General features: G+C 34.6%; 6 protein-coding genes across 8 annotated transcripts; 5 read left to right on the forward strand and 1 right to left on the reverse strand.

Moving 5' to 3' along the window:
* The first annotated feature begins 4,632 nt into the window (after positions 1–4,632).
* On the forward strand, positions 4,633–14,848 carry LOC120347816 (ras-related protein Rab-27B-like). Of its 2 annotated transcripts, none has more exons than XM_039417918.2 (6): positions 4,633–4,736; positions 5,034–5,191; positions 5,693–5,775; positions 7,434–7,537; positions 10,178–10,298; positions 13,424–14,848. In XM_039417918.2, the coding sequence occupies exons 1-6, from the start codon at positions 4,700–4,702 to the stop codon at positions 13,629–13,631; spliced, it is 711 nt and encodes a 236-aa protein (XP_039273852.2). In that variant the 5' UTR covers positions 4,633–4,699; the 3' UTR covers positions 13,632–14,848. The 2 variants fall into 2 exon arrangements, with proteins under 2 accessions (XP_039273852.2, XP_039273853.1); XM_039417919.2 differs by lacking the exon at positions 13,424–14,848 and adding an exon at positions 11,012–12,683.
* Positions 14,849–15,968: 1,120 nt separating this feature from the next.
* On the reverse strand, positions 15,969–36,465 carry LOC120347552 (spindle assembly abnormal protein 6 homolog). The gene is made up of 16 exons (XM_039417573.2): positions 36,214–36,465; positions 35,254–35,324; positions 34,125–34,265; positions 33,081–33,198; positions 32,399–32,581; positions 31,769–31,966; positions 30,694–30,810; positions 29,771–29,923; positions 29,154–29,270; positions 28,358–28,447; positions 27,397–27,561; positions 24,827–24,923; positions 23,598–23,773; positions 22,268–22,533; positions 20,753–20,885; positions 15,969–19,611 (listed from the first exon to the last, which is right to left on the reverse strand). The coding sequence occupies exons 2-16, from the start codon at positions 35,316–35,318 to the stop codon at positions 19,459–19,461; spliced, it is 2,172 nt and encodes a 723-aa protein (XP_039273507.1). The 5' UTR covers positions 35,319–35,324; positions 36,214–36,465; the 3' UTR covers positions 15,969–19,458.
* Positions 36,466–37,075: 610 nt separating this feature from the next.
* LOC120347583 (uncharacterized) lies at positions 37,076–46,971 on the forward strand. Its single transcript, XM_039417625.2, has 11 exons — positions 37,076–37,280; positions 38,197–38,392; positions 38,988–39,110; positions 39,654–39,801; positions 40,254–40,428; positions 41,061–41,312; positions 42,713–42,992; positions 43,516–44,148; positions 44,553–44,686; positions 45,311–45,413; positions 45,921–46,971. Exons 2-11 carry the CDS (start codon positions 38,348–38,350, stop codon positions 46,173–46,175), a joined length of 2,148 nt encoding a protein of 715 aa, XP_039273559.2. The 5' UTR covers positions 37,076–37,280; positions 38,197–38,347; the 3' UTR covers positions 46,176–46,971.
* Positions 46,972–56,383: 9,412 nt separating this feature from the next.
* Positions 56,384–112,340, forward strand: LOC120348051 (protein patched homolog 1-like). The gene is made up of 28 exons (XM_039418160.2): positions 56,384–57,256; positions 63,098–63,290; positions 77,821–77,998; positions 78,358–78,430; positions 78,722–78,831; positions 80,588–80,693; positions 80,844–80,936; positions 84,818–84,939; positions 94,084–94,231; positions 94,764–94,910; positions 96,089–96,244; positions 97,336–97,434; positions 98,037–98,162; positions 98,673–98,791; positions 99,572–99,773; positions 100,531–100,776; positions 101,332–101,631; positions 102,274–102,448; positions 103,796–103,930; positions 104,430–104,614; positions 105,203–105,422; positions 106,024–106,253; positions 106,470–106,633; positions 107,147–107,263; positions 107,515–107,733; positions 108,126–108,471; positions 108,875–109,051; positions 109,826–112,340. Exons 1-28 carry the CDS (start codon positions 56,492–56,494, stop codon positions 110,153–110,155), a joined length of 5,481 nt encoding a protein of 1,826 aa, XP_039274094.2. The 5' UTR covers positions 56,384–56,491; the 3' UTR covers positions 110,156–112,340.
* Positions 112,341–118,234: 5,894 nt separating this feature from the next.
* LOC120347500 (glutathione hydrolase 1 proenzyme-like) lies at positions 118,235–132,109 on the forward strand. 2 transcript variants are annotated; one of them, XM_078117926.1, is made up of 13 exons: positions 118,235–118,258; positions 122,462–122,529; positions 122,912–123,103; positions 124,216–124,352; positions 125,000–125,192; positions 125,676–125,882; positions 126,517–126,629; positions 127,779–127,912; positions 128,347–128,537; positions 129,178–129,260; positions 129,743–129,906; positions 131,030–131,143; positions 131,452–132,109. In XM_078117926.1, exons 1-13 carry the CDS (start codon positions 118,250–118,252, stop codon positions 131,599–131,601), a joined length of 1,755 nt encoding a protein of 584 aa, XP_077974052.1. In that variant the 5' UTR covers positions 118,235–118,249; the 3' UTR covers positions 131,602–132,109. The 2 variants fall into 2 exon arrangements, with proteins under 2 accessions (XP_077974052.1, XP_077974053.1); XM_078117927.1 differs by lacking the exon at positions 118,235–118,258 and adding an exon at positions 121,706–121,726.
* Positions 132,110–136,689: 4,580 nt separating this feature from the next.
* LOC120347502 (fibrinogen-like protein A) lies at positions 136,690–139,704 on the forward strand. The gene is made up of 5 exons (XM_039417513.2): positions 136,690–137,108; positions 137,204–137,340; positions 137,618–137,717; positions 138,236–138,332; positions 139,122–139,704. The coding sequence occupies exons 1-5, from the start codon at positions 136,730–136,732 to the stop codon at positions 139,393–139,395; spliced, it is 987 nt and encodes a 328-aa protein (XP_039273447.2). The 5' UTR covers positions 136,690–136,729; the 3' UTR covers positions 139,396–139,704.
* Positions 139,705–144,179: the final 4,475 nt, after the last annotated feature.

The following is a 144,179-nucleotide window of genomic DNA, read 5'->3' on the forward strand; positions in this document are numbered from 1 at the left end:
CCAAATCGGCAAGACAAGACAAAACGTCGACTGTTTTCAGTGTTCCGAGAGATTCTATATAAAGCCATTGCTATTTATCGACTAATTTGAATGAAATAAAAAATTAAGGTATGAATTGGAGTCGACAGCGAAAAATAATTGATGTTTCTTTTCTTGCTACAAAAGCGAAAAGGAAATCATAAGATCCTTGTCGAAGTAACGCAATATTAAAATGATTTAGGTTCCGTATATTATTTGCCAGACATTGCATTTTCTCTTAAAGTTTTTCATTTTGATCAGTCAGACTTTACATGTCCATTCGCTTCGATACTTATACATAAGTCCGTCTTATCCTCTGTCTAATGGTATTGACCTTTTCGTCATCTCGCCTTTGTTTGTCAGAGGTAATTTTGAATGAAAAACATAATTATATAGCCTTGTTGTACCGGTAGAGAATAATAGTTTTCAATCTTCGTTATTGATTTTTAATTCTGTGAACCGGGGCGGAACACAGACGCGTCTGAACATTGTCTTTCGTGAGTTATAAACCAGTCTTTTGGTTTTTATTGAATTTGTGTTTTAGGTGAATGCAAATGTAGATATAATATTAATGTACGGGTATCCACTTTGACGTATGCTTGGTAGATTTAGAATTAGTCTACGGGTATATAAAGAGAAATAAGGATTACTTGTGCATGAATATACTCAGGGATTTGTATCCATATTTTGCGAGAAAAGTGTAATTGAAAAAATAAAATTAGCCACATGAATCACAAAATATAATGTAAGACATAATAATCTATATATTCAAGTCTTCTCGATTAAAACATTAGTTCACCAAATTTTTTGTGTACATATATATATATAAAATAGCATAATATTTTCTATATTGTATCATTTTACGCAGAACAGAAATAATTTTATTTTTTATTACTAGAATATGACCAAAAACGCTGCATGAAATGAGTTGCTTTTTTAAATCAGTTGTGTCAACCTTATGGCGATGCAGAAGTTTGGGTATATCAAAATCACCAGCTATTATAATGGTCAAAGTGATATCAAATCTTGCAAATCTTTTTATCCTTACGTAATATAGTTGTTTAGATGGCAATCTAGTGTTTACGGGTTCGCATTCTCACTAAATCAATGCCTAGAAGTATCTCGTGACGAATGAGTTAGTCTATGCCAAATTGAAAATATCCTCGAGAACTGCGGTAAAACGAATATCTTAATGTACATTACAACGAATATATTCCTATAAAGAACTATTATAAACATTAAGATGGGTTCATTTTTCGATTTCAGTTTTTTCCGTTGCAGTTCCACAGTTGTTGTACCTAAAAATGTGACTCGTTCTAACAATGTCACCCAGGGGTCACCGGCAATATCATTCGATGGGACCACAATAAATCTTTAATGACATACGTACATACGAATATAACTGGAATTATTGTTAGGGCTGCATGATAATTTAATTTTCTTTGTTTAGATTATTCAAAAAGTGCGCTCCAGAAATATGTGTGCCAATATGGAAGTAAACAATTTTGTTCGCCTACTTTACATCAAGTTGTGTAATAGGACGGAAACCTATGGGCAGGGGGTATATTCACTTGGCTAACACAAACAGTTCCCGAACTCGTAATAGAACTAAAATAAGGAAAATCGGACTAAAATTATGGCCTAACCGTAGCTTGGTACACATTCTACGGGAGTACCCAACCCGTTTAAATGTTAGATGTTCAATTGACTCACGTATTCTAGCATTTTCATCAGTTCAAAAATACTTTAAAATCATCTTCAATTATAGTTTATCCCTCTTAGAATCCCAGTTAGACATTGGCAGTAAATTATTAATGTTGTACGTTACCGCATGAGAAAAATCGATTAAAATGATTTTGTCGCGAATTACGCCGCATTAAATATATCAGACGCGACACAAAAATATGGTGAATGAAGAGGGATTATGGTTTCGAGTAACAGCACTGTAGGTGTCGCGTAAATGTTTTCTTTGTATTTAATCTGGGACAAATGTATTGAATGAAGTAAAAATACTTTTCTGATTAAAAAACAACAAACCTGGTTAAGATACATTGAGAACTGATTTTCATAACAAATTTGAAATTGTAAAATGACTTTATGGACACATTGTATCTCCTTTATTATTCCCATGAACTAAGTTTTCTGTGCCCGACAATTTACTCGAGGTAATGGGATTTATACATTGCCTGTTCATAATATTCCTGCGTGGGGCGGTTGACACACGCTGAGTCTGCAAATTGTGTATGCGAAATTGCTTGCTAATCCTTTCATCATACGTTCGTACAATCGCCGGAAACGTGCAGGAGTTTGTCCATAGGATTACTTAGGTCTTAGAAGCTTAAGCTAAGAGCAGCCAGAGGAATGAAATAAGCTTTTATAGGTTTTTTTTTTGAATAGTGTATATTTGTTAACTGTAATGACTTATGTACACGTATCGTTAGAAAAAGTTTTGGTGCTCCCGAAGTATGCGAACCAAGATGGCGGACATCGGAACGTAACATGGGCAACAGGTTCGGGTTAGGCGATAAATTTTTTCCAATTTTCCTTATTTTAGTCCTACTATCAGTTCGAAGACTAGCCAAGAGCCTCCCGTAGTATTTATAGCTAAAATTATGGCCTAACCCTAACCTAGTACACATATTACATTCCGATGTCCGCCATCTTGGTTCGCATACTTCGGGAGCCCCAAAGTTTTATTGTAGACTCACATTTCTCAATTTAGAAGGGTTATGTGTTTCTGCTTGAGCTCCTAATTCGAGTTAATAAAAAATTTGAATGAATTTTTTCTTGTTATTATGTATTGTGTGAAGCAAACTAATATACACAAAGAAAGGGCAATTGCGAATACAGTCTAAATATATATTGACTAAATGTATCGGAATGTCAAACGAATTAAATTGCTTTCGGCGCCTACAAGGTTTGTGTATAGTGGCCCTGCGGTGACTATAAGACGTTGTTTCCAATTTCGACACTTGAAATTTGTATATAGTCTAAGCGTTCTCATTTAGTTCCTAGTGAAATAAACAATATGAGACCACCATAGAGTTTTGTAGGAGCTCCAGAAGTGTGTGCACCAAGATGTCGCACAACCTGAAAATAGTATGTGTGTGTGTGTGTGTGTAACGGTAAGGATTTAGGTTGTGCGACATTTTGGTGCACATACTTCTGGATCACCGTTTCGTAGATAATATTTTCACTGACCATACAAGAATACTTACAGTGTGTAGTCATTTCCTGCGGATGTGCGGGCTACTGGTCATCTGTGGAGAAAAGCCGGTGGAGACAGTTAGTCACAATCCCAAAGGGATTGTCGTTCGAGTTTTAAACCGATTTTAAACAGCGATTTTCATTTCTATGTTACGTGTAATTGGATTTCTAACAGAGCCCTGCTAGTTTTGGATCGATTTTTGGTCTTAATTTCAATGCGTCTTAACGTGTGAATTTGGTGACTGTTTTGACATATGCTTGTTGGAGTGACTTCACCACAAAATTCGTTTTTGGATGTACCATGGGATGGCATGTAACATGTGTAATAAAAGCATTATCAACCTCTTGCACTTGGTCCGCCTATTTATCCACAATCTCCTTCTTAGCCTCTTAAATAATTCAGAATGCGGGGTCGGACGCAGATCCGCATTGCGTGAAACTCGACCTATAATCCTTCTCCACGCTTATTTTGTTTTGGAAAATGTAAAAATAATCATGAATCCCTCGATCTTTAAGACCGATCTCATGAAGAAAGATTGATGGATAGAATTCAAATTTCAATCTTCTTGCTCTATGTCGCTTTGCGAAAATAAGTACACGCGGCAAAAATGCCGTGCGTAATATTTTTAACAATAATAAATTTCTACAACTTGGCATCACTGTTAGAATATTTTTTAAGTATAAATTGCTGAACGTGTCACATTTCAACCACTGTCTACTTATCGTAATGAACGATTACTGTTTTTGTTGGGTATTAAACTTCTCATAATTGAAAGTAAGAAGTATCATGAAATGTTGAGAAATCAAAATATACTTATACGTATACCTGAATGCGCATTTTAGACAGATATAATGCGTTTTGCTTATGTTTGCTATATGATAATCGCAACATCTTTCTATATTAAAAAAATAGTCTTGCCTGACTAACACTGTATATTGTTTTCGTCGCGGTGTCTTAATTTTTGCAACTGAAACGTCTACGAAATCTTTTATCAAACAAGACTAATGGCGTCGTATTCAAACGCACACACGATTGCATTAGTTTTCTATCAAAATCGAATAATAAAATTTTCGCAACCATTTAATAAATTTAATTTTCAATTTAATACAATTTAAGGAAATTGTTGCTTTTCTACGTTTCGTCGCGGCCTAATGTATCAGGTGATTCAGTTTCATAGGCAGTCTGATAGTATTAATAAAATATAAGATATATATAAATCATGAATATCATTTCGTTTTCTATGTCGGAACTTTATTTTCCTTTGGACATTGATTAGTGAAGTAGTTCTTCCATACTTGAGTATTTGGAAGTACGATAAGCTTCCGAACGAAAAGGTTACTTTGATCCTTTCTGTGGAATACGAACTTACTATTGTACAGTTTTCCCATAAATACTTGTTTTACATTTTCAGGCGATAATTCAGAGTAGAACTATATTTTAATATTTATTACGGGAAATATAGTTTTATTAATAATGGCTTCCTCCGAGACAAACTCAACAGCAGCCAGTGGTGAGTAAACTAGTGTATTGTGTTGAATTGAACGTTTTGACAAACATTAATTACTTCTATGCACATCTCGTCCTTCGACAAAAAATATTAAGTTCCAATATTTAAATTTTTGAATATGAATATTTTAACCTCAAAACACGATCGACATTGTAGGTTGTCCTTGTCCTTGGTGTATTTGAAACGTAATTCTTGCTTTTTTCGAAAAAAACTTCTGCACGGCTGCATGTACACAATAGGCTCTTTGTTATATTCAATGGTTTTCCTTATATTTTAAAATGAATTACTTTTATGTTTCAGATGACATTCTTGACTCCAACTACGACTTTTTAATCAAATTTATGTTGCTGGGAGATTCCGGTGTTGGTAAGACATGTTTTCTACACAGGTATATGGAAGGAGAGTTCAGAAGTAGATTCACAGCTACTGTGGGCGTTGACTTCAGGCTAAAGAAATTGGTGAGTAAGCCAATGCAACAAAATGGGAGTCAAACTTAGACATTAAACAAATTTAAAACATCACAATATGCGTGTGATTTAAACGTTAATTATGATAGTAAAAGTATCCGGTTGCTTGTGGGCAGTAGACACGGCGGATGAGCTAAGAGTTAGGAATATGCCATAGCACCTGTTATTACCCTGCGTGGGTTCTCAGGTTCGAATTCTGTTATTCATATTTATGTGCGACAGGATTGCTTGATTTCACGTCGCCGTAGGGTGTTCCACGTAAACGCTGGTCGGTTTGGCGAAATTTCCAAGCACATTAGAATATTAATATTGTTTGAGTTGATTGTTTGAGGGTTAAGTTGAGTAGGCGTTTATTCTCTAAAATGCTAGGCAGTTTTCTGTTTATTAGTTTTTAAGCACTGGTTAACAGTGAATAAATCATGCCTAATAGATTATTAATATGACAATATTTATTGCATTCTGATAGTTTTTACTCTGAAAATCATTTTTAAGGAATATGATTTCCCAGAAGACGACGGTGAAGAAGTCAAAAAGAAAATACATTTACAAATTTGGGATACTGCTGGACAGGAAAGGTACTGAGATGTCTAAGACATATTTATATATAAGTCAAACCTTGCGGAAGTGTATATTTTGTAGTTACTACCTTGACTGTGTATAACTTATTTGAATATAATTCCGCGAGATCTGCATAAGCGAAAGATAGGCATAGAAATTATGACTCGTACGTAGGGCTGGGAATTTTAAATCGAATAGTAAATAGTATTTCGAATCGCAGCCATTTTTTTTGTCCGTCCGCAGGTCGAGATGAATCGCTCATTTTTTTATTCATGTCAAATTTATAAAATGCAATTCCTACATGGGACTATTTTTTCCGAGTGAGTTATTGATGAAACGTGTTACCCACTGTGTAGGAACACTCAGCGAACTGCCTGGGCGATAGATTACGTGTTTCCACTAATTTATGTGTCAGAAGGACCATTACAATAAAACAGTCATTAAAAATACATATTTTGCAAGTATTCGATATTCGATTTGATAAAAATATTCGATTCTATTCATCATATGCCTAGCCCTACTCGTGCGTGCACAGCATGGGTAAGATTGAAGCGTCAATATACTATAAAAAAAAAGATAGGCGGCCTGCATGTCGTCCATGAATATCCACTGGAATTAATCCACACTGTTTGTGATAATTTCGCCTGAAGAATATTAATTTCAAAGCATTATATTACAGAAATAATATTATGAAAACGCGTGCTTGTGTTGATAAATATTCCCTATTATAAAATACATCATTTTGATGTCAGAATTTTCCATCTTAAACCTAATTTACGAAAAGATGCTTGCAAAAACTATAAAATATATTGCATAGTTCGTGTATTTTAAAAGTTAGTCCCGGTTGTTCTACTTTTCGATGACATTGTTGTGCTTATGTGTAGGTGCGTTTGCATAACGGCACCAGCTTCCCACATCTTGCGTGCGTTACATGAAACGTGCAATTGCATATGTTTAATTCGGTGAAACGATTTGTTGCCCTACTCGGCATATTACTGTATGTTACTTTAGCGTGGTAGGATAAATTCTGCGAAGTTCTATATATTTAATGAAGACGCATTACATCCGTCTATTGTGAGATACACAGTCTGACTCATCGCATGAATGCCGGTAAGCTACTTGCTGCACATTGTGTAATTGAGAAGCTGGAAACTCGCTTTTATCAATCGACAAGCCTTACCCTGACTGCCTTTCTTGACATGCAAATTAAGCTTCTGGAAGTGGCGTTTTATACACAACCAAAGTATGTTCTGTTAAAATTGTTGTGTTGTCCTTGTACATTACTGCATTGTACTCTGGACAATAATGTTTTCGCTGAGGTACACGAGTGGTGTATGCAAAAATGTCACAAACGAAATTATTGGGTATTTTTGCATGATATTTTACACTTTCATATATTTGGTCTATCTTGATGTTGTCCACCACTACTTTTCTAATCAGTTGTCGGTAATTGTGTTTGTCTTGGTTTAGGACGAGTTGGGTTACCATAATGCCACATTTTTCTGTATATATATCATTTACTTAAAAAATACCACCAAATTATCCTAATCTAGTCTAAGAACACAGATTATATATCAGTCTGTCTATTCCTCATATGGTGGACCTGCAGATGGTAAAAATTTGAAATAGTCCAAGTAGTAATAGTTATGTATAACACTATTCTTCCTTATTCCAGGTACCGAAGTTTAACAAAAGCATTCTTCAGAGATGGAATGGGATTTCTCCTTTTATTTGATGTTGGAAATGTAGAAACTTTTCATTCAGTCAGAGACTGGCTCAGTAAGTTTTTTTATGCAAATTCAAACCTGGTTGAAATTTCACGGTCACATCGAAAAAAAATCAAGATCCATCTCAAAGGATTCAAATCATGGGTGTGCGACCTGTGGCCCTCAAGGAAAATTTATGCGGCACGCGGGAAAATGCCAATTTTGAATGATGCGCGACCGCGAAACGAGTTTTCAATTTGAATAAATACGTGCGAATAATTTTAATCTCTTTGAGTTGCGAAGCCTGTATACCTGAGTCCAATTTGCTTACGTTTATGACTTCACAATGCCCCAACAGATAGCTTGTGCGAAAAACGCGTGTCATAAGACCAATACCCAACATTTCTGTGCCTGCAAACACTAGATAGCCTATGTTAAATAAAGGTGCGGCCCGCGGTTAAACCCAGTTATTTCTATCTGACCCTCTAATATTTGCCCACCCCTAATTTAAACAGTAAACACTCGATCATACATAACTGTTATGTATAAAAGGTGTACAATTATTTTGAAACTTAATTAATGCCCAGATATTACACGAATGGTCTGGTGTTTATTGCACATGTTTGGAAACAACATTTCAAACCGTGAGAATTCTCAAATTGTTTATGGACATCAAAAAGCTTCTACTCCCTAAAATTTATTTTCGTCGTTGAGTGCAATATTAGTAACATGTTTTGAATATCACATGACAAAATGCTTTATAACCGGCAAGACCGTATATTTTGAAATGGTTAAAGGACAGTTGATAGTTACACACTCTAGCGCCTATTAAATCAATTCACTTTTTACATTAACGTTATTCATGCTCGGGCTATCCAAGGTGATATCCGGTTCAAATAGCTTGGTATAAAAACAAAAACATCGAGTTCATTTCCTTAATGATTTTTAAATAATCAAACCATTTCATTATATTATTCTTGTATCGCAATACCGGCCGTATATGCACAGTCAGTAAGTTTGACAATATTCATACGTTTATACCCCTGCATTAAATAGATATACAGGGTGTCTATAAAGTTCATTTACAACTTCAATTTTGTTATGAGGTCAGTTCTCAAAATATCTTTACCAGGTTTGCTGTTTTTTAATCAGTAATTTTGTAATTATTTTTACTTTATTTAATACATCTGTGAGGGCCGAAACAATATATGGAATCGATAAATTGTCTTTGCAATTTAAAAAAAAAATTAAGATTCTATTGACACCCTATATGCACTAAACTTACAAATATAGGCTGACACGAACCTCCAAAAAGACTCCATGTGTAAGGAAATTACACATATGGAAATTTATCATAAAAATTGCTTAGAATTCCGCGGATAAGCCAGAGCCTCTAACGACAATGAATAATATTATCTAAAAAGTAATATATCCTAAGTCACGAATTACACTTAAAAATATCAATGTATAAAAGAATTAACAACCCATCCTAGTAAGCTCTGTAAGACCTATTGCACTCGCACACATGAGAGATGGACTGCATTGACGACCTATAGAGTAAACGCGCTCTTTATACATTTGGCTTGAATGATCGAATTTGCCAACTGTGCACGTTTGATCATTGGAATAGAATATTCTATGCGATGTGGTATAGTTCATGAAATATGCAAAACAAAATAAACAATGTTTGCGACGTTTTTGAATTCCGCAGCAAAATTGAAACAGCGAACAGGTTTAACCCCAACAAGACCGACCTAGTCACTTTTAAGATAAATCAGACACCAGATGAACAAGATTACAATTCTAAATATATGGACACGAAAGCCTAAAGGAAGTACTAGCAAATCTTTTAATGTGGTAGTAGGTTGCCTTTCTCATCGAAAAACTCCCGACTTCGTTTACCACCACATAACTGAAACGAGATCGCCGAACCTCCACACAGTGCGCAATTCGTGTTCAATAAACGGGAAATTAGTAACACGGCCATATAACTCTGTTTTAAACAATGAATGCACATTCGTATAAACATTCTTAAGGCCTCAAAAATACCTAGCTAACAATAAGCTACAATTAACAGATAGTAAGGCGACAGCATGTATTAAAAAAAACACTTTGAGAATACGTAGATACGTAATAGTGAAATAAATGTAAAGTTTTGAAATGTAAGTATCCAAAATAGGGCGGGAAAAATCAAATCCAACAAATATTCATATTTTTAATTAGCTTCGCATCCCCTCAAAAAATTGTCTAAGCCCCCTTGCGAGGCACGCCCAATCGTTTGAGAACCATTGGTTTAAAATTAAGATGAACCATATTCCAACTCCCAATTTGCTGTATATATGACAGCCCAACAAGTCTCTGCGCATGAGACCGTACATCCATTCCTAGACTTAAACTGCTGTCTATATGACAGTCCAATAACGCTCTAAGGAGGAGACTGTTGGCGATCAAGACCACATGTCCGTTCCTATTCAAAGGTGTATAAAAGGATGTACTTCAGTTTATTATTATACTTTTGCAGTTTATTTTTAGTCACGTGGAATATTTTATACTAGAAACTATTGCATTTACTTGTATTAATAATCACCTATGTATTGTATATTTTCCATTTTATGCATTTATAATAAGTGTTTTTTTAAAATAGGCATTTTGAAAGCACAATATCGATAACGCACTAATTTCAAATAACCTTTTTTTGTTGTTTTATTTTTAGGTGAAATAAAAGAAGAAGCTTATTGTGAAAATCCAGATATTATATTGATCGGCAATAAATGCGATCTAGAAAACAGAGCAGTCAGTGAAAAACAAGGACAACAACTTGCTAATGAATTAAAGTGAGATATTCGATGGTAATAGTGACTGTAAATACTTAATTGCTATAATTTTTTAGCTATCGGTCGCTTATTTATCGTGTGAGATGAGTTTTACTGCACATCAAACTACCCGCGTTTGGGGTCATTGAGACTACCTTGCGTCCCAAAGCCCCCATCACCCCACCCCCATCAATCTGTGCATGATTTTAGGAATAAAACTTTAAAGTGAAGGACGCTCCAGAAGTGTGTGTACCAATACGATGGTAACTAATTTTGTTCGCCTCTTTTACATCAAGGACTGAAACCTATGGGCAGATGTATATTCACTTGGTTACGACAGACAGTCCCCGAACTCGTAATAGAACTAAAATAAGGAAAATCGAAATAAAATTATGGCCTAACCCTTACCTAGTACACACACTCCGGGAGTATCAAGTGAAGTGTGGTGATTAAGCTATAATGGACGTTGAAGCAGCTTTATCAATTGCTTCCATCACGAAATGTGGACTATTCAAAATGACTTCGGCATATCTAATCGAAACCCAGTAAATATTGTGGTTACGTGAACTAGGAAGATGTCTATTGAAAGGTAATGGCCCCACAAGGCCATCGCGCCCTGAAACTTGAATCAGTGCTTTATACATTTTACCTTCATCAATGTTAATGTTTTTTTTACTTAACATGAACTAACAAACTGGCATATGCAACTAACAAACCAGAATTTAACTTTTCAGTGTACCTTATATGGAGACAAGTGCCGCTACAGGGAACAATGTAACAAAGGCAATAAACACTTTATTGGACATGGTTATGAAGCGTATGAGGGACTATGTATCCGGCATGGACCCTAAAACCGGAAAGTCCGGTGAACCAGGAAATGTAGGACCGGAAACAAAAACTGAAACGCAGAGCAGTTCTTCGTGTGCTTGTTAAAACGTCGCTCCCGTCTGGAACGCAATTTATGAAAGCAGATATATCAGACAGGCCAGAGTCGCAGAAAGATCTTCAAATGAGACTAAAATGACTCAATTCTAGCTAAAGAAGATTTAAAAAGCATTCCGCCCCCCCAACACTTGACTCCTATTTTGATCATAAGATGGATAGTTTATTATGAATATGTCAGAAGACTAACACTGAAAGAGCTTTTTATCCGGTGACGCGTATATTACTTAATCCACTCTACTCCCTCCAGTTCTGCTCTTTTGCAAATGAATATGGACAAATTTGCAAATCGAATACTATAAGGATGTCCATGAAGTCCTAAAAAATTTAAAATTGAAAATGAAATTCATCGATAGCATATATTGTTCTAGCACTCCCAGATGTATTAAATTAATTAAAAATATTTAAACAATTACTGATTAAAAAACAGCAAACCTGGTTAAGATATATCAAGAACTGACCTAATAGCAAAAATAAAATTGTAACTGGACTTTATTCAAAACGGGTCGAATATTCGAATAATTCGAATTCCGTTATATTCTGTATGAGAAAATTTCGAATTAAGAAATGATTTACAATCTTTATGTTTGAAAACCAGAGATTTCGAGTTGCCAGACAAGTAGATCAAAGCGTACGATAACAAACGAAGAAAACAATGACCTTTATATTCATGTCGTTGTAGATGTGATTATCATGAAGATGTAGTGATTCATGTATTTTACTACATGATCCTGCCCCCAATTTAGAATGCATTCGATACTTCTTATTCGGAAATAATTTCTCAGAAAATATTTTGAATAATGAAATATTCGGTTTCGGCCATCCCTGATCACAATTTAGAAATCAAGTTTCTGTCTAGTTTCCTTTTCTCTTATCGGTCATACCCAAAAATAAAATGAATTTTGATTCAATTTTGACTCGACGTTAAGCACAATAATTTAGCAATTGGCTAGTCAATATACTAATTTATTAAACCAATATCAATGCTTTGCACGAAAAATAATGTTTTGAAATATTCGCTGAGGAATATATCTACTGACAAAAAAAGAATAGAATTTCTACCTTTTTCGATCGTCCAAATTAAAATGTTTCAGAAAACAAAACAAAAAATATTTGTTGGCACAAACTAAAATATTGATATAAAATTAATAACAAAGTAAAAAAAAACTATCGATCGTCAAAAATATCTTGCAACTTAACCAAGTATCCACTATATTTTCAGCCCTTAGAAATATATATAAATCGTAATATTTTTCGTAAAAAAACAAACGTTATATAGAATTAATTTTTTTATATATATTTTCATCTGATATGTTGGAGAATAGCCTAGGAATAGTCATTGGGCTTTACATGGAAATGCCAGATAAATTAACTTACTTTTTTTGCTTTAATTTTTTGATCGTTATAATATTCAAACCATTATTATTCCAAGAATAAAGAATATTCAAGTTTATGTTTACAGAAGTGGTGGATTATTTTGATGTGTTTTAATAAAAATGACTCATGTTGGGAAATAGGGGATTGGTTGCACAGAAACAGCTTTAGGGAACATTATCGAGTTTCTGATGATGTTTTGGTATCTTTTCACCTGCCTAAGATATGACTCTCAACAAGTAATCATTTTGATCATTTGAAATTTGCTTTATGCAAGCATCCATCTATACGCATGATGGTATAATCCGTTGATACAACTACTAAATTAAGAAAACTATATTATTTTGAAAGCTGCACTTTTATTTGGCTATTGAGACAGCCAGTAGCAGAATTCGACAGATCTATTCCTAGTCCTATTAATCTGATTTCAAATTCAGTATTTTCTGCTAAAATTTATATATATATACAAAATGTAGCGGATCCGAAATCTGTCTCGTGCAGTAATCATCGCAATGCGTGACCTGGGTATAAGATAATATCTAAAACTGGTCTGGTATTGGAAATAAAAACCCAATACCGGATACTCGCTTTAAGAGATCAAACCTCAAGTCTATCTTAATGTATTTATAATGAAGTTGTCCCTCAAATTCATTTATTTTTTTCATAAAACAAAAATTAAAAGGGATTTTGACGGAAACGTGAATTTTGATCGATTTTAAACTTTACTCCCTAGTGACATCTAATGGATCACTTACACCTGTTTTCATTACTCCATACTGCCAACTAGCAGTTCAATATCTGATTATTATTATTTTGCATTTATTTTTCAGCGTGCGCTACATTGAAACAAGTGCAAAGACGGGATATAACGTTAAAAAGGCCGTCAATGAGCTGCTGGACATGGTTATGAAGAGAATGGTGGAATTTCTAGAAAGTGCCCACGAAGAAAAACCAAGATTTGGAATTCCCAAGATGACGGGTTCGATTTCAACCGATACAAAAAATGAAAAGAAAGCCACAACGAAGTGTTCGTGTTGATGTTTTTACACACTCATTATCTCGTTTTATAAATTATATTTTAGAGCAAACATTAGACGTTCTATAAGTGCGATAAACACTTGCTCATATACATATATTATGTTTCACGGCGTCGCCCAAGACGGTACTTTCATTCCGTCTTCTACACGGTACCTGTTATAACTGATAGCAGTGGCCTGCATAGAAATAAACATCCTCGCTAAGATAAACCGTTAAACTCCCTTTTATAATATCTAACCGTCGCTATAGATTTTGATTTATCGCATGTTTACACCGAACAAACTTTATTCTGCTTGCTATGATTTATCGTCTATCCAGTTTTCACGTGTAAGTTATATTCTAGGTCCTGCCCTGTCATCTCAACCTTAAATAGGAATATTTATCCTGGTAAAGTAGAATGTCAATAACACAACCTAACCGTGTGGCTTACAACGACGTCTTGGCTCACGTGAGTCTACCATTCCAAGAAGTATTCATATCGATCTTTTATTCTAAGTTTTTGTGAAATAATCGCTTCAACTAAGGGGGTAATCGATTTCGAGTTTCAGTTACTCAAAGATGGTTGAAGGTTAAATATATTTGGGTCTTATGGTACTCGATATTTCATCCACTATTTTACTATTTATTTTCATCCGGTAGCGCTTGACCATCTCCGTGATGCCTGCCCCCCTCGTTTTTATCAGTAGCTGGATGCCCAGCTAAGATTGTACCGGTACCGCTGTTTGAAGTAAAATGACGTAAGCTGTAAAACGTTTTATTGGATTATTCCAATTTTAACTTAATTTTATTTAGGTATATTACGTTTTATTTCATACGATTGTTTGAAAATTCATTTCAAATGCAGACGGCACAATTTGGTTTTGTCTATATATATATTAATTTGTTTTGCACTGTTAATCTTTAAAACTGCAAAATTTGACCATAAAATGCAGTTAGTCTTTCAATTTTTAAGTACTGAAGTTCGTTATTTTCAGTTTTCATTCAAAAGCAGGCCGTGAACATTTAAATATGATTTTAGCACAAAACTATGCTGAGCTAAATCAACGACTAACAATTAAATTTTCCGTGAACATTTTATAGTACTTGATATAGCCTTTTTTATATTATTTTGTTCTCAGAGAAATGACCAATTCTCTAAAATATTTTATTGAAGATTCAATTGTTATCCTAAAATGAACTATTTATTTTAGTTGTAGTTACGCAACACGTTGATATGTTTAATTGTAAATCGATAAATTTATTTACTTATATACATTTATTTTTATTTATGTATTAATTTATTACTTGCATATTTATATATATTATCAAAATAAAATATTGCATACTGGCATTGCCCCAAAATATTCGACTTATGAATTTTTTAAATTATTCTAGTTTCCTACGGTGGTTTAGTATTTATCCCCGGGAAATGAATGACGATAAAGCTTAATCATATGGGGGGCGAAGACTTTTGATCCAGTGCTTCTGCGATAGGAACATGTTTTCTATGGCACTGATGGTTGAGGTGGAGCGGGTTACTGGCCTTCTCCCCGTAGAAGTGTGGTTGACCCAATGTGCTGGTTGATTACAAATTCCAACTTCGCCCAAGTGCGTATGGTAAAATTACCTGGTTTACTGTTCTCACAAACGAAACGCCGTGGTTCTTCATACGATTGAGCCGTTTTTCCTTTCGTCGGGATAAGTATGAGATACTTAACCAGGCAATTTTTGTATATTTATGCATCCACATGGGTGGTATTTGTGGAGGAAGTCAGTCGTAATAGAGCACATAATTTTCTAGATGGTCGCAGGGCAGGTCGGTTCGGCCAACAACTGGCGAGGTATTTCTATACACCAAATGGACTACCAATCGGACAACACACTGATGTTTGCGCTATGATCAAGGGACAAAAGTCCTCAGCAACTATTACGGGCGCAAATAATCTTTTTTTGTGCTTATCAAACTCACCGGTATCTAGACTTCTTCTCCAGAACAAGGATTGCCAAAATCTGATCAATAGACGTTTTCTGGGCCAAGAAAAAAAGACTCAAATTCAAGCAAAACGTGTGCACGTGGTTTATAACCATTATTTTGATTCAAAATATTTAGCCATATGTATTGGAAGGTAATCTTAGACTATCGCAGTTCTTTTGAGACGAAATTTTTATTACTGAAGCGGCAATAAACCCAAAAGTTATCAAACTTATGCTTAAATATCGGCAACACAACTAAAGACTGACAAATAGTTAAAGCCGACGCCTACAACAATGTCTGTAAATATCTCCGACAATTTCAAAACAAAACTTTGTAGAATTAGTTGGCTTGCTCGAACAAACCACTGAGAAATCAGCCTTGAGAAATTTGGTGGTTTGTTGAATTAACATGACCACGTACGGAATGTATGTTTTATTTACAAAGTGCCAAGGACAGAAATGTACCAATTGATAGAATAGAATACATTAAATATGGACCTGAAATCGTCTACATAAAGAAAGAACACAACTGATATAAAATATTGGAAACCATGCCCAATAGACACAGATGTTATTTTTGTTTTAAACCCCAAAGCATTTCCGACCAGAGTAGCTCTATATGTCTAAGTAGCAGCTTGTTATTCTTCGGCGTCCGCGCATCTGAAAAATTAATTGATCAAAAACTATTCACATACCCAACATGAACTGGTAACCGGACGAGAAGCCGTTGCTTGCGACGTGATTGCGCCGTATTATCGACTTTCCTTTCCCCAAGAAAAATATGCAAATCCTATTATATGCTAGTTCAGAATGACATGGTACACATTTTAAATTTCAGGCACGTTTACGAAATTCCTTGAACACAAGAAAATAATTACCTATTCCAACCTCAAATAGACCATTGAATATCGTTAAGCAAAGAGAAGCGTGTAATAATATGGTGCTCTACTAATATGAGATTACAAAATATAAAAAAAAACTAATGTAGGAAAGCGTCGGAGCACAAAGCTTTAAAATTCTATTAAATATATCAGGGGTGGCCAACCTGCTTTCGACTAGAATCTTCAAAATAGCTCGCGATCGATTGATCGGTAATAAGGCCATACACAAGTCCTATTCGTCGCTCGCTTTGAATTGGAAAAAAAATTGGCATTCTGATGCCACTGCTACCATTGCAAATACACATTACCACACTAAACTTGAAGCGAGAGTGAGACAATAAATTGCACATACAGCAGATAGACTACTCGAGACATGGCAATCGATCGACGTGTTGGCCACCCCTGAAATATATTATCAGTTTGCCAAGTAAACTACCAGAGAATGATTCTAAGATGGTTCTGTTTTGGTTAAATTATAACACTCTCTGGGAAGCGTACTACATCTATAAAGAATTAAATGCGACTAGTAGAAAAATAACATAAAAATCGAATGTTGAAGCTATCTTTCAATTATTGAAATATTTATTAATAAAGCTTTCCCCAGTAAAGGTAGAATTGCCAAACAATTCTCGAAATCAACAAAAATTCTCATTTCAGAGTTAGATCCACCATACAATAGCTGAAATGAGTATTTTAAATGAGAGAAAAAATAACAAAACAAAAAATAAATAATAAAAAAAAGATTAGAATACATATAAGTTGAATTGCTCTCCTCAGAAATACAGAAGTAACAGAAGCATTGAGTGTATTATTGGGGATTCTATTTCAATATAAATTTGACAGAGATCCTGATTAACTATGCCATTAGCACTTCGCGTTTCGATTAAAACGAGAGAATTGTATGTTCAATATCTTTTGGTCAAAACTGTACATTTTAAAAGATGGTAATTGCAAAATAAAGTCCATCAGGATTGGAATGCTTTCTTCCCAAATAAATTTCATGCTTGTATAATCCAGCTCAGTGGTTTTCAATCTTTTGATAGAGCGAAACCAATCTCTTTGGCGAAACCCCAATCAAACATTCCAAAAGCTCAAGGAACCCTTGTTCAGTTGTCTGAATTGTATATGTATAGAAGCAAACATAATACTGGTAAAACAAGATTTCCTTATTTTTTTAAAATGGCCAATTTGCCCCCCCCCCCCCAATTCTGTGTCACCGAGCCGACGCACCTCTTTTGCCCACTGACGACTGTTGAAAAACTCTCGTTACCGGCTTAACACTGCTGGTTGAAAAAAAGTGTTTTTGAAAAAGTGGTGATCAGAGTCAAAGGTCCAATGAAAAAAGTGTAGCAAGTTGAATATTAGTGGCAAACCTGATAGATATTTGATTATACAGTATTCAAACTATATCAAGATAGACTCTGGGATTTGAATAGAAACTACCAAAACCCTGCGACTGTATTGACAGAATCCCAGAATTCCACAGAACCCCGTTTGAAAACCACCGCTGTAGTCAGTGTACCAGTGTAACAATGTTTGTCCTGTAGGTCAGGGGTGTGCAACCTTTAATACAGTAGGGCCAGATATAAATAACTGGGTGAAACTGAGGGCCGCACCCATATCTAACATAGGCTCTCTAGTGGTTGCAGACACAAAAATTTTGATTATTGATCTCATGATATGCATCGCTTTCCCCAAGCTAGCTGTTAGGGCATTGTAACGCCACGGGCATAGATTAAAAATATTCGACTGAGATATAGTCTTGGAATTACTCGTGCGTACCAGATTAAACTAAATTGAAAACTTGTCTCTCGGGCCATATAATTTTCTTTGTGGGCCACATTTGGCACGCGGGGTAACGTCGCAGGCATAGATTAAAAATATTTGACTCAAATATAGTCTTGGAATTACTCGTGCATACCAGATTAAACTAAATTGAAAACTTGTTTTTCGGGCCACACAATTTTTTTTGTGGGCCACATTTGGCACGCGGGGTGCAGGTTGCACACCTCTGCTGTAGGTTATGGATCCTGGTTTGGTACAATTGCAGTATAGTTAATGTTTGTGAAAAATTCCCCCTAATTCATCGAGATGAAGAATTTTGAAATCAGATTGGAAAAGTCTGGTTACCTTAAACCCATACTGAATTCCATATTGTATATAACATGCAGCTACTTATAACCCATGAGGTAGGATAGGGTTCGTCTAATGATTATAGAATACAAGAAAATAAGATGAAAAAGTGAGAGAGTGAGATGAGAAAACTAGGATAAATAGTAACAATAAAGCAGCTAATACGGAACAATACAACGTTATATACTTAGCATCGTTAGAAAAAGCAGAATTAAATAATAGCGAAACCGAAACGAATACGATATTTAAATACATTCGAAATTGGTTGTATCCGATATAGTATAATTTTAACTTTAGGAATCAATTGGAATATTTTCATTTGAAAATGTCACTTTATAGATTTTTTTCTTTTGGGATAAATATGTCAATCCTATCATATGATAGACAAAAAAATAGTTGAATAAAATAGAAAATACAATTATAGTGTTTATCTCAATCATTCTGCATACCCAGATTTGATTTCTACGAATTTGTGAAAGTTTTGATTGAATAATTTTCCTTGTGGAACAGATCTTACTCGATATTTCATTTTAAAGATACAAATCATTTCAGAATGTTTTCGGAACAGTGTTCAATTATGATTCGGTCGAAAATTGTCGCTTGCAAATTGTTAAGCATATAGAATTCGAGTTCAGAACTGCGTGACTCCCCTTAATTGGATGATTCAAGAAATAACTTTTATTATAACATAAGTCGGAACATTCTTTTGGTGTTTATGAAACAAATATTCCGCCAATTGTCCAACCAATGATATTTAGGTATTTCATAGAGCAGGGTGTTAAGCATTACCATACACCCTTCAATTACCCGATAAGCTCATTACAAATTGCAATATTAGTGCACTTGAAAATTGCTGGTGCTCAAGTCGGTTGAGATTTTGGAATTGCTCCAGTGAAATATGCTGAAACCACATTAGGTTGAGATTGGACAACAACGCGATCTGATCCGACAATCGGTCTTGGTCGTGTTGTCATACCTTGACGAGACGGTGGTATCGTTGCCTGATGCAGAGCCTGAAAAAAGAGAGATAAGTTTGTGCCAATGGGAATTTATCAATTCAAATGGGCGCTACAGAAGTATGTGTACCAATATGAAGGTAACTAATTTTGTTTGCCTATTTTACATCAAGTTGGGTAAAGGGACTGAAGCCTATGGGCAGGGCATATATTCACTTGGCTATCACAGACATTAATAGAACTCATAATAGAACTCAAATAAGAGGAAATCGAAATAAAATAATGGCCAACCCAATCCTGGGAGTACCCTCAAATGCAGGCGAAACAAAAAAATAAACGTATTTTAATTTTACAAGAACGTAGTACATTGTTATTTTCTGAAAGACAATCACGATTCAGTCACTTTTCGATTCAGTGATTGTCCAACAAATTAAGTTTTACTCTTTTGCACCTTTTATAATAGCCGGGATATTGACATTCTAAATTAGTATGGTAATAAATAGAATAGTTTCATTGGAAAAATTAACATTTTGAGCAACTGAACTCTAACTGTATGACCAAAAATCCACAATCATTTGATTTATGAAAACTATAGAATAGAGAGCCCACCAGATAACTGTTTACTCTAATTTTGTCTACTGTATATGTTTTTCTAGATTCAATTTGCTCAAAAAATTTTGGTTATTTTCGAAATGGACATATTTGGATTCAAAGTTGAACAATAAATACCGTATATTGTGCAGAATTTGTTAGCCAATAATCACATTAAATTGCGAGAGGAGTTGCAAAATGAAGAAGATTTGATGCAAAGTAATGCACTGGAAACAACTATTCCAAGCTAAGTCGAGTTCATCACCAAAGCAAAAATAAGAGATTCATTTCTCAAAGTTACACATGTATTATGTCTCAATGCAGAGCCTGGAAGCCGAATTTGGCTTAGAGTCTGAAAAGAGTCATACTTCAATTCTTACAGCAGGAGAAAGCCAGAGTTAAGAAGGGTCTGGAGTGGCATGGTTGATCGTGTTGTAACTGAATTACCAATTCCTGAATGCCATACCAATACACCAACTGAAAGCTTGCAAAACCAAGCTTATGGGTACTGTTCTGAGGCGATTTTAGCAGCCTGGAAACGTACTGAAAAGCTGAATAGCCACCTCTTTCTCAATAACTCAAATAGAAATAATTCAATTCAGCTTACCTGTTGGCTTAATCTGTTACTTTGAGGCAACGATGAGAAATGTCGATTTCCAGCGTTACTATCATTACTACTGTCAGATGAATTACGTTCAGAGGAACACGTCAAATACTTTGGATCTATGCCGGGAGCAGGACTGAAAAAAAGAAATGGTAAAAATATAGTACAATCAGGGCTGAGGTGTCAGGGCCCGAAGCCGTGACATTTTGGCGGAGCGTAGCCAACCATAATAGATGGCGTTAGAGTCATATTAGATAGAATGGAGCTGACTCAAGAGCTGAAGTCAGAAGCTCAGAGCCATCATGATTTTTAATGCTTCCAGCCCTGGGAACAATCACCATAAAAATTTGTCATAATTATTAAATATAAAATGACTAGGATCCAAAATTGAAATATAATTTTTTATAACTATCAGTAGAGGTGCGCAAGACTAACTCCCAATCCTTTCTCAATGCCTTTGCGCTAGTGGATACGTATACATATAATGCAAGGATGCTGTAGCAGGAATAAAAATACCATACTATGCAATTCAAGAGTCCTGCTGCACACTAACACAAATATATTTCTGTAAGGCTTCGTCTGACCTATTTATCTTCAGTATTTAAGCGACGTGATTGTTATTTTCTTGTCATTGTTGTAAACTGCTTGTCTGAGGAAGTCTGATTTTGGTCAGATGAAATGTTACAGAAATATATTTGTGTTATTGTGCAGCACAATTCTTGAATTGCATATTATAATTTTTCATACTTAAACGAAATGGTTTTTCCGCTACTCTCCTAGTAGTTAGAGAGATTGACCTAATTATGTTATGTGCTAGGCATCTTGGATTCAACCCATATTCCAACCACACTCTCATCCAGAGTAAAGTAAATATGGCAGTCAATGAAAAACCGGAAAGACAGGCTCGTCCTGAAAAGTCGTGTATCAGCAGGGTGAACCTAGGGGAAAGCGGTGGGGACATGATGTCGTATGTAAAGGGCAGCAGATCCGAGCTGTGACATAACGTTATAGTATTATAAGGGGCATTATCAGAAACTCGCCCTAGGCTGCAGAAAAGTTTGACACGCATCATATATCAGTAACCGCTAGTTTAGAGCCTTATTCAGAACACAGGCACAAAAACACAGAAAATGAGGAAAATTTAACTAGAATATCGGTGGGAAACCGAAGATTTATCATTCTAAGGTTAGGGGATCCCCAAAACAGTGGTCTTACTCCATGGTGACACCGTGTGTCCCATCACTAATTAATTAATAGCTCGCTAATTATAAGACATAATCCATCCAAAATCAATAGGCTTCTGATCCGAGCTATGATGAATGCACATGCAAAATTTGGAGCATATTCAACCTCGATTTCGTGAGATATCGCGTGCATCTAATACACAGACAGACAAATACCTATCAACATACTTACTGATCTTGAGATCGATAAGTAATAACATTCAATTAGGAATTGTAATAATATTCAGTTAATAGTTCAAGTTTGAAGACATTTATTGAATATTTTAAAACATACCTCTTATCTCTTGCCGGTTTCGGTGAAAAATTCTCTTTATTAGCTGGTGGTTGATTTTCAGTTGCAGGATTATAACGAATTTGTGGACGATTAGAAACAGGATGTGGCTTCATCTGCCTTATGCCAGCATCCCCTGCTCCTCCCACCAGGATTGGTGGGCGTGGCGCTGGCATAATCACTGGACTGGCTCCTAGCCCTGGAGTAATGTTGGGACCTGAAAGGTGTAAAGCCTGTGGAGTTGACCCAACTGGAGTGCTGTAATTTGGCTGCAAATAAAGAAATTTGTAAAAAAATTTGTCAGTTATTGGAGTAAAAAAAGAAAAGCACTGCTTCGTTGAGAGGTAGGCAAATAAAGTGTGGTCAATAGAAAAGCAGAAAATCCCCCAAGTTAACCTTCAAAACGCTACACGAGCTTGGACTTTTAGGTTATTAAGACACTGCTCTGAAGTGCAAAGGATGGCATTTTAAGCATCTGTGAGTGTAATATAACATATGCCTTCAAAGTTATTCTTTGTAAAAATAAAAAGCTGTTTGACATATTTTCTGTTTTTCTAGCAACCACCTTGTACCATGAAATTGATTTTTGTGTGTGAAAGTTTAATTTTTACTTGACATTGTTACAAACATAAACCAGTTGTCGTGATCACCTATCAGAGAAGGTTCACATTAATTAATGAATAAAAAATAACATTGCAAGTTGCATACGTTTGTTACCACAGAAATTGAAGACAGCAAATTGTTACAACACAAGCAGGGGTGGCCATAACCGAATACTAACTATTTCAAATACATTCTAAAAAATATTTTCGAATATGAAATTTTTCGAAAATCCCCAACATAAATTTTAATTTACTTTTCTAAACATCCAGGGGACATGGGAAAACACAAGATTTCACACTCTGCGACTTGGTGCAACTGAAATTGTCTTCCACTTCTAATTTTCACAATGATATCATCACAGGATGATTTTTTTGATCAAGAGCTTTTTGTGTTAAATTTGACATGTAACACCCTTATTTAACTACAAAAAATTTCGAATTCTTCAAAGAAACCGGTAATGTATATTTCTTTATTTTGGATATTTATGTCCAATCCAAGTATTTTCAACGTGTTTGTTTTTGAATAAAACATACTTTCGCCTTATTATCTGTAGGTTGTAGCCCATTGTTAGCTAGTTATTTTTGAGGTGGGGTGCGATACTTGACAAATTCTGAAAGGGATGCATGGCTTAAACAGTTTGTGAACCACTGCCCTAAATCATGGCTCTGCAACAAGATAAATATTAGTAAAACATTTAAATGCAATATCAAATTCCCAGTAAGTAACAAACCTGTGGTGGATTTCTCGTTTGTGATTTGAAGGAATTAATTGAAGAAGGATCAATTCCAACATTTGAATGAGTAAAATGATTTGGAACTGATGTCACAGTAGTAGGATGTCTTGGTGGAACAGCAGATACCGATCCGATCTGACGCTCGTTTAACTGCTTGTTCAACCAGCTTATAACTGGAAAAAAATCGTTTGAAAAATGTAATCAAAACTGCTTAGATATCTTGTTGAATTCCCAAAGATAAATGATGCAACTAATATTCACTACTGCGTATACTGTTCTGAAATACATAACACAAGGGGGCGGCCTTAGACTATGCTACTCACATCCCATGCGAAAGATGTAAGAGAGGATTGGGGTCTTAAAAAATTCAATGAAATTATCAAAGATTTTTCTTGTCTAGTGGTATTGCCAATGGTACCGATGGCACGATACCATTTATACAGAGATAGGCATGTCGTTGCAACAGAGATGCCCCTAATACTGGTTAGTACAGGAAAACTTGAGACAATTTATAGAATAAATCTGATGGGAAAATACCTAGGTGGAAAAAGATTCCACTTAAAAGAAGTTCCTTGGAAAGGTATTAAATAAACAAATTTCTTGGCAAGCGTAAAGTCCACGAGTCCACGGCTGCGTATTTCCCGGACCATAATGTGCAGCAGGTTATAAGACGAACATACTGTCAATAAATTGCTTAGATTGGGTTTTTATTCCTACATAACGCACACAGACCTATAAAATGCAACCGGTACTGGTTTTGAGTGTAGACAATGAAACAAAGCGTAAAACACTACCTGATTCATACATTACGTGCAACAGCCAACAAAGATCGATTTTTATCAAAAAAAAAAAATTTTAAGTGTGCCATGGTTCGTAAAATACGGTAATCTAGTGGACAAATCCTTCTTAATCCTAAAAATACAACTCCTTTTTGAGAAAAGGTAGGAAAGTTCAGACGTACAAGTTTAAGCAGGTGGACACCCTGAAATGAGAAATTAACAAAGAATAGATAATAATATAGATAATAAATAATAGACGCACGTTTTCAAATCTCAAAATTTCCACCTGCGCAAAGGCATAGGGCAAGGAAATTTAGTTAGTTTCACATAACTTCAACTGTCAGTACAAATTTAATATACCGGTAATATCTTGCCAAATCCTGATGCCGGTTTTGGACCGGAGAGAAATGGATCATTGCGCAATAGATATATATATTTGTAACTCACCGTTTTCATTAGTCTTTAATAAACCTCTGCTTTCTTCTAATTTTTCAATAGTCGTTTCCAACTGATTTTTCAGTTTTCCTATTTCGTCTTCTCGTGACTGTAAAAAAAAATTGAAATTATTGTATAATCTTTTGAAGTGAAATTTTGTTTTATAATATGATTTTATCTAAAAAATGAATATATCAATATTGGACTAACGAGGTTATAGATGAACTGCTGAAAATATGTATTTCACACAGATTGAACAGAAATACTAATATGTCAAGGCACTTGTCCTAAATAACTACTTTCATTTTAGGCACACTAGGAATGGGAATCAGAACTGTTCAACTGGGTTTACAGAGGTTCGTCTACTGAAGCATATGGAAAACACCAAAGAGTAATCGGCATTAGCATTGGGAAAGACAACTGGCGAATGTATCAGTCTTCTTGCTTTCAGGTGTTTTTAAAAAGTCTCAAATTTTCATGAAGTAGCCTATTATGTTAGGTACAAGATAGCTGACCTCTGCAATAATGAAAAGATTGCCCTCCATTTGCAATCAAACTTTCTCACACGTAAATAGGCATTTCACACCAAATTTAAGACAAACTAAAAATGGTGCTCCAGAAGTATGTGTGTACCAATATGGAGGTAACTAATTTTGTTAGCCCACTTTACATCGAGTTGTGTAAAGGTACTGAAACCTATGGGCAGGGGGTATGTTTACTTGGCTAACACAGACAGTCCCCCATATTTGACTACGGAAGTAGCCAAAAGAGTATGAAATGAAGGACAAAGTATTCCAGCAGAAACGAATGTTCAAACTATGTGTATAATACAGTGAACAAAAGATTAAAATTATACACGTTGAGCTGTCCAATTTTTTTTTTCAAATTTCTATTACCAAGTATAAACAACCAAGATGCTTTTAAAGAGGCTGAAGTCATTACTAGGATTTATAGTCAAATCTTATATCGACAAAAGCTTAAATCAAATACCAGGTTTCCCAAAGGTATTTAACTTTGTTTCATTCCAGCTTTACTAATATGCAGCATTTGTTAATAAAGACCAGCAAATGAGAATAGTCTTCACTTCTCAGTACTGTTGATCAGTCCCCAATGATCATTTCAAATTGAAACAAAACAGTTGTCTCCAAAATAACATTTTTACAATTTGTAATACAAACAACATGAACGTTAAACGATCAAAAACAAGTTTGGCGTTGTTGCCATTGATTTATGTTTTTATTCGATCGAGATCGTAACATTGTTTACAATTTAAGCATTTTTTAAAACGTTCACAATTGTTTGATGGGGGTGAAAGAATAAGGACAGAATCTTTAAATGTCCAAGTCGAAAGGTTGACGAGTATAAACACACGCATCTCCTTGGAGATTTTGGGTTACATTGCACAATGACTAAATGATTCCGGCCCATATATATCCGAGTGTAATCTACACTGCATATTGTAATTTGTGAATTGGATGCCTGACTAATGAATCGCGTTAGAATTCCGGTGATTAAAAACTTTTTGTTAAAATGTAAAAAGACACCTAGTTAATTGTTTTAATGTTGACAAACACTAATCGTAAGTCCACGAATTCATTGTTATTAAAATTCGATCAAACAAGGCAGGCCCAGACAAAACGAGACCAAATATCTATCAAATTATCTACAGAATAAGCTTGGAAAAATTGAAAGAGATAATTATTAACAAAACTGTTTAGTGGAAGTAAAAATTTGGCTTGCTTATAGGAAACCGATAAAAGTTATCAAAGGCTTTTGGTTCTGTTGTAAATAATGTGATGAATTAGTTAGACTACGTGAGAATGTAATCGGATACAACTGTCGATAGACATTTAAAACAACATTTCACAACCACAGAACACAGTTAAAACACATGATTTCAGTTCATCAAACAGATAATGGTTTAATAGGTATAAATGAACAATAAGTAATTACTGGAGCCGATTATGATTTTTACATTAAATAGTTTTCAAATCCATTTATTTCTACTTGAAAGATATTTGAAGATTCACTAACAGCCAATTTTTTAAATATTTTTAGATATTTTTGACATTGATCAATGACTCCTTTGAATCATAACTTCTAAAAATAGATTAGAAGTCCTGGATTTTTGACATTGGCAGTGAAAAAGTCTTCACCCGCCAAAAGAAATGTGAATGAATACTAGGAGGGTTAGAAACCTTCCAAGTGGAAAATACATTTTAAAAATGGCATAATACCTTTCTAATAATAGATAGGATTAACAAGGTTGCCCAGTAATATTAATTTCTGAGAATTATCCCCTCGTTATAAAGTGTGCGCTAAAATATTGAACAAACTGAAGATAGAAGACTAACAGTGGCAATGACTTGAATCATAAATAGTTATTTTTTATATTTTTCATCAAGTATTAACATATGAATACTTAATCAAATGTAAATAATCTATTCACTATACTAGTACCACTTAGACACAAATGATTGAACAGTAACAGGTCTGAGATGCCCTTATAGATGGGGGGCGCATACTGATTCAGGGAAAACTATCAAAAAGGTAATCTATGTAGCCTATATCTCCAGACCCACCTTAACATTATTAGTGGCAGTATCTAAATCTCTTTTTAATTTTTCCATTGTTTGTTCTTTTTCTCCGATTAATTTTTCTTGTCTCGTTGTTACTTCATTACGAAGTTTAACTTTTCCCATATAACCTCTTAATTCACCTTGTAAACGTTTAATAATCTCATTGCCCTGAAAAAAGAAAAGATTGTAGGAACAAGAACAACACATGGACCAAAAATGGCAGTGTATATACGGTGAATACGATGATTCCTCTTAATTAAAAACATATATTTTTGTGCTTTGCTGTTAAAATCCAGTCTAATGCTCAAATTGGAGCTGCAAAGTGGATAGCACAACTGCTATATGCTATATGAAACAAATGACTGTTCATTTATTTACATACCTGATCGGGATCGATAAGCAGACGCAGGGGCTTAACCTACGGGAAGCGCGAGGGTCGGAATCCCCCTTTTGAAATGTAACAAAACCTTTTTTGGTGCTCCCGAAGTATGCGAACCAAGATAGCGGACATCGGAACGTAACATGGGTAACAGGTTAGGGATAGGCGATAATTTTTTTCCAATTTTCCTTATTTTAGTCCTATTATCAGTTCGAAGACTAGCCAAGAGCCTCCCGTAGTATTTATACCTAAAATTATGGCCTAACCCTAACCTAGTACACATATTACATTCCGATGTCCGCCATCTTGGTTCGCATACTTCGGGAGCCCTCCTTTATTGGTATTATACATAGCAATTTTTTATAACTTGAAACGCTTCAATGGTTTTCGGCCTCGGGAACAATCTAAATTGCCACTTAGAAATTTCAGAATCTCTTCTATTGAAAATTCCTGTCTACGCCCGTGACAAGACAAGAGGCAGGCAGTGGTTTGAAATTAATAATCCCTGTATGTAACATCTGCAACTTTGCTTTGAACTCGATATGCTTGAAAAAAGTAAATCTTTACTGAGCAAAAATAAAAAACCTTTAATAACTCTTCAGACATTGTCTTTATCGTATTTTCTAATTTTCTGATTTGTGTTTGTTGTTCAGATATTCTCTGCTCTGATTGCGACTGTATGAACAAAAAAATATAAATCGAGTTAAATCAATAGGGTGATGGCCATCATCTTGCTAGTAAGCCAGCGTTTCACAAACTTTTTGTTTGTGCGACGACAAATTATCTTACACGAAAAAGTGCTCCCTTCAAATAAAACTCAATTTCGTGATCGTAACAGAACACTACATAACAGAAAGTAAACGACATAGGAAGGTAAAATGAATTTTTTAATTCACTCATATATACAAAGCATTTAAAATAAGAAACAATGAAGCATTTATATTAAATACAATATGTCAAATGTTCAAATCATATATTAATTATGTTTAACAATAACACAATTCTGTTAATTCTTGGGGCGCACTTAGTAAATCGCCGCATTGTACTAGTGGGCCGCCCCCTTTTGGAAACGCTGGAGTAAGCCATTGTATAATATGGTTTCAAGACACCTAACAAAATTTCAAAAATGAAGTGCGCATTGTATTGTGAAATTCTAGAAACCTTATACAAGAAAACATTTCAATTTATTGCAAGTTTAAATATCTCTCAACACGGCTGTGCACGAGCAGGCCACAATTTTTGTCCAAGTGTTCTGGTTGTTTTTGGTGCTTGTATGTAAAATATTAGAAAATATATTGAACAAAAGTTAAAGGAATGGTACAAAATGCATCGCATAATACTTACGACGAAAACTGCTTGAAAAAAACATATAAACACAAACCTTAACATCCTGAGATGTTTCTAATGAACTTGTTATTCTTGACATGAGCTGTTCTTTATCTAATAATTCTTGTTCAATAACTGCAACTCTCGTCTTTAATTGTTGAAGATTTTTATCCTGGAGAAAGGAAGATAATGCCATCAGAATCAGATAGCAATTCATCAGTACATTTTGGAGGATTGAATGGTATATGAATGTGTTGAATATGTACTCTATTATTAGAGTCAAATCAAGATCTTGTTTTACTAGTTTTCCAAACTTATAACCTACATAAAGAAAAAGTGGAAGAATAATTATAAAAGTTTGTCACACGTTAATCGTTATTGCCTTTTGCCTCAGTTCATTCACAAACAAAATTAAAGATTATTACTTTGGATTGTAATCAAAAAGCCTATCTTTTTTATAAACCTAACATTAAATTAATGATATCCAGATGATTAGATTGTTCTAGCAGCATTGAATACATTTTAATTTTGGGCACGCAGTTGTCTAATGGTTGCTGTGATAGGTAGCTAGTCCCGTAGAAACCAAATCTATGCGACGACAATGATTGCAATATTACAATTTCTAATCAAAAGTAGTAGTACTGGGTACTGAGTACCACTACCAACACATACCTGGTTGTGTCGCTCTGCATCCAAAGCATTATTTTCCCTTCTTGATTGTTGAAGTTCGTTTCTGCATCTTCTTAATTCATCGTCTGTTCCAGTTAATCTGGCTTTCTGTTCTCGTATTGTTGCTTCAGCCCTATATCGCCTGTCCGTTAATTCCTATAGATGAGAATTCAGTGTTATAAATTCGATTAACAAATTTGCCATATTTGTGAAGGACTGAATGTTAATAACAGATTACCCTGCGTGGGTTCGAATTCCATGCGGGGATAGTTATGTGCGAGAGGAATGCTGGACTCCTCGCCACCGAAGGTTACGGCTTCTTTCACCATCAAGTCCATGCTTCCGAAAAACAAATAACAGGCTAACTAATCCCATACCCGACATGGACTGTTAACCAGACAAGAAGCCGTGGTTAGTCTAATGATTAAGCTGTCTCATTGTCTTCTCTCCCCCCCGGGACAAATATGTAAATCCTTTGTATAAAACTTATGTTAGATACAGGGTTAGCTGTGAAGAATTGAATGTTATAGTATAGGGTTGGGTGATCGAATATTTGAATTGAATCTATTATTCAAATCAAGATATAGTTTTGTAATTTTTCAAGCGTATAATCACCGAAAAGAAATTGCGGCTGATGAATAAAGTAGTCTAATAATGTCACTCGTTACGGTCAGCGTATAAGTGAAGTAATAGTTGAATGAGATCATAGAAATAGTCGGATTGTAAGTAATTTGTGTCGACGGTAACTCCAATAAAAGGTAAATTTTAATCAAAAACTAAATCTTTTGATCATAGCATTCATAGGTATTCGAAACAAATTAAAATATCCTCAGATTTACTACTAGGAATATCCCTTGATGTAAACTTACAGATATTGCTATTTAAAATTTATGAAAAATGGAGGAAAATTTAAAAAACAAAGAGACCTTATTAATGTTTTCCACATCAGAAAGTCTTTTCTCTAGTTGACGAACAGTTTTTTGATAAGACGTCTCCATTTCTTTCCTCTCTCTGTCATGTCGCTGCTGCATTTCAGATTGAATCTAAAATAATGATTAATTGATTTGTAATTAATAGTCATAATTGAAAATAGGGAGCGCTTGAAATGATTTTGATAGGTCGATAAGTCTATAATGAAAAATAAGAAAGAATGTAGGCCGTTTAATAAGCAAATGGTAGTTTGCGACAATGCTGAGTAAGTCCAGTGCCACCCAGTATACATTGACCGATGCTTCATGCAGTCATTCTCATTTTGATTGCGAGATTTAAGTGCAGGTGTGCGGCCTTGCAGATGGATCAAAACACTTTGGTAAATATCTAAGGTATGGGGAGCAACATCAGTAGTTTCAAACGGTGGGGCGCATCCCACAAGAGGGATGTGGACTATTTTTAAAAACGAAAATATTTAATTTTTAATTTTGCCCCCCTCACTTTGATATTTACGTATTTTTAAGGTCTTTTTCGAATAAAACATATTTTCACCTCACTATCAGTTATTTTTGACGTGGGCACGAGACTTGACAAATTTAAAAAAAAGGGGGGGGGGGCTTCAAAACTTTGACAACCATTGCTCTAGATCAGGGGTTCTCAACCTTTTTCCTGTTAAATAGTAAGCACCCCCTAGTCATGGAACAATCAACCCGAACCCGAGGAATCAGACACTAAATAAAGTTGTGATATATCTCTCTCTTAAGATTAAATCACACTCCGCAATGCTTGCAGCATATTGATTTTTAGGGTTCACAGTTTGGCTGCAAAGCTGTGGATTTCACATTGTTGCGTCACAACAACGCAAGGTCAGGGAAACTCTATGCTATGTTTCAATCGGCACGCAATTTTCTCTGGTAGTAAAGGAAGGTAAAAAATAGCAACACACAGAAACTCAACTGCCATCCAAGTACCCCTGGAAATCTTCTCTGGAATCCCCGGATGGAGCAAGGCATATCCTTCAGATACCATAGAATTTCTTGATAATCAATAAGGTTCTCAAAATCCCCTCACCTTGAGTGCTTTCTCTCTTTCACTATTTATATCTTGAGCATGTAATGTACTCAATTTTTCAGTGTGACCTGTAGCGTCAAATCTGAGTTTATCGAGATCTTTAGTTTTTTGTTTAAGTTCTGATTGCGTCTTTTCTAACATCTGGCCGAGTTCGCGTTCAGTAGATGACAGACGAGACTCCAATTTGTCTCGATGTTCCTGTAATAATATTTATAAATTTCAAATAGAAAAATTGCAAGTTAGTTTCTATGACTATAAATACAATTTTTTTCATTTAAGATCGGAAACAAAAATCAGTTATTTAAGAGAGCTTACGTTGGTAAAGATGTGCAACTTTAATGTAGGCCTATTGCTGAGTTGTACACGATAAATTTCAATAGGCGATTTAAACTTCGGTTCGGCATTATAGTTTTGATACCTTCATTTGAAATATCTTTTATCTCGCAAAATAGATAACTACCGTATTTCATGGACCATATTCATAAAATAGAAAAATATCAGAACAAAATTCAAATATCACAAAAATTAGAATCTAACAACTTTTTGCAAACTTCTAATAGGCTATTGAGGAAAATATCATTATTGATAAATATAAATTATTTGATTGGTGAACCACGAAAACATTCTCACCATGGTCTTTTTTAAACATGTTGCCAGATATTTTTTCACATCAGAATCATTTCCAGGAACAAATTGTAACGACAGATGAGTTAGATGTTTGAATGGATTTGTTTCAATAACATTCAATAAACCAGATCCATTCCCTGAACCACTGAAACTAGGTTGAAACCCACAGTTTCCTGATGACTCAAACTGTTAAATTAAGATAGAAAAAAAATGAAGAGAATAATTGATATAATAAATGGGGATGAACTGAATCTGAAGACAAGAAACCACCAAATTTATGAAGCTTTGACGTCATCAAATTTTCAAACACAATTCTGAGCAGTATTCATTTTAGCAACACTTCAGTGCATAAACCTGGTTGTTGGTGTTTTCTACCCAACTATGCTGGTATCACAGGTTGAGAACACAGTTTCGAATCCTCTGCTAATTACCTCACCCCCATTATAATAAATTGGGTTTCAATACTTCCTAAACTAACTAACTAACAGTAACTAACTATGTATCAATAACTGCTAGAGTCCTAATAATTAATAATGGCAAGATGTCAAAAACTTCATAAAATTATATATAAAAGCAGATGAAATTTCAGTTGGAACTTGATCCCCAAATATAATAAATTACATTTACCCTGAGAAAACACTTCAAAAGAGGAAAATCCAGTATTTCACCCTATATTACCTCTTACCTGTAATAAAAATTTTGGTGTTTCTTTATTTTCTTCAAGTCTACACTGTTGTAATAATCCAGTAAATCTTTGTGGAAAAGCACTGAAGTCCACAAGTAGTCCTTGTTGAGTTTTCAAGCTGAATATATAAAAAAAAATTGCACGGTAATACAAAGTTGAAATTTCAGAACTTTGAACAACAATATAGAACTTTAATGAAGTACTTGGTACTCAATATTTTATTTTAGGCTATTAGAACAGCAGATGCAGGAATGAATGACCATTCAGAAATTTTATGAATTCGCATAGTAGTATGACCCATAGCGATCATTTTGTATGAGATGCAAAGTTTTAAAGAGATTAAAGAACATAATACTATTGCAAAAGCAAAATTCAATATTGTATCGATTAGATCCACAGAGAACTGACAACAGATGGAATGGAAGGCTATGATCGCCGATGTCTGCAACAGACCTGGCACATGAAGAAGAAGAAGTTTCTATGGCATATAACTAGACGTAGTCAATGGTAGTTTCATCATTTCATATGTGAAAAATAATGATGGAATAGAAAACTTACCATCTATCAAACGCAAAAATTTACACTAGTTCAAAGCATTTATAAAGAGATGCTATTTGACAATCAGAATAATAAACATTACTGATTTTCCTATAAATTATAATGAGTTTATAAATCATGAGTTGGGGGGGATTTTAAATTCCCTGGAGTCTGGGAATTGAACTTTTGAATTGAAATTAAAATTGACCAATTGTTCATAGCCATACAGATGTTTAGAACTATAGTCGAATCTTCAGTAGGGAGCCAGAAACAGTCAAAATTTGATCCGCAAAGCCGCAAGTCAGAGTAAAAAACTTTTAAAACCCTGAGTCTGAAGTCCGATTCGATTGTAAATTCCCCCCCCCCCACTTCACAGCCTTCCTTTAACATAATTTAACTGCTTTTTCAGTGCAAAATGTAAATAAATTTAACATGGAGTAACAAGACCTCGACCATTCAAGTATGGGAATTCTGATTCATAAATAAGTATATAAAATAACTAATAACCTTTGGAAATCTTCTTCTCCGAGACAAAGATTAAATAAAAAGAAGGGATCGTTATCATCTGTTAATCTGACAAGTAAATCTTTCCGATGTAAAGGAGATGTCGTCGTTTGTATTTCCACTGTAATCTTGATAGATACTTGCCTAAAATTGAAAATTATCTTTTAATTAGAAGAATCTCATTGTCTCAGTGTCTGTAGCTTTAGTCATTTTACCCCTAGCTGCACTCATGGATCAAGAGCTTTCTGATTTCTGAGTGAGTTCTCGTGACCTTGCTTTAAATTGACTAAAAAGCCATATCCAAACTAGATTTAGATACAAGGATTATTGAAATTTGAATGACATTTTATGTATAAACTGCATTTATTTTAAATTGGATTAGGTAGAGCAATGCAATTCAAAATTTGTTATGCGAGTCAAGCTCCAACTTAAATATTATTAATTGTGAATAAAAAACAGAAACACCATTTCAACTACTCCTTTCTATATTGTCTGACACATTAAATCAATGTTTTCTTCTGTGCTCCCAATGTAGTGAGACTACCTAAGTCTCTCAACTATTTATTGAATTGAAAGATACATAAAGAAGAACTTTCAGAATGTGCATGCTCGCATTTATTTCCTTACAGAATTGAAATTTTAGGACTTGAAATCAGGCACAAGATTGACAAACGTTTCACAGACCCTCAGAATAAGGACGGAGATTTAATCATAAAATCAGATTTTCAGTATAAGATTCATCACAGGGTCATAAGCTTTTGGGATTTTATATGGAATACTTGTAATATAGTGAATTAAATTATAACTTTTTATTAGGCAAATAGAATGGTTATATAAATATTTTGGTTGGCTAATACTAGTTGAACTAACAGAGAACTGAAAATGGTACCAAGCATCTCTTCAAGGATGTAGTGAGTAAAATAGCTTGCTAACCTTTTCTACAAAATCCTAGATATTTGGGTCAAATAAGTGAATATTTGGAAAGCTGATGAGGTTATAGAACATTATCCTGCGCACAAGCTCAAAAGTGCCAGGCCAATTGACAGTCAGGCTATTATGCCATATAGTAGAATAATCATGTCTTTCTTGATGCAAAGTTACAATTCCTACTAAATTCAAATTTCTCTCCCACCTGTCTTCAGCATCTTGTGTTTTATATCGTACATTATGAAGTTCAGAATATAAGGTTTCTGTCATTATGTTCTAGAAAGCAGATAAAAATAATATTGTTTACAATGCTCATTCAAAATTTCATCGTTATCGGTTACAGACTTATAAGCTCATTCACAAGAAGACCAAATCAACTGTCCTGTAAGCATGATTTGTTTTTTACAAGGATTGTACGCAATTAGCAAAGACTGATCTAAATCTCAAGTTACATATGGTATGAATGACATAATAAATCAAATTTTATGATTTTTGAAGATTAAACTGAAATAATAATCTTAACTACTAAACCAACAAACAACTTATAGGAAGTAATATAAGCCTATGACTAGTGTAGAAATGCAGCACACATTAATAAAAAGTAAAATTAAAGATGAGGATATGGATATGGATAAATTCCATTTCGATATAGTCTATTTTCATAGGCAAAACTAATAACAAGAGTGAGTCAAATCTAGGAATAAATTTGAATTTATATTGGATCTAATACATTAATATGTTATATAGCAAAGTTAGGAACAAACTCCTGAACTCTTACACCCACCACCCCGCCAAGGCAGCAAGTGATTTAGGGTTTGAAACATTGCAATCCAGCAATCAGTCACTGGAATCTGTGATTGTTCAAATCTAATGTCAGTACAGCAGTATGTAGGTACATCTTTATATAAATAAGCATGAATGAGGCATGATTGAAAGAATGAATCAAGTATTTCTGTATTTTGGCTGCTTCACCTTAAAACTTAACAATTTGACAATTCTACAATTACGGAATATGCAACCAGCACATGGATAGAATTCACATATTTCAGTATTTACATACAGAGCTGCAGAAAGTGATATCAGCAGACAAAATTCAGAGTAAAATGACAAGATGAAGTCATACATTCAAGCTAGTCTATACCGCACTGTAACAAAACAAACTTACAAAAGTTCTACGTATTTTTTATATCTTGTCATGCCAGCATGCAGGCAATGTCCAGCCTGCCAGATGTTGGAACTGTTGCGTTAAATACCCTAATCTATCGCCAGCTTACCGTACCATAGCTACACAGACACGACTCAATAAACAGATAAAGCCTATTTCATACATCTACAGAATTGTCCAAATACCTTGTGCACTGATATCTGTTTATACAAGTACTAACACGCTACTAAAAGTCAGATGAAAACAATAAACCGTGTGAATACATTTATCAAACAATTCCACGTTTTGTAGAAGCCGCCAATCTATCGTCATAACGGTATTGTATGCTTCAATGATTTGAAGTCAACAATATGTTCTCCACGAGCGTCTTCTAGCGGTCACCAAAATTCCCTTTTCATACGACAGAAGGAACTTATCTGCGCCTGAATTTCTTATTGATGCAGAGAACGAATGAAAAACTAATGCGCGAACAAAGAATTTTAAAAACATCGTGCAAACTTTTTGATCCATTTGGTATTATGTATGTTTTTTGAGTCTCTATTCATTCAAACTTCGATGCCCCAAAGGTGTTATATCAAACCTAATATATTGATCACGATATAATATGAACAGTAGTGTGGATGTGGACTCGCCTCGATAAAGTAGGTAGTTATTGTATTGCTATACAATAACCAACTCAGCAAGATATAGACAAAAAACGAAAAAAGTAAGTCAACTTAAGCAAATACAGTGCATACAATAATGCAAAAGAAACCTATCTCATCTGCCTCACATTGTATTGAGTCAAATGGAACTACGATAATCATATATGAATGAAAACGTTTGAAAGTTCATTTCATTTTGAACAGAACGGTGGTAATATCCTAGCATCTAAATAAATGTTGCTACATTTATGAAAAACTAGTCGGTGTATTCTGTGATAGCAGGGATAGACGATAGACGATGATTGGTTTGTCACAAACGCGACAGCAGCAATGGCAGACAATACGTATCGGTCGGGAGTATACTAGAAATATACCAATCAGCAGTTCATTAAGTGGAATGTCTTTGTATCGACTAAATTTTACGTAAGTGTACACTTATTTTCTCCGTATAGACAAGGACCTATTCATTATCACTAAGCAGGTGTTGTGTATCACTCATCAAAACGTAATTGTAAACACCGAATGAAACATAATACGCCTTCCTTTATTGTTTTACACTGAGGCTAAATTAAATCATCGATTTATATAGTTCCCATACGCATAGTCGGACTGGGATAACAATCGCGTGGTCTGGTATGATATCAAGTTAGATATGTTTAGTGTAAATATGTTGTTTTCAATATATAAGTATACTTGAAATCAAATCGTGTGGAATATTTAGAGGGATTGGGAGGTTTTCTGTCGCGTGTCGTGTTGTATTGCTTGGATGATAATAAATTACAGAGCCATTTATAATTCATGATGGTTTTTATTGGTTCATGGGTTTTAAATGATGTATTGCGCATGTTATTCTTTCTGGGATGTTACTCAATTTGAGTTTTGCGTTATTTCAGCAAGATATCTTCAAAAAATGTAGTTTTGATGAAATAGGACAGAGATGCAAATGTTTTTCGAGCATCACCGTTTTGAAAATTTATTTTTTTGCATCTATTTGCATCCATTTTTGTTTTGAATTACTTATCTCAATTTAGCTGACAATCTTTTTAGAATTCTTGTATACGTATTAATTCAGTGGCGTTTCTTATTTGGGCCGAATTTCTTGTTATGGTGATGCGGGTGATAGAAAGGTAGCCTATTCATTAGGCAATGTTTAAACTGTCAAAAGTTATATTTATTGAAGTAATGCCTTTGATTTGTTTAATTTCTAAGTAATCTAAAAGTTTTCAGACATATAGATAAAAATGTATAGTATGTCTATATGTATATATGATGTTTACATTAAATTTATGCTTGTATTTGGATGGAGAGCGTAAGATGGTAATTGCTTCCTTACTTTTAGAATATATTCAATGTTTCTATAATTAAATGCGGTGGCGAAATCGAAGGCGGTTTCAAGTGTATCAATTAATAAAAACGATTGAAAAGCTCATTCGCTCTGGAAATACTTTGAAATTCTTCGTTCATAGAGTTGCCACGGAATACGAAAAATCATGAATTGTCTGAATCAGGCAATATCGGAAGAAAGAATTCATCAGGTATGAAAGAGGGACATTGACGTTTTGGTAGCAATCAGATTAAAACGTTTCAAAACTTCCGATACATTGCCTTTGAGGTAAACAAATCGGCATGATTTGATGAGTTATGTTCATACGATTTTATTTTGCACGCAGCGTATTCGGTACTTCGTGGCATAGATGCTCTGTGATGACTCTGAAAGTTCTGAGTGAAGTCCAATAAAACTATAAAAAGAATAAAATTTATTCGGTTTTAGTTAAATCTTGAGTTGATGAAACACCAATCAGTTTGCTTTTGATATGCTTTTAGTGCACTTTACAGCAAAAAGTGTGAAAAGCGAGTAATTATTCACCATAAGTTTGCCAGGAAAATAAAGTATTTCAGAAGAACCGATACCTATATATCTATTTATTAAAAAAGAATACGATTGGATTACATCGTTGATAAGAGTTTTAATCGATTCAGGCATCGTTAATGAAGTTACAAAAATCTAAACCTTTTTGTCATTAAACATAGTCGGATACGTTGTCGTTGCAAACATGCATGCAATTTGAACTGTATATTAACCCAAACATAAAACTCTAATTGATATTGAACATTTTTTAATATATTCAGGTCCGACTTCTTTTATCTATGGGTGTAGATAACGAAATGAAAGATAAGAATGATTTCGAACGAACTCCGTTGATTAAAAGTTGCTTGGTGAATAACCAGGAAGCGTCATTGAGACTGTTAAAGGTATATATATATATTGATATTTCATAAAAAATACGGCCGATGTTATCCGAAAGTGCGCAAACGCGAATTGAGTATATTATTTTAACATTTCACAAGGAAGAGTATAAAAACAGCAATAAAGCTAAATGGAAAATTGCCCGAATGAACAGACTTGGTCATATGAGTTTCTAGCTTTACAAGAATTATTGAATTACGAAGTAGACCTGGGTAGATCATCTACCAAATTATTCTTGTCCTCGTTGGGGATTCAGAGTTGTTGTCATTGTTGTGAAAGATCTTTTTCTGTGTAACTAACGGATCTATCGATTTCAAATTCGCTAGAATGATATCAATTTAATTTTTTTAATTTTTATTTGAGTCCCAAAAGGCTGCCATATTTAACAACGCGGCAACGTAGTCATTCGATCTTTGTGTCCATTGTATAATGGATGTTCGTTTTGATTTTTTCAAACGCAAAAAGGATTTATATCAATGATACGCCTATTTTTACCGTTTTAATACTTTTTTTCAAGAATTATATTAGGAATTATATCTGTCATTTAGATTCTACTGAAATTTGGAGTTACAATAAATGCTGTTGATATACTCGGGAAAAGTGCGTTGCATTATGCATGTGAGACAGGAAAAGCAGAAGTTGCCAAAGTACTCATGAATGAAGACGGAATTGAACTGAATACCCAGGATAATAAAGGTTGAAATGTCTTTGCTTAAATCTGCGTAAAAGACCAAAATAGAACGACCCATTTATTTGATAGCAATTTCATATTCATACCAGCTGAGAGGAAAGCCGACAAGACAGCTTGATCACAACTATTTCCCTGCCTCTTTCTGGCACCATTCCTTCGATACAACACTATTTTCAAAATTAGTAAAATGATATGACTGAGTTTCATATTATTCATCATCCCTACAAATGTTGAATAAATTGTACTACCGATATTTTAGAGAATCTTGAAAAATCCTCTACATAAAAGTAATTATCTGGTTAGAACAATTGTTACGGTAAATAAATTGTAATTTAGCAAATGTTCCGATTGTGAGTTCAAGATAGTTATTTTTCGGTGGCAATACACTAATTTTTGCTAGTAAATACTTTCAGCTTCTTTTGTGTTGAATAATAATAAACATTACATTTTATTCTAGGACAAACACCTCTAATGTTGGCGTGTGCGGAAGGACATCTGGTTATGGCACGAATTTTGATGGGAAAACTTGTCAAATTCGACCTTGAAATTGACCTCAGAGATAGCCAAGGTTACACTGCGTTGCTATTGGCAATCAAAAACGAACATTATGACGTTAGCCATGACCTTGTCAGGTGAGATTATAAACGTTGAAGCGCGAGATTGATACAGCAAGTCTGTCAGAAATAAAAGAAAATAACTAAATATATAGTTAATCATATTTTGTTTAATTTAGACCATTCTAAGTATATTTGAGTTTTTGGCTGATCTCGATCTCTTCGAAAGCAAGGTGGCAAGATTTTAAATAAACGAATAGGTTGAAAAATCGTGAATACCCAATATAATTCTTAGGGCTTCACATATCTTTTTAGCCAACATCAAGATGTAATTACGCTAGTCAATGTTATTTTTACCATCCAGTAAAAGGTAACATACTAAATAAAAATGTGTATAAAGTGAACACACAATTTTAATGGGGAAGGGAAGCCGCTGGAACTATAGCTGGTTATCAAGCAGTGATATAGCGAATGAATGGAAACTTAAAAAATATTCGTTTTAGGCAATGATTTTTTAATTACGAATGAATATAATAAACATTAAAAATTGTGGTAACTAGAAAATTACATATTTGTAGAACAACGATTTTCATTATGCGATCGAAGCATGTATCACTGTTAAAAATTTTCAAATAATCGGTTCCAAAGTATAATATTGGGAAAGCCAATACCAAAACGTTTGAAAATATTGTAATATTATTTTTTATCAGATACGCTAATGCTTGCATCACGCTTCGAGACAACGAGAAATTTATGAATGCGGCTGAATGGCTGAAATCAAATTTAGAGGAACGACGGAAAACAAAGCAAACCACACATGAAGGAGATAAAGCAAGGAAAAAGAGACACGAAATGAAATCTCCGACAAAGTCTGATAAAGATAAAGAGAACATTGAACAACAGGCAGATGATGTACCGGTGTTGGTTTTAACTGAATCTCAGGAACAACCTTTAGCTGATGAGTGAGTCTGTAATATCTAAAGCAGCAGATCCCAACCGGTGGCTGTGGCCAATCAAGGGGGTCACAGATTAGTTGGAGGGGGGCCACAATGCCAGACCCAAAACTGTTTTTGCTTTTCCATTCACAGGAAAACATTGTTTGATAAGGGTGTTTCACGGGGTGTATTCACCTTGTTGAGCATGAATTGTTCAAACATAACGGGATTAAAATCTATCAATCATAATAACATTCTAAATACCACTGGAGTGATAAACGCGGGTGTCGTGAATGCTAAAAGCCTCCTTGCCTCCGGAAGGAGGCCACAAGCCATAAAAGGTTGGAAACCAATGATCTAATCTAAAGTAATGAATATATTTGCAAAAATTATTCAAGGCTGCATTGTCAAGAATCTACCATCTCAGGTTGCCAATAGTTTGTTCGGTGTTTATATTACCTCGGAATGCAGATATGAACAGACACTCATTTATAGGCATTGTGCTATGTTTTGAAAGCTTCGGGATCTTTGCGATGCGACATTGTTCATTCTCAATTCATTATACCCCAGTGAAATGTTTGGTATGAGGTTTGCAGGCAAGATTATAACCTGCTGCCCTAAGGCAGTTAGTTAGCTTATAACGAAGTTATTAATTAATCTATAACTACATCAATAATAAATACCTAATCATAATCATCGACAAATCACAATATTAACATATATATAAACATTTTTCTTCAAGATTAAAAAATACTAAGAGCTAGATATCGGCTTTGGTAGGCTACATTTTTAGCTTTATAATGATAATAGACAACAAGTTTATTTCGTCATGCGAGAAATCACAAATAATTCATATTCATATTTGAACTTACAAAGGCTTCCCAATACTTCATGCCTGTATAAATAACAGATTAGCAATGCATGGATATGGCAGCTACTAACTCGGTACGGCACTTTTCCAAACAAGAGTTGATCCCATACCCAACTGTGGATTTAAGTCGGATATATTTAACAGTGAATGTCAATATATGTATCGCTAGAACACACCCACCGAACACATAAATTGCTGGCAAGCGTTATACCAGTGGTGTCCAAGGTTTTTTACCCAGGGGCCAAAAATTTTGCCCACCTAGATCGGCGGGCCATGTAAGTGTGACGTAAATGTTATATTTTATGAACAATATTTGAATTGATACAAAAGAAAAAGTGGGAAACAATAAGCCAAATTAAATTTAATTGCAATCCTAACAAATTCCTTGAGCTAATATTTAGCTAAAACATCAAAATTGGGTTTGATTGTGGCAACATCGGGCGGGCCAGATTGAAGTACCAAACGACCGTACTTTGCCCATGTCAGCGTTATACCGTCAAAATGGATAGAAATATCGAGTATAATATATATATGTACAAGGCGATTCTCTTTTTAGGTACGAAAATGGCTCGGAAGGACAAGGTGATCCGGGTACAGCTACATCATTAGCTTCCATGTCTGGACTTCTTTTTGAACCAGATCCATACGGAAGCTTTATTAGACCTCCTTCTTCAGGAGGACAAAGTGTCAGCAAACGAGCCTCAACTGCAGGTAGTTTCAGACGATCTCCTTCTGCTGGTGGAAGAATGTCACGACCCCAAACTGGGGCATCGGTTGCGAGTTCTAGCAAATCTCAAAGGTTTTCAGCTTCCAGTAGGAGGAAAATGACAAAAATGGTGAGTGTTGAATTGTTTAATGCATTTGATTCAAAACACTGCTCTTTAAAAGTAAATTAGTTAAAAGTTGTTTTGCTTAGTGAAAAATTGACAGATCTGTATACTTACCTGTATACGGAAGTAGCCAACCTATAACATACCCAACTTTGATTTTCAGGGATTGCCTTGTGGTCAGAACGTTGTGTACTCCCGTAGTATGTGAACCAGATGGCGGACACCGAAAAGTAGTATGTGTACCAGATTAGGGTTAGGCCATATTTTTATTCCATTTTATTTTATTTTAGTTCTATTACGAGTTCGGGGACTAGCTAAGTGACTTCCGTAGTATTTGTACCTGAAATTATGGCCTAACCCTAACCTGGTACACATACTACGTTCCGGTGTCCGCTATCTTGGTTCACATACTACGGGAGTACACAACGTACTGACCACAAGGCAATCGCCGAAAATTAAAGTAGGGTATGTTATACGTTAGATGTAATTGTTACAATCTATATTATTTTTCCTTTTTTTAATGTGTCAGGAACATCTCGAAGAAGAATCCACTCTGACAACATCTTCTGCTACGCCGGTACTAAATCCTACAGTCAAAACACTAAAGCGAGAAGCTGGAGCAGAAAGTGCCATCAGTTTTACCACATCACGAAATAGTCGAAGGTCGTTCAAAATGGATGACTTGGAATCGATAATAGAGGATCCTAATTCGAGACAACCGTCGCGAGATGGCGGCAGAGAGTCGGCTTTGCGCACCCAAAGTCAACAAGAAACAGCTGATCGGTCACCTGGATCCTTCCGTAGTCGCTCACCATACAACCAAGCTGGTAGGAAATCAAGAAGCGATTATAACGAAGAGAAATCGTCAGAAATTTACGCAATTCAAAAACTAAAACAAGCCTTAAGAGATAAAACTAGACGAAAGATTACACGCGCCAGCACTGCTGTTTTTAGACCAGCTTCTGGTACACCAAGTGAACAATGGATGTCCAACATTATTAAAGGAGGTAAACGTGGTCCCGTGCCTACTAAAAGTGCTTACGTCGCTCCTAAGAGCCCAGATCCAACCAAATCTCCAACTCAGACACGGAAACAATCAATTCGTAGCATGACTGCTGATACAAGTTCGGTAGTTTCAGGAGATGTATCCCGAAAATTGTCGGTAAGTAAACGAATACTCCGCGAAGCCCCTAGGTTTCTCTCACGGGTACCTGGGGATCCGTGAATTTTGAGAATCTATAAACTGTTTACCAAATTTTAAACACATTCAACAGATTACTCAAAGGCTAGAAAAGCGTTGTTAACGTCCAAATATATGGTGATGATAACTGTTAAATATATGGAGTCAGAACCAATCAATACCATGGCCATTTTAATAATCACTTTATTCCCTAGTACAAAATTCGATAATAACAAAATCACAATTTCAAGTATGAAATTGTTGGTCCTAATTTAACACTTTTGAATCTGTCTGGGGTGCTAGTAATGCGCAGCTTTGATTATTCTTTGAATATGCTAAATTTTTTTAACGAACGCAAACTATCTTTTCAACTATTTTTCGCATAGATGACTCAGTTCAGAGATACAAGTCCAGCCATGCGACTTCTGCATGCAGCATCAAATCTATCTCTTGATACATTAATTTCACAATCTGACGTCACATTATCTACGTCGTACTATCCTGAATACGTAAAGTCTAGGTTAGTATTTTCACCATTTATTTCATCGTTCGAATAAACACGATCAATTTGAGTGAGTGAATAATGTTTAAAATAATTTTTTTTTTAATTTTAATGGTATGATTCATTCGGAACTACTCAATAACAGTTATTAGATTCGATTATCAGATTGAATCTATTCAATAAATCGAATTCTTTCTAACACACGAGCAAGTGAAACGTAAGTTAAGTCCGTTTACCTATGATTCAATTAAAGCATTTAGAATACACACCTAACGTTATACTCGTGATGGGTACAAGGCAAGTGGTGCGCCCTGCCCTGTTTGCACTCCCGGTTATATGGATCCGATTTCAGTCGGGCGTATACCTTCTTCCAATTACATCAGATTTTTTGTGACTGCTTGTATAATAAATAATAATAGAAGAAACGTTTACCACTGAATGTGTCTGAAAATATCGTGCCCACTTGTCTAAACTGTAACACTGACTTCAAAAAAGTGCAGTAACCCTTGATCGTACTTCGTTACCCATGAAATTAATTTCAAATACTAGCGAAAGCCTAAACCTCTGACAGCATTAGCATTATTAGTAACAACTGATTCATACCAACCGACTGCGTTACTTAAGAATTTACTGTTGTTTCAGAAAATCGAAAAATTCCAGTCAGCTTCAGACAATATTTCGTCTTTATACTGATAGTTGCTTGTGGAAACCTCCGACAAGGAAACCAGCGTCGCTTTCCGTTCAAGTAAAAATTCGTTTTTTATCTTTAAGTATTAAGAATATAGATTGCGACATTACAATTGGGAATTATATTTAAATTGTACATTAGAGTGTATGTTGTTTGCTCTTAAGTAAATATAAACGACAAAAACGTTCTAATACAGAGCACTAGAGCAGTAATTCGGGGTCGCGCTCTTTGAGGTCCCATACATATTTAGGACTGAAGTATTAAGAAACCTGTTTAATACATCTCTTACTTTACACATTTGAGGACGCTCTTTAAAATTTGCATACTCTAATGAGACGATAAGGATTCTTCAATGTCATCACGTCCAAAAACGTCTATTCAGTAAATGCACTGTGAATGCATATAAATATAATGGTCTTTCCATGGATTTTCATTTGGCTCCTCACGAGCTGCAGCCAATTTATTAGTGTAGTAAAATATATCCAAATAATATTCTCGCTGACTAAACCTTTAATCAGCAGTTTTTGAACTTTGTCTTTCAAGCACGTCTTTTACACATTTCAGATCAACTCGGACAACAGTGAAAAGCTGACTCTCCAATCTGAAATGTCAGATTCTATCAATGAGTTTGGAAGCACAGGTGGCGATCGCAACGAAACTGCAACCACAAGTTCAGTACCTCAGAGAGTGCGACCTGAGTCTAAAACTGGCGCAAGAAACAGACTCATAAGCAGCAGTGCAACGTCAAGGGTGTCACGAGGCAGCAGAAATGCCGGATCCGCAGGAGGGCGCAGCGTTGCGTCACGACAGGCCGATTGAAAACTTACCATTTGGTTCCATATAACATGTCTTGCATGGTGAATACAGTTACTAATTTAATATAAAGGATAGGCCAAAAATAGGTTAACAGTTATTAAACCAATAACTATGGATGACTGTTATCCTACTTTTGGCATAGTATATATTTAGTATACTTTTGCCAATCAAAAAACATCAGCATTTATGTTGCTCGTCACGGATTGTATTACAGGGTGTATATAAGGTCCAGTTACAATCAAGTTTGTTTTAATGTCGATTCTTAATATATCAATTTTCAATATAACTAAGTTTGTTTTATTTCAAACAATGTTTATTTAAGTTTTGACTCCACTTTAATACAATACACATATATATTCCCGCATCAGTCCTTTGCCTTGTTTATTGTAATGTGCTGTGGGAAAAAGTCTCTTTCACAATGTAAAATTAGGTTCTGAATACTAATATGTGGCTTCAATGATGAAGATATTTATAGAGTTTATATACTATAATAATATAGCCCAGTTGAAACCTAATTTACAAAATTTTAATTTATGTAATTTACGTTTGCTATTTTCAAAATATATTTTAGAAATTTGAAAATACGTCAGTTGTGTACAATTTCTAACTAATGTGCTGAAGTATCAAATCTATCTTAATTGCCAACTCAAAACATATCATCAGATCTTATTTACCATTCAATGTGAATTATCATATTATCAGTAGTAAAAATTCCAACAGTTATTTCATGGCCAGAGTTGTGATATCGTAGTTTAGCATGTTTCATTCGAGTTGTTATTCTATTTTAAAACTCGGTGGAGTCGGGAATCGGAATAAAAAGTTGGATTTTGGAAGTCGAAGTAGGAATTTCAGATTTTTGGTGGTGATAATCGTAGTCTAAATTTTTTCTGAGAACTTCGATAAAAATAAAAATGTTCTAAAATCGTTTCCAGCAGTATATAAGTCTATTAAAGAAAAGGTTTTATAAAGGTAATTCTCTTGACAGCTCGGAGGTGGAGTCAATATCGAAATTCCCAATTAACCTGGGCCGGGTCAAAAAAAATTCAGCTCGGCATCTGCATCGAGGAATCGATTATAAATGTTTACAGCATCCACACCCATGATCATGACAGTGTTATTTCAATATGTAGGTTTATCTATCTGATTTGCAAGATTTTAAGTTCTTGTCAAATTGCGTCGCGTGGGAATCTATATCAGTTCTATACAAATACCGCAGTTTCGGGCCTGGCCTGGCACGTTGTAATCTGTCCCGGTTTTTACTTGAGCTTAAATTGAGTGAGTGAACAATCACGCAGTAACAACCATATTAACGAGAATATCGGTCAGAGACCGAAGACTTATCGATCGAAAGTTAGGGTATCCCCCAAAACAGCGCTCTTACTCCATAGTGACATCTTGTCCCATCACTAATTAATAAATAACTCGCTAATTATACGGCGTAATTCATCCAAAATCAATAGGCTTCTGGTACGACATATGATGAATGCACATGCAAAATCTGGAGCAGATTCAATCTCGCTTTCGTGAGATATCGCGTGCATCTAACAGACAGACAGACAAACAAACAGACAGACAAATACCTATCAACATACTTACCGATTAAAATTGATAAGTTATAAGGCGCAGGTATCCATAACTTAAAAAAGAACTTCTCTATTCATAAATTGTGGTTGCTGGAAATTCCCCTTCATTATTTTGGAGTTCGTCGAATATGTGCTGGATTGAGCTCAGGTTTCTAAGTGTATATGTGGCGTCAGCGCGGAATCTACTCCCGAATTTGGTGCTGGCGAACCAAGTATTGCGATATTGTACAAATCAAAAGAGCAAAAGCGGTCTACTCGGGAGCATCAAATATATAAAAATCGAATTAGTCGGATGTCCGCTTCCGTGCTTGAGACTGATTCAGATATTTACCTTGGAGAGAAGTGAGAAGACAGAATTCGTTTTGATAGATTTTGTATGGACCCACAGGAATAGCTGGAAAAGACAATTAAACCCAATCAACAAAACAAAACACTTAAAATAGAATAAAGTATAATATAAGTAAGATATTATATTAGACATTCAAAAAATTACATCTATGTTAGTTATGAACGCAGTTGACACAATCTACGAAAACGCTCCTGTTTTAGCCGAGATGGTTGAAGATAAACGAGGTGCGTCAACAACAATGCATGTAATGCGGTTGATGAAGCAAACATGCGCTTTGTTTTTATTTTTTCGAAATATGATGTGCGGGGGGAAAACAAACACATTCAACGTTACAAGAACAACATCTTCGCATGTCTACTATTTCATCAAAAAGATTTTTTGATCGCTACCTCAGAGTCTAGAGTTGATATGTACAAACTACGGCCCGCGGGCCAAATCCGACCCGTTGGGTAATTCAATCTGCCCCACTTGATGCTGCCTCAATCAAACTAAAACCAAATCTTGATGTTTTAGCTAAAAAATAGCTCAAGGAATTTGTTGAGATTGCGATTAAAATTAGGTTTGGCACGAGGCTCGTTGTTTTCTACTTTTGCTTTGTAACACTTCGAATATTGTTCATAAAATGTAATTTTTTACGTTACACTCACATGGCCCGCCATATAGGTGGGCGAATTTTTTAGTCCCTGGTCCAATACCCTTGCCCACCCACGGTATAGCTAGAGTATAATCGGTAACTCGAATCATCTGAGTCGATTACTCACGTAACATAACAGCAGTGGGTTTCTGTCACTATTATTAAATTTTCCAAACATTATTTGAAGAATATTTTTTGCGAGTAATAAATTTGGTTCTATATACATTTATAGTGTATACAAGTTAAGACAATAAAATACATTTGAACTATTGCAGAGGGGTTCCGTGGGCCTAGGGAGTGTTCCATGGGGTTCCGCTCCAACAATAAGGTTGAAAAATACTGATAGTATCTATTACACAATCTATATACTTTTATGTTTTATTGCGCCTTTCAAATCTGCGCGCATGACTCTCGATTTATATATTGCATTTTAGGTTGCTTCTTATGCTATATAATATTAATAATTATATTCTTATATCTTTTATACATTGCCACAATAGACTCATAATCAAATGTAAATGTATGTTACTTGGGTGTTTACCATCAGTCTGAATCAACGTTGTAGGTGTCGCCACTTGAAGGCCTTTCGAGGTCTATCGCGATTCTTTGTCGCACAATCTTTTTTCTAATATTTGCAATATTTCAATGAACTCTTAATATTGTGTTTTCTAATTTTTTTTCTTTTTCTTGAATGAACTGGTTATCACACAGGAGCAATTATGCATTCTCACTACATACATACCTTGTTGATTTTCATCATTATGTAAAACAAAACATATCAATTTAATTAAACCTGATGAAAGAAGAAAAGTCCGTTTTGCCGACGGATATAGAAATAGATTAGTTAGGACTTAATACTGCTATAGACTTATCTGGAATTTCGCAAAACAGTTCAAGTTTAATTAAGTTTTGACATTACACCAGCTTTGTCATATATCAATACATCATTTCTCATATTGTTCATGTTCCAATCAAGTGTTAGCTATCCCTTTTTATAAATCTCTTCAGCGTTTAGAATATTCATCCGTAGTTCAAGTTTGACAAACCATTAAATTGAGTCGTCCTATTTCTGTTTCGTTGCGATTCGCTTCACGGGATTTGCAAGTGCAAATCGGCTGGTTTAGATCGCCGACGCCAGTTCTTCGCGCGCATTCATCGCTTGGCGTCGGCAATTTTGGACCACCCATGCTCATACCGCGGAAGAATGAGAGAGTAGAAAAAAGGAGGAAATTTTTGTCCTGACAAACTGAGTGATTCATAGGCAAGACGTATTCAGTAGCGTTTCACGGTTTTCAGTGTTTTTTATTTGTTACCTGGCGAAAAAATTTCGTCCGATTTAAGCGACGAAAAAATGTTCATAAAGGATCAATGACTCATTGGTTATTTTATGAAAATATAGCGGTTGTGAAACTACAGTCGTCGACGTGTGTGGCCTATCAATCCATGACGCTCAATTTAAGATTTGATGTAAAGTAAGCTCAAAACAAAGTTAGAGTTATGAAAGATATTTTTACGAACTGTGAAAATTTTCATAACGTATTTCGTCCAGAAAAGTTGGCAAATGTGGGTGGGCTATGCTTCTAGTATTTCACCAATTTATGAATTCACACTTAAGAATCTTTTTGTGTACGTAAATGAAGAAATGTATGACTAAGTGTGGCGCTATTTTTGTTTATTTGTTAAGAAGGATGGGACTGAAGTGTTTATTTATTTGGTGAAACTACTGGCGCATATCCCATTGTATGGCGCCAAAATGGAATGAAAAGACTGACTAAATTGCCCTAATCTTTGGGATATTTGTCGGAATTGTAACCACCCAGGGTATAATTTTATTTGGTCCATTCATCTGAAAATGACAGCGGAGACGCGAAGCGTACCGCGGCTATCATCATTCGTTATACTAATCCCTTTGGTATAAAGAAACAATATAATATTTCCTTGTCTTCGCTATCTCTCGCGTTGTTAGTTTCTTATTATAAGACCTTACGGGTTTGTTTCCACGCCTCGGCGACGTTCGGCAGCGGAAAACCGGGTGGCCGTCGATCGGAGCGATCTTTTTTGTGCGTGTTTTGCTTTTTTTTATCGCTCTCGCGTTTTGGCATATCTTTACACGCTGTGTCATAGTAGCCGTAAAAGCAGGCATTCGATACATAAGATTGCTGATAGCACTTAGCTCGAAGGCACGGTAGCTTTGGTAACGCGTATACGCTTCGCTGTAATATGGATACAGTAACGTTTATAAGTGTTAGCATCCTAAGCTTAGGCAGTAAAAGTTTCTGTAGTTGGTGTTATTGAGATGGATACTTTGTGTATGATAAAGGGATAGTATATGGAAGAAACACCATCAATAAACAAGGTAATAGCAGGTTCAGATAATACAAATAAACTCGGAATACGATGTTTATTTGTTTACGAGGTCAAGCGGATGTTTAGGTGATTCACTAAGGATAGGTGCCCACCAGTTATTTGTCAGTCAAGTCAAAATTTCAGTTTTTTTTCATTCGACATGTCAGCATATCAAGTTATGAATTATGGCGGGATTTCTGTGTTCGGATTTTGTGTTTCGGGCCAAGTCTACTATGAGTGACTCTGAGAAAACTTGCTATGGACATATTACTGGTCCTCATATGAACATGTATTGTAAAGTAACGACGGTTCGATTTCGGCTGAATATCGCCTGTTTCCATATTTGTTATTGTATACAAATGAGGTATGCCCCCATCCTCATTTTAGATATATAGTTGAGTGCGCCACAAAAATCACCTCGCCAGAACAGAAATTTAAAATTCAGACATCATGACAAACGTTCTGCATGAGAGTTGAAGGCCTAGGCTTATAATATTACAGAAATGATCTCATTTTGCGATGTAGAGTATTGAATACCAACTCCGTTTTGTATCTGACATGCTGTTATCAACTAAAATTCGACACGGTCCGGCGCGCGGAACCGCGAAATAGTTTTTATCGTTCGTTCCATCTTATTGCCTTGTCAAACTCGACGAGTTCTTAATAGAAACGAAGCCGTCTTTTTGGTGTCAATTTTACATCCAAAGCGAGCTGGGTGTTCTATGAATACCGTCGGAATAATTTTTAACGCCAAACAAAATTCCAAAATTTACGACGCTGAAAACTCCGATGTCACAAATCGCGGACTGAATATTTGTGAATCGACCATTTCGTTCACACAATGGGTTAAACTCTCAATTTTCCGCTTCAAAATATAGCCCGTATCGTTTTAAATGTTTTTCCTTCGAGAATACCTTTACATTACACTCAATGAAATTCGAAATTTTAGCCTAATTTCAGACATATATTCTTCGGGTTAAAAATATACGTGTCGCAGTCCCTTTTGTTCAATAGTACCGATGTAACGATGAAATAAATGTTCTTTTCGGCCACGAAATTTCGATTCTTATGCCAATGTGTTGAAATACAGGATGAAGGAAACCTTTTCGGTACTCCCTTTATTTCAACTATCTTCCAGTATGTTAATAACTATTACTGACAAAATACGCTTACTCGAAAAATGTAGTCTTCTTATTTATGTATGGAAATAATTATAGATGTTCTCTTTGTGTGGCGTTGTATGCCCGATTGTTGACCTGGCCTTTCAAATGTGTATTTTAATTAAAGCGAGTCATCTACAGTTTAAGTCAGCACTATTTGTGATTTATATAACACAATGAACCCTTAATCACACAGATATCAGTTTTACATTTGAATGAAAACTCGTAATTAGCGAAATGAGAACGTAATGTCTGTGTCGAAACATTAATGTCTCAAAACCTAATCGTTGTAGGTGAATTCCACGAGCCGACGTGAAATATTCGTTTATTTAGATAATTTGCCGCCATTTTGAAGCAAAAACATGCATCATCAGTGTTGGTTCATCGCGTTTGTTTCAAGCAATTGACATAGCAACAGAGCGCAGTAATAATAAAATAAAATAGTAAGATAAATTGTATTTAGGCAGGTTAGCTGTGGTTCTTCAGATTTTGATTTCATTTCATAAATTAGGCGAATACCCGCAAAATTTAACCACTTTTTGCTTCGCCACCAAGGGACAAATATTACAATACAACTAACTACAAATGTGAGGTGTTTGGTTATGGTATATATTGTGTTTTATGTTAGATATTCCAAATGGAATATCTTGATACCCATCTAGTGTTGGCTGATTTGATCGAGGGTCTCACTTGTAGAAATCCTTCGTCACAGCGAAGGTTCGATAAAAACAAAAAGCGATCACAGTCAGAGCAAATTTTGGTCTCGTTATACATCCCACATTGAATTGTATCAGTCTTCAAATTTACAAAAATGAATTTGTTTTAGGTCATTTTCCGTCAAATTTAAGCGGTATCCAACGAATTTTCCTATGATCGAGCTAATGAGACCTGAGGCAAGAGAACTGACAAACTTGAAACTTATTGTTATCATAACAATCTTTTATTTAGTTATTGCTTTGACAAAAATGGCAGCTTGCTACAAAGTCTCAGATCAGATAGAGATCAGTATCAGATTTCTAAGAAGAAATTTAAGTTGAAATATTTGTGTACTCATTCATGCACAATCGGAATTGAACCATCCTTGAATTGCGTTGCTGAGATGCGGTTTATCATTGGAACATACTTATCAAATAACCTATTCAGACTAATTAACAATTTACCACCAACTCCGCTGTTTAAAATGTGTCTCAATGCCCAAGTATGGCCGATTCTCGTTTACTAGAGCAGTTAAATTTCGTGTAGAAAACATTCCAATATGTAACATAGCATTTGCCATATTTTACAATATTATTGGTTGGTTAATATACAATGTGAAAGTTCACATTCACCTCGGATAAATGTGAATATCATTGTGATTTGAAGTCCGATATGGAGATTACGGGGTTGGATAATCAAAAAATAAGACGAACTGATGGTAAAGGTGTAGAATGTAGATGAAGAAGCGGGTGCTTTGACAACTACGGATTTCGTGGTAGAAATTGTAGGATTGATCTACATATTTCCGAAGAGACTGCGATTTTCAAGTCGTACTCGCTCTTTTAGTTACCAGATTATTTATAGTTGGTCGAATTAATATATATAATGAAATCAACTTTAGTCACTAAAATAATGAATTCTGTTTGCCCCAAATATGTAATCAAATCGCTAAAATATGTCAAATACATACTTTGGTCAAATTTATTTTTATGATATTACCTTATATCTGACTAGTTTGACAGCATGCGGCAACTATTGTGCGTCTTTACAAGACAACCCCGTAAACAAAGTTATCGACGTACTTTGATCTTTTCATAACAAACTTCTGGGTTAAAGTTAAATCAGTGATTGCAAGCCTGATACTGTGTTGTATTCAGAGTTCACCAAAGTGTTAAGATCGCTGGATATAACACGAATTCGTAGATACAATGATAGAATTTTATCTACTGCATTGAAGATTAGTTTAAGGTTATGAAGCCACTGGTTTGCGACCTATCAGACCGAACTTATAAACATATCACTTACTGTGTAACAATTTAGAATATGACCAACCCAAAAAAATGAACAATATTACGGTTTATAATAAAATTCTGTTGTTATACTTTTTTATGTCCCTTTACTTTACTCTCCGAACGGGGTTTTACGCACACGGCCACTGATATATATAACGACATGTGAAGAGTTTTTTTTATTTGTAAGTATTGGAATCTTTCCGGTTCGCCATGGTCTTCCAAATTTATTAAATCCTTGGTAAGTTGAGCGCATGGGATTTGAACTCCAGATGTGTAACCTGCAATGTCAAAAGAGTCAAGTCTAACGCTCTACCTACTAGGCCATGGCCGCCGCCCAAAATGACTTAATTTCCTACTTTGCATTGAGTTTAGGCGAAATATTGTAATTGATTGTGTTTAAGTCAATGCAACGAGTAAATATAATTTGTATACAATTTGCGGAAAAAAAGTGAGCACACAATTTTAATGGTAAAGGGAGTTTTAGGGAACCAAAGCTAGTTATTGAGTTATTGAACCCTTTTAAAATATACATAAATAGCTTATTTTCTAATACATGCTTACAACTATTACTATTTTATCATGCTTACATTCTTTCTTATTCAATATCATAATAGATATTTTAAATTGGAGAAAGTCTCGATTTTGCTACACAATTGATCAAATTTTATTTACAAAAGATCTATTGGGTGTGTATTTCGTTATAGAGTTGGGATAACGGATGATGATAAATAGTTCTCTATGTTCAACCTTACTATCGAATAGGGGGAAATTATAACGTATAATAAAACAAATTGATTTGTTTTTTACTCTTTTCTTCTGAGCAACGCCCCATTTGCCTCATCCCTGTAACAACAAACAATTTTCAAAACATCTTTCATGCGTTAAATAACAAAGGTATCGACGATGGATGCAGTGGTTTATGTGGTAAAACTATCACGAACAAATTTTCTATGAAAAATGTTTTTGAAAAGGTCGCTACAGAAGTATGTGTACTAATATGGAAGTAACTGATTTTGTTTTCCCGTTTCACATCAAGTTGTGTAGGGACTGAAACCTATTGGTGAGAGCATATTCACTTGGCTGACACAGGCAGTCCCAGAATTCGTAATGGAACTAATACAAGGAAAATCTGAATAAAATTAGGGTCCAACTCTAACCTGGTACACATACTACGGGAGTATCTATGAAATTATACTCTGTAAATATTACGACAGGAGAACGTTACTGGTTCACGTTATCATTTATTGCGTTTTTGAAAAGTGATCGAGACATCAATAAATTTTTAAAGTTGAAATACAAATATCAAAGGTTAGTGTCTAAATTAATGTTAAAATTATACAAAATCTTGGGCAGAACAATCTACGGCTCTATAAGTCCATAATTCACTTTCTTTCCTCTAATCTAGTGTTTTTCAACCGATGTTCTTCGGAACGTTGGTGTTCCGTGAACGACCTTCTGGTGTTTTACGCGTCGAATTGCTGTACGCAAATTTTTTGATTGGCATATTTTATGATAACAAAGGAAATCAACGTATTTGGTTTTGAGAACAGCGTGTTGGGTGATACTGATAATGAACGTTTACGCGAAGTGTAGGCTACGTAGTTTTCGTTACAGCGGCTAAACAGCAGAATGTCACCAAGCTTTGGGAATGCGCAGTTGATGCCAAACTCTCATCTATACCAAATATTGTCTCCATATTCTCTTTTCCGTATTTCAAATACGTGTTCGGAAAATTCGCGCAGGAGATTTCGTCCTAAGAAATCTCGCTGCAGGAAATTTTGCCGCATGAAAAATCACCTCAAGAGCACCGCAAAACAAGTATTTTACTAGAACCTCTCAAATATATGTTGGGCGTACATTTATTTCAATTACGCAGTGTTGCAGGTCACACACACGATCCACGTTCGGTAAGTAATTCTTGACGCTTTCCTATTTGGATATTATGAATTCTGCAATAAATATCCAACGATTCAAACACGATATTCCTTGAAAAATAGGTCTTCAAACAACGTTTAACAACACCAAAAATTTCTTTCTTTGCAATGAAGATAGGTAGGTTAATCCAACTTTAGCGTTTAACCTCTTATGTAAAAAAAAACAAAAGCAGACTGTCATATCTAAAACCAGTGATTGATTACTTTATATCCTAGCAGATGATTAAACTTAAGCATGATTCGAATATGCGAATAAACTTTACAATGCTACTGGGAATATTTCAAACATCAATAACAGTGGATTTATGCAAATGAAGAACCCACAATGTTAGATGGATCAGATTCATGCAATCATGGCGAAAGAAACGCCCATCATCCGTTCGCTGTCGATGACCCACAGTCCAATAGTGCATTTAGCGTTGTTTCACGGGGTCAAAGAGGTCAAATTGCTACAGCAAATTCAAATGAAGACTCACGCCACCATCGGACGAGAGGATCAATACAAAATTCGAATGATTTTTCCTCGAATCGACAAAGTGAAATTTTGTCATATAGATCACGAAACTTAGACACGAATAATGCGTGTGATAGTAACACGCATAATAATGCAAACTGTGGTGCGAATAGTAGCGTGCATTTTGACAGTCAAACCGTAGGAGCGCGTTGCAGTCGAACTTTTTGCGGAAATAACAACAACAAAAACTCCGCACGTCTAAGAGCTGACGCTATTGGTCCCGGAGTAATATTAGAAGATTCTTCATTTCATTTGAATCGAACGCAAAACGAATCGAATCGAACCTATTTATCAAGTCACTCGAGTAAAATTTTGAGGCATCGTGGAAAACGGACTAACATGCCTCCTCAGGGTACAATACCCAACGAATCCGATGGTCATTCATCGGGTACGAGGTGCAGTCAACATTCTTTGCAAAACTGTAGAAATCCTTCTTGTAATGGACAAGAAATATCACCAACGAGCAATGGGAACGTAATTTCACATCGGAATCGAACTCGTCTCACTAACGATCTGGAACTTTTATCAAGACCCAGTTGGTGCGATGCGAAATTTGCATACGAGCAAGTTGTTCAAGTAAGTCATACTTTATGTTTATTGGGAATATTTGTCTGTTTTGGGACTTCCTGAAGTATGTGCACCAAGATGACACACAACCTGAACATAGTAGTTGTACCAGGTTAGGGTTCAGGTTGTGCGCCATCATGGTTCACATACTTCGGGAGCGCCCTTTTCTGTTCAAATAACGCACACTGCCGTTTTATCGAGGATTTATGGGGGGATAAGTCATCGATAAAAGTTTAATTTGAAATTAAATATTTCATGTTAGTTCAGAGCGATGGTGGTGCGCACATCAGTGTTTGTCACCTACGCAGTCTGGGAATGGAAATAGCTGATATCCATTTCAGGCATGGGAAATGCAGCGTAGTTAAGGTCGATCCAAAGCTATATAGCATGGTAGATCTCTCTCTAACTAAACTTCAAAGTCGATTTCGATGCCTTTCGATTCATTATTTCAGTTATAATATTAATCAAGCACGCTTCTGTGTCCGACGATGACAGAAAGCAAAAACTGGAGTAATTTTAATTGAAAATCTAGTTAGCAACATCTTACAATTACGGACCGTTATTTTCGTTTTGTAGTAGTTATATATATATATATATACTGACATTCTTACGCCGCCTATTTTTGTAATCTGATATCGACCAAAACTGCGAGGAATCTATCGCAGCTTGAAATAACATTCTGCAAACGGTTGCATGATACAGTCTAAATAAAAATGTCAAAAAACATTCAAAAGGTTGGATTTGTAAAACCATATATGTCATTCAATCTATGTGACATCTCGTTCAACCGTGGCATGACCGATTTCTCATGGCACCTGACAAACAATGTCACGAGATCGTGTACGTCGTATAAAGTGTGGTGTAAAACACCTGCCATTGAACGATTTAGCAGCTTTGACAAATTTAATACACTGTTTAATTTTAGCTTCGCGTCATCACTTTTTGTGTTTTGTTTTCTTCTCTAGTTGGTATCGTTAATGTTGATGACGTAGTCTGCCTTCACATTACAAAGCTCTGATTTCTACCTCCTATGCAAAAATCATCTTTCCGAGTAGATAAATAATTACATCACAAGAATCTGAACTATTCCCACGTTTTCGTAGATGTTAAAACAATGCTGGATTCCTAACTTGTATTCTAAAACAAGTTATCATTTATAGACTCGTTGTGTTTTTCACAATCGATTACGTGTATCTCCACAGCGATTCCTAAACTTTATTTTTGACTTAGTTTATGATCAATATGTGAATAACCGTTATTTGAGCTGTAAGTTGACTCGCTTCTTTACTTATATAGGTCTGAAACGATGGTTTTTAACCGGGGACCCGCGGCATCCTAGGGTTCCGCAAGTTAACGTTTAAATCCCAGAGTCTGTATATTTATATATATGTATGTTGTTTAAATATAACTAAATACACGGTCATAATTTAGTTATATATGTATATAAAGAGCGGGCTACATGTTGGTTAACAGTTAATAATTTAATTGATTAAGAATAGATGTCACTCTACGTTTTGCCCACCCTGTATATTGAGTGTTTTTCACTTCTGTAGGGTTGAAAATCACTGATCTAGAAGTTGAAAGAAAGAATCGAATTAAATAGTGATATTTATATTCAACGTGTGGCCATCTTTACCATGGGCATAATGGTTTAGGTAGATTAACATCTCAGCTTGTTTTTCCATTTCAAAATTAATACTCACAACACCACAACCAAAATCCAACCAGACATACCACCTTGAACTTTTAGTTATAATGTATCACTAACTCAGAGTTCAGTAAAGCGTCCACAAACAGAATTACGTAGGTATTTACAGTGTACCACAGCCATGTTATCAATCCTTCTCTATTTAAACACCTTGGTTCCATGGAACATGTTCATATTACGGCTTTACTATTGTTCAGCGTTCATTGCGGGCAACATCTGAGACAAAGTGTCTGTCTGATAGACGCAAATGTAAACGTGAAATACCCCAAGCATTCTTCGTCTGAGGCTAAGGTGAAATCATGTGAAATTAAATACTTGTATGGTCTTTCAGTCTAACATCCATTGTTTAACGCATTAAAAAAATATCAGTTATTCTACATGGCGTGTGATAGTAATTATAATATTTTCATTTCAGAACGAGAAATTATTATTGAAAATTGGCAAGGGTATACAAGACTTTGCATTCGATATGAGGTACACCATTTTTGCCCTAAAATCGGCCTAAAAAATCTTGTCTATATGGCATACCGAGTTACCAACCCAATAAGCTTTCTGTGAAGGAGGCAATATCAATTCTTGCTTAGAATTAAACTTTAATCTACGTTATGAAAATCGCAAGTCGGGTTTTTGATTTCACTTTGGCTAGCTATATTTTGAACTGTACAAACAGATATTATTGGGTTTGTTTGTCACTTGCCGTTCTAGACCAATGTGTTGTCTAATTTGGAGATTAATTCAGAGTAGTCCTGGGTATTCGTAGTTTTGTGTACCGGTCGCTAATATGGATTAACAGAATGTGATATATACGTGATGCACGCGTGTCAGATGCACGTCCACTTCATGTTTTATTGCATGATTACATGTTGTCATCCATTAAATCAGCACGCGTATTAACATTTTTGGATTTCTAAATTTTTATCGATTAGGTCGATAATTGCAAAAAAAGATGAGTTTTTTTTAAACATAAATGTAATTGCGCAGTTATCGCGAGAGAATATGTGATTGCAAGAAAATGTGTCTTACCGTCTATTAATTTACTTTAATATAACAGTGATGGTTTTATTCATTTTTCAACGTATTTTATGCAAAGTTAATAAAATTATATATAATTATTGATCCGTAATAAATACATGCTATTTTTAAAGATGGCTTGATCACGTTTTAATTCACACTGGGAAAATTTTAACCAACGTGCTTCGATTTTCAGGAATTTTTAGTTTTCAAAGCACAAGCTTGGCACTGGTTACCATGGTGGTACTCCCGTAGTATGTGTACCAGTACCAGGTTGGGGTTAGGGCATAATTTTATTCCGATTTTCCTTATTTTAGTTCTATTAGTTCAAGTTCAGGGACTGTCTATGTTAGGCAAGTGAGTATATACCCTGCCCATAGGCTTCAGTCCCTTTACATAACTTGATGTAATATATGTGAACAAAATTAGTTGCCTCCATATTGGCACACATACTTCACACATGGCGCCGTTGTTCCTATTACTAAAGAAATTTCTACTTGCTGTCTTAACTTATTCCATATTTAAAGATGGGTTTACACTAGTAAAACGTTTGTTTGCCTGTTTCGATTTCCATGAATTTTTTGTTTTCGCAGCACAAGCTTGACACTGGCTGCCATGATGGTTATTCCCATTATTTGAATCCTCCTACAAACAAATTATGAACTTGATGTCAAAACGTCCTAATTCTATTTTTAAGATGGTCTTACACTGGTTTGTGTACCTAATTTCGTTTTTTTTTTATGAAATTTTCAGTATACACAGCCCAAGCTTAGCGCGTGGTTAATATGATGGTTATTTTTATTAGTTAAATCCTCCTTCTAACGAAATGTATCTGCGGTCTAAATGTCCCTAATGAGTTAGGTGTATTTCAGTAATGTATGTGGTTGAATGAAAATTGAACCCGGGACAGCACATTTCTAACTAATTCTCAAGTTCGAAGCTTTTAATGGATTTTTCGAACGATATTGAGTTTTGAAGTAAGAAATATGCGCCGTGAAGCTAAAATATTTCGAATATCTGGCAATTATTTTGAAAACTAATATTTAGGTAAACTTCTCAGTTTGGAAACCGAATATTATTTGCACGTTCATTGGAAAAACGGAATTTGAGAGTAAAATACGGCACGGCCGCTATTTCTAAATTTATCTAAGTCGTTTGGCTCCAATATCAACTAAAGAGACGTTTTATACCAAATAGATAAAATAAAAAACTGAGCTAGAACAGGATGTACATTGCGTACAAGTTGCAATTCTGAGTAGGCCGACCAAGAACTTTGTACATTTTCATTTAATATTCGTAGCCTTGCTAACTCATTTCAAATTATTTGATATATTTTGTCAAGTGTCGAGGAGACGACCATCCCTTTGACGGTAATATGATACTGAGTAAACCGGTACGAGTTTCACAGTCAAATATTATTCCACGTCGGGTAAACACATTTGAACTGTGCGGGGTTTATTATAGCAAAATATAAAACATCAAAATAATTAAAAATGATGCATTAATAGTCTACGGGTGAAAGCCGTAGCCCGAATAACTTCAAATTGATTTTGGTTTTATAAATTGGCGATTCATGACTCTTATGAACAGAAAATGTTAAAACTGTAGATACAAATTTTCAAACAAAAGTCAATTATTTATTTACATAAATTCCATCGCGTTTGATATAAATTGGGATCGAGACAGAATCCTTGATTTTTTAAACATGCTGCCATTTTTGTGTGACGGCTTTTGTGTGGAAGCTTGTATTTGCGATATCATCTACAAAATTGCCGTCAAATACTACACACCATACCACCTAGCATCAATTTTACGATATAACCGCACCGCCCAAGGCTAGGTCGATTAAAGACCACCCACGTACAAGGATTTAACATGACGCAACATTTTCTTTCGCGTAAATTACTTATCTTATCTAACTTTATATTTTCATATTTACGGTTCAACCATGTTCATACATCAGACAAATAAAAATGTTACACAGGCGATACTTTTAAAATAAAACAATTGTTATTAAAAATAGACCGAAGCAGGATCTTGTTGTAAGAGAAATGTAAATAAAAAACGGGTTTACGGTCTGGTTTTTATGACGTCATAACGCTTCAATTAAAGGTGTACGTCCAGTGAAGTATTACTAAAATACTGGTCATGTGGAAATTTTACATTGCTCTGAAATTTCATTTCCAGTTGTGAACTCTGTATTTTGTTTTTTAAATTTCGTTTTGCCTCGTTTTTTTTTTGTACTCACTACTCAGGACTGACAAAAAATGAGCCGCTGAAGTCACTTCTATTTCAAGTTTATTTTTAGAGAGGATACTACCGTGTGTGCCCGAAAATAAGACCTAGCCTGAATTTTAAAAATGATTTTAATGTAAGTCCTCCTCCCTTTAAATAAGTCCTAGTCAATAAGCGTAGGTGCAAAAATTTGGTTAAATTAAATATTCATTGAAATTTATGAATTCAGTGATTAGCAATTAAGACATATCAGAGAAAATTGAAATAAGACTCTGTCTTATTTTCGGGAAAACGCGGTGGGGTATTATTGAACTGCACGTCCTTTCTCTACTTCCTACTTCTTCATGTCCGTTGTCACAAGGATGCTTGAATGAGTATTATAAAGATAAATAAAAAAGAATAGCGTAATATATTTAATCTTTAGTGGTTAAACCACTATCTCACTTGCTATTGCGCTTGCTATTTAGTGAAAAGAGGTTATGCCATTTCAAGTTAATTTTTAGAGTTGAAAAAACAGCACTCATTTCAAATGTTTTTTTCTTCCAATTTTCAAAGTTACACACTGAATTATTTAGCCATTTCGAATCATATCAATACTGTTTATGTTTAACTGATTACCAGAGTAACAGCAATGTGGCGGCATCGTGCTAAGCGTTAGGAATACGCTCGCCGCCGCATCTCCAAGTCCATGCTTCCGAAAACAGATAACTGGCTAACTAATCCCATAACCGACATGGACTGTTAACCGGACGAGAGGGTGTAGTTCGCCATATGATTAAGCCGTCGTTTTGGCTTTCCTCTCCCCCGGGATAAATATGTATATCCTATCCTAACTTTTCACGTTACTAAGATGAAAAATTATGAACTGTGTCTCATTTTTGAATATTTATTCACAGGGAAAAGCACACGGCAACAAGCATGCATTATGGTTTCGTTCCAAAGTTCATCAACTGTTATTTCGTCTCGGTTGTTTTGTTCAACGTCGTGCATGGTTTGTGTTGATCCCATGTCTCATGGTTCTTGCTGCCTGTGCTATTGGACTCAAGTATGGAACTCTGGAAACTGAAGTTGAGAATCTTTGGGTTGAATGTGAGTATGCTGTTAGAAGTTTAGAACATTTTTACATCTGCAAAGTGTAACCCAGGGGTGTGCAACCTTAACAACAGGAAGGTCAGCTACAAATAACGTAGCGAAATCGGGCTTCCTGGTAATTGCAGCATCAAAAGTTTCGATCATTGATCTTCTGAAATGAGTTGTCCGCTTCGCACAAGCTGGTGACGTCATGGTAAACTGGACTCGGGTGTAGACTTTACAACGTAAAGGGATTGGAGTTACTCGCACGAGCCAGTTTAAACTAAATTGGAAACTGGCACAAATTTTCCGCGTGGGGCGCACACCTCTGTTGTAGACCATTTGTATAGATCGGGAAAACTTTGTTCTAATAAATCACACATCCTTTTTTTCTTTTTCATGATATGGAAATAATCAATAGTATATATGAGACATATATTTTTTTATTTAAAATTACAGATTCAGATTTCATTGCATTTAGTGATATCATTATAGAGTCTGAAATACGGTAATCAGTTAAAAATTGTGTAGGTAACAACTAACAATACGTAACGATAGTTTGGTAAGGTAATAGGCCACTGCTGGTAGGATTTGCAAAAAAGCCAACCATACACATTATTCAGTACCTTAGTTTGAAACTTGAACATCTAGTGCGGCTTACAGCGTGGTGGAATAAAATACCATATATGAAGGAATAATTTTATTTTCGACGAAAAAATTATTTGTAAATCTTTTTTTCCTAAAAATGTCTTTGAAACCACAGAAGTACCAATACCAAAAGTTACTAAGAAATTACTAAATATTTATCAATTTATCAATGCCTATGGCGACAAGGACGTCAATGAATACCTATTGAGCCAAGAATTGATATTTTCCTAATTTTCTTTTTATTTCTGTTTGTGGTTGTGGAAGATTTTGTAGACTTTAGATAAAATATGTGATACCGCATCTCGTCCCAATCATAAAACACGTGAAAGCTAATCACAATAAAATTCAATTCCGTGAATAACTTTGAAGTCAAATTTTCTAAATATTTTAAGTCCTTCTTATTAGGTGAAAAGTTAAATTTTTTCAAATATATAAAAACTTTCTGTTAATTAAATATGTTTTGAAATTTGCGAAATTCCTCGCAAGCTGGTGGCATATGTTATAATTGGGTTTCACGCACTTTTGACAATTTGTTTTGAAAGTTTGTGTTTAGTATATTTGAAAACTTTGAATATTAACGAAGTTGTTTTGATTAATTTTGATTTCATTGACTTGCAGGGACCTAAAGTAAACCGGCATAAAATCAAGTATGTTTATCGCTCGTATATCATTAGACAAGCCTTATTAAAGATATCTAGCTGTTAAAATTTTTCATGTTTTCTTGACCTCATCTGAGTAGCTCACAGTGGAGGTGGGCGAAGTTCCTATGCAGCGGCCACGTTTAAAAACAGATTTTCCAAAGTGATACATTTAGAAATTGACTGTGACGTGACAAATACTATTCCGATTTGCTGGAATATTGTCGAATTTGATGACATTGTTGAATCGGGGATGAAAAACGCATAATTCATGGTTTACTTTAGATATTTCAGATAACGTTTAAAATCTACAGTTCGTATGTAGTTTTAATGCATTTTCACAACTTATCTAAATGCCGGCGACCGTACAAAATGCTTTGGAGGGTCGCATGCCGGCCGTAATTTGCCCATCTCTGGCATAGGGTTGACATGGCATAATGTATGGTTATGTTTGATTCTTCAGCAAAATGCGTGCGATAAGATAAGGCTTGAGTAGTTGTTGTAGTTTCATGTAGAGGGATTCCGTAGAATGATAAGAAGAATTATACGGATTTATTTATTTTTTGAGAGACTTTAGTTTCGGAATAGTTATATGTTCGAATCATCTCTCCCTTCCCTGACAAGATCTCTTCCAGGTAGTGATTCTACTTACCATCTTGTTTCTAGGATTGTTTTACGAGGGTACACGAGCATGGTCAACCACTGTTTAAGATTCTTTGCATATTTTGTTTTGCAAAACACGGAATCATTCTAAATATATATGTGTAACCTAGCTTGGAACCTATATAGAGATTCAATAGTTTATTAATCTGACATGTGTATTCTATATATAACTTCTTAGTTGAGCTTTTATCAGTCGACATTGGAATGACCGACACTATAGTGTTAGACATACTGTCTACTTTTTGGGTGCGACGCATAACTTGTGTTTTCAAGCTGGAACAATTAACAATCAGAATTGCAACATGCTATTCTATATTTTTTGTAAAAAAGAAACTGATTTTATATCAAAACATTAAAAAATGATCGAAATTCGAATTTTGAATCATCGTGCCACCCCATTTTCAGCAGAGATTCTGATCTTCTTTTTTCTGAAAGTTCGAAATAAAGTTCAATTACCCAACTAGAAAAATATATCTAAGTTTTTTCCTGAATTGTTCGGATGATATATGATGGTTGAATTTTGTACAAAGAATTGTAAAAAAATGAGTAGTCATATCCCGTTAAAACTCGAGTACATGTGCAACATTATGTGAGATTTTCCCAAAAATTTTCCTGAATTTGCATCTTTATTTGCCTAATTGTATTTATTCCTTCTTGAAATGCTCGTCAAATTGAAATAGTTTTGAAATTTGATTTAGAAAAATTTTTTTTGTATTACCACCCTTCAGGTACCTTTTGCACGTATTTACTAACAGTATATGTTACCAGTATTCCGTGCCTAGGAGCAATGACGCACACCGCAGTTCATGTGCGGTTCAGTTGAATGCATGGGTGGCTGATCCCCTATAAGTGGCTGCTTTGTTTGTTTAATATATTTCCGTGTGAAGCGTCTTTGATATCGCTAGAAGTCTACTTGAAAAGTTTTAAGTGTATTGCAGGGCTTGGCGTCGGATTTGCACAATGTTTTGACAGGACTACACTAACAATTTTCTTAGATTTTGGTCTGATTGTGGGAAAGTTCTGGTGTTTTATATTTGAAAAATTAGCCCAGACTTGAGGGAGCACGACCCAAAACGTTGACGACGGGGAAAAAGCTCTGTTTTAGTAGTTAACCCAGCCTGAATTTTTTTGCCTAGCCCAGTATTTTGCCACATTTGCATCCACAATATATGGAATATATGCAGTGGTAGGATTCCGCCGGTTCCCACCGGTTCTATAGAACCGTCTCACGGAATTTTATGAGATCAACGAACCGGTTAGCATTACTGGTTACTGTCAATGTTATGTTTGAAACAGAACCGACTGAAAAATATGACTTTTGTGAAGGAACCGACTGACAAAAAATTTGAATCCCACGACTGGATAAATTGTACAACATGCTTTCTTGAATAGCCTCTCGAATAACGACAAACTTACTGACTTGAACCAAATCCTAATTTTTATTTTTTGGCATGCGCAATCGCAATCAAGTTTATACTTTTTACGTTTTTTATAATATAATTCTATACAACGTTTTATCGGCGTAAATTGGTAATTTTATTGAATAATATTTTAAAAACAAAATTCAGTAATAACTTAAATAGTTGCTTGAAATAAGAATGGTTCATTACATTTCCGCGTCAAAAATGATAAAATACTTGATTACTAGGACATTGATATTTTATCCTTTAAGAAGTTTTTTAGGGTCATTTTCTCCGCTTATTTAGCTATTCACATGAGAACGGGCTTACTGGGAGATCGCCAGCATATAGAAGCGATTTCATTTTTTTCACGCACATTATGGATTATATAATTACGAGTATCTTACGTTTAATGCAACTATATCTCTTCTTGCAAAACGTCACATACCTAAGCGTCTTAGAGAATTTCGCGAACGGGTTTGTCAAAAACTGAGAAGAAAAAAAGCTTTCAGTTATTTTTAAAATGTCTTACTGCTGCTTAAAGAATCAGTCAATTTATTTTTAATCCGAAACGATTTAGGCCACCGAGTGCGCAGAAAACAAGGTATAAGCTGGGATGGATTTTCTTCGAATGTAAATAAAGGATAAACACATCACGGAAGCCAAAGTGTGGGTGGTCCTTTGCAACAAACAGCAAAAAATTTATGACATGTAGTTATGCGACTTACATTACAAGAATGTTAAAACATACCAGAATATTTTTATTCGAATTTCTCATTTTATTTATCAATAATTTCACAAGTGAGTTACTTCTTATCAACGAACTTGCGGTATACTAAATGTATTTCTTTTCACTAGAATATTTTCAGTAATAAAATCAGAATCCTTCAAATTTCTCGTGATATTTCAATTCGAAAAAATATTTCTATTTATGTATATAAATAAATTGCGCCTGTATCCTCACATTTTCACATTAGAATAAATTTTAGACCATATTGTTAAGATTCACGCCAGATTAAATTGCCAGTCTTGCCTAGACTGGAACAAGCTGTGAGCCAAAATGTAAGCATAATAGAGAAAATTTACTCAACTTGATGGTCATGTAAAATTATTCTTATAAAATGTACAAATTGAATAACTTTTTGGAGAATGTGTCTTTGATACGCAGGCATCAATAAAGCTGTTTTAATTTAAACTCGCTACCGAAGCCGGTCTCACCCCGGATAGAGTGACAACGTTGTTACTCGATATTCAGAAATTACTAGACATTTGCCCTTTCAACCCTGATTAGGATTAAAAAATTGGATTATCAGAAAATTCAGATGTTAAAATTCGTGTCTTAAAGCACTAAAATTCCTCTCCTGAAATTCCGTATGATTTCATAATTGTTTACGTAAAACATGAGAAAGTTGTCAACACGGCGCCACGTTGAATAGATCGTAGGAATCTGACATAGGAATTTGTTTCTTATTTTCTTCAGCTGTTGTGGCTAAAATTTATTTTTGGCTCATTGTGGAATTGTGTTGCATTTTTAAATTGCGTTGAGAGTCGTACCAATGGCGCGACAATCCACATGCGAAAAGCTACACTGTTAGGTATTTTGAATACACTTCTCAGTACTGGGTTGAATTTGATTCGATTATGAATCGTCCAAGCAGATTTTTTACTCATTCACAGTTTGAAACTATATGCGGAATTGTTATTAGCGATTCAATTTTATTATTATAAATTTCATACCCATATATTTCAAAATATCCAAAATTCAGTAAATTTGGCGCATCTCAAAATCCTTAAACTGTATGAAACCCAAATTTAATCTTCATGTTGAAAATGAAATGAAAATGGATTACAATATCCTTTCCGTGGCTGTTAGTATAATGCTTAAATTTGCTATTTTATTGAAAACTTATAAAAAAAATTCAGTTTTATATTTTCATTAACGGAACTCAAATTTGAAAATATCGCGTCGCTCGACACATGCGTGTGTGCGAGAATTCTTAATGTTGACACATTCTTATTTTTTATAATATAAAAGCATTATACATACCTAAGTGTAAAGTAGTGTTTTGTAGACAGAGTTAAACTTAAAGCTCTTTGTCTATCAAATCTTTGTGTGCTCAATGTAATATGTATAGTATGAGACAGATATCACGCGATTTATTTGGTCTTGTGAATGAATACTAAATTTTTGATGGTTTCCAGACATTAAAATAGGATTTGTATTTATTCAACTTCCTCTTTACTCTTCCGGTTTGTGTGAAAGGTCAATTATAAACATGTCAGTTCATTGAAGTTTATGTCTAATGAAAATTAACCCGTTGGTCGCTTTTGCACGTTCCTGTTTAATATATACTCAACACATACAAAAATAATGTAGACAAAACCCGAATAAACCTCTTGAAAGTATTATTGTCTCATAATCTGTGTTAATAACAATGCCAGTGGTTGTCCCAAGGAATGCTGCTTCATCGTTTCGCCAGTAAAAGGGTTAAAACACTTCATCACGCCCGGCGATACGGTAAATATTTTTGACCGCCCAAAATGATGATAAATCGTCCGTTTCTCTGCTCATAATCCTGCTCAGTCTATCAACGGCTCCAAGTGTTTTTAAGCTGAAAAATTGGATGGAATTTTGGCACAGATTCTCATTTTTATGAACGAGTTGTCCATTATAATATTATAAAACTATCGGGCTTTAAGAAAAATAATAAATTTGGCGGGTTTTTTACGTAAATTAGAATAACAGCATATGCACGAAATTTAACTTCGCTTCATCTCCTATGGCTTGAATTTATCCCGCGTATAACGTTTCAAAATCACCCTTGGCAAAATGTAATAAATTGGCGCCCGGTGTTGCAGTTGTTTGAACTCAATATTTTGAGTTGCATGTATATGTGTATGACAATGATATTGAAGTGTGCCATGTTATCCTTCTTCAAATTTTATTCCATTTTCCTATCATGATATAACCAATGGTAAATTGATTTAATCTGAAGTTGTAGACTAATGATTTAATAAGTTTCTAACGCAGTTAAACTGAACATAAGATTTGTAACCTTTGCAGTTTTGCAATGTATGCGTATAATATCTGTGACGTCACTGTCACGCTTGATTGCCACTTCTTTCAGAATGGGTGCCTTATTACTAGAAATATAATATGAGTAAACGGTCAAGGTCGTAACTCGAAGTTAAAAAAGCAAATATAAAATATCGAACAATTTTCAGGAATTAAATTTCAAATCAAACATTCAAATACCTTTATAAATTGGTGAATTATAATTAAAAAATGAAGTACTGAAATTCAAAATTTAAAATTTTTAGTACAACCAGATTAAAGTTATACTAAAATTTTTTCATCATGCTCTCTTTAAAAGTTTATTAAATCTAAGTATAAATTGCCCTGAAATTCACACGTAAACCGCGTATTTAACAACAATTCTTATTCAAAAATATACAGACAGACACTATTATTAACATGTGGGAAACTAAATTCCGTATCAGAAATGAAAAAGAATTTTCAATGCGAACGAGTAATCTTCTCAAAGTTTTCTCGATAATAAACCAGATTAAATGAAGCGTGATGAGACATTTTCCTAAACTCTATGGGGTTTCCGTTTTCTATTCTAAACTCAGAAACATCTGGTCTATTTACAGAACATGAATGGAGATTTCCAACCAATTTACTAAAAATTCAGAAAATAAATTTGAAAAATAATGTTCTTCAGATTTCGGATGATATAAACTACCATTTTTACCTATTTCCCGATTTGATAGTTAATTCATACCAAGTTGATTTTTATTGTACTACTTTATGTTATAACTATTATTATTAATTATAGTTTTCATCCCAAAATGATAGTTGATCGTAGTGCAAAATTTCAAAATAACATACAAGTAGTTAGGAATTTTCCAAAAATGCGTTTTTCGATTTCGAGGCGAGTTGTATATATACATTTTTCGGTATACCCGTCGTGTGTGTTAGGGTTAGGCCATCATTTTATTCCGATTTTTCTTATTTTAGTTCTATTACGAGTTTGGGGTTTGTCTATGTTAGCCAAATATAATATACCCCCTGTCTATAGGTTTCAGTCACTTTACACAACTTGATGTTAAGTAGGCGAACAAAATTAGTTACCTCCATATTGGTACACACACTTCTGAAGCGCCCAATTTTTTGCATTACTGTGTTGACTAAATGCTGAAAAAAAGCCAATATTTGAAATTTAATTTTAATTTTAAACGGCTTGAAAACCCAAAACAAAATGTACACGCATGTTACCAAACCTCTTTTACTATATTACAGTAAAGTAAACTTTGTCATTTTTTGGATCAATTATTCCAAATAAATATTCACCTACATAAAACGTCATAAAAAAGCTATCCAGGTCGTAAGGCTCTGCTTTTTATGATTTAAAAATGATTTTACCCACTAACATCCTGGGCGAGGCGGTGAGCTTGGGTAAATACCGCAGTGCGCAAATTTTTTGTCATATTTGGTTGCGATTCTACGACCGACTATAACTGTCAACAGTAATTTTATGAATCCATTCATGCGTTTAAGCTTCACGTGAACTGCGCCAATAAGAATTTGAATACTTTCAACGGTACTCCCGTAATATGTGTACCAGGTTAGGATTGAGCCATAATTTTATTCTGATTTCCTTATTTTAGTTTAATTACGAGTTCGGGGACTGTCTGTGTTAGCCAAGTGAATATTCCCCTGCTCATAGGTTTCATTCCCTATATATAACTTAATGTAAAATAGGCGAACAAAATCAGTTACCTCCATATTGGTACTCTTACTTCTGGAGCGCCCCTTCAACACATACAATCTCAATACAATTGAAATGCAGGCGGCTTCCCAGATTCTCACTTTGAAGGCATGTAACATAAACAATCTCATTATGGACATTTATGTAGTTTTTATTGTCGTTGTTGAAATTCGTCACTTTATTTTTCTCCATGCTCCTGTTAAATTTCATTCTATACTTTTGATAGTTTATGTTAATTTGTCACATTTGCTGTAATACTTGCGATATCGTACTAATTTTGTATTTAATACGAATGCTCAGGAATGAGAAATAATATACATGGAAAAACGTACGAAATTTTGGTGAAATTTATTGGTTAAGAAGTAAAGCCATTTGACTACTTGTTAAAATCACAATAAAGATAGTCGATTCCTGTTTTATTTTCTTAATTTGAATTGCATTTTTCTATGTTAATTATGCAATGTTTGCGTAACATACATAGTTCTGGATTCCAAGATATGAGTTATTACTGTGATAACAATTTACTTGCCCACCCCAAACATATAATCCCGAGCGCGAATAATTCTATATTTGAAAACTCAATAACCTTCAATACCATTGTGTGAGGTTTGTTCTTACTATAATTATGGCTTCAAATCTAATTTTGTGTAAGTTTTTTTATTTCAATTTCAAAATCGAATCTGGTTCGAAAAGCGTAGTCTAATTTACAGTCTGTCCTCTGACTTCACCTATCCTTTCCTATATCCGAAGAATCATATATTCATAATTACCGCATAAAAATTGTGAATTTAACTTGTTTTCTTAAAAGCATTGTTGATTCTTATAAAATTATGGAATGTGGGTGATTCTCAATCATTGGGTGCTAACATTCGTCTTGCTTTGCAAAAACCGAAAATGAAAATAATCGACGTTAAATTTTGATTGAGCAAATTTTCTGCAAAAAAATGTGTTTTGTTATTTTAAACCGACCATACAAAGGCCACAGAAAAACTAAAAATAGTTCGCGCACTTTACTACATGTAACAAATATTTGTACAATATTTGGGTTATATAAAAGTAATTTTGTTGTAAAAAAAATTCCCAATAAAAAAATTACTTTAGAAATTTTTAAAAAGTTAGATAATTTACTTGTCATGTCAAGCATTTTATAGAATGTGACAGTGTAAAGGTCTGGCGACTTTCTCATCAATTCTCAAAGTCTGTCACAGTTTGCTACAAAGAGAGAGATATTTATATTCCTAAATGGTTGAATATTTATAGCGTTTTATTTGATGTTGATCATAATATTAGAGGGCAAGTTTTGAGTGAAATATCTACTATTTTTAGACTACAAAATATCGTTTTGGTATTTTTCGAAGCACTCGATCCTGCCCACACATGGTGTACCACCTTTACAAAATATGCACCCCGGTGCCGCTCCAATGCACCCCAATAATTTCATGCCGAAATCTTCCAAGAATGACTGGGTTATGTGATGATAAGATATAATTCTTAAAATAACAAGGACCCCATGAGGAAAAATAGATACGAGGCATGCTTTGGAGTTGAAAAATAACCACCTGTGTGTAAAATGATTATAAGGATCTTTTATAATATTACTTGATATTAATAAATTCTGCAGTAGGGATTGGTCGGTCACTCACTGACCTAAGACACCACTGAGCATGTTTCATAATTGCGAGGTCTAGGGGTGGTCTTTTATGGTGGATGAATAGCAATGGCTGAAATTGAATTTTTCTGCACGTTTATTTCACGCCATTGTTCAAAATTCAATAAAACCGAGACGTTTATAATAATATAAACAGTTTCAATGTCAGATCAAAATAGGAAACAAATTTCTATGAAGGATGTTATATATTAATTCATAAAATTTCAACGAATACCCAATTATAAATCTAGCGTAGTTTCGCGGGAATAAAGACAAACAAACAGGAGAGGTAAAAAGAAATGTGCAACAATGGGCATTAAAATATTCACTTTTTCTGTCATTTTTAAACATCACCATACGAGATATGGTTGGTGATTACTAGTTTCACGCTGTCAAAGATGATTAATTCGAAAACTTTTTTTTTTCATTCTTCGGTTCTTGTTAGTATTTAAAAATCCCCCCCCCCCCCCCCCCCCCTCTAGAGCTAAAAAGTGATTCTGTTACCCTCCTGTACGATTCCCATCCATCTATAAACGTTTTTCAACAATAATTTTTTTATCAGTTCTAAAACTTAACAACTTATAGAAAACAACACTTAATATTTTTGTTAGATTTGAAATTCGCACCGTTTTGTTTACAATCGAAGATTTCAAATATTTATCTATCGATTACAAGATCGCTGTCGTCTTAAGTTCTGCTGCATACAAAAAGGAATATATATACACACGATGATTTATGATGTTACAGATTAAGTAAAGTAAAATTTGTGTTTGTTATGTATATACACTTCACTAGACGTTTTATCTATAGATTCTTCCAGTTACAGCGTTTGCGTAATTATCTAACGCATATTTGGATATTTATATAATATATTCTATGCTGTACTGAACAATTCTGCAAAAGTAATTTTTTTTGATTCTATAATTCGACCATGCACAAACAGTCTTAAGTTAATAGTTTATCCCAGGGCCATCCATGGAACTCATTAGTTGTTTATTTTACATGCAAGTAAGCGTTAGTAATAAATGACCATCTGGATAACGATCACAGCCAATGTTATTTTTGAGGTTCAACACACAAACCACCACAATCTGTAGTAAAATCAAATTTTCAAGTTCATGCCTAATTTACTTCAAACGCTGGTAATCAATCAAATATACTATGAAGCTGAGCAGCAAGTGATAAGGATTTCAAAGTAATTACATTAGAATCGTTACTAAGGAAGGATTTATCGCGCTCCAGTAGTGTGTGTACCAATATGGAGGTAACTAATTTTATTCGCCTACTTCACATAAAGTTGGGTAAAGGAACTGAAACCTATGGGTAGAGGGTATATTTACTTGGCTAACACAGACAGTCCCCAAACTTGTAATAGAACTAAAAAAAATAAAAATCGGAATAAAGTTATGGTCCAACCTTAAGCTGGTGCACACACTACGGGAGTAACTGAATAATTATGAAATGGTAGATCGCATTACTTTTAAACGCAAATCCATTTTATGTTTTTTCTAACACAGTTTTAAACTACAACTATGAATTACTGCATATTCGTTTTAGTTTGGTGATGTTCATTCATTGCGTATACAGAAGGCTTTCCAAGGTTTTTAACATATTTTAGCAACATTAGCAATTATGCAGTTCAAGAGTCGTGCTGCACGCTAACACAATTGTATTTCTGTAACGTTTCGTCTGACCAAAATCAGACTTCCTCAGACAAGCAGTTTACAACAATGACCCAATTACGCTTTATGTTGAAGTTGGGCAAAATTTTAAATCAAAAATTACATTAAGAAATGGATAATTTCACGATAGCACACGAAGAAAGCAGAAAAAAAAATGACGCATGCAAAATCAAATCATGAACAATAACATTAATTTGGAATAACACTAAAAAACAACCGAGGAAATCAATAATGAGTTTTTTCCGTTGAACAGAATGAAAAAAAAAACTATACTTATACTGTGGTGGAAAAGAAATCAAATAAAACAAATTGGAAATATAACAATACTTCAAATTTTAAATGTAATAATTTCATGCAACACGACCGCAGAAATAATTCCGCAATTCATGGAGTAATTTCAAAGTGTAGTCCCTCGAATATTGTAAAATTGCACAATTTTTGTATATAATTACTTCGCCACTATTCTGTTCCCTATCAAACAGTTCAAAATAATAAGTGACGATACTATCTCGATATATTCTGAACAAAAATATTTTCTACCGAAAGTCTCTGGGATTTTTCGGATTTCATACTATACTTATGCACCAATATTGTCTTATCCCACAGTGTGGTCTGTTTTTGTAACCAACTGTTTGACCCCGATTCGGGTCATCAAACGGGGTCAAATGTCAAGGAAGGAATGTCATTCGTAAGAATATTATAATAATAAATACACGTGAATCCAACTAATTTGAGATACTATTACGTCATACGGCGCCAGAATCAGTAATATTAAAAAATCTGTGTAATTGAGAAGTACGATATCATTCACAGATTGTAAAATTTGTTCATACTCATTTTTTAAGTATTAAATAGATAAGTTTTACCTGAATTAATAAGGTATTTCAATTTCAAGTGAAAAAAATAATTTTTCACTGAATATCACTCAAAAATGCGGATTTGGCAACTGTTAAGCTGGTATTTTGTTAAGTATTTACTAAAAGCCAATTATTTGCAAAATGGAAATCCTCACACTTTTCAATATATTTTAAGTTTCCTAAAAAATAAACATGTCTGAATTGTGGTAAAAAATTGGCAAAAAATGGCGTTTGTTGTTTTTCGGCTCATGCTTCAGAAATGGTTTTACCAATTTTGTAACCGACTTTGTATGGGCGTTTGATAGTATAAACCTTAAACGTAAGACATATTCATGTAACAAACATGTTACTAAGACTAGTTAATTAACATACTCTGGTCTGGGCACCGCAATGTTTTGTTGTGAAAGCGATGAAAGTTCGCGGGCGGTAAAATTCCTTTGACCTTGAAAGTAGGAAGTGTTGTTTTATTGTAAATGCAATTAGCCCCATCTTGACGCTTGCTCAATCATCCGCAATGAATGTGTGTGTTCTTTCAGCTTGCGAACGATGGATACTCTCGTTTGTTTGAAAGTTATATTAGGAAAAGTATACAGGGTGTTAATAAAGTCCCTTTGCAATTTCAATTTTGTTATGAAGTCTTTTCTCAACATATCTTAACCAGTTTGTTGTTTTCAATCAGTAATTGTTTAATTATTTTTACTTCATTTAATATATCAGTGAGGGCCAAAACAATATATGGTATCGATAAAATTCCCTTTGCAATTTTAAAAAATGTTTAAACTTTATGGACACCCTTTATACCCATCTTAGTCTGTCTTATAGTAGTGATGTTTATGAATAAATTAATATTTCAAAATTCTGACTCATTATTAATTTTGATTTCTGTGTAAAATTGCAAATGACCCCCAAATGGAAGTTAAATTATCTGACACCTTGAAGAACAAGATTTTATGTTTTTTTTTAAACAGGCCAAAGTCGATACATTTTTTTTTCAATATTTTTTTTTATTCGTTTTTTTTAATGAAGAAAAATATTCTGATATCCATAAATTCAAGTAAACACCGAAACAGTTTACAGCACAACAGCTTGCGTTTGCGTTATCGCACTAATATAAACCCATGTTTGAGACGGTGTAAACGACGCATAACACTCGTAAACACATTGAGCAATTCTCAGAAAATTTACCACTGATTAATTTGTTTTTTTGTTTATCTAATTTTTATACTTATTGTTTTCATACTTGGAAAATAAATTCATTATATTTCAAACAACCAGGAGTTTTAACTTGACCAATTATGACCGATTCATATTTCTTTCACCCCATCTTCATAACACTTATTCAAACTTATTGATCGGTTATATAAACAGAGCCGGAAACAGGGTGAATCAATTCATTGTATTCCTGATCGTATGTGGGGTGGTCTGTTATCATAAGTTTATTTTAGCTCGCCGACCCCGCACCCCATTCACCAGTTCGCTCTCCCTTTTTTGAAAAAATAGAGCATTTTAAACATGCATTTGATAGTGATTTAAGTAGTAATTCTCGTTTTTTGAGGTTGTCAGTGGTGCAACACTTACATAGCTATTTTACTGGATTTCCCCATTTTTTTTTACATTGCTCAAGAACCATGTTATATGACTGGCGTAGGATGATTAGACAAATTTGTTGTTGGTTGGCAAAATACCACAAAGTATAAATGTCAGCTTTATCTTAGCGAAGAGGTTGATCCATAATATTTTTTAACCCCAAAGACTATTTTCGTTTCGTAAAAATGTTGAACAAAAATGTGTATGGTGGTTTAAAATTGTGTTAAAAAAACTTAAATTTTTTGTATACCGCAGTACATCACGTTACATTATTTTTTATTATAGCCTTTTCACAATGTCCAAACTGTATCGGTATTTGTAAATTTATCAACATTTGTATCCTTCCACTAACAATCTTTATATGAGAATTGAGAAGTATAGTATAAATGTGTATCGACCGTTTCCAATTGTTCTACACATCATGACAGTAATTTCTGATAAATTCACGATTTTTGTTTTTAAACTTTGTTAAGAATATTTCTATGCACAATAAAGTCCCGAATGATCTGAAATTTACGTATTTAGAAAATGTCCGAGGTATTTACCAAGAATAAATACGGAGAATTTACTATCCTACAAGAGTTACCATTATTTAACAAGAGTGGCCATTTTTAAGATACTATGTAAAATTCAATTTCAAACCTTTCTCGTAGCCGGAGGAAAACTTGAAGAAGAATTAGAATACACCAAGAAATCGATTGGAGAAGGTCTGGGTGCAACTTGGCAAATCTTGATTCAAACAGGGGAAGATACAGCGACTATTGAATCCATGAAACTTCATCTGGCTGCTGCTCGTGCTGCAACTGAAATTAAAGTTACTGTCTATGATCAGTAAGTACATTGAAATATGAAGATTTTTTATGAAGATATATCTAGTTGACAGCGGGAAAGTCGAAAAAAACTTCTCTGTGTGTGACAATCTGTGGTGTATTCAATTTGTCATTTGAGGTCTAAGGCGCTCTTAATCAGTAATATTTTGTCGCTGGTATGACGTCACGTTTTCATTGTGACGTCAGTTTTTATTTAACTGGTCATTCAATGAGTGACGGGAATGCATATAAGTCTATATTGAGACTAGAAGGAAACACATGATACTCTCTCCGTGTTATATACTTGTCAAAATATTTCTAAATGAAATGAATTATGATGATATTCTTACATTTTATCTTATTATTCCAATATTATTACAGAGATTGGGAAATATCCGATTTATGTTATAAAGAAGTTCCTGATATGGGCGAATCAAGTTTTATTATTGAAACGGTTAGTTGGTAACATTTGTAATTATTTTTATGTACATTACATAAAAAATTTTCTCGTTTTCATAGAGTAAAATTTATTACTTTTAAACTTGGTGAACAGCTCTCAACCACATAGTATTATGCTAACTTTGCTAATTGGGTTTATAGAATTTTTTTAAATTAAGAATTGATGTTTGTTGGCAAGGTAACACTTAGGTATTATTCTTGGTCGCCATAATAACAATAAATTTAAAACTAAATTCCTGAGCATATTACGCACTGAAAGACAACAACCAATTTTTTTTCTTTCTAGTTTATTCAAAAATTATTTCCATGTTTTATCATGGGACCTTTGGATTGCTTTTATGAAGGAGCTGAATTGCTTGGTCCTTCGACTCCGTTTCCAGCTATGAAATTCAATGGGTGAGTTTCTTCATTTTAACACATTAGGTTAAATATTGGCCAATCAATATGAAAGTTTCGGTGCTAAAATATGGAAAAGGTAGCTGGTTGACTATTTGTGTTTTGTTTTTGATATTTCACGCGATATTTGGAATCTTTTTCAATTCACGAGCCTTCAACTTCATAAGAAATTCGTCACACATATTTTAACATTCAGTACAATTATTATTATTATTATTTTTAATGGTCTTTATAACTGGCGTAATTTTGTGCACCAGGACTATGATATTTCGCGTTGCGTGTTCAAATGCTTCTCCGCATTATGAGGACATATTCTAAAACAAAAGATATAATTTTGGGATTTGTTAGTTAATTGATTATAATTGAGAGGATATATTCATTTCTTTGCAATGATTAATTAAAAATGATTTGGGACGTCATAGCGGGAACAATATATTAATAAATGTTCAACGGTGTCGTTTTCCAAGCAAATCGATGGTGGTCATTATAGTCGCATGGGATTCGTGTCCAAATATTTCAGCATTGATATTCTGTGTTTTAAACATTTGATTTTTTCGAACATTATTTCTCCTAACGCAGTAGATGTAAAATATTTTTTTTCTCATAAAACTCCAAAATATAAAACCGTTTTAATAGTGCGGCCACCTCTTTGTTTGATTTATTTAAAAATATTTACGACTTTATTTCGAAACTCCACGTGTTCACGTCATATTGGCAAGTAATTCAAACCTGCATTCATCAAAGGTAATTTCGAAGCAATTGGGTGATTAATTCCGCTGACATGATTATAGTATTTATATAAAATAACGATAAGTATAAAGAACAGATCAGAAGGCCAGATTACTTGCGATAAAACTATAATTTGTATTGGAGGACCACACATGTTGTTTAACCACAATAATGTTAAAAATCCATGTAAATTTTAGTGGTTTTGAAGAGTTATTCAAAATCTGCGTGCCGTTACTGATTATGCGATTTAAAATTGATCCACATTTGTTTATGTCCTGCGACATGAACGAACAGTTGTCCATATTTAGCCCAAAGTATATACGTCCACAACACGTATTCGTTGTTTTATCGTACACTTTAAGTCTTGCATATTTAACCTAATTTTTTTAACAGTAAGATTTATTAGAATGTGAAGCGACGCAATTTCATTGGTTGTTGCTTTAACGTGGATTTTGACAACGCCCATTTTCATCCCATGGCTTTTAGCATAGACTTGTTGATACACATTGCTTTAAGCCAAAAATTTATTTGAAATATCCTAGTCACTTTAATTTATAGAAATTACAAGGCAATAGTTTTTGAACGATTCAATTTGTTGGAACTTGTTTTTAGAGTCCCTGTATTCTATCCCTATCATAACATGATATAATTGTCGCTATCAACTACAATTTAAACCAACATCAGGTATGACAATCGACATTGACATTTGGCTAGTGTTAAAAAAGGTCTTGCTACTATTTTCGTGCTCAATAGTGAATATCGCGGTCGCGGTTTTATTTGTTTGACTTACATATTTGTAGAGAATTAGGTTTTAATCGAAAATAATCGCACACAGTTTATATTTGATTTGATTTTACCTTCTTCCCACTAGAGAATGTAAAAGGTTGAGACACAAAACATTGTCTTCAGTTATTATTTACATTAGGTCATTTTTCGTGTCTACGTGAGAAACTATTTTATTTGAAAATATACTGCTTTTTTGTATTCACTTATAAACATTTTGATTTGACAATCTGTTTGTTTTCAGTGTTGAGATTCCAGCTTTCACTTGGAAAAATTTATATCCGAAGGAATTACTTGATATGTTCAGTTCTATTCATGATGTTCGAGAATTTTCCGAACTTGTTCAAGAGGTTAGATTGGTTTTTGCTGTTTTTACTTTATTGTTTTGATGGAAGAATTCCTAATTTGCCGTCCAAATATGTGTGTTTGTTTGCGCATATATTATATATATGCGTAAGTCAAATTAATTATTTCAATCAAATGCATTTTTATATTCACAGGCTGGTGTTGATTACGGTTACCAGAACAGATGGTGTTTGGATCCGTATAATGCAGAATGCCCAGAACTTGCACCGAATAAATACACCAAGGAGGTAACTGCAACTAATCTTCTTCTTTTTTTCATCTCAAATACGCTTCAAAGATTATAATTTTGTTCAACATTTCAAGATGATCGTAATTTATATTCCCGTATGAAGTTCAAGTTTTTGGTCATTGGTAATACACCAGAAACGAAAAAAGTGTTTACGATTTCCATTTTCCCCCCCAAATGTGAACAACATTTTCGGATTTTTTGGGGGTCAGAAATTGTCATTTCTTTATTTGCAATAAATTTTCGTTGGGGTTCGGCTATTCGTCTTGTTTCTTTGCCACATTTGAATTTGACATTTTTTACTACAGTGCTTTAATAAAGATATGACCTACAAATGTAGTTGTATGTCTAGTCATATCTGCCTATTTATGCTATACAGACGCCTAAACCCATGCGTAATATTTTGTTTTGAGGGGATATTTGTTAAGTCGCCTTTCCCACGTTCAAATACGCGGTATGCATAATTACCTCTTTTTCGAAGAAGATTTCGTTCTGGATTTTAGTAGATAATAGGTTGCTATAGATACGCACCATTGTGACGTACAACTAAGATTAACCCTTGAACTTCAAACGTATTAACTTCATTCTCTCGCTAGTTAAGAGTTAAAAGATTTGCTCGGTCCAAGCATAGACGCGCGTTTGTTACCAGCGAGACATCGGTAAACCATGCGAGCTAAGCGATGTTAATCGGTCATAACTCTTAGAATGGAGAGCCGGCTCGATAGAGTAAAGAGTTAAAAGCGGGCGCTGTACAATGGATCCGGCGAATACAATCCGGGGGTTTTATTTAATAAGCAAGAGAGGATATAACCTAATTATTGCTTCCAATTCTGTCCGGGGTAGATTTGATATTTCAAACGAATTTACCGCCATGTTTCGGAAAATTTGACAAGCACGGTGGGCTCACACCATTCAACATAATCCTTTAATAGGTGCTTATGTTTTAAACAAAAAAGAGGTGTAACCGCACTGCACAATTTCGAAATTCGCCTCATTGTCAACACATAAGTTGGAAAAGGTGTTTACAAAAACATTCAAATTATTTTTCACGAATTTAATATACATATATGTATTATACATATGTAGAATTAAAGTGTCCTGCTTTAAACTTGAATAAAATGTATTATCAACGAGTTATTTACGCCTGTACTGTGAAGTCTTTCACGTTGACGAATTGGTGCCATGCTGTGTTTATTTTACAGATGTTATACCAGACTGTGACATTCTGAAATTTTGATTCTTTTTCTCGAAAGAAACTGCCAATGTGCCATGGGGCAAATAAATTTTCATGTCAAAAACCTATTTCAATAACTTCAGTTTTGTGGAATTCACAACCGTATTTCCTGGTTGGATTTACTTGCTTCAGAACTCTTGCTTCAGGTCTCGCGCCATTCGGCATTTACTAATCGTAGTTCCTGAATAACATCATTCATTTGTGAATATTTTTTATAAAACTAGCAAAAGGATTTTACTTTCATTCTATAATTGAGTGAACTCAGAAAGGTTAAGATGTTAATTTTAAGACCCGTACCAGCCGGTTTATTTTATTGTTAGTTTAATCTCCAAAACGAGACGCCAAAAAACCGCCGCCCCTTGGTTCATCCCAGATCACAAAACACCAAATGGTTGATATTTCACACACATTTTATAGGCGGTTGTGAAGTTGAGTGCTTTCGCATCTTCCACGTTTTTGTATATTATACACTGTAACATGTATGCCGCGGCCTGTCGTCCTATTCCAATCCAACGGCCAAATATTGCTCATTACTTATCGATCTTGATCGGTAAGTATGTTGATAGGTATTTGTCTGTGTGTCTGTCTGTTAGACACTTTCGTATGTTACGCGATATCTCACGAAAGCGAGGTTGAATCTGCTCCAAATTGCATGTGCATTCATTCTATCTCGGACCGGAAGGCTATTGATTTTAGATTATGTCGTATAATTAGCGGGTTATTAATTAATTAGTGATGGGACACGCGGTGTCACTATTGAGTCAGATCGAAGGATTCACGGCGCTAGATCGATAAGTCGGCGGTCTCTGTTCGCTATCTCGTTCAAGAGTTGAGAGCTTGAGCTGCTTCATCTCAATCGCAAACTAGATTTTATTGGAATTTGCAAAAGGACCACCGTGGTTTACTTGAAGCTGTTAAACTATGGGACCTTACACGATTTTACGTTCTGTAGTAAACGTTGAATGTCATCCTTTGAAATAATTGAAAAATAATCCTCTTTGTCGGCAATAGTTTTATTGTAATATGGCAATAATTTAACTCGCGAGGAATTTTTCGTGACACTGGTATTTTTACTTATTTCCGCTTACTTTTGGATATCTAGTCATCGCTGAAGGTTCTATTCTTTTGTAAAGAAAAGTAATTTATTGGTTATTGCTTCTTAAGGAATAAAAGTAGTGGGTTAATGTTCCTGTCAACTATTTTTTTTTATCATGAATCTTCTCCGATTAATCAAAGAGAAGATTATTCTATTTTTGAAGCAAGGTGTTTGAGTAGTAAAGCACACTTTCTGAATTCCGTCGCATAAATCATGTAATTTATGCTACAGTAGACAGACTTTGCGAAAGTCGTAGATTCCCGTTCTAACAAAAATAGTCTTTATCTTTGTATTTGTCATATTTGGTGTTTTGTGGCATTTTCCCCGTGCAAGCGTTACGATATTTCCATTCATTCGAACTTTCCTGATTTTTTTAAAGGTAAAACTTATGGTGTTGTTTAAACAGGAATGCGCGTAATAATGTACTATCATCTCTAAATTATAAGTTTCAACCCAAAGGGCTATCGAGTTCACCCTCACGAACAATAGTTATGTTATGAAAAGGACTGAATTATAGGGCAGTAAATAGTATTGAAGTCTAATTTTATCCTTCACCGCGATTCGTGATAACTTTCATAAACTTGAAAATAAACCCGATCGACTTTTTCCCCTTACAAATTTGAGAATTGATTTTGAGGTTTTAATTTAAATCCAATCTGACAGTTGTTTCACAACTTTGCTTCGAAGCAGTTATCGAACAAGCATCTACTGATACATAGGAACCTAATAAGCTTGCGAAACAACCGACATCTTTAACGTTACAAAATAGCGTACGATTAATTGGGAGTGAAAATTTATATATGTTGCCAATCTTCATGCGCAAGGTCCTTCCTCTACGTAGAGCGTATATTGGGGTTGCCGTATAGACAACGGGTAATGGTAATGAATATGGTTGGATATAGGGTTCCAATTGTCATTGTAATGGTCTCATTTGTGGAGGGCATATTGGGCTTCTATTAAGATAGAGCGGGCATTATTTTAAGGCCAGCTACATAAGACGTGCACTGCCAACTGACTGTATATCCTGACGAGGTGATGGGCATGAGGTATAGAAAGTTCAGTATGTAATATCATTTCTACAAATCGTCACCCGCATAGTTATATAAATTGAATTGCTCATTATAAGGAATAAAAGTCATTCAAAGGTCGCTAATTTTCTAACAAAAATAGCATTTTCACCATTTCTATTATTGGAATGGACTTTAAATGTCATTTTATTGGTATTTATAAAAGTTATCATATCCGAAAAAGTAATCAATCAAAAACGTTTAAACTACCTTTAAATGTGAAATTTTAAATGTGACCATTAGCAAAATAAATGTAAATGCGGAGAAATGTTCTTGCTACGATTTTAGCTTGTAAATCTATACGAGGTCTTGATGCATTAATAATCACGGAATATCGTCCTAGAAACAAGTTGATAGTGACGCGATTATTCGCGTTTGTGGTCGTATTCGAAGCTCTAATTGTAGTCCCATTTCCTTTGTTGCAACTTTGTTGTTTTGTATTCTCCTGACCTCTCATTCTAACTAGTATTTTTTTTCATTTTCAGCTTCCAGACGTAAAATCATTGATAAACGCTGGGTGTGAAGGTTACGCAACAAAATTCATGAAATGGCCAAACGATCTCATCGTTGGAGGAATTGAGCGAGATGAAGACGGAAATATAACAAAGTATGTACCTTAATGTGCAGAATTTCTTTAAGTAGATTTCAGTACGTTATCCTGGAATGTTAACGTTCAAGTATCGATAGATGTATTTTAAATTTAAGTACATCACCTCACCTAAGTTGTAAAATCTGGCTTGGTGATGTTGCACTAAAATGAGTCTTTCCAATTAAACATGTTTCCAATTAAAGATTATTTGCTTGTACAGAGCCATTTTGGAAGCTTGAATATTACAATTAATCTATATTTAAACACCGAAACGGCTCATTTTAATCAACTTCACTCTTGAAAGTATTGTGTTTGACCTGGTCATATTTCACCATTGCCAAAATCTGAGAAATTCATTCAATCTGTCGTACTTTTGAAAAAAACACAAACATTTGAAATTTTCAATATATTAGAGTCATGGTCCTTAGTAGCGGAAAAAAGATCTTTAAAATTTTTGATTTAAATCTATTTTGACAGTACTTCTACAATAATCAAGGCTTGAATTTCGAAGTATTTTCGTTTACTCGTCGTTTCCCATCGTTTAGTATTTACTTTAACGCTACGACCCATTTGTAAAGCTACAAGGTCGAGGGCTTGGGAGTGTTTCCACAATTAGAAACACGAAGCAACCACATACCTACTTCAAACATATTTCATCCCTTTTCAATACATGAAGGAGAATTACTGAAAAAATTCAAATTGTTTCTTTCTCAATGGTGATTTTCGGCGTTAAAATGTCTATTAGTTGACTCACAAAGAGTGGAATTAGTCATTTGATGCAAATGGGGTAATTTGTCAATCTTATGATGGATAGAAATGCTGATATGGATCGTTCATCTAACGCATAAGACGTTTACGCATCAACGTTTACATTATGTGTTCACCCCATCAAAAACATTATTTTTTGAACTTTGGTAATATTTTGTAATTAACAATAAGGAAATTGTGTTCCTTCTATATATTGGCTTTATCTTCGAACATGGCTGTGTACTATAGTAGACGGTTATACATGGTGAATCTCAGACCTTATTTGAAGATAATTTTTAATGTAAGAAGGCATAACCAAATTTTACACTATGAGTGGATGGTTGGGGTTGAGCCCGGTATATACAATCTTGCACTGAAAATTTAAAAATGTCGAAATATTTCTCCACGAAAATTTGCTCAAAGCAAGGTACACCACGCTCAATCAGAACAACTTATCTCTTAGCAAAGTTACTGGCCAGCACCGCAAAGCCAAAAGATATACGAAAACATATATAATCATGGTGATGCATTGTGCGCTAGTGAATCCAATTTGCGCGAAGAAGCTAGCTGTTCAAGTCTATACGACCAGGAAAACTTCTTCAAGATAGTAAATTCCGCATGTATCATCATCATTACCACTCACAATGAAAATATAGGGAGTCCATGAACTCTTAAAATATTTTAAAATGGCAACTGGAAATTATCGATACCATATATTGTTTTGGCCCTCACAGATGTATTTAATGAAGTAAAAATACTCAAACAATTATTGATTGAAAAGCAACAAACCTGGTTAAGATATATTGAGAACTGACTTCATTTCATCACGAAATTGAAATTGTAAAATAACTTTATGTACACCCTGTATATTTATCCATATATACAATCGAACATGTTCTATCAATTGAATTTCTGCGGGACCAACTACTTATTCTTCTTCTATGCGTTCGTGGATCCGTATGCATATAATAATGCAAAGATGGTCGGTCGGATGAAACATTAAAGAAATTAATTTATGCTATAGAGTGCAGCAAGACTTCAGAATCACTTTTAGAATGTAGCCTACAATGGAAAATAGGCTTTGATATCAGTCAATGTTTCATTCCTAGTAGCAGTTTGCGATTCGGGGTAAGCCTCTGAAACGTCATCATCTCCGTCTTAAGATTGACAGGCACTAATTTTGTTGGGCGACAGATTTCTTCGAGTTAAAGCACAATTCGCATCGAATTTCTTAACATTGTTTCCGTGAAACCGCAACAAAATTTTTTAACAATAAGAAAAATTAAAATTGGAAACGAGAGAAAAAAACAGATTGACCATCAGAAACGATAAAGGATCTCAAATAATTTTGCTAACTATTGATTATATATAAAGTTAAGTTATGCAAATGTATTTATTGATAAGATATTAACAAACAGGAATTAAGTAAAAGACGTTTTATGTGCTTCGTGCAATCAATGGTGGCCATATATAAATATGTATTGAATGAAGTACAAACCTTAAAATAAACTTTGATTAATATTAATCAAACCTGGTTGGGATTTTTTGAGACCTGAATTTATAAAACAAATTTTGATTATAACAGGACTCCTGGGTACTCCCGTAGTATGTGTACCAGGTTAAGGTTAGGCAATAATTTTATTCCGATTTTCCTTATTTTAGTTCTATTACGAGTTCGGAAACTGTTTGTGTAAGCCAAGTGAATATACACCCTGCCCGTAGGCTTTCGTTCATTTACACAACTTGATGTAAAGCGAACAAAACTGTTACCTCCATATTGGTACACATACTTCTTGAGCGCCGACTCCTGTATATTTTAAGCATTTAGCGCTGCTGTTCATCATAAAGTTGGGAACTTACTACGATTATCTTGTACTTGGTTATATTTGGGGTTAAAACATCATAGCCCTATATATATGTGTATAGACTTTTCAATCACCCTCTGCTCGTAAGTTTGTCTGTTATGCCAGGTTAGGGTTAGGCTATAATTTTATTCCGGTTTTCCTTATTTTAGTTCTATTATGAGTTCGGGGACAAGCCAAGTGACTCCCGTAGTATTTGTACCTGAAATTATGGCCTAACCCCAACCTGGTACACATACTACGTTCAGGTGTCCGCCCTCTTGATTCACATATTACGGGAGTTCCAAATTGAATATTGGCCATGGTGTAAAACTCGTATTTTTCATTATATCATGGTTTTTAAATTATGTTTGTAATTGCACTTCAAATCTTGTAATTTTCTTAATCGCCTTTAAAGTTGCTCGTTTGCCAAATTTTTGTGCGACGTCGCCATATTGTCTTACTAATGAGGACTTAGCTTTGCTGAGTAATTTTAACTCAACAATGCTTGTTCAGATTCGCTTGACGTTTAACATTTTATGGTCATGGTCTTAATTAAATATAATTTTATCTTTCTTCCAGCGACCTGATTTGAGCAAAAATAAAAAGGAAACAAAAACGAAATTCATAGTTTACAATCAAGTATTCAAGGAATCCCTGCAAAAATAAGATCTAGTTTTTGTTTGGTAATCTCGTAGTGTGTACCAGGTTAGGGTTAGGCCATAATTTTATTCTGATTTTCCTTATTTAGTTCTATTACGAGTTCGGGACTGCCTGTATTATCCAAGTGAATATCCCCCCTGCCCACAAGTTTGAAAATTAGTTACCTCCATATTGGCATACACACTTCTGGAGCGCCCATTATTTTAGTCATGTTTATCATACTCAATCTTTAACAAGAGAAATGAGTACATTTACTAAAAAATCAAGTTCAATTTTAACGCCAATTTTCTACAGTGTAATCTAGGTATAGGTTAACGATTGTAATGCATAGTATAGATCCTATCTACACGTTGTGCTAAAATTTTTGTCATAACAAAGATATCAAATGTGACACTGGCCGATAGTAGTCTCATTTTTCTTTGAAATGCTACTAAAAATAATATAAACTTATCAAAATAATAGAGTAATTTATCAAAGATGAATCAAGTTAGAACTAGCTCACCAGTTAGTTGATCATTACGTTGCAATATTACCCCGTTTGCTTTTTCTAAATATCGAAAACTATATTAAAACAGCAAGTATAAAATAAAATTCAGGTTATTTTTAATAAAACTCATGGTGTGATATTATTTTTTGAGTTACAAATTTGAAATCAATTATCGTGCCTATGTTTTTTAATTCATTGTTCATTTTAGAACATAATAACCATCCAATAAAGTTAAACACATGAATAGATTATTAAAATTTCTAAATCTGATACGTTTGGAAGTTCATGACTTCTGATATGCTTCGGTTTCGCGGTTTGTCGTCAACATGCCACGTATCGTGTTCGGATCGCGTGTGACTGTAAATCTATAACTGAGGGCGGACTCGGGTCAATTCATGATGTTGCCTTGAATGAGGTCACACCCAGGACGATCCGGGTGTGAGTCAATGCTTCGCGAGAACTATGAGGGGAAAATATAGATCTTATAATCCGCACGATAATATATATATATACAGGGTGTCCACAAAGTCTTTAAATTTTTGAAATTGCAAAGGGATTTTATCGATATCTCAGATGTTTTGGCCCTCACAGATGTATTAAATGAAGTAATAATACTTGAACAATTACTGAATAAAAAACAACAAACCTGGTTAAGATATATTGAGAATTGACTTCATAACAAAATTGAAATTGTAAAGTGATTTTATGGACACCTTGTATGGTACATAGTTTTGTTTCATGAAATGAACACACAGTTTTGCAAATTGATTGGAAATAGTAAAAAAATCACGATTGAAATTTTAAATTGGTTAAAGACTAATATTTATTAATACGAAATAGATTTAATCTCCTAGTGTTCATAGTAGTTCTACTATTTAATCTGCCTTTCAGAAAATCTCCCTCATTTGATTCATTTCGAATTAGACGTTTTGAGTCTGAGTGAAATATTCATGATTTTCTGACATTGCATTTAAACTCACATAGCAAGTATCTACCCAAATTCGTTACTCACTCACTCTCATTGTAACTCTTGATCGGACTCATAACTAGCTCGTTTGCGTCCAAGTAAGTGTTTGGGGAATTAGTTTTATTTTAGTTTATAGTTTGAATCAGGGGTGTGCATCTTTTACTACAGTGGGGCTTGGACTAAACTATAGGCTTCGCAGCGCAAAGATATTGGAATTACTCACACGTACTAGATTAAACTAAATAAAAAACCTGTTATGTGTGCCGCACACCATTCAAAATTTGCACTTCTTCTCGGGCGCACGATTTTTCCTTGTCGGTCACATTTGGCCGCAGGTTGCACACCTCTGGTTTGAATAAAACTTCATATTTACTCAGTCATGTTCAAGTCCAATTTTCAAACAAAATATATGATTAAAATTACAAAAAAAAAAAACAGTGCTTTCACCCCGCCCATTCTATGACCTCGAAAAAACAACATTCAAAATAGGTGGCTTTCTTTTACTGCAAAGACCACCCGTGTTAGTAATGATGTGTTTCAAGTTGTTGGTGTAAAATTTCATCTTGTCATTGTTAAGGACACAAGGTTATACTGGAAGTTCGTGACATAACTCTGTGTATCACTCATCATCCTGTTCTCCCACTTGAGATGCTGTCAATAAACGCATTTCTTTTCTTGCCAATTTTATATTATTTTTTCCGCATGGAATGAATAACGGATTTTGAATTCTGTAAACCGGCAGTCTCTTACATAGTAGGAGGATAATATTCATATGTAGTTGCGATTTCAATGTCATTCTGTGTTAGATGAACCACTCGATGCAATTTTTATTTTTTGAGAATATATTTTAAATATACCTAATTTATTTCCATATATTCAATCAGTTGATTAAAAAAAACAGAAAAATGAATGTTATTCCACAGTGTATTTGTTCGATGACGGTACGATTTCGTCATCCGTTTTATTTATAGTTATTTATTCACAGTCGCCTCCATAATACATATTGTGCTTATTGATGTGTGACTTTATTGTAAAATTTTATTTTCATAAATTCTATTGTCTATCCCACAACACACCCATATTTTGTAACATTATGATTCGTTCATACACTTTTATTAGGTTTTTTTAGATCATGACCAAAAGTGTGAAAAATTCTACTACAGGCTTATTCTGTACAATTATGCGGCATTTATGAAATTATGGTACTCCTGGAGTATGCGAACCAAGATGTCGCACAACCTGAACCCTAACCTGGTAAACAACCTGAGTTCAGGTTGTGCGCCATCTTGGGGCGCATACTTCCGGAGGTCCGAAATTATTTTGCACAGTTTCTAAAATTTCTAGTTTCCGAGTTAGACCGTAACAGCTAGCGACCGCAAACGTCTTGATGTTCTAAAATGCGCTACGGAAACTACGAAAAATTTCTATGTATGATACAGTTTTTTTTTTTTTTACAGTTTTAAAGGGGGGGGGGGTATAATTGATGTTGGTACTTTAGTGATCCCCGTAACTTCACTCATAGATGAGTTGTTTCCTTCAATTCTGAATGAGCGCGCATGGCCTTGCTTTAATCACATTCTCTTATAATCACAATCGAAGTTAACACCTAAATCGCGCCATCGACTTGTTTTGGTCAAATTATATATTGAAATTCCTATTTTTTAATTTAGAAAATAGTAAAATATATCGTCGGCGCCACAATTATTTATATTAACCATTTATAGCGGGCGACGTGACTATTCTCGAGGCAAAAAGCGTTTTACCGGCACAGAATGTAGCAAAAAAGTGGTTTCTCGTTAACCTATTGAACCGAAATTTGTTACATGAGTCGTATAACACGGCTCTGTAATTTTGACGGCTTGAAAGTAATTTAGTTGTTTACACTTACACATTTGATATCAGAGCAATATGGATTTCAAGTGGTTGTTCGTAATAAAAATTGCGTACAATTCGCCTAACTCTGAGTAAGAATAAACTTAAGAAGAAGGAGTTGGTTTCAATAAACGAATGTTCAATGTCAAACAACCTGTTTATTAATTTTCAACATTCATGCTGGAGCACATTTATGGAAATGGTTCAGCGTTGTCAAGTAAAAATCCTGCTTTACGTTCCCCATGTCGATATAATTGCAATAAAATGGCTAAATAGCTAGCCCGAATGATTTTAGTCATTTAACACATTGGGATTCTACACTCATCATTAAATACTAAAGTCGGTTTCAGATCAAACATTGTCCTGAAAAACGTCAGTATTTAGTATATCAACGTAAGTTGAAAATTTGCGTAAAGCAACAGGCGATATAAGTTATTGACGGGATAAAAGAACTGAAGAAATTGACATTTGTAATAAACTAAATTGTGGTAGCTTAGCCTATAAATATTATCTACAAATATGAGGTAATATTTAAAGCCTATTTCTTTGTTGTAGTCCACCTATTCGTCGATGCTCCTTTTGAACGTATAAGATTCATATAAACGTCACTTGTCTAAATTCAATCGTACGTTTAAAATTTTAAAACTGACGGAACGGAGAAATAGTTTTTTTTTAATATGCTGGTTAGTGGTGGCTTAGCTTAAAAACATTGTTTACTAAAATTGGTTATTACATGAGGGCCCTCCCGTGTTGATCAAAAATCGGAGATCACAATTTCTTTAGCTAAGCTTTAGGATTTGAGGTATGAGGATGCATAAACTTGCTGAATTGCAGAATGCCTGTTTATAAATTGATTTCTAACAAACAATAACTACAAAGGTTTTATTAGTTGTGCTTGTTTTTCGTTCCAGCCTCACGTTTATCCGTGCAGATCATTTTGGCACCATATTGTCGAGTAGACGGTAAACAAACTCGTTCGCGTGAATTTTGAGGATTAAGATGGTTTTCTCCCATCCAATCCGATATATTGCGTTTCGTTTTATAGTTTATTATGGAATATACACTTAGTTTATTCAGCTGAAATTACCTCAAAAACGCTCAATAAAAACATTCTTTTAATCTTGCTTTATTAAAACTTTAACACATTATTATACAAGGCAGAATGTAAATTTGATATGTGCAAGGCCGATTTACCGTTGGTTCAAATATGGATAATCTTGGCCGTGTGTAATATTTGAAATGAGTCCAAAATCGCATTGTAATACTTGACATGACCTCTTGCTGTCATAGATTATACCGCTGCTCCGCAAGTTGTCAGTCAATCGTTGAATATCGATATACTTACAATAGTGATGCGGTAGGTGGCCTACTTTACGATGGAATAATGACGAGGTTTCAGCGTGTGTGGCCTGCAACGAGCATTCTGGTGGTATGTTACGGTCGTGTAATACCTCGTATGAGTATCTTGTGAATTTTTTTTATTTATATTTTTCTAATAAATATTTATTGATTGGTTCGTGTTTTGGTGAGATTAATACTTTGTTATTGGAAATATTGGATTTTTTTCTCAAAACTAAGAGTAACTCATTCTTCGGAATTGAATTTTTTTACATGTAACCGAAAACGTAGAAAACTCGTTTAAAGTATCTCGTTTTGAAAATCTTCATTAGTGGCCCGGGGAGACTTCTTCTCCATAAAAAACTCCATAAAAATAGGATTGCGACTTGCGCACAGCACTATTTACGTATCCATAAATAAAGTACGTTTTATGCATCGCGAGGTGGAGATAAAGATTTCTAAAATAGGAGAAGAACGCAATTCAACGAAAAAGATTGGGAACCCCTGAGTTATGGTATCTTGACCCAGTAACTAAAGGAACGAAATAAATTTTGAAACCCCCGAATATCTTCATCGTCACATCACGTGATTTATTCCTCCTGCAAAACTCGTTAATCTGCGCATTACGTAAGGTATAATTAGATAGAGTGTTGTAAAGTTGATCACCCAGCGATTATTCAGAGTGGTTCGACTCCACGCCAGGTGCTTCGAGCCATTTATCAATATTGAGCAACCTATGACATAAACACTTGAGTTTAATCACCCAAAGCAGTTATGAACCCCAACGTCGATGATCATATTGAAATAGTGTGAAAAAATATAATTTAAAAATTGTTTTTAAAAGTTTGATCGGTCTTGTAGTTGTTGAGAAAAGCAACAAGAAAAACTTTGCAAAACTTTGTGCGATTTTTAGTTCAGTCTTGGAAGTCTTCTTCTTTTCATCTGAAGCACTGAATTGCTGAATAAATTGAAGATTGGAATATATAGGGTGTCGATTAAGTCTTCAATTTTTTTTAAATTGCAAAGGGAATTTATCGATACCATATATTATTTTGGCTGACAGATGTATGAAATGAAATAAAAATACTTAAACAAATTCGGATTAAAAAACAACAAACCTGCTCGAGATATATTGAGAACTGACTTCATAACAAAATTGAAATTGTAAAGGGACTTTGGGGACTGTATAATCCTGAACTAACTCTTTATCCCGTGTCTCAATATTTTTGTATCAAATTTATATTCAGGTCTCACGGTCTTCAAACTCTGATCCAGTTGATGGGTCCAACAAACATGTTTGATTGGCACAAAAACACGATCAAGGTGCAAAATATAAAGTGGGATCTGGATAAAGCAACGAACGTTTTAACATTGTGGCAAAGAAAATTTGTAGAGGTATGCTTGTACAAACTTATTGTGGCTGTTTATTTTTAATAACCGAAACCGGCTTGCGAAACGGATAATAGGTCTTTTACCTTAAACTCAAACAGCTAAATTAGATAGTCACTGATTATAGCTACACTTAAACGAACAATCGTACAAAGTTGAGCCACACAGATTCAAGTATAAATAAACTTCCTTCGTATATAAAAGATTTCGATCTAATACCTTGGTGTTTATTTGTTTGTACACTGTGAAACGTTTGCTGGTATTTAATTGGGCTTTGAAACGGAAAATAACGGTTATTACTAGATAAATCTTTGTAATCACAGGTAATTACTCCACTGGTAAAATTTGTTTGATATTCTATAGACGCGTTCACTAGTTATGTTTAATCTTAGTTATCTATTTTCGCTGCCGTCTGTATGACCATAACCATACCGCATTGACTGCTATCATTCTCAGTATTAGTAAGCTTTCAGGTGAAACACTTTCCTTTAGCAAGTTATACTATACACACGGATAAAATACGTGTTCCTATTTTCAGGAAATGTACAAAGTAAAAGTGAACGCTTCATCCTTCCATTCAAATCCTGATGAAATTCATGCTTTCGCTCCTTCAACTGCTCAGGATTTAATTTTGGAATTTTCAAATTTTAGTTATCTCAGAGTTGCAGCTGGTTATTTTCTTATGGTAAGAATCATATATCGATAGCGTTTAACATAGGTTGGTTCTTTATGGTAATTTTATACACAACAAAATCCTGACTTTAATTGGAAAATTGACGTAAATCGCGGTCGGAATGCGGATAGGAGATCTGTATATCCGAATTGTGTGGCATCTATAATTCTGTCTGAAAACCGATCTTGGTTTGGAATAGAAAATGAATCTGCTCACAAATGTTATAGATACGTAGATATTATTATAAAACATTTGGCAGAAATGATCAATTTGCTAAAATAACTTATTTCAATTCTGAATATTTCATGAAAATATTTTTCCCGAATATAATGAATTTCGTTTATTTTCCTCGATCTCAATTCTTTGTACACACAGTACTTAGGTGTTTTCCTTTGCCTGCTATTTACCAATTTCCAACATTTTAATTCAGTTTATATTAGTCAAATTTATCCATTTATGCCCCAAAATTGCGCGTAAAATTTTGCATTCAAGTTTAAGACTAAATCATTATTTTCAATAAACTAATCAACACTTTCCATCTAAATATACCGACTCTGAAAATACGAAATGCTTCGTAAAGTGGAATGGGGACAGTTTTATATTACGAATAAACGTATGCCTCAGAATGACGCCCCAAACAAGCGTCCACTACATACATAACGACATGCCATCAGCAAATAATTCTGGGAGAACCGTAGTTTATCTTGGTCAGCATTGCCTACACAATTTGTTAAAATCCCGGGCATGGTTAAACCGCAGGGCTGTCACTCCATATTAGATAAAATTAAACTGCTATCCATTATCTGGAGGCGAGATTGTTCCCCATCTATTTTGTGCAAATACATGTTATTTATGTGATAGTAAGGCGTCGGTACTAATGTAGTATGTGAATCAAGATGGCGGACACCGGGACGTAGTATGTGTACCAGGTTAGGATTAGGCCATACTTTCAGGTAAAAATACTACGGGAGTCACTTAGCTAGTCCCCGAACTCGTAATACAACTAATAGAGAGAAAATTAGAATAAAATGATGTCCTAACCCTAACCTGGTACACATACTACGTTCCGGTGTTCGCCATCTTGGTGCACATAATACGGGAACGCCAAGACGTCCCCAGCATTCACACAATAATGATTTATTATTGATGATATATTTTCAATCAAATTTAATCACTTTTCATACTTCCAGCTTGTTTATGCTTGTTTTACTATGCTACGTTGCAAAGCTTCACGCTCTCAAGGTGCTGTTGGAATTATCGGTGTATTACTTGTTGCTTTGTCTGTCATGGCAGGTCTTGGAATTTGCTCAGTTATTGGAATCAAATTTAACGCCGCAACTACTCAGGTATAGCGATGATAATTTTGTATTAAAAAGGTTTGTTTAGCTATGGTGTCATTTTTTAATTTAAGTGGTTATGACATCATAATATGGTGTGACCTTCAACGAAACAATTCAACATGTCGTCTATTTCATTTTATCCAATTCAAAAGTCCTGTACATTAACACTAATGTATTCCTGTAACGTTTTGTCCGACCAAACTTAACCTCATACTATTCAGAATTTTACTCCAAAATAGACAGTCAGTCACTGGTTTTCAGGGAGTTACAGAACTTTTTGTATGGTCGAAATTTGATTGAATTTTCCTTACTATATATGCATATATTCAACTCCGCTAAGAATCATGCGATAAGTTTTTTAATCCGGAATATATACATACATACAAGTACACGTGCTTGCTTGTCCAGACCCTTTTTGGAAGCGAATTCGTCAAAACCTCCCATGAAAATCAACCAAAAACATAAGTTTATATACTTATTTATAAATTAAAGGTTCTTTCGTCCTGAAAAATATTCTTTGCATGAAATATTGTAATAGTTTATGATTTTATTGCTATTCAGACAGTTTAAATCTGCATCAATTATAGCTAACTTAACCATTCAGACACCTTCATTGCTGCACACATGCATAGTAATGATGAATCGGATTTTTCACTGACGTTTAATATTTAACGGTAGATTAGTCACTGCATACATAACTCAAAAAACGTAAAAATACTTTTGGCGGCCATTTGTGGAATTTTCCAAACACGAGTTGAGCATTGCATACTAGAGAATATTTTGTTGTATTAAAGAAACTACTGCTCGATAACCGGTACTGGTTTTATGCGCCTCTATTGACACTGAAATGCCATTTGTACGTTTTTTTCTGTATATTGTTAATACAAAGTGTATTTCTACAAGTGCACAAAGAGCAGTTCTACAATGATTTATATTTTCATTAATTCTTAACAACTATTTTGTAGTAACTTCGCTCAGAGATGAATCTCGTTTATTCCTGAGTGAGTGCGCGGTACCTTGCTTTGAGAAATTTCTCAAAAAATACTGTTCGATTTATCTTAAAACTAATAGTATTTCGAAATTTTCGTATTTTTCAGGTTTTACCATTTCTTATGCTTGGACTTGGTGTGGATGACATGTTTCTAATCACTCATCAATTTGGAGAAATTGCTTGTCTGAATTATATTCCCTTCGAGGTAAATTATGTAATTATTTTTGATAGTGCATTATCTTAAATATTCAATATCTGATATTACAGCGCCATGTTCACTACCTAGGGTGTAGTAACTTTGACAGTCATTTCAAAACTTGACATGACAACGATAATTAGTAACTGTTTGCTTGTATTGCGCCTGTTTGAAGTGATACAGTATCCAGGAAATGCTCAAAACAATAGTTAAATTCAACTATTTATGTATGAGGAAATATGAAATTGTTTTTATTTGCATTTCGTGAAATAGAAATTAAAATCAGCCACAGAAAATATGATAACAGACAAGATCTCACACCTCCCAAACAAAATTTAGTCCTGAATTAGCTGTTATATAACGAAATCGACTGAAATTCTGGCAAACATTCTAATTTATTATTTTAGGGTGCGCTAATCGATAATCATGATTGGGTTTCCGCGCCCCCTTTCATCCTGAAATGCGTTTTTTTTATAATTTATTGCAATACGTCTAGTGCGTATTTTTAGCATGGTGAATAATAAACTACCGGTCACTGATCAGACGTTATATGAAATAATCGATTTAAATAATTTAAAATTTTCAATTTTTTTCAAATTTTTGTTTTATAGGAACGAACCGGTGAATGCATGAAGCGTGTTGGTGTCAGCGTCTTGTTAACCTCAATCGCCATTTTATCCGGATTTTTATTTTCTATGATTATACCTATGCCCGCACTTCAGTCGTTCGCGCTACAAGTAAGATATGTAATTAAATGCACATAATATACATAATGTACAAAAATCAGTATTTTTATTACTTGATTCACATATAATAGTTCAATAGTATTGCAATAATACAGGTTCACAGTGTCTTCTAGCGGAAAATTTTATTTTTGTTTGATAAGTGTGGCTTTCGATATTTTAATCACTTTAAAATATTAGTTTATTTTGATGTATTTTGATAAATGTTTTCAACTATAGAAAAATTATCAACTATTTTTTATTTCGTAAAAAAAATTGAAAATAAAATATATCAGTAATCAAGAGTATTAATTAAATTAAACCACGTTATATATCCCAATTCATTTTATTCTTTCATGAGGTAATAACGTCCAATTATAATTAGTTTAGTTGGATGGATTTTTCGTCGCTTCAAGGTTGGTGGGACTAAAATAGCTTTCCTTCTCAATACTTGTGTCTCAACGGTCTTCGAATATTTTGTTTGATTTTATCAATACAAATTTTTGTATCATTTTTTCTACGCAGGCAGCCATCATAACATGCTTCAATTTATTTTGTGTTCTATTCGTATTCCCGGCTGCGTTAAGTGTTGATTTATTACGAAGAAAGAAAAACATGCTGGACATATTCTGTTGCTTCAAAAGGTAGAATCTTACAGTTCCACAATTTGTTTATCTCACAAACAAAATTCAGCCCGTTACGCTTGAGTGGAAGTTTCAGTTCTATTTTTAATACTCCCGAAGTATGTGAACCAAGATGGCGGACACACGGTCACTAACCTGGTACACATACTACGTTCCGATGTCCGACATTTTGGTTCACATACTTCGGGAATACCCTATGTGCTGCTTGTCTACCCCCTATTACGGAGTGAAGGTGGTAAAACATGAACAATGTTCAGTTAAGAAAATTGACCAAATTAGGTCATTATTCCACTTAGAAAAGTACTTAAAATGGCGGGTCTTAAGCATTGACTATCCAAAAAACTCGATGGTAAACGGTTAAACCTATATGATTGAAATTGTAAGACCTAAAAATTGAATTAATTCAGTTTTTCGTATAATTCACTCCTCAACCAGTTATCAATGTATTATGTAACTATTTTGATAAATTATTGTCGTTGTTCATGTTGTTTTTGTTGTAACCAAGTTCATTTATCTTCATCATTCGTTTCGTATCACTGGTCCGAATGATTCAAAGCAGTTGCATTCCAGCAGTTGAAGATGGTAGAGTCTTTATGAATCTATAACTCCATATTTTCTCTGGACTTCCCATGTACGGATTATTATTTTTTGTACATCCTCAATGACTTTTTCTCGAGAAAAAGCAATCCACTAGTGCTACAAGAAAAGTTTGTTTTCTCGTATATAAGATGACGCACATAATTCTATTTTAAAATTAGTTCATCTTTTTATGAAAAACAGTTCAAGTGCAAACGATGTCATCGAGTTATCCGATTTCAATCACGAAGTAGCAACTCAATCTCCGCCATCTTGTAATACATCCGGATCGCTCCCACCACAACCACAACCGGTTCCGGTTGCTCATTTCACCACACTACCAGCTGGACCTCAACATCCTGATATGGACTCAGAAGCAACGATCACCATGCATCACACCATACAGGTATATAATGTTTAATACAGCAGGGTGACCCAAAAACGAAACCCATAAATTTCTTAATAACTTTTACAAAAGTAGAGTAAACCATTTAATTTTGTTCGTTCTAAAATTTCCCAAAATCACCTAATCGGCGTTAAACTTGCACCATTGCGAAAAATCGTTAACCTTTCGCACACACTCCTCTATGTGGATTTCTCTGAATTTTGGGTTCTATTTTGGGAGGGTGACCGTTCATAGAGATACGAATAATACTAAGAATCTGGGATATTGGATTCGGGTGTTTTACACTAAATAACTAACTCACTCTGGTAAACAATATTCGGTACTCCCGAAGTATCAAGATGGCGGACACCGGAACGTCCCGAACTCAGAATATAACTAAATAAGTAAAATTAGAATGAAGTTACGGCCTAACCCCAACCTGGTACACATACTACGTTCCGGTGTCCGCCATCTTGGTTCACATACTTCGGGAGTACTCAATATTCTAATTGTACAAACCCTCCTAACATCGAACACCATACCCATCCTCCCACACACAATCATAACGCACAAAAGAATTGTGTAACTTGTGATAATTTCAAAAATTTTCAATCATTCCATGCGTGTCAGGGACCGATTGTCTCTTCATTTTTACGTTTCCACGTCCACGTGCTCGTAATATGAATATAGATAGGCAGCGCAAAAGTGTAAGACATCTATTAAAGTGCGACGCCTCTAATAATGTAAAATGTATTATCAATGTTTTATATATTCGCAGGCTTATTCAAATGAATCGTTTGTTACATTCCTGGGTCCTGCTGCCGAAACCACCATCAGTTCTACAAACCCCCAAGCGAACGGGGCTGAGACATCTCAGGTACCTCAGTATTATCCACCAATGACCCCACCACCGAAATATACCCCAGAAGGAAACCCACAGATCACGGTAACCCCCGATAACTCGACTTTGCCAAAAACTGCTTTCGAATATCAGAGTGAATCCAATGGAGTGCAAGTTACAACAGTAAGTTTAAGCTTTGAATTTTAACCTGTAACGAGTCGTCTACGCAAAGTAATAAGATCAGATCAAGGCCGTTTTGATTCATGTTATAGTAATTCTTGCCCTCCAGTGCACTCACTAACACAAAAGCAAATAAAAAGAAGCAGCAGTTTGGACCACTATACTTTTATCAACTAGTTGTCTTTTTACGCAACTGGTGGACCAATCAATTTCCCGTACTTGAAGATGATCGAAGTCGCGAGATATCTTACCCAAAATTTTGCCGTTTCATTTTATATCTTCGAAAACTTTTCAAAACACAAGGGAACACATTTTCTTATGCCGTTTGACTTCATGTTGATATATCTGAGCATTATTTTTATCAAATAGCATAGTCATCTTTATTCTTGCCACAGCATGCTTACTATACACGCATACGGATCCACTTCCACAAAGGCATAGTAGAGCAAGAAAAAGTAGTTTTGTTAGTCTTGCGTAATCTCAACTGATAGTTATGTATTAATTAATTAGCATTTTATGTGTTATGTGTTTCGAATAACTTGTAACATTATTTTACAGACATCTTCAAATCCGAAACCTAACGTTATTCACACTCGTTCAAATCCTTCAAAATCCAAGCTCACCCCTTCCACGACAGCTGCTTCGTCCAATCTTGTGACACCCATGGTCAGTGTGAGGAGTTCAACACATAGTCTCGTTCCCACTGCACGCAGTAAAGCATCAAAATGGTTCCGTTGGTCGAGTAACAAGCAGAAATCAAGACGAGAATCCGAATATACTGGTTGTTTTCCATTCGTTACCGTCTCAGAATTTGCAAAGAAATATTACGGACCTTTTCTTATAAAGACACCGGTTCGCGTGAGTTCCTTACATCTATTCTAGTTATTCACAAACTATATCAAACATTAGTTGAATCATAATATATTTATCAATATGTTTACCAGAATTACGAAACTGTTGTTTCCAAGCTATTACCACTTACTTACATAACTCATCTTGCAATTATGGAATTTCAATCCGAAAATTGATAGCAAACATTATTAAGCAATACACAAATAAATAAATAAAAAGACGTTTTTGAATACAAAGTGCTAAATTGTTGTTATTAAGTTGAGACTGTAAAACATTTTTTTCTGACCTATTTGGGGGGGAGCTAACTTAGATGACCATGTGATCGTATCGCTTCCTCTAGTCTTTAACAAAAAACAATGTGTCTCTTTATTGTATATGTGTTTCAATTTTTTTTTGGGGTGAAAAATCAATAAATCTATCTATCCACTTATGGACCTATTGGTTTTGATCTTTCAGTATTTAAAAATGGAAGAAACCGCTAGAAAGATATTCCTTTTTTTTCAAAGCTTACGGTACTATTTAGCTTTAACATTTTGCTACATTATGCTGACATTGTGGTGGCCATAGTACTTCTATATGGCATCGGTGATAAGCGGAGTATTCAAGTTTATTTAGATTCCATTGTTATGTTCGTTTTATTGGTTTCAGATATTTGTTCTCACACTGTGTGGTCTAATACTGGGTGGTTCCATATACGGATGTTTGCAAGTTCGAGATGGTTTGGAATTGGTCGATATTTTACCACGAGACACAAGAGAACACGACGCATTGTCTGCACAACTCGAATATTTTTCGTTTTATAACATGTTGATTGTAACGAAAGGTTTGTGGCCTGTTTTTTACTTTAAATTTATTGATATAAAATTGTTGAGTATCAAAATGGAATTATTATTCGTAAGCTAAATCAGGATTCTTGGTTAATAGGAATAGAAATAAATGAGACGTATTTTGATCGAGGTAGCTTAGACCAGGACTACTCAACTATTTTCAACAAAGGTCTGTTTAGAAAACTTCAAAATTACTGGGGTCAGGACATTACAGAAAATTTATTTCATCAAATAAACGAAACTTCAAAGGCAATATTAAATTAAATACAAGAGCAATGAATGGCTCACAAATATGGACACAGATATCGTACATCGGTAGCTTTGTATTTAAATTGTATCAAAATCATCTAAAACTTTAAAACGATGCTTATTATGCCAAAATATACAAGCCGACGCGGTCCCAATTAGGTGGTCGAAAGGTCCGGATTTGGACCGCGGTCCGCCAGTTGAGTAGCCCTGGCTTAGTCAATGGGTGCAACAACCACAGCCCAACTTTGTAGGCTTTTACGTCCGACTGATGATGGTTTGAGACACAGCTTAGACAAGACTCTTCTGATAGTTTAAATATAGTCCAAAACTGAGCGATCCGGTATGTCCTTTTTAATTTCTATTCCATGCTCGGTAATTAACAAGACTGGAAAAATATAGTAGTGAGTCATTTAATCCAACTTAAACCTATAGCGAAGGAATACTTATATAATAATTTCCACAATCTATGATCTTGAATTTGCGTGATGATGTCTCATTTCAGAGGTCATATGATTCATCAAAATATCTTGAAAGATAATCGCTTACGCAGGAAATAAGTTTTCGATTGTCACAATGTTTATAATGTCAGGTTATATCGTATGATCTTGTTTGTGCGAAATGTAAAATGGCGACAAAAAATAAATAAAATATTTGAACGTGGAGAAACGTTTTATTACTTTATTGTACTTTTTTCATTGATTATCTCTGTCCCCTACATTTATCTGGAAATATGAAAAACAGTGAACTGTGAAATAAAACAGAAAAAAAAATGAATTATCTGTTATGTTGTGGGCGGGTTAAGCCCAGGCATAAATTTCAAAAGCTTGAGCAAAATAATCATTCAACTCTGTAATCTTTATTTTATTCGACTAAGGGACTTTTGAGCGATTTTTTTTCTACAAAGTGTAATAACATAGACATACAGTGTGTACGAAAATACCATACACACTCATATCTAAACTTTACTTTCTGATGTACTGTGGATATATTTATTGCTTCGGTACAATTTCTCAGTACATGGTTTTATCTCAGTGGCTGATAAAAGCGTGTATACCTGAATGAGTTTGTTTATTATTTAACAAATTGTTTTCCAGACATCGACTACGCTCACAAACAACGTGAGCTTCATGAATTGCATCATAACATCAGCCAACTAAAGCATGTCGTCAGAAATACAGACGGAACAAAAACTAAATTTTGGCTTGAATATATGAGAGAATGGTTGTCAAGTATGTCATATTACTGTACTAGAATACATATGACAATCGATGAGATATGAAAATGGGTTATTTTAGCACACCCAGTCCACTTGTACCACACTCCACACTTGTAAACATTTGTTCTACAGTCTACACTTATTGTATTACCCCACTTCTTATGCTCCCTGTAACAATTTGACTGATTTTGTTTTTACTTTCGAACATAGTGGGACATGTGTAGTACAAGTGTTACACGTATTTTGGGTCATAGCTATACATGTTTGGAAAGACCAAAATATTCCCGATTTGTAGAGCCACCCTGAAGTTGTATTCCGTGGGCTATGAATTCAATATATTATCTTTGATTAGAAGATGGTCAACTGAATGGAGGTGAACATTCAGACGCCTTTACGATAAGAATTCTCCCATACCTTAGCATGGTCCGAAACGTAACGTCAAATCTATACATCATTCGCGTCCGTTACACATGATCTTTTTAATGATCGTTTTTGTTTCCTCAAATATTCAGATTTACAAGATTCCTTCGACAAAGACTGGTCTCTTGGTTACATCAATGAAACAACGTGGAAACCACACGCATCAGACGAAGGAGTTCTTGCGTTCAAACTTCTCCTACAAACCGGAAAACTTGAGGAAACAACCGATTTTGGAAGAATTGGATGCGAACCCCCCAACAATAAACCTTGCCAAAAGGTAAAAGTAGATTATTTTTAGGAAGTGTTTCATAACTTAACTGCAAACAAGTTTATGTGTAGGAAGACACTTATACATATTTGTAGCTCCTAGAAAATAAACAATCCTCTAGATTCGAATTCTGCAAGTTTCAGCAGTGATATTCCAGTGGGCGTCTGTTACTTTGCTCAGAGACCAGTCTCTTAATGAGTGTTCGTGACGTTAGTGTAATAATAGGTTTAGTCTATAACATGTCTTGAAATTTTTCTTCTCTTGCGTTACCGATTTTGGTAACTTTACATATTTTAAGACTTCTTTTTTACTATTCATTTGTTTTTAAACTTGCTTAGATTGCCTGATATGTTCTATTACCATGTTCGATTGTATATCAGAATCAGAACACTTTCATCCAAAAGGCCCATAATCACATGCGCAATCGTTCCAAACTCACTTTACCATTCCCAAGAGCAGTGATCATGTATTTTGTCTATCAAACAACAAAATTATATTTTAATATGTTTTTGGAAACGACGAAAAATCATATTTCAACCCAAAGACATCTGGGCTATTCAAGAATCCATATCAATAACCGACTTTTTTATTTTACAGGTCAACATTGTTAGGCTTGTATCTGACGACGGTATAATACGAGAAGATGCATTTTACAATTACTTAACTGCATGGACACAGCTAGATCCATTAGCATACATCGCATCTCTCGCTGAAATGGTTCCTAATCCTTTAACATGGACGAATGAACGAGGAGGAAATTTAATCATACCGAGATCAAGAGCCGTCACATACGCTCAAATGCCTTACTTTTTGAATGGTGAGTATTACAAATTACTTGTGTATTTCTGAGCATGATGAGGACCTGTGAATCGTTTTGTTAAATTGCGTTCTTGTGAAAACATGTTCGTTCTACGCAATGAATGGACCAACAGATTTCAAATTTTCAAAACTTGAAATTTGAGAACGCATCGTGATGGTATTACTGAGTCATACGGGCTCGATATTTCACCCAAACTTTTTCAGTTTATTTTAATACTTGGAAACACTTTTATATGACTTTAGTAGGAACTATTTCAACTGACCTTTGACTTTTAAAATTCGTGGCAATAAATTGCAGTATTGCGCTCTAGTAATTACTTATAATAGAGGCAGTGGTGAAAGGAGTGAAAATTTGTGTACTTGCAAAGTTGGCAAAGAATTATGAAGCATCGTGTCAAAGTCTGATTCGAATTGTTGAATTGGCTTTCTAGAATGATGATTGGGGTTAAAAATTTTTACTCTGATTTTGAATGTTACAATTTAAAGCCATCAGGATCAGGCAAAGTTACCAGCTGAAACATAATGAACAATGGTAAAGTCGAGGTTTTGTATTGATTAATTTATTAAATTTTACATTAATTCGTTACATTTTGCAACAGGCCTTCAAGAAAATGACGATTTTGTTGAAGTCATCATATCAGTTCGAGCATTGTGTGATCATTACGAAGCTGAAGGAGTCGAAAGTTATCCTACCGGATACCCGTTCCTTTTCTGGCAACAATATATTGATCTGAGGGAATGGTTATTCATAGCGATGGGAACTGCAATACTAGCAATATCAAGTGTAGTGGCGATTGTACTTTTAAATCCATGGGCGGCTGGAATAACGGTGTGTAACATTGGTTAATGGGTTATTTGAACGAATTTAAGTTTTTCACTCACATTCATTAGTTTTTCACTCATATATCGACGGAAATAAATTGTTATTTAAAAAAATGTGGTGTAATTACCCGATTAATCGTAAATTCGTAAGATAATAAAAAATGTCGACAACGTGCACCCCTTTTTCCTGCTTCATATACCAATTTTTCATTTTTTATTTCAGTGTCTATTTTTGATCACGATAACAACAGAATTGCTTGGATTTATGGGAATTGCTGGAATAAAACTGAGTGCGGTACCTGCTGTTATATTGGTTGCTGCTATAGGACTCGGTGTCGAGTTCACTGTACATATAACATTGGCGTTTATTACATCATGCGGCTCAAGGTATGATCATTTGTATAAGAATATACAAAGCCGATGACGTCATAATTCGATGACGTCAGTATACCGTTGAATAAAAAAGAATCTAATTCTTTCCTGTTCTGCATCGCCTACTCAATTTCATACGGCAACATAGTTAGTTTTGGTCCATAGCCATGAACAATTACTTTAAAATTTAATAGATTCAAAACAAAATATTTAAAATTTCAATTTACTCCGAAGAGGTTTACGTACAGACATGAAACACTGCCGTTGTTTAACTATCATAGAGTGTACTATGTCATTAATTAGGCGTCGACGATTCTCATGTAGTCATAATATTTCGTGAATACAAAACTATTATTTGTTATATCTACAGGGTGACATACGTTCATGTTTTCATAACATTCCATGTCATTTTGTAATCAACGAATACCTCTCTTTCTCCATGACGACGATTTTCTATCATTTTTCATTAACTCAGTTTCGTATTCAAGCATAAAATGGCATTTATTTATTCGTTTTTCCTATAAACAGGGAAGATAGATCGAAAGCAGCTATAACACATATGATGGGTCCAGTAATCGATGGCGCTATTTCCACTTTTCTTGGTGTTGTGATGTTATCTGGTTCCGAATTTGATTTTATTGTCAGGTATGTTTTGTTTTTTAAATTTGATCGATATTTGGAATGTCTTCCAGAACTAGACTCTGACCAAAAAGCCATTTATACCAAGACACTATAGATATTTTTGTATATCGTGTATATTTTTCAGTTTTAAAAAGCATTAAAAAAAATCGTGACGTCATAAAATGGTGTTACGTCATACGTCTTTGAACATATGCCTTGAGAATCAACAATATCAGAAACGACAAACATCGTTATATTTCAATTATTTGTTTTAGATATTTCTTCCAAGTGTTAGCAGTTCTTGTTTTGATTGGTCTATGGAACGGAATAGTGGTACTTCCGGTTGTACTTTCGTTCATTGGTCCACCGCCGGAAGTTGTACCACTCGGAGGCGGAAGTAGATTGAAGACGCCGACCCCGCCCCCTACTCCAGCAATTGAAGAAAATGATCGAGTTTGTCGGCATAATTGTAACAATAGCAATCATACACCAAGGTAATTTGCCTTGCTGTAACGTTGTTCAGAATTTACAAAATGCTCTCGAAAAAAGTTGTGAAATTTTCCTAGATAGCGAATTTATCGAATATCATAGCGATTGAGAATAGTAACCGTGACCTCACGGTGAATTTCTTAATGTGGCCTTTACAAAATAATTTTGCGTACACCTGCTATAGCGTCAATAGATAATTGCCTAATTTGGATTATTACAAGGTAATATTTTACCAACAATACGCCGCGATCAATATACACGATCCAAGTCAAGGCCATGCTTGGTCCAAACATAACATCTCAAACAAAGATACTTGGCCAATGATTTAAAATTAAATTACTGTTAAATGGCAGCAATATTTCTGATTTTTCATACTAATTATTTTTTTGTATAACAGGTATCATCGCCATACCAACGATTGCTGTGGACATTGCACATCACGTGATGATTCATCTTACATGCAGAGACGGGGTTACGGATACCAAGACCCATATTTTCACCCATCATATTGTCATACACCCACAACACATCGCTATCCCCATCATCGACCAGCATTTTATCCGGACCCCAGATTCCAGTATCAGATTAACCCTGGATACTGTCACCCCCATTCTGTGGGTACGTCTGGGTCAAGTACACCCAGAGCAACTTTGGATGATGGGCGTGTCCTTATTTATCCAGATTTTGTTGTTTATTCGTCAAATCCTAACTCGACCAATCACGCACACCTTCATCACTGTGACGTAAGTAGATTATAGTTTGCTTTCTATAAATTGTGATTTGGATATTTATTTATAGTTGGACTCTTTTAGTATGAGAGAAAATGTAAGAAATACATATTATGTGCACGAATGCTCAACGTACGATATTTTTGTTTGAATTTACTACTCAATTGAGTATACAATCATTTATATATGTTCGTAAGATGGAGCGTTTTACATAACTATGGGCTCAAGTCTAAAGTCAGCCATCTCATCCGTGGTGTGATGAATTGGACAGGCAATGCCGAACGTAAAGAATTCGATTATTTTAATATTTATAATCTGCGTGTACATAGCCTTGTTTGGAGTGGAAACCTCACATAATAAACTTATATTTTTTTATGCCCAATTATTCCATTTTCAAGTTTCTCGTTTCATTTTACAGTCTCCGGTGCGTGTTTCGAGAAATCAAGATCAAATCGTTCACCAAGGCACAATGGATAACAATAAACCAAATGCCAGTTCAAATAAAGATCAAGCTACTTCCTCAAATGACATGGGACAACATATTGCGACATTAACATCCTCAGTTACCGTAAAAGTTCGACCAGCCAGGCGCCAGGTAACAAAGACATCTTACTCTATTTTCGACCCGTTTTCACTACGTGCAAGACTCCATAGCCTAGTTTTGTTGTTTTTTACTACATAGTTGGGTTAGCCCAGATGCTAGAACAGTATTAGATTTTAGTTCCACATATAGTGAGGGAAGCCAATGAAATGGCTTAATTATCTGGCGAAACTAATCTAGGGATCTTGTTCGATTACCGCTACTAGGACTACAACCTCTTTTTCGGTCTGTACAGTTTTTTGAGCATTCAATTTTCATTTTTCAAACACAGGTACCTGCTTTTTTGAAGCATTATTCGCAGCAAATGCACTGAATAGCTTATTAAAAGTAGATAGTTCATCACAAATTTAACCTTACTTTAACATTGTATAACGTTTACCCTGCGATAGTAAGTTGAATTTTGGGTACTTCCGTCGTGTGTGTACTAGGTTAGGGTTAGGCCATAATTTTATTTCGATTTTTCTTAATTTACTTCTAGTACGGGGACTGTCTGTGTTAGCGAAGTGATATACCCCCTGCCCATAGGTTTCAGTCCCTTGACACAACTTGATGTAAAGTAGGCGAACTCACACTACGGGAGTACCCAATTTCCTACACTCTGAAATGATTGTCTTAGGTTAATTTTAAGAATAGACTTTCAAAGGGACAAATTTGTTTAGACGAGTCAAAAATGATAAATCCGGAATGCGGGTTTTGCAAATTATAAATCCGGAATTATCCGGTTGTGATGATGTTCAAAATTATAATAATATTCTCATTTTGTTTCAGCATTGCCCTGTATATCTACCACCTTCTTCATATCAGAACAATCATTCCTCGACCGAATCGTCAACAATGGAGACAAATTTCCAACCGATAACCGATCAAAAATCGATTGATCCGGATCGGATTTCGTCTAATCGATTTCCTCCGGATGCATTTTCAAAACCGGTACCCCTAAATCCGGCTGATGAACGCTCTAACAACTTTTCGAATAATTCCGAATTTCGAAATGTTGTACTTTCCGAAACATCGCAAAATTCACCGAATGTGGACGAAGCTTCGGAAGCCGTAGATACTGCGTTTCAAAGGTTGGGAAATCATGACGTAAACGGTTAATTACGTCATCAATTTTAATATGTTTTTATATATGTTTATCTATTATATTCGGGTATTTTCATTTTCGAAAATTTTCTTCAAAAAAATAAAACAATAAGCCTCATAGCGAATGAGTATTTATGCTTTATATATTTTGTCGAACAAATACGGTAAGCAAAATTGTTACGTCACAATTATATCCAGCATTGTCACGAATAAGCCTGCTTTAAAATATTTTGAATGAGTGTGTTTTAACTATGTTATAAAAGTAAACAGTTACCAGTGAATTTAATTTGTTAAAACTTGATAACAGTACCAGGTTTGATGGATTCCTGCCATCACAGGGTAGTTCACATAACTGCTGGTCGGTTACGGCTTGCTCCACTTCACAATACAATACACCTAGAACAAATCACTGGCAAACTAATCCCATACCCGACATGGACTGGTAACCACATATTGTGATTAGCGGCTTTGATGCCTTATGTTTCCCATTCTTTTCCCAGATTGCATGGATTTTGTGACATTTGGTCGACAATTAAAATCCCAAACACACATTTGTTCAAAAATTATTTTTCAACCATTCTGCGCTAATTAAAAATTTCAGTTAATTTACTAATATTTTTTAGTCACAATATAATTTATGATTTTTGATTCGTTAGTGTGTTGTCACTCATGCTTATTCATTTCGAAGAATTTGTAAAATATTTGTTTACGTATTTTACAATTCAATGTCAAATGCCAGAAATTTTTTGTATTTTTCAATGCTTTTCATCATTTTGTATTCTATTGTATTTTTATTTCTTCAACGTTTTTTTTTCGCAAAATAGTTTTTTTCGTTGATTCTGTAAAAATATTTCGCGATTTTTCTTGTTTTAAAGGTGTACATACTTGAAGCTTTATCTCCGTTTTTTTATTTAATATTTTTGTTTGAAATATCAAAATATTTTCAAGGGCCAAATTTTTTTCCAGTACTCTAAAATATTCCCCCCAAAGTTTGTGATTATAGGGATATTTCGATTTATCTATAAAAGATAGAAATTACCTTGTAACAAATTTGTTTATAAGAATTGATAATTTAGGTAAACTGGTCAATATTTTTCAGTTTTCAGAAAACAATTTTCGGGCTAAAATTTATAAAAATTGAGACCAAAAACTTTATAAAATAGAAAAAAATTTCGTGCATTAAATATACGTCAATACCTGCCATATTACTATTTTAAAGGACCAATCATAGTATATTCTGTCAAAATAATCATTTTTCTCTCATATTTTTTTTACCTCGGAAAAATTGAATTTTTATTCCACGGGAATATTTTGATTCCAAATGGACTTTTTAAATTAAAAATATATCGCATGAACCAATTTTCAAGGCATAACTATCTATAGCCGAAAATGGCAACCCATTAGTCTATGCTACATTGCAATCACGAGAATCCGTGTAATATCAAACGTGATTCATACATGGAAGGTACCTAGTTTTCGTTTCTGTTCAGTTCATTTAAATCAGATTTCATCATCGGGCCAGACTTGCCCATGTGTTGCATTGCTGTCTAAAGTTTATCTGTATTTTTTTTCTGAAAATCAACAAAAATGCAGTATTGTTTACTAAATAATCATTGTGCATTATTTTAATATTTTTGAAAATTCTGTGGAAAAAAACAGTCAAATAGTTAAATCATATTTTATTGGATTATCAGCCATAAATCACCTGAATTAGTAGTTTTATTTCTGCTATTTTTGTAGCAGGATGCAAAGTTTTTAATAAATTGTTTTAGGCAAAACCATTGATTCGAATCAGGTTTTTCATAATTCAAACATCCAAAATTGAACATTTTTCTTGAACTTTGTCATTTTTGGAACAGAATAACAGATTTTCTTAAAGTTTACATAATAATTTGCCTTTATCAATCATAATTTTAGCATCATCAAGTAAAATTTCAATTGTATCAGTCATCAATCACAAGTCGAGACTTAAATTTTGGTCCCCAAGTGTTTGGTTGACTAGATTTATACATTTTGACACTTACTGAGAAACTTTAGCGAAACTAACGCTATTTTTCAAACAGTGTGTATGTGTTATATAGAAAAAAGAATGTTCTGAGCTAAAATCCTAATTAGTGATCTAAAAAATATCGATTTTGAAATATAAAGCACCAAATATACCTCATATTTTTTGCGAATAAACATTTTATACAGCACTATATATGAATGTGTGTGGAATTATTTATGTTATTATAGAAAAAGATCGCTGAATCTTAGCAGACAGGAAAAGGAAGCTAGAAATGCAGGGCCGTAGAGAAAATTCTTTTTCCGTCTATTACGCTGAGATATTCAAATATGCGAATCTGTTTGAGACAAATGTTAAACCAAGCTACGGACCACGTAATGTCCATTTTGACTGCAATAATATCATCATTTAAGTTCGCTTCTATCGTTTTAATTGGAAAGTTTGACTTTAATTGCCAGACCCAGTGAGTAGTCATCAGCGAGTAGCTTTCTGCATTATATTTTATTAGATCAAGAATATATAAAAAAAAAAAGATCGTCTTCATAAAAAGTACAATATGCTTTATATCATATAAAGCATAGTCGCCCTACAGTTGTCAACTACAATGAAATAGACTTGTGCTAAAGCGCTCGCTGGCAGACTAAAAATATGATTTAGATCCACTGTGGCCACAAAAATCTCATATAAGATAAATCGATTGACATTTTATAGGCGAAGTCAAAGAGAGAGAGAGAGCGATGCTCAAATATATGGACACGAAATGGCACGGGTATGCAGTCAGTCACAATAGCCTATACCGGTAACGCAGTGCACATGTTTTCGCCGGACCATGAGATCGCGAAGGCGGAACCGCCACAAGGAGCACAATTTCGAATTTTGATTACGCCATCACACAAAAAAACGAGACTTGAGACTAGCGTTATATTTAGCATTTCGGAAGTTATGTATTAGGTTTATGTAAAGTTGTCATGTTAATGTTACTTACGTAGTGACATACATACATTTTAAGAAATTTAATAAACCTGTACTTAAGAATTTGAATTCTATCACTGGTAGAAGGCAATTGAAAACATTACAGTGAGAAAGCATTTTAGTGGGAAATTAACACCTTCCTATCGTTTCCTGTCATTGAATATAAATGGATACTACCTGCAGTCAAACATAACCTGTAAAAACAACCTCCATTTCTTTGCTTTCTTGATATTAAGAAACGTTTTTTTTTTTATATGAACCGTAACAGTGGCGTATCTGGCATAAATTATTTCAAATTGGAAATAGTCAAAACTCGTGTTTTTACCCAAATAATAACGTAAAAGAAACCCAATTCAACACCAATTGTCAGTCGAAGATCAAGGGGCGCATTTTAACTTTTCGCCATGGGCGCCATTTCACGTAGATACGTCACTGTTCCTACACTATAATTTTTATTGCGTAAATTTGATCAAAGGGGGTAACGGGCATTGGCATGAAATGCAATAAAGTCAATAATATGATAATTCAGAAGGCGAGGGAATTATTTAGAAGGTAAATAGAGAAAGAAAACAGATCAATGTATCCTAAAATATGCCCATCTTTATTTTTACAAACTAATGTTTCAGATTTAAGAATATATCGAAATCCTAGTAAAGCGGCGATAGAGTAAGTAGCAAGTAGCAGAGAAGTCCCCAGTTCAGTAAATATAAACTTTTTCACATATTTTCATTCTCACGTCCGACCAAAGCTTTTGCCCACCCATTGAACTTTGTTATCTTATTTTTCTCAGTCTGAAACCTTTACTCGAGCAAAAAGCCAATAAGCCTATACAAGTCTATAAACCAATTCAAGTGGAAAAGTGAAGAGAGATACACAAAAGGACGGAAATTATCATTCATTTCTAGAAGATAAAAGATATTAGACGTGGGAGGTACTGGTGAGTCTGTAAATTCACTCTGATGTAGGTTCACATCCGTGTTCTACATATCAAATTGAGTGCGAAACATAATCCAGGTTGCAGTAAAGTAAGGACGATCAGTGTAACTTGAAAAAATAAATCTTTAATGTATACCTTCTAGTTACAGGGTTTATTATCGGTTGCTTATTTTAAATATGAGCCTTTTTAGTCGTATAGTACAGATAGTAGTTTTGCGACATTCATTGAACATTAGCTGCGTGCCGGTACTATTTATTCCCCCGACACTAATTTTCTTGGCTGTTTTCTATTCTAATTACATCGAGATAAATGAGGTAAGTGCCCATTTTAAACTTTCCAAATCAACAATAAAGATGGAGGTCACAATAACAGAATGGAACCCTGGTACCATTGCGAGCTACCGCCATCTAAGAATCGCATATATATTTATTTCATCGAATCCAAGTACTATTAGTGTCAGCACCACTGTGTTTGAAACATTGCAGCGAACGACGATATTCAGTTTCAACGCGCAATAGGGTCGGAAATACTTTGCACGAGACGTCGATTTATTCTCCATGCTTACCAAACTTCAAAGGTTGAAGGCAAACTTGACATGAAAGGAATTATCAATTACGCGAAAGTAAACAATTAAATAGAAACTTTACATTAGAATGACACAGTACGATATTGTCTGTCCGATGTGACTAGAACAGTGATTTTCAATCGTCGACTTGAGTTCAAATCTGAGGTTACAAATAAATACTTTTCGAACTCAGAGGCAAAAAAACTCGAAAATCCGGAGAGCATTATCTATGATGGGCTGTAAGGATCTAGATATAGGTATGACATTTTGATAGGAAATGTGGGCCCGCTTCGATGATCGCAATTTTTCTATTTTACCAGAGACTAACAAATGACAAACACAAAATCTTCAAACATTGACGACCAACGTGACAGCCAAGATCAAAACAATTAAGTGCGAGTAAACAAAAATTTTCATTAAAACGTTGGTACGATGTTTGCTGTCTGGTGTAAATGGAGACCCACTACCTAAGCTTCTTATATGATTCCGATGTATTAGCGTAAATTGAAGTCATCAGTTGGTGAAGAGAAAGCTGACTATACCATAGTGTACAGCAAGGCTATTGAGAAACCAAAATAGTTTCAGTTTTGAAAAATATTTGAATCTTCAATTATTGAGAAAAAGATAATAATATAAATCCCATTACATCTTCTTAAAACAACATAATAAAATTTTTAACATGAAATCGATAGTGATAACTGATAACTCATGTGTAAATCACAAAAAGCAGGGTGCGGGGGCGGTCGTTCCGCTTATTGAAAATAGAGACTGTGGTTGAAGATTTCAATAGTCGTTTCGCTATTTGGTTTTCTATAGTTTGTTCAGTACACGAAGATTGTACGTTAAAAAAACTTTTTTAGTTCAAGACAGGAGAAAGAATAAACAAACTGTTGAGGAAGATGATAAGAGTCTATTTTGCTTCCAAATTTCAATCACATTGTTGGTTTAGAGCGGTGGTTCCCTACCTATTTTGGTTAAATTCCTCTTATAACAATTTTCTACATCGTTATCAATAGAACTACTTTATTTGTTCAATTTTTAGTGGATCCTTTATGCGCTAGTCGCACTCCCATTTTTGTACAGCTTAGTCAGTTTATTATGTATTTATGATTAAATACAGTTTAGTAAGTATTATAGTAATAATAAAACACCAAAGAATATTAGTCATACTACCGCGAATACAAAGCAAAATCAGCGAACGGGACGGGAAACGTTGGTTTTAGTGAATGAATAGAAAATATTTAAATTAAGTTTTGAGGAATACAAAGATGATTTTACATTCCAATTATTTACAACAATGGAGGAGGAAAATTCTAGCAATCAATAAAATTAAAATATTTCGGATAGCAATGTTTATTTGATTGAGTAATTTCAAATTTTGCTTTCTGAAAATCTTCCTAAGTCGCTTGTTTTTTCAATCAAAATCTAAAAGTTGATGATTTGACTGATTTTATTTTCTAGTAATTTTTTTTTGTATATTTTGTATTTGACATTCGAGTGTTACTCGATATGAATTGTGTAAGTATTATAACATAAACACTTGGAAGCATAGATTTTGCTCAAGTAAACCATGAATCGTGCCACGCCACGATTTGAAATACGAACTGCTGGCAAGCAAGCGCAACCTTCTAACTTTGAGGTATTCAATGTTATGTAAATAATGAGACAGAAATGGTGTGTAAAAATTATTATTTCAAATTAGCTATCCAAGTTTGCGGTCATGAAAGCACTACATACCGTTTAGTATTTGAGCATATCGTTTGGTCGCGAGATTTTACAAAACTTAATTTTTTTAAAATTTGGGTATAGGATTGGTATCCACTGGAATAGACTATTTATTGCTTGATGTTAGAGAAACTGATTGCGTTGTTTCCTCATATCTAGTTTTTGCTGTTGAGATTTGCCGAGTTGTACCAAGTGTTGACTGGTAACTTGACTTTTCTATCCCTTTTTTCGTAGTTGTTTTATATAAATCTCGTTTCTGGATACGAGCGGGCCAATAAATCGCTCTGCTAAATTTTTGTTGGGTTTATCGATTTTAAATTATCAGTACCCAAAAAATGCCGAAAACAGCTAGAAGGCTATTACTCTTACTTTTCCATCAAATTTCCTCGCAGTCTTCCGGTATTTTCAATCCGCCACGCCAGTCCGCCGAGTTTTCCCGTAAGTAAGGTCTACTGTACCGGTACATTATCGCGTTTTTCGTGTCCACATAATTGATCCAGTGGCGGGATTCAGGGAGTGCGCAAGAACCTGTTCTTAAGAATGCGGGACATCGGAGAACCCGCTATTAACTTTTGTTTTAAAAGTTAAACGACCGAAGCAAATGGGTAACTTGCACCGCAGCCTGCGACTATAGCGTTATATTTGACGTTTCGAAAGAATCCCATGTATTGGTTTCGAGTAAAGCGTTCCGTGTTAATGCAAGTTAGGCTACTAAGTATATCATCTGCATACACATACATTTTCTAAAAGGAACCTCTTACTAGTGAATTCCGTACAAATGAGATCTTTTTCATCTGCCATATCTACTTAAATTCAACCCACAGTGTGTACTCTAAATTCATTTCGAGCGCATTTCAAACTTTCGAAGATTTGTTGAGTATAATAATGTATATATTATGTTCATTATGTATCGTATATAAGTCGCCTCTTCCTGTACCGATGTCGAACTCGCGACATTATTATTCATGTTGCCATAAAGTACTGAAAGAAGCGTGAATGAGTGTTTGTTTGTGGAATGAGTCATTTTTGTGGTGAATTATTTATTTAGGTGTTTATAAATGTAAAAAAAATGAAGACTCCTGGAATTAGAAACCGCGATATTAACATTGGTATAGATATAGGTCCTATAGGGCCTTCCGATATCTTCAAAAGAATTTAGGACATAGGATATAAGTTTCCAAACCGGAGAAGAATTTGGAAGCTTTTTTTGGGGGGGGGGGGGATTTTATTTTGTATTTGCATGTAGTATTACTAATATTTCATACTTATTTATTTTTATTGTAATGCATATACAGGGTGTCTCAAAAATAAGTATACACTTTCAATTTTGATTTGCTTTTCATGTACTCATAATAGATCATTCATTTCTTCAAGAAACATAGTATGGGTAACTAGTAAAATTTAGGTATTGTTTGCATTTTCATCAACCCGCAGAATGACAAGGAGATTAACCCAAAAATTTAGGTGCAAAACTGCTTGAGACACCCTGAATACGGATACATTATGACCTATTTCAATTGTACAAAAGCCAAAGTACAAGTTGCACGTATCACAAGCAAATGTTCCGTTGAGATCGAATAACAAATGCAAATAGAGTTTTAAGCGAGGGAAGATAGAAGGAATGTGTCAAAAAAGGTTGTGAACCACTGAGTTAGAATATCAGCGCCGGCATATTAAATTAAGAAGCAGTCTCTTATACCAATAATTTCTAACCGATGTTCCTTCAGGTGTTCCCAAGGTAAATTGTTGTTCCAATTTTTTATAGGCATAATTTATAACGAAAAATGAATTCGAGTCAATGAGCATGTATTTGTTTTTTAGAAAAGTTCGTTGCGCGATAATGGATGGATGAATCAACAGATATATGCTTCCTAGTTTATACCAGTAAATATAGCTAACAGCAGAATGTTAGAGGTAACGATGCCTTTTTATAAGAAAACTTGCTTGAAGTACTTTGGATTGGACGTGTATTTCGGGCATTCCATTAACAAAACGATCAGAAAGAATATATCAAGACTGAAACCTTGTTGGGTGGCCGATTTGGACCGTACATTTCATTTCATAACCGCCGTAGACGACAAAACCGCTTTGATGTTTAAGCCTAGATGGTTGGTTTTTATGAATAAACTTCTCGCCATGTGTCGTATTACAACTTATCGGCATAGAAACAGGCTAGTCTTTAATATTTGAAAAGATTGATAAAAACAATTACTTATATTTTTACCTTGCGCTAATAATTTGGTTTCTGCAAGACTAACAACTTATTCTTCTTCTATGCCTTTGTGACGAGAGATCGGTATGCATATAATGCAAGGATGCTGTAGCAAGAGTAAAGATAACTATCCTAAGTGATTCAAGAGTCTTGCTGCACACTCACACAAATATATTTCTGTAACGTTTCGTCTGACCAAGATCAGACTTCTTCAGACATAAGCTATATAGTTAAACTACTTGCTATGTATGCCTGAAAAGTCTGACATTGGTCAAACGAAACGGCACAGAAATATATTTGTGTTAGTAATTAGCAAGACTCTTGAATCACTTATTAACTGTCATATTTTAGTTTTACTGACACCGTAGCTTAACACGCCACAGGTCCGATTTCCGTGTACGGGTATGAGTCATTAAATTTCTCATTAGATGAATCTCACCGCATGTGCTGTACAACGTCTTACGTAATGAATATCCGGTGTACACCTGACGAATGTTTCTAATTCTATTAATTTGATCGACCATTTTGCAAATGTATATACAGATGTGCAATGACACAGGGAGGGCAGATCACCGTTAAGAGATAAAGAATTACTTTGGTATAAAAGAATGTCTTGGTAGTAATAACAAAGACAGTTTGCTTCAATTAAAATTGCATTTGACAAATTGGAATTCAAGGCTGTCTGTAAAGGCATTTTGGGGGTTTTAAATTTTCAAATTTTCAATATGTTCGGGTCAATGATTGTTAATATTTTGGTAAAACTTGGTATTCATGATTACGGTAAAAAAGGCAAATGCGATTTATTTGAATTACTGGTAGGAATTTTTCAAATTAATTCTATTTGAGAAAACCAGACTACTTTCTGGCAGAAGGTTGCAAAAATTGAATTATATATATATGTAGATTCTGCAGTTTAGTTTCTATGACCTCTTGCTTTCAACTTGCATAAGCATTCTTGTGGACGAGATCAAATCGACATACATTTAAAATAAAAACAAAATGTGCAAACAAAAGCCAATATAAATAATAATGAACAATCAAAATTTATGTGAACAGGCACGCGTTTTCCCACCGTACCCTTACAAAACACTTCCGTATCAGCATTGCTGAATCGCTTACAAAATTATTTTCGACCTCATTTATACACTTTTAACGAGTGCTTACGACTTTGCACAATAGCAAAAGTAGTACATTGTTAAATATGAGATGAGGTGGAGTAAATCTCGCAAATCTTATTGTATATGAAAACGTTTAACGATTAGAGAGAGCATCATTTGTAAGATAATTGTGTACGCAACGGTAGCCGCCCACCTAATTATCCATTCTCGCGAACATTAACGACGACGGTCTATTTACCGGCGTTAAAAATACCATTCCACTTTAATAGAGTCGTAACAACGGTAAAGTTGCGAAAGATCAAGAATATTTATACGAAGCAACTATTTCTCCAACTTTGAATAGCATGATCAAATGTCGCTTCAATTTTAATTCTGTCATGTAAAAAAGGAACAAGTTGAGGAAAGTAAATTTCGTATACTAGAATTTATATGTCTTTAAAACATTGTACTACATTGAATGAAGCAAACTTTATATAAACGGGTAGTTACTACATTTCGTAAAATCGTAACTTGAAGTGCTTACAAGGATAACTTATTGCTATACACAATCGTTAGATAACTATTGGTTTATACAACAAAGTAATTATCAATGGACGTGTATGAGCGATAAAAACCAGTGACTATAATTATTTCCAGTTTTTAGGAAATATTTCTAATTTATTGATAATTTGTTTATTACATTCGTATTGCCTGCAGGGCATACATTTTGAGAAAAATATCACTCGAGTTATTGACATATATTAGTAATAAAGACTTTTGATGAGGTTAGGCTCACCAGTTAGACAAATATATTACTGAAGTTAGCATAGAGAAAACAATAAATCCCGCTAACACGCTATGTCAGCATTACTGTACAGGTGCCCGGAACCTGTTAATGTGAATATCTCATAGGTTTTTTCTGGTATTTTTCTGTGTTATAACTCTTCATAAAATTAATTTTTCAATCAAAATCCTAATGAAGTATAAAGAGTGTAGCCAGCCAAAAAGTCCTTTTGTCCGGATGGGGTCGCAGTTATCCAATATATGCAAGCGCGCAATTTCATCTACCTCGGTTGGTTCGTTTAGAGCAGTGTTTTCCAATCCGAGTCTGCGGTCTCAAATGAGTCAGCAGAGCGTTTGAATGAGTCTTCTCGAGCAATACCGTTTGAGAAAGTTATGTAGTAGTATATATCATGTAGGTCACTATCCTTTTTAGTGTCGCGAAATTCTTTGTCGGGATAAAACATTTTTACCAGACTTAAGTACCAGCCAAGTTTTGATTTACGTTAGTATTTACATAAAACATAAAATAAAGTTTATTCACATAAAATTAATCGATTCAATAATATCCGAGTAGGCAAATGCCGCAAAATCGTTTTTCAATCTAGCTACGCCAATGTGAGGTATGTTATTAGCGCGTAGTTTAACCGGAAATATGAAAAAAATATTGAAAATCTATCAAAAACATCATTGCTTCTCACAACGCATTTTAAAACAGTATATTTCCACCCAACTTAAATCGTTATCTTTTACTCAATTATACTATTTGTTATTTTTCTTTTTCCGTTTACTCTCATTGAAAACTTTGACACATTTGCCAGAAACCGCCAGTAAGGCAGAGAACGAGGGGTAACGGTTCAATATGCTAACGAAGTATTTTTCGGACGTTTTGACACGATAAATTGAATTTGTGTTAATTGTATGTTTAAAAAGGTGAATAAAATTAGTTGGAAATGAAGATGTACACATCAAGAGTTATTTGTTGCCTTCTATCCACAATATACTGTAGCAGTCGCGTTGTTGGCATAGAATAGCTTTGCAGGATGGAAGTAAGGAGGAAAGTTTACCGTAAATGTTTAAGTAAATAATAAGTACATAAAGAACTGAAAAAATCACAATATTACAAACTTTAATCTATTGACCCACAGGAGCGGACCTAGGAGAACGCCATGGAGGCAGCCGACCAGGGCAGCGCGTTGTAGGGGGCAGCAGATCCAGACTGAAGGTTCAAGTTGTTACACATGTCATGGCACATACACATGTCATGTCACATACACATGTCAAAATATGCATGTAACTGCTTTTCGTGTTATAGTTGAACTATGTATGTCTGAAGAAGTCTGACCTTGGTCAGACGAAGCGTTACAGAAATATATTTGTGTTAGTGTGCAGCAAGACTCTTGAATCACTTAGAATTGTTATCTCTACTCTTGCTACAGCATCCTTGCAATATATGCATACGGATCCGCCGGCACAAAAGCATAGAAGAAGGATAAGTAGTTAGTCTCGCAGAAACCAAATTGTTACACATGTTTTTCACGATGCGTTTTTTATTTAAGTGAAGGTTATTTATGGGTATAGTCTTGTAAGACTGATTGACTTCACTCTCACCTGACCACTATATGCTTCATTCTCATGTATAACAACATCTATAATTTGATTATCTGCCGAATTATTTGTGAAGTCGGGTACGAGGGGAATCGTTATCAGAAATTTGACAGGTCAGCAGAAAAGTTTGGCACGCTCTTGACCATACGTATGAGGAGCTATCATGAAAATACCCCCTTCTGAAGAAAAACGTACGGAGCACATAAACAATCTGAACTACAATTTTTTGAAAAAGTAGACGGACGTAACCTTCATTTATTTTATCCGCTACTTTATATTTATCCAAAGAGGATTTTCTGAAAATCGATGATTTTTCAAACCTATTTTCAAATAATGTTCAAAAAATTATTCAAATGTTTAATTTATTATAGATCTATCCTTTCAGTAGCAATTTATTCATATTTTCTGTATTATCTAAAGATTTTATTCTATCACAACATGATGAACGGAACAATGTTGGATCAAGACATTAACATGAACATCAATGGGTTAGTATTATATCTATGGAATGGTCAGCTTTTCACAACGACTGTTATTGACAAGTAAAACATCGGGGCCCTTTGTGCTCTAATTCACGACTTGTCGAGACAAATTAAGTTATCTAATAGGTTATAGTCCACTTAAATGTTTGAAACAAGTAAAAGTAATAGTAGTCTAGCAAACAATGCAATCTTTACCCACTAAAAATTTCGAAGCAGTCGGTCTAGTAGTTGGCGGGAAAAACAATTTTTTAAAACAAGAAGTTGCAATAAGAAGAAGAAAAGAATTCTAACAGCAACATAATATCAAAACGATCGATATGTACATTCGGTGTCCAATACCTCAAATAACACGCACTTCGTTAAAATAACCGCTTGCAAATTTTTGCAGATTTCACAAACATGGAATGCAAAAGCCGGAAATATGCTCGGAGAAATCTTACAAAATATTTAGCTCGGCAGCCGTGGTTTGTAACAATGGAATCTGCGCAACCGCGGGGAAGAACATACTTGCAGAAGGTGGCTCTGTTGTCGATGCTGCCATCGCTTCCATGCTGTGCTTGGGTGTTGTTTCGTTTCAAAGGTATATTATATTGAAATACAGGGTTTTCAAAAAAGGTTCGCCCGACTTTGTAGTGGTAATAATTGGAAATTTGTTCGTCTTTGTTTATTGAAAGTTCTTATTGTGCTTGTACAGTTCTCATTTTTCATACAATAAAATTTATTCGAACTGACAATTGTTATTACTATAAATCGAAAAAAATATTTAATTATTATTGCTGTGATATATCGGGCGAATTTTTTTGGACACCCTGTATTCATTGCACAATAATTAAAGTGAATGATACAAGAAATTGCTCAGTTGATAGAACAATCAGTATTCAGGGCGGGACTTAACAACCACGGGGCTTTATTTGAAACGGATTGGGCGTTACCGATCTGGGTACAGATAAAAGTAAGAAACGAAAAGTAAGATTTTCTGATAGAAAATGAATTATTACATCGTGTTACTCTCAAAGTACAAAATCCCTAATAAAAATCTACTTTACAGTCGTGAGTATGCCGAAGTTACTTGCTGACTCATACACAAATATAACTTATGATCATTGCATTTATTATTTATTAATTGACACCTAGTTTTCTGCATAGATCGATTGCAGTAACCTTGTTAGTGTTTTGTGCTTGGCTGATTTAAATGTGAACGTGTGTTTTACAACTCCGGTAAGCGATTATCAATTGGTCAAAATCTGTTTATGAAGTTTGTGCTTATTTACAAGGAAAGTCATCTCTTGCTATTCATGTCGGGCTAAATGCTATACGATTTTTAGCACAGTAATTAGTTACATAAGTGTCGCCGAACAAGCTATTGCTTTTTTTGTTTTGTTTTTCGAGCGACCTGCCCAGGTATTTTGCTTATTTTGAACTCATAAACACAATGTAGGTTTTACTCGGTTTAGTTTGGCAGAAGAGTGGTTAACAAAATTCTTTTGCTAACAGTCTCGGTATCCGTTCATGTATCCTATATATTTGAGCATTAGGGTCTTAAAAAATATTAAAAATAATGTATAAATATTCCACTGGTTGGTAGGCTACTATTCCACGCCGTTTTAGAACTTCTTTGGCTATACTGATCAATTTTCTTTAAATGTCTAAAACTCTGGAAGTTTGAACCAACAGTAACTAATTATTTTTCAGCGCTGGTATCGGAGGGGGATTCTACATGATTTATTACGACGCAGAAACAGGAAAAGATTATTTTATCGATGCCAGATCTGTCGCCCCACTTGGAGTAAATCCTGACATTTACATCAACGATTATGTAGCACGATATGGTGAGATATTTAACGAATTTCGAAGTGCAGCGAGTGTAGTTCTATATAGTATAATATGCTATGAGTATAGTATGCTATAAAAAAACGGCTTATGCATTCTTGGAAGATTTCCCGACTCTTGATCCCACACTCTTCCTATACTATTGAAAAAAAATTGGGAAAGTGATTTGAGGAAGTTTTCACAAGTTACATGTTCATGGCCTTATTTTGATTCAAAATATTTAACTACCAGCCATTTAAAGTACTGATAGCTAATTTTAGCTTAGTCTATCGAGGCTTTTTGGAGCTAATTTTTGACAAAATGACCATTGAATTAATTGACTTATGTGAATGGAATTCGGGAACAACTAACATGATGACAAATAGTTGGAATAACGTCCTTAAAAAAGTATGAACGGCTGCTAAGATTCCAATTTTTACGTCACCGTTGAAATTGTTAGCCAATGTTACTGAAGTAAATTAGGAAGCCAATATCCGAAAATATTCATTTGAGTTGGAGTGAAGTAACTTATATATTTGTTCACGCTTGGTTTCTTATAGCACGATACAGTTAAATTACAATACAGGAAAAATTTGCCAGTCAGTTCACCAATGAAGATATGCGGTCTGTCAATACTTGTGTAACAATTCTAACTTTTGCATCACAGGAAGATCATCCATTGGAGTTCCGGGTGAAATTCGTGGTTACTGGGAGGCGCATATAAGATTTGGAAAACTTCCATGGTCTCGTTTATTTGATCCTGCCATTGAGCTGGCAGAGAATGGTTTTCAAATGACATTCAGCTGTGATAAATGGCTAAAAATAACAATGCAAAAAGTACACGAGAATCTTTATTTAAGGTAAGCTGAATCAATAAAATTATGCTGCTTACATGAACAGTTTATAGAACTCGGCCTTTGGTCAGAGGAGAATTCGCCCTGCACCTTCCTTTTGATGATATTCCATGCCTTTATCTGAATTATTAGCCAATCTGTCTTGGTCAAGATCACTAAACGAAACGTTGGATTGCGGGAATTCACATTACAGTGAATAATACCGTCCTTAAACGACTCGTGAAAATGGGTTTTAGTGAAGTCGATTAAAAAATGTTAAAATTCATGCCGCGCGTTATGCTTATTTTCAACTTAAGGCGATGTAATGCAGACGAAGCATAAAACGATGAGACATGCTAATTTTTTATCGGGGTTCTAGTATGTAATACCAACTTAACAGACGTAATTTGCTGGCTAATTCACGTTCACATAACCTCGATCGGAGCACAAACCGTTTCGAAGAGCTTGCTATGTCAATAACGTAACTTCATCAACTTTTCAACCTCACAGAAAATTTCTGAAACATCCGAATGGAGAATTCAAACAAAAGGGCGATATTTTTCATCGCCCTGTATTCGCAGGAACACTTCGTACCATTGCAAGAGAAGGCGCAGAGGCTTACTACGATGGATCATTGACGCAATCAATTCTACAAGATATTCATGATGGATTTGGACTTCCGTCTGCAATTACAAAAGATGATCTGAAACAGTACAAGTATGTAAAAGGACATTATGAGTTTGAATCCCTATTTTCCAATTATCAATTATGGCTTAAATGCAGACAGGCGTACAATAAACTGGATATGTTCGAAGTGTAATGTAGCACAAAGCTTGTCAACTATTTTTACCAAAGATCTGTAGGAAAATAGTAGCCTACTGACGTCCCGTCTTTCCAGAAAATATATTTTACAGTGCGCCTAAACATATTGAGTTATCTATTAACATTGAGTTAATAGATTTAACAGAAAAAAGATTTGTGTGAAAAGGGGTGGCCACAAAAACAAAATCCCCAGCGGGCATTGTAGTTCCTCGGCAAGGGATTATTCGCTTATCGAGACAGCGACATTTCCATTGTTATCGGATATTACCAGATACATATCACCGGGTATTATCGGATACATAACGAAAAAGGAAGGCTAGTTGACTCCATTTCCGTAACTCCGTATTTAAATAGTTCGACAGGATCGTGACAACAATTTTATTAGAAATAGCCACTCCTGGAGCAAGGAGTGGCTCTGTTAGATAAAGGTACGACCCTCGGTTTCATCCAGTTATTTCTATCTGGCCCTCCTGTATTAAAGGTTGCACATTCTTGTCCTGAGGTATAATTTTTTATTATTTTTTTTTAGAGTTCGCATCAGAGAATCTATCAAAATCGACCTCGGCAACGATTTGACGATGATTGCTCCCGGTGCACCAAGTGGAGGACCGATACTTGCATTCATACTTAAAGTTTTGAAAGGTATTTTATTATATCTCGGCTCTTGGAGACCCGTCTTCTCAGTCGTTCTGTCTGTCTGTGTGTGTATCCGACAGTCTGTCTGGCAAGTTATATTTTGTCTAGATCATGAGTGGGCAAAATTTTTTAACCAGGGGCCAACATTTTCGCCCACTTAGACTGGCGGGCCATAAAAGTGTGACGTGAAAAGTTACATTTTATAAACAATATTACAGTGTTAAAAACTAAAGATGGAAAGTAATAAGCCTGGTGCCAAAACTAAATTTAACCGCAATCTCAACAAATTCCTTGAGCTATTTCAGCTGAAACATTGAAATTTGATTTCGGGTTGGTTGTGGCAGCATCAGGCAGGCCAGATTGAATTACCCAGCGGGCCGGATTTGGCCCGCGGGTCGTACTTTTCCCATGTCTGGTCTAAATACTCCATTAACAGGGGAAGCCGTAGGGATTTTAGTTATCATTATTTTAACTATTAGCTACAGTAGCCTATCTATATCACACACGCGAGGATGTATACGCAGCGCGCAGCGTTTAAAATGAACTGAAAGTTCGGTTACCCGCTCCTCCAATCACGCTGCCGTTATAGCTCCGCAAGTTTCCGTGGATGGTAACCGGTTGATTAAGTGCGGGTCTCAACTATCAGCGGAGATTCTTGTCTTTTAAGAACGGTGTTGCGAAATGTTTTTTCGTCTCACTGTGAGTTTCTGACCAATCAATCGGATTTCATGCAAATCCGGTTCAATTTTTAAAACTAATTAGACACAGAGTTCGGGTGCTGCAGGTTTTATTGTCAATATAACCAAAATTCAGAAGCGAATGATTCGAACGCGACAGCAAATGGCCCTTTGTTAGTCGTAACCATATAATTAGTTTTGGTCTTATTGATGAACGAGAGTTATACCAATGATTTCGTTTCATTTCATGAAATTTTATTGTGACTGTTTAATTCGAATTGGTTTGATATGAAATATTATGAATATGCGAGCTTATGCTCATATATATACGAGTACACGAATAATCGTCAAATACTCGCGCAAGTGAATTTGGTACGAACAAAAGTGACTCCTAGTTCCATCCTTTATTGTTGATACACGGTGTTAAAATAGTGTGAACACCGTAAAACAAAATATTAATTTTAATTTTTTTATAAAGGTTACAATTTCACCGCTGAAGACTTAAAAGAAGATAAAATTCTAACTTTCCATCGAATTATTGAAACAATCAAGTTTGCCTATTGCAAAAGAAATAAAATGGGAGATCCTGATTTCAACAATGAAATTGTTCAGGTATGACTTGGTTTAATTTTTGGTTTTAAAAATTATTTACGTATGAAGGTATGTATCCTGCCTTATGGTATATGTAGTAGTATGTGTACCAGGTTAGTGTTTTATTCCGATTTTTTTTTTTTTTCAGTTTTATTACGAGTTCGGGGACTGTCTGTGTTAGACTAGTGAATACACTCCTTGCCCATCCTTGTCCGTCCCCTTTACACAACTTGATATAAAGTAGGCGAACAAAATTAGTTACCTCCATATTGGTACACATACTTCTGGAGCGCCAAAATTTGACAGTCCTCAGAAACGTTTTGATTGTTCAGTTTGTTAAATTGTTCAAAATCTTAATCATCATGAAATCTTTGATAATGATAATCCTAGCAGACATCGAAAACTTCACGCTATCGATATTTCTTTAATGCTTGTATCAATGTAAATTGAAACAGATTATCAATGGAATGATGTCAGACAAATTTTGTGAAAATGTCAGAGAGAAAATAGATGATTTTCAAACGCATTCATCAGAATATTATGGTGATGTAGAAGTACGAGTTCCGAACGATCAAGGAACGGCACATTTAGGAATTGTTGGTCCAGACGGCAGCGCTGTAGCTATTACAAGTACAGTTAACCAACCGTGAGTAGATATTTAGTATTTACATATTAATAGACTCAGAATTTATATAATTTCGATTTTAATATTGAGTTTTATCCGCCCACAATTCTATACAAAGTAAAAGTTTGGACAAGTTTTATTATCTTTATCAACCCGAATATCTGATTGAAAATTGTAATACATTCATTATATGATATCTGAAATATATTTAAAAAATATCTATGCTATATGTAGGTAACAGACTTTCAGTAGTTTTTTTCCATTCATTCAATATTATTTAATAGACAGTGTAGGGTTGCAGAATACTCGTGAAGTATTCTGTCAGACCTTTCTAAAACGTAAGAATGTATAAAATGAGCACAGCATGAGGTAACTGTACCACCATCACACCATCACTTACATAAATGGCGTTCATTGGTGTTCAGCTGGGGTGCTTTTTACCCATTTATTTGCTGCGGTCGTCTGAGGTCTAAAACAACCACAGGAATATGTCAGTTGCTTGTCACGACATTTCAATGACTGCTTCGCGCCAACTTGGTGCGAACCCCGCTGAATACCACCACTGGTTAAAAGCTATACTCACGAAAGCAATAACAAAACTAGGTATATATAAATCCAACGTGTGTTCAATAACCTCAGCTTTAATATCAATCTTATTTAGATTCGGAAGCAACATTCTCGGAAAACGAACAGGAATTGTATTTAATGATCAAATGGTAGATTTTTCAAGACCTCATGCTACAGGTTACTGTCTTGTTATTGTTTTTATTGTCAAAGAAGACTGTACTCGAAATATATTTGTCCTCAAATATTACGTGGAACTTAACTGAAGGCAATATGCTATAGTGTTTGTTTCAAAGTTTACTCTCCACTGAGAAATGATTGAGTAATACTATATATGTCATTAATACACTAGGAACCGTCGTTTCAAGATATATAGCATCCGGCAGACAAAACACATCATGCGTTATTTCGTGTTTCTTCCATAGAAATAGAATCAATGAAAAAATCAATTAGGAAAATGGAGTTAGCTATTTTATATATTTTGCCACATCTAAAAACACAACTACATATTAGGATGTATTAAAATTATCTGCTGTAAATAGAATACTGGGAATGGCAACTCTATTTTATTATTCTCCGGCATAGTATTACCTACCCGGACACCAAAGTCATATATTGTCAAATACAAAAACTTTTTATAACTCAGTATTTTATATTTTTAGCTGATGGAATCCAAGAGTGTAATAATTTAATTGAACCCGTCAAGCGAGGTTTGTCTTCAACAACTCCAACAATAATTATCAACAAATCAGCTCCTCAATGTTCAAAGGTGAAGATGGTGATCGGTGGGGCTGGGGGAACTCATATCATCAATGCAACTGCACTGGTAAGATTACTAACGCACTATATGAATATCTCAGTGCATAGTATAAAATGTGGCATCATATTGTCTATTAAAGGCTCTAGAAGAGCCATGGAATAGAAATGCGTAAGTTTGCAAGACCAGCAATGCTTGTTTGCTGTGTTTATGCTACGTCTCAACGGAGATGGTATTGGAAGAATATTGCACCGGACCCGTGTAATATAAAAAATGTGGCATCACCATACCACTTTTTCAAGGGTTTTGGAAAAGCTATGGTCTATTATATCAGGTTGGTCCAAGGTTGTCAGCTCCGCGGACTTAGGAATTATTTTTGCATTGTTCGCGGGCCACAATAGTGCCAAGAATAGGTGACCAGTGCAATACAAAACAAACACACTTTTATTGTGCATACACATAGTTATCAGGCGTAGCCATTCTAGGCTAATAGAATAAGCATTCGATTTTTAGTTTTCTATGATGCCTATATTGTTAGCATATATTCCCTACCAAAAAGTTAGAAAGCCAGATAAAAATTTGGACTGCCAAGCACATTATTCAACTTCGCAAGTTGCCTCAGCCAGCCATAACACTACTTAATTCAGTGACATTAGTGATGTCAATATTTCAAGAGATTTTCAGATTAATTTTATGACCAAACAACACGAAATGCGATTTTTTTTGTTGCTCTCCGACTGTGACGCGGGCCACAGATGATAAAGCAGCGGGCCTGAGTTTGGACCACCCTGGTCTATATTGTGAGAATGATTTTTGCTGTTTTTGCTGCGCCCCAGACTTATATACCCGGCAATCACCGGACCCGTATCCTAACAACCAAGGAGACGCTTGATTTTCCGTCAAAAAATGGATTTCTTCCGAAGGGTATTTGACTTATTAACTTCAGTTGACTTAGCCCACCCTCTGCAGGCTTGAGCAAGAGCTATGACGTCATTGTCAAGCAACTCGCGATGCGGACATTCTTGAAGGACATTCAAACAGTGAAGCGGATCGCGCTAACTTGTTTTCTCGATTTTTCAGTCAACTTGTATAATTTTCGTGCTTGCTTCATTTATGGGTTATGAATAAAAGTAGTTCTGCCACCGCGCTAAGCAGTCAATGGTACCCTTACTTTTGTTTATGGTCTTTCTAGACGATAATGCAAAGTTTATGGTTCAACAAAACTCTCGACGAAGCCGTGAGATCAAAAAGATTTCATCACGGTTGGATTCCAAATGTTCTATTAATACAGGAGGGAACGGACCAGGTGATTTTTTGTTTTTTCATTTATCAATCGAATCTGAGGATTGCATAAGCATTTGTACCTGAATGCATAACCCATAACAATCTTTCATAGATAGATGGTTGATTTGCATACTCTATATAATATAAGCAAATTAAAAAATGGAGAATTTTGGAGAGATAGCAAAAAGAAAAAAAAATTGAACATGATACATATGTGTTCGCTCATCAGCACACACACATACAAAGATTACAAAAACACAAACATATGGGAACAAGGCTTGGACCGGGAATGAACAAACAAAAAATACGCGTCTTATTTTCATATTTCAGGAAATCATTCAAGGATTATTGAAACGTGGACATGAAGTCGAAGAAGTAGACAGCCACCTATCTTCGGTTCAAGCAATATTAAGAATAAATGAGAAGACAATCGCTGCTAAATGTGACGATAGACGAGGAGGATCTCCCGATGGATATTAACAAATATACTTTAACATGAATAGTGATCATAACGTCGCGCACCATCAAAATTTAAAATATACAAAAATCTTGAAATCATTCGATCTCGATGCAGTTCTCTGAATCATCATGTTAGTATTCTAAAAAAAATTAGAATGAGTCATCTATTGACGCGTCATAATAGATTGTAAATTTTACCTTGGTTGGCGACTTCATAGCGACACTGTACAATTTACCTGATTAATTTCTTAGTCAATATTTCTATTAAACAGTGTATCCAGAACATCATAGAATAACGATTTCGGCAACAGAAAAAGAAGTTTCGAAGGAACAAAATTTTGAAAAAATTCAAAACGAAAAACTTTTAGTGGTAAACCATTCAAGAATAACTGGATACCTATAACACTTAAAATATGTTTTTTTCCGTTTCTGTATAAATGCTTTGTAGCAGAGTTTTATATAAAGGGTCTGTATTAATGCACCCTTTTTTATTGTAATATTATATTACAAATAAATTTTTAAAAAAGAACTTTTTTTTAAATTTTAAAGTCAAATCACAAGCGGTGTATTGAATGTCCTGTTCTACTCTTCCGAGTTTGGACAAATATACAATATTCTGAGATAAATGATTAGGCAGCACTTAACAACCTTTTTCGTTTAATTTCTCTCTTCGCCTATTTTGAAACTTTATTCATCCCTCGCTATGCATGAAAGCTACTTTATATATTGAGTCTTTAATGGATCCTTAGCGTTATGTGCGAGTCGCACTCCCGCTTTAACACAGTTTAAGTAGTTTATTTATGATTTGTGCATAGATGAAGTATTATAGTAGCCTAATAATAAAACAAACAAAGAACATAAGTACTACTAGATTTATTAAAAAGAGAAATACCCCGTTAGAAGGCATGAGGTTAAAGTAGACATAAAGAGTGGGATTCATGCTATTTTTTGGGATAGGACACGGTTCGGCAACCTTTAGCAACCCAACAAAATCCAAATGAGTGTTTGACAATTTTGAGAAAGTCCGTCTCCAACACCATGACGGTCATTTGGTCATATTCTATAGAGAGAACATAACTTCTGTACGAAGCGTCTTAGATTACTGAAATTTTCGGGTAGAATCATACACAAACAACAGTTCAAGCTCAAATAAAATGAAATAAATTCATTCATCGATCCAAATATATACAGGGTGTCCATAAAGTTTCTTTACAATTTCAATTTTGTTAAGTCAGTTCTCAATATATCTTAAGCAGGTTTGTTGTTTTTTAATTAGTAATTCAAGTAATTAGTTCATTAATTCAAGTAGTTCAAGTATTTTTACTTCATTCAATACATCTGTGCGGGTCAAAACAATATATGGTATCAATAAATTCCCTTTGCAATTTTAAGACTTTATGGACACCCTGTATATCAGTATTAAGCACATATTTTATTATTCATTGGCCCAAAAAACAATTCATCAATTATGCAATCAAAAAGGAAAAATAATACAAGAGCAGTAGGATATTAGTCATCCAGTACATTTTACTTACCCGAATATTGTTTTAAAAACAACGACATCCATCAGTATAGCCGGCCTACGACGAAAACAACCCGCATTCCATCGCGCACATTTCTGGCCAGACTGTGACTTTCCGCCCACAATCCTAACAAAGCACAGTAATTAACAGTAAACAATTTATCAAACGCTTGATCAAATAATCACCCTTCTCACTTCAGGTTAACCATGTAGCGTCACAAGTCAATGAGCCACAGGCATGTGATTAACAGGCTAAAAAAATGCATATGACAGTTGGCTATTGCTTCCAAATCAACGGCTATTGTTTGGATTGATTGTATCATAGTCAGCTTTCACTGCATTCTTAACAGTAATTTCATGGAAGGGAGGTTTCGTTTTTGAATACAGAAGCATAACCATTTTCATCAGTGAAGAATGTCGGCTGACATCTCATAATATGTTAAATTTCTGTCTCGAACTTTTTAATAAACATATTGAAATTTTTTTAACTCTTCCTTAAAAACGGATTACTAGTGAAGCTGATTGAATTAGAATTTATCTTTTCTAAGGGTACGTTGTTGACGTCAAATGCAAAACAAGGTTGAGATTTTAGGTAATAATTTTTATGGAAGCGATAGGGCAAAATGAAGTCCCGATATCGAGCTTTTTGATAACTTATTGATTCCAAATTGAGTCGCGTGTCATTTTCATGTGGAAATGACCAAATTTTTGGACGAAAATAAATTTAATCTAAGATTTTATTGGAGCCGAGTTTTCTAAGATATTTTCAAAAATGGAATGATAATGGATGAAATATGCGATTTGCCAATTGCGCAGTTTAATCTAAAAATGGAATCTTTTATTGGAGCCGAGTGTTCCAAGACATTTCCAACGATGGAAGAATAAGTAAATAGTAAATCTTAATAAAACACTCTTCTTTTCATATGGTCTTTATTCAGGCCCCCTCAAGGAGTTGCGTTACTCTACCTATAGCCAATGACGCTGTTAATATTCTTGTAGCCTTGTTGAAAGTTATCAAATCAAATAATAGTAGCCGAATTAGTAATAAAACATTTTTCCATTCACAGGGTGTATTTATTTGAACCATAGCAAACGATAAGAATTAGAAAGATAGAACAGGAGAGCGCAGGAACAGGAAAGCGCATAAGTCAACAAAAGATTTACCATCGCCCCAGGGGGTTGAGGAGTCGAAAATTTTTGCAATCGACTTTGAATTCCAACTCCGGGTAATAAAAATATTTGACTCCGACTCCAGCTCTGTGGAAATCAAATTGTGATACAAAACTTTGGCGTATCATCCTTCTTTTATATATTGTTAAGCGCTTAGTAAACTTCATGTCATTTCAGTTTCAGTACAATGTTTTGACTTCTTATCGACATTGAAAGTTTGAAAATCCAACACTGAGACGTTTCATATGACTCTGGCTCCGAATCTCACAGCTAAGATAACAATCATACGACTTTTAGGACCTTTTGTTGACCTGCCACCGCTCGAAATAAAATAAAAATAGTAATTATTCCTTTAGAGTTAGAGTGAGGGCTAGGATTGCAGATTACGCTGGAGATCCAAATTGCTAAAACATTTCTGACTGTAACGCTAACCCTAACTGGATAATTACTAATTTGTTATTTTAAAACGTGGAGGGATGTTTTCTCGAATCTCACATTTCTGCATTGTTTCCACTCATAATGGAACAGTACTTTGACTTACTTAAGTTTGACCAGTTTAAGCCGCAGCTTTTGAAGATTTAACGATCAATTCAAACATTTGACAATTTTTAGAAGCCAGCTGCGAAGTTAAAACGATGTATATTTGGATTTGACATATTGGATAAAAGGCGCCGCAATTTCATGTTATTTGAAGTCTTTACAACCAGTTGAAGCTGCAATTTTCAAATATTTAATGGTGAAATCAAACAATCGAATTTCTTTATACGCCAGCTGCACGTCTGAGACAATGTTTATTCTGATTTGGCATTTCGGATTTAAGGATCAATTAAAACAGTCGGCAATCTTGAGAAGATAGCTGCGCATTTGAGACGATGTTTACTTAGATTTAGCAGATTGAGTAAAAGGCGCCATAATTAAAAGTTATTTGAGATTTTACAACCAGTTTAAGCCGCAGATTTTAACGGTTTAACGGTAGATTTAAACAATTGAGTATATTTATGTGCCAGCTGTACGTATGAGACAATGTTTATCCGGAATTGACATATTGGATATGATGGAGCCGTAATTTAATGTTAGTTGAAACAACCAGTTTGAGCCGCAACATAGCAACGAAAATCTTCTCCGCAGTGTTTACTTGAATGGGAGTAAAAGTGAAAATTTTATAAAGCTTTCGTCGTGTTAGGGCCGTGTGTAGATATCATAAAATAATAATACTGTTCCGAAAGTTTGAAAATGCAAAACGCATTTCTCCTTCATTTGAAGCTTATAAAACTGGTCCAATTCTCAAAAAATTTCATATGTGAAACATACCATTCCCGTGACTTAACACAGAGGAAATGTAGTAGTCAATTTTTGACCGTCGCAATAAGAGCAAGTAGTAGAGCAAGAGTAAGTATTTGTAAAGGTGTTTGTTTAGGTCAGAGTTTCTTCCACAGTTTCCAAAATCTGTAACAAAATAAATCGGGAACTTTCATAAATTGTAAGGATGTTTTTTTAATATGAATACTTGGGGCTCCCGAAATATGCGAACCAAGATGGCGGACATCGGAATGTAATATGTGTACTAGGTTAGGGTTAGGCCATAATTTTAGGTATAAATACTACGGTAGGCTCTTGGATAGTCTTCGAACTGATAATAGGACTAAAATAAGGAAAACTGGAAAAAAATTATCGCCTAACCCTAACCAGTTACCCATGTTACGTTCCGATGTCCGCCATCTTGGTTCGCATACTTCGGGAGCACCGAATGCTTTTTCCTTTTTATGACGTTTTCCAGTTTATGTATTTTCTTCAAAATTCTAATTTAGCCAAATTTTCTCACTTACTAGGTAAATTTGTATCGATAATCAGGCATTATGGAGGCATTAGACTGAAAATTTTGAAAATCTAGATCTCTCAAATTCAAAATCGGGTCGGTTCGTGAAATTAGATTGAATAGCGAATACTATAGTATAAAACCGTGGCCGTGGATCCGGAGTTTGCATGTTTCCACTGATGTCGTGATCGTATTTCAAATCCATTGGAGTCAAAATTCGGAATTCTCACGAGTCGAAATATAAAATTTCTAAAGATGATGGAAAAATTCAATGTGTTCTACGAAATTTTAAAAACATTTTTCTCAACATTTTATTGAAGATAGCTCGAATACACAAAAATGTTTGGCATCAAATATCGATTTACTCGGAGTAAAGTGCGGAAGTTGGAGTCAACATTTTATACAAGCCGGAGTCGAAGTAATTTTAACCCGGAGCTGGAGTCAAAATATTTTCTATCTGGGGTCAGGAGTCAATTGTAAATTTCGCACACTCCACATACATTTATCTAAAACGTTTACGCTGTCATAATAAAAAAAAATATTTTGTATAATTAACAAACTTAAAAGCACGTATCAAGTTAATAGCTATCCGAAGATTCGAGATAACAATAATGTACTTATTCAGATAAATAAACATAACCATGTTTAGCTATTACTTGCTCATGTGCATTCTATGCATAACTTCCACACTAGCTCAAAAAAATGTACTTTCTCCTCCTTACACTTGCACTACAACAACGACACTTTGTCAACCTGGAGAAACAACAGAACATGCTCCGTCGACACTTCAAACATCTATATCTCAAGGAAGACCTGGAAAGCGAGGGATGAATGGATTGCCTGGAATAAAAGGCGAAAAGGGAGAACCTTGTCAGTGCGATATTGTCGATGAAGAAGCAATGAGAGACATGAGAAGAAAAATGGATGAAATTGGAATAGAAAATCGAGAAATGAAACAACAAATCCGAGATCTCGAAACTAAAAATGATCAGATCAATAAAACCGTCAAAAAACTAGGAGGTTGGTGTTTTTGAACTTATATTTTCTGAGAGTATAAGTTGAATATTTTTATGCTAGATATGATTAAATTAATTGTATATTTTATATCTATTCAGACAGCGATTTCATTTTACCATCAAGTTGCGACCAAAATGGTATGGCTAGCAAAATATATCCAAGGAAAAGCGAGGGAGACCTCACTCCCATTGAGGTCAATTGCGGACTATATTCAGTAAATGAAGATGGATGGATTGTAAGTTTTCTTAAGTTGGTCATCAGTGAGATTTTTTACCAGTGACAAATGATCATTCGTTCATGGTAAATTGCAGATAAGATATCGGCCACATATTAATATCAATTCCACAAGTGGAAGTTTTTCATTGGTCACGGGCACGTGCAGCTGCTTCAGCGTATAACACGTTCCGTTGGCCCTAACTAGGCTAGATAAAACTATTGATCTTTAGGTATTAAAATCTAGATTGTTTTATAGTGTAATTTGTTAACAGTAAAATCGTTATTACTTCTTCCAGACAATTCAGAGACGACAAAATGGAGCAGTCAGATTTTATGACAGAAACTGGGAAAGTTATGCCACAGGTTTTGGAGATAAACATGAAGAATTTTGGCTCGGTGAATGAAATTCCAATTATATATTCATAAATATGCTATTATTACAAACGTATCCTGTCTTTAATAAAGCAACATATTAGGTACACCGCACGAGATAGAATGGCTTCAGTTTAACGAATAGGACGTTATGGCCACGCAATTGGTCTTCAAGTCTGATTTAATACGTATTAAAGCGGAAAATTCAATGTGCACGTAAAGCTGAAAATACAAATATGAGATTTCTAATTATTTAGTATTGTGGGGCATTGTTATTTTCAAACCAAGCTCAGCCATCTCGGCTTTTATAGTACCAAAATCGGATGCAAACGGCTCAAACGACCTAATCTATGCAATTCATTAATGAAAGAAGCAGCCTACAGCGAGAGAATAAAAAAAAATCATCAATTTACTTATAATTGTTATATTAATTATAGTTTATTTGAAATGTACTAATTACTCTACAGCCCAATCTATATCAACTAATTTATCACTGAAATAGTAAAATAACAAGTTTTTGACAAATTTTTCATGTTTCTCAGGTCTTCGAACAATTCATCAACTGACAACATCGAGAAATTATAAACTTCGTATTGATATGAGAACAAAATTTGTTACAGCATATTACGCAGAATACAGGTAAACACCGTCACATGCATGATCTTTAACAGGAATGGCGAACCACTGACCCGCGGGTCACAAAGTGACCCACCGCGTTTTATTCGTGACCCGCCATTCCGTCCAAAGTCTTTGGAACCGTAAAATTATTTGCTGCCTCAACACAAACGTTTTGGTAATTCCTATGCGTGTTTTCGTAATTTTATAAAATCGAGTGCCATAAATAGTCACGAATGGAAGTGCTGCATACGTAAAGCCCAATACTACACCAGCTGAAGCATATACGATATGTTTCAGAAGTTTCTTATAGATACAAACATTGATTAAATATCTGTGACCCACTTTTTTCTTTTTCCGCGATAAAAATATCATTTTTGACCCATCTATTGAAAAAGGTTCGCCATCCCTGATCTATAACCTCTCTCGTGTTTCGTCTCGTGCGCCACATATAAGAAACCCCTTTAACACGAAAATTACCGTATAATACTAATATATAACATTTGTTTTTTTTTTATGGAGAATGTAGAAATCAAACTTTATTCGCCATAAGTTATCATTCCCAATAGTACTAAGCAGAGTTCTCGGACTGATCGTCGGCAGCGTTCGAATCCATATATTTTAAGAGTTGCTCTCTTGTTTGTGTTCTGGATTTCGAGTTATTAACAAAATTGAACACGCAATTTCAGTTCACAACAATCTATTTTATAATTTCTATAATTTTGTTAACATTAAATTTTAAGGAAACTATATTTCTATTTCAACACATTTTTGTTGATATTAAATTCTATTTGGTTTATATTTCTATTTCAGTACATTCAAAGTAGGAAGTGAAAAGTCAAAATTTCAGCTGACAATCTCGGGATATTCTGGTGATGATATAGACAGGATGTCGTATCATAATCAACAATATTTTACCACTTATGATGTAGACAATGACTCTAATGGAGGAAACTGTGCTCGCCAGTTCAATGGTGCCTGGTGGTATAAGAGTTGCTATCATTCCAACCTGAATGGAAAATATGATAGTCACTTTTCATGGGTAGGTAATCTCTCGTTCAGTGAAATGAAGATTCACCCGGTGTAAATATCCATCCCAGGTGTTCAAACACCGTCAACGTAGAGATTCTCATATTTGAAAATAACTTTGTGATTCACTATGTTTTAGACTGACAATTAAAAACTCGAGCAGAAAGTCTGCGATGTAATTCTAAACGTTTTACTTTGGGTTAACCTTTTTTTAAACTTTCCCTTTTGCCGCAACACGCATTCAATTTTTCGAATTTGTAAAGTCGTAAATTCCCATTTGCTTAATGCTATTAGTAATTTTAATTTACTTTTGTGTTTTCGACCATAATATGTAGACTTTAAATGAGAATAAGAAGAATTTTAAAACTAAATTGAAATTATAATGTGGTGTTATTCGAAGTATGGAGCATAGAACTGATATCAAATTCATCAGTTTATTAGATGTTGTGGAAATATCGAGAACCACAGGACTGAGAGGAAATTTCAAAAACAAAAATAAAAGTAACAGCCATCTTCTAATATTGATTATTTAAGTCGCTCCGACAAATAAATTTGGAGAAAAGCAATTTTCTCACCAACATCAACTGAGAATTCACGATCCAAAAATCCACTCCGTGTCTAATCATTCCCATACGATTGAAGGAATTATAAGAAAATCGCATCAATTTATGACGAGATCTCAGTTCACTTTTCTCTATAATAAAGTTACTCTGTTGGCTTCAATTACTCCCTAGGCCATTGTTTTCTGTTGATGATAAGTCCAATTCTTTTGTTTCGCGAACGAGTGTTCAGTACAACAATAAAATTTTTGAATGATGTTCTGGGGTGTACCATAGAAAATAGGGTCGCTACACTAACTTGAGCGCATTTCATATAGAAATCAGAAATATGTCACAAATAAAGCGTATCGTATATGTGGAAATAAATAAAATGTATTGATAAATTTCTAGTGGGTCCTAACCGGGTGCGTGCCAAACATTTCTGCTGATTTCTTCTGATAATGATGCCCCATTATACTTATAAATAATTGGGGGAATAAACAAGTTATAGATGTTGAAAAACATTAAAATAAATAAATTGAAGATTAAGTATAAGAGTGAAATGTTGGTATTATTAAATAAATCATCAAAATAAGCAATGAGCTCATATGTATAAAATCAAACTCAATTATCTGCTGCAACCAAAAACGTCCTGCCCAGGGAGGCGACCTTGTCCTAGGCCCGCGCCATAGCTCCCAACGCTTCCCAATATTTGGTTGTATTCTAACTTATTCACCTCAGATCTGTCGATATGAAGGGAGAATGTGGTCAAAGAAGATGGGATGCCGATATTGAATTAAATTGTACTTACTTATTCCGAGGCTTAGATGATGATATTAACAGCTGATGAAGCTTAAGAGCAACGTTCACATTGAACAAATACTGGACTATTCTCTCACATACACAATAAACATGTATAACTTCTCAATAATAGATATGCACTAACATGATATCTTTACCTATACCCAATACATAACTTCTAATGTCTAACACAAACAAGTACAGACGCTTTACTGATTATTGCGACTTTCCGGACAATTTTACACTAATTTTAAAGTCGTCCTATTTAGTCCTGAATTCTTTTTTCACTAAATCAGTGGTTCTCAAACTTATTAAGCCGCGCTTCATTTTAAGAATTTGTCAAGTCTCGCGCCTCACCTCGAAAATAACTAACCAGCTAACAATAAACTACAAATAACAGATACGTGGATAGCACGTAAATATTCAGAATAAAGATATGTAAAAACACCAAATAAGGCGGGCAAGATCGAATCTAACAAAGTATTTTTTTTTTAATTAGCTTTGCGCCCCCTCAAAACGCTACGCCCCCACTGTGGGCGCGACCCACCGTTTGAGAACCCCTGTACTAAACTCTACGGCCTAAGTAAAATTGATTTGCAAACATGATTCAGATTCGAAAATATAGCAGTTAAGCAGTAAAATATATTATTGCATTCAGCAAACTTCATATATTTTATTTGGTGATAAGGTGAAATGCAAAGTATTGAAATAATCAAAGGGAAGAAGATTATTGCGATACTTGTGATACAGTCCAACTAAACTAATAGAATAACATTATTCGTATTGTTTGTACACTAATGTAAAAATGTAAGATTTGAAAAAACGCCGCTATGTTTTGAATTAGCAATTAGTAATAATTCAGTTAGGTTTAAGGTTATAAATGATTTGAAAAATTGAATTTCCAGCTCAATCTGCATTTCTAAATTTTTCTGTTTTGAGAGTTTGGCGGCGATGTTGTTGTTTTTTTGTGGGATTTTGTACTAAGGATCCCATAATTCCGTATATATTGCAGCTATTGCGTATGTCCAGATACAATGAAAAGCAAACTGTAACCTGTGTAAGTCAAAACTGTACTAATCATAGGCAGCCAATACTCGTCTTGTCAATACTCTATCCACGAGGGGCAGAATCTTTCGAATTCCATATATTACCAAACAGTTTATATACATTCAGCACATTCAGAATAGGAAGCGAGGACCCCAAATTTCTGCTGACAGTTTCTGGATGTGAACGCTCGCCATCGCACGTCTGATTACTTCTGCGGGGGTTCGCAGGTTCGAATCCCGTGGGTGTCAATTATGTGCAAGAGGATTGTTGGACTCCTCGCCATCGTAGTCTCGGTCACGCTTCCCCATAATCAAGTCCATGCATCTGAAAACAAAAATCTGACTAACTAATCCCATACCCGACATGGATTGGTAACCGGACGAGAGGCCTTGGTTCATCATATGATTATGCCTATCAACTTTCCTCTCCCACAAGATAAATAAGTAAATCCTATACTATTCTCATAAATGCGTGATAGCATATTATTTTTTTTTTAATTCACTGGTTAATTTACTATTGCAAACAAAGAACTGTTTGCAGCCCGAAACTAAGACTCATTGAATCGTCAATTCCTAAATTAAAATATAAGGCGCACCCGAAATTTGTAGCGTATTTTTTAGCATAAAATAATGCTATTTAGCATTGAACCATAAGTATATTTTGGCAAGCTCTAATTCGTGATTGTGACCTCGCAATGACGTAATTTATTGAATGGTGGTTGAGGGTCAGGGATGATATATGCAAAAATTGTTAAGCGACGCCTACTAGAAGATATTGAAGTAAGAAACTACACGAGACCCCAGGCCCCAGGTCAAAGAATTTCACCGAATTTCGTATGAAGCTGTACTCGTGAATTATTATTAAAATTAAACTACTCTTTCAGACCGCACTTCCCTTATCTCATTTTCTACGCAGAGTAGAATATTGTACTTTAGTGTCACTCAGACCGGATAAATTCTTCCCGAAAAAGCGCTAGATTATCAATATCAAGCTTTATTTTAGTCAGAAGCAGTCCTTCCTATGTTTCTTAACTATGCCAAATGCGGTTTCTCTTGCCACATAGACTGAGATTATGGCACTCAAGTAGTATTGGAAATATTGCTGAATGTGTCAATTTACTTCTACGGAACCTCCGATTGAAATACGTCGTATAAACGGATTTCCATGTTAGTGTGTAAATCTTGATTAAGCTCGCTTTACGCGTCTACATAAACATGACATATTATATGTTTCTGCCACCGGTAGCAAGTTATTGCAAGCTTAAGAATTGGAAAATTCTCCTTCGCCTCCATTAGGAGAACATTCAGTTCATCAAGTTTATAGAATATATCTGTTAAGTAAGCGATGTCATTTTTTCTAATATGACATATTTCTCAAGGCCCGGATCGCAAGTTTGCTGTAATTTAGCAACAAAAACAAAAGTACCGTCATATCAGTCAGCCAGTAGTTTATTTCTCACTAAATCAAAAATACAATTGGTTCAAACAATGAATGGGAAAAATCTTAAAACTCGCCTTGGTAAAAGGCATAATTGTTTAAGTAAGCCATTGTTCAGTATACAGACCACTGCCACCTTTTATTACCATTTTTTAATTGGAAAAATGTAACACATTCGCCTGATTTATTCGGATGATTTGAAGTCTGGCTCCAAATCAAATATTCTCGCTTCATTAGAAAACATTTTCGTACACGACAAAATCATCGGGTGCAAATCAGAATTTTGGACTGAAATAAGTCCATATTACACGTAACCCCTATGTTGTCTAAATTTTTCGTTTCGAAAAACGAACCATGTCAGACCACATAGAAGGGCTCTGGTGAGCGAAGCGTCAATAAGTCGTTGCGGTAGACTTGAATTATTACAAAACATTACAATATATTAAAAAAAGTCATAATATTTAAATGTAATATTATAATATTATTACATTTCTCGCAGCTGCCTGATTTGTTGCCAGCGACCCCAATTTGCCCAATTCGCAGTCAGCGCCCCCACAGTTTTCGTAAACGCCCACAGGGGGGCGAAATTTTTTTTAAAAAAGCTTGTGAACCATTGCTCTTGACAGTTCAAGTTTGATGAAGTTTAATCTCCGCTGAAATCGGTTTTCAATGGATGTAAATAAAATACTTTTGGTAAATATATACAGTATCCATATTTTTGGTCTCATCAACAGAAAAATCCATTGTAAAAATTCAACTTCCCTTGCCGGTGAACATTTTAATAGAAAAAACAATTTCGATGGAATTCGATTTAAATGTAATAATATAATATTATTACATTTCTCGCAGCTGCCTGATTTGTTGCCAGTGACCCCAATTTGCCCAATTCGCAGTCAGCGCCCCCACAGTTTTCGTAAACGCCCACAGGGGGCCGATTTTTTTTTTAAAAAAGCTTGTGAACCATTGCTCTTGACAGTTCAAGTTTGATGAAGTTTAATCTCCGCTGAAATCGGTTTTC

The sequence above is a fragment of the Styela clava genome, chromosome 11, assembly GCF_964204865.1.
Source record: "Styela clava chromosome 11, kaStyClav1.hap1.2, whole genome shotgun sequence".
Taxonomy (NCBI): domain Eukaryota; kingdom Metazoa; phylum Chordata; class Ascidiacea; order Stolidobranchia; family Styelidae; genus Styela; species Styela clava.

Coding starts and splice junctions, on each gene's coding strand:
- LOC120347502 (XM_039417513.2), top strand. CDS start 136,730: ATGTTTAGCTATTACTTGCTCATGTGCATTCTATGCATAACTTCCACA. Junction 137,109..137,203: donor AACCGTCAAAAAACTAGGAG/GTTGGTGTTTTT, acceptor ATATCTATTCAG/ACAGCGATTTCATTTTACCA. Junction 137,718..138,235: donor ACATGAAGAATTTTGGCTCG/GTGAATGAAATT, acceptor CATGTTTCTCAG/GTCTTCGAACAATTCATCAA.
- LOC120347552 (XM_039417573.2), bottom strand. CDS start 35,318: ATGACAGAAACCTTATATTCTGAACTTCATAATGTACGATATAAAACA. Junction 34,266..35,253: donor ACACAAGATGCTGAAGACAG/GTGGGAGAGAAA, acceptor TTTCAATTTTAG/GCAAGTATCTATCAAGATTA. Junction 32,582..33,080: donor CACCAAAATTTTTATTACAG/GTAAGAGGTAAT, acceptor TTAATTTAACAG/TTTGAGTCATCAGGAAACTG.
- LOC120348051 (XM_039418160.2), top strand. CDS start 56,492: ATGTTAGATGGATCAGATTCATGCAATCATGGCGAAAGAAACGCCCAT. Junction 57,257..63,097: donor CATACGAGCAAGTTGTTCAA/GTAAGTCATACT, acceptor ATTTATTCACAG/GGAAAAGCACACGGCAACAA. Junction 106,634..107,146: donor ATTACATCATGCGGCTCAAG/GTATGATCATTT, acceptor TCCTATAAACAG/GGAAGATAGATCGAAAGCAG.
- LOC120347816 (XM_039417918.2), top strand. CDS start 4,700: ATGGCTTCCTCCGAGACAAACTCAACAGCAGCCAGTG. Junction 5,192..5,692: donor ACTTCAGGCTAAAGAAATTG/GTGAGTAAGCCA, acceptor ATCATTTTTAAG/GAATATGATTTCCCAGAAGA. Junction 5,776..7,433: donor GATACTGCTGGACAGGAAAG/GTACTGAGATGT, acceptor TCCTTATTCCAG/GTACCGAAGTTTAACAAAAG.
- LOC120347583 (XM_039417625.2), top strand. CDS start 38,348: ATGAATTGTCTGAATCAGGCAATATCGGAAGAAAGAATTCATCAG. Junction 40,429..41,060: donor GTTAGCCATGACCTTGTCAG/GTGAGATTATAA, acceptor ATTTTTTATCAG/ATACGCTAATGCTTGCATCA. Junction 44,149..44,552: donor ATGTATCCCGAAAATTGTCG/GTAAGTAAACGA, acceptor TTTTTCGCATAG/ATGACTCAGTTCAGAGATAC.
- LOC120347500 (XM_078117926.1), top strand. Junction 124,353..124,999: donor CGATTATGTAGCACGATATG/GTGAGATATTTA, acceptor TTTGCATCACAG/GAAGATCATCCATTGGAGTT. Junction 128,538..129,177: donor ACAAGTACAGTTAACCAACC/GTGAGTAGATAT, acceptor AATCTTATTTAG/ATTCGGAAGCAACATTCTCG.